Genomic DNA, 144,179 nt, shown 5'->3' with positions numbered 1-144,179 from the left:
GTCTGTACGATAAAACATGTGTCTGTACGGGCGATTTACAAATCAGGTACGCGCTTCAGGGGAGACGTGGCTTTGGAGGGAGATTTAACATGGCGGCGGATGGCAAAGCGAGGTGGACTTGCTCTCACATTCAGTCCGATTTCAAGACGTCTGAGTCTGTTGGATTCCTATCGCCCGCGGTTTATGACAGAAGACAAGATTTCCAACATTTCTATCCAACAATGGTGTATGAAGAGTGAACATTGTGGGAGTAAAGACAAAATACGTTTTTTTTTTAAACAGTTTCTGTCGCTTCTTCTCACTCTGTTAATTGGTGCGCCACCCTCTACGAACGTTTCGTGAAATTTTTTTAATGTTTTTTTCATTTTTCGGGAAAACGTACGGGCGAATCTCTTAGAAAAGTCATAGCTCACGATTCCCGCGCAAACCGCACGTTTCGATGTAATTTTTACGCATGTGCTGGCAACGCTCTGGGAGGAGTAGTGGTTTGACTATAAGAAGAATAATAATAACTAGAAAGAGCATTTCCTGCTGAAAATGCGTTGGAATGCAAAAAGCTGAAGCTTATAGCTGAAATATTTGAAAGAAATAGCTGAACATAGTGGAATATAGCTTAAATTAGCTAAATATAGCTAAATATATTTGAAAATGAAAGAATAGCTGAATATATGTAAAAATAGCTGAATATATTAATATAGCTGAAAATAGCGGAATAGATGAATATATAAATAAATAGCAAATCATTATTGAAAATATAGAAAAGGCAAAATACCTGCTAAAATGTTACAGTTCAAAGTCATTTAATTGAACTGTTGAAAATTCTTGTCGTTTAAATGTATAATTGGAAAAGTTGAAAGGAAAACTGCATTATCTAAACCAGAGGTGTCAAACATACGACCCGGCCGCCACAGTGTCCAGTCCAACAGAAGAAAAAAAAAGTTTTTTTGAAAAATTAAAATCTGCCATAGGTGGGGTTTGAACCACTGACCCTTTGCTCCTAAGGTAGAGTTGCTAACCACTGATCCACAGGCGCAGTTGGTGAGACACCTGATATTATTGAGTGTCTACAAAACCATCTGTCAAACCTCAGAACGTGAACGTCAGTGACGCTGTTAATCCTGACGTCTATAACCAAAGTGACCTGCACACACGCGCGCACACACACACGAACGTGCACGCGACCATAATAACACGTTAACGTGGCCGTTCGCGCGCGCGCACGGCCGTGCACGCGCGCGGCCGTTGAGGCGCGGGCGCACCCGTTGGCGAGCGTTTACACGCGCGGCCGTTTCACGTTAGTGGGCGTTTACGTGTGCTGCCGTTCACGCGCGAGCACGGCCGTTCATGTGCGCGACCCGTTCGCGTGTGCGGCCGCTTACGTGCCTGCTGCCTGCAGATGCACAGACCAAAGGGCTGCTGCTGGGGACGGACCGGCTCTCCCATTCAGTCCGGATGGAAGAAATAGAATAATAATAATAATAATAAGTTTAATAAAGATTTGAAGAACAATAGTTGGAATGCTTGCAGCATTCCAACTAATAATAAGCCCGCAGGAGAACATGAAGTGTGCTTGCAGCATGGGGTCTATGACCCCATGCGGCTGAAGCCACACTTAATAAAAGTTATTGAGGGAAACCACAGATCAAATCTTTGAAGAAAATAGTTTGTAGTCCTTTTGTTGTTCAGACTTAACATATCTTTTAACCAGATGGTGAATAAGAAAACACTAAAATATATAACGTTTATTCTGTGATTGTCTTCACTCTGGTATGAAACTCCAGCGATCAGTCCGCTCAGCTGCAGCGTCCAATCAGATAACAGAGGAACAGTGAGGGGGCGTGTCCAGCATTAAAACACTTCCTGGAAGTCTGCGCTCGGGGCTCCTCGATCATGACTCCTCCGATTTCCCTCTTCGATCCTCCGAGCCGAATAAGAGCTTTGGGACGGCCTTCAATATGGCGGCGCAGAACCACTTCCGGTTCAGTCGAGGGGCGAGGAAACGACAATTTAGAGACTTGAGATGCACCCAGAGACAGGCAAAAGATACAGACAAACAAACGACAAACCCAGCAGTGGTGCACACCCAACCTGGCATCTCGAGGAGTGAGACCGAGAGACCAGGCCAGAGGGCCTCTTAAGTGAGTGGCCACTAATTAGCCCAGGTGTCCCCACTCTCCTGACGACCAACTCTGCTTCGCCCACCTGCTTCGCACACCTGCATGGACAACGGCCAGTGGCAGAGAGGGTCGTCACAAAGACAGGCAAGCGTGACATATATCCCACAGGAGCCGTTGACGGAGGGGAGGGGGGAGAGGGGAAGAGAGAGAGACGTTGATGACGACGACAAATATTCGCCGCCGGACGGCTCCAGTCCCGCCTGTCATTACATCTTACCCGGATACAAAAGATATGTTTTTCTGATTGGCTGTAGCTCAATTTTTTTTTTAAATGGCTGATAAGTGGCTCCTCATGGGGGGTGCTTGATTCTTCCGTAGTGAGGGCAGCGCGTGACCAGGTCATGTCTGCGCGCTGCAGCACATCAAATAGCCTGGAGTTTTTTTCAGCGTGAGAAATATGATGTGTGGCGGGAGGGCGTGATTTAAGACCGAAATGCGTGACAGTCACGCTCAATGCCTGACACTTGAGAGCCCTGAATAAGACTATACAACAAATCACCTCTGGCAAGATTTTCTTTGGACTAATTAATCACTGTACATGTTCACATTTATATGTGAATGCAACCAAAATGCCTTGACCCTGCAGCTCTATGCACGGCTTCCAGTACCGCGACCCGCAGCCCCTTGAGTACCACCATCTGGCAATGTTCCTCGCCGGTCGCTGGTTCCTTCCATCGTCTTTTGTCTTTAAATTGGTGGGGGTGGTGTAGTCAAGCACGCCAAGGCTCAGGCGCAGAGAATTAAACTGTGACCACAGACCCTTGGTTGTTTCGGAGAACACTGCTACCTATTCCCATGGCGGTCGCTGCCTCCACCCTGTGCACGGCCGGCTGTAAGTCCACATCCTGACCCTGGTTCTGCTTCCACTCTGCCAGGTCCACTGTCCGGCGCACTGGGGGCTCGATCAGGGCGCTCCGCAGGCTGCTGAACGCCAGCTGGCTCTCCTCTGTCCAGGAGAAATCCCTGTTCTTCTGTAGCAGCTGGGACAGCGAACCCCGCACAAACCACCGGTAGTACGAGGACAGGCCCAGAAAACTTGGGGTGGGGGTGACCCAGGCAGCGACCGCATGCACCTTCACCACCTCCCCAGTGCACCAAGAAGGATACCTCCCTCTGCAAAAAGTGGCACAATCGCCAGGGGGTACTCGAAAAAATCTCCATGGACCAGGAAGTCGTCCAGGTAGACCAGGCACTGGTAACGGGGGATTCCTTCCAACACGTTGGCTCCAGACATATTTATCATTTGTGTGCCTTTTGTACAGCTTTTACAGTGGTTTTCAGTATTTATCAATACATTTCAAATAATCAGTCAAGTGCAGAACTATCTTAACAGCTGATCGACCCCCCCCCTCCTCCCGGCTGGCCCTATCAAAAAAAAATATCCCCACCAGCTGCCACTGAAGACAAGATGTTGTCCTTGTAATGGCAAACACTTAAATATAACATTTCCTCTCCTCTCCTGGCCTCCTTTTTTCTCCGCTCCCTCCTCCTCCTGAGATGTAGTAATATGTAGAGATGATGACCTATTGATTTCTATTGAAGGGATGTTTGACAAGCAACCGGCAACTGGAACACACTCAGGTTGTAATCTCACTTGTTCAGTAATTAGCAGTTGACTTATTACTCTGAGACTGAGTTCTGTGACACTGCAAGACTCCAGGCAGTGGCTGACTGATGCTTTTATTTGATTTAAATCTATATTATCTTGGGGCTTTAAAAAAAAAAAAATTGAGATGCTATTCCATTGCTTCAATTTGAGCCTATTCCAACAGTAAACATATTTCTGTCTCTACAATACATTTTATTAATACTTATCATGTGGCAGGAACCAACCTTGCTATGAGCTAAATTAAAAACCAATTATTCAGATGGCTATTTCTTGATGAAATACTAAAACACAAACAATGCTAGTTCACACCAAATTGTATCAGGCTTCAGTTGCTAAGAACAGATAATACAGGAAAACAAATAAAAAATGTTATCACAAATTCATTGTCTAATGAATTGAATGACCATTTTGTGATTCATGTGATTAATCAGACAGAATACCACACCAGAAAGGATCGATAACTTAAAAGGGAGCTGCAGCTTCCGGTTGACAATATGGGCTTTCTACTGAGCAGAAGGTGTTAATAAGAGTGGTGATTATACCTGGTACATCAGGTCTTGTGTTTTTTTTTGTTTTTTTTACCAAACTGTAAGAACAGCCACTCCAGTCTGTCTTAGGGCATAAAGACAGTGCAGGCTGTGCAATTGCACCGGGAACTTGTGGCGTGAATGGTCGAGAAATGTGATGAAAGATTGCCACAGAGGAAATAGGATTGTATTCAAAGAAAACTCCACATTAAATAAATCAGAGTTTCAGAATCAAAAAATGTTTATTACCAGGTATGTTTCACAAACGAGGAATTGATCTTGGCGGGTGGTGCATACATTAGAAAAAAAAAAAAAAGTTGACAGTGCAAGAAATAGAAACATATTAAAAGTACAATAGAATATCAAAAAAAAAGTAAACTGCACTGTAAGTGAAAGTGTAATGGGAAAGTGGCAAAGTGTATTTAAATATGAGGTATGAAGGGGAGTGACCGGAAGGAAATTGTCTGTGGGGGATTGAAGACGAAAAATAAATAAAACAACGTAAACAATGAAGCAACGTTCCTGGCCTACGACTGGTGCAAAGCTCTGCTGCTGGGCTTTTAACAGACATTAACAAAAGGGAGCACATCATACCTGTTTTAAATTGTTATCAACTTAATCTGACCCCAGAGTAAATAAGTGATCTGTTAACCCCAAGATCAGGCTTTTTCTTTCAGGGCTACCAAACTCCTTTTAGAGATACGATCATCGAAATCTGTATAATTTTTTTTTAGGACGGTATTATAGAAAGTCCAGATGTTAAGTGTCTGTATATATTTATGTGTGGTGAATCATGTGCACAGATCATATGTGTATGGGTGTATGTGTATGCACATCTGTTTGTGTGTATGCAAGCTTATATTGCTATTTTACTAATATCTATCAACATTTTTGTGAAACACTTTGCAACACCTGTTGGTGTTAAACTGGTAATCAAATGAAATTATTTTTTAAATAATATTATATCAAAAAAGCACACCAATGGTTTTCATTTTTGGAGAATAAAATAGTAATTTATAGTAAAATGTTACGTAAATGTTACTTACTCTTTTCAAAATTGTTACCCGTTTGTAATTACATTCCACACACTGAGAAAAGAGTGTGTCTGCGTGGGACTAAAGGACTATATCATACACGCAAGTACGCGAGTGAGTTGCATGTTCATACATTCAGTATGTGTATAGGCTGTGAATGAAAACGTGTGTGTGCGTGTGTGTGTGTGTGTGTGTGTGTCTAACTAAATGGACGGGTCTAATCACCTCAAAGGGAGGAACCTCTTTCCCCTTCCCGCCGCCTCTTAACATTAACGGATATTAACGGCCCCCAACGCTCCTCCGTTTCCTACTGAGAAATGAAATAGATCACTAATGGTTTATCACAAACATGGCTAATGCTTTATGCAGACCTCTTACCATCAATAAATGATGGCATGTAAAAGGGGCAGTTCTGCTGTGAGAGCTGACAGGGCCTAAAGGGGGTGGGGGGGTCTTTGGATCAGTTTCATATATTAAACAGAAATAAAAGGAGCGCTTGATTTGTCTCATTTTGTGGCAATGTGGTGATTAATCTGTTTTTGCCATGTGTGAATGCTCAAAAATTCAGGGGATTCATTTTGTTTTGTATTCTGTAGGGAACACATTCATTACTAGGCCCTCTGATTTATATAAACTGAGTTTTGGCTGTTAAGTGTATGGAGGAAAAATCGTAACTTGTTCCCTCATTTTCGTAATGTACTACTCAATTATTTCATATGTTCCCTTATTTTACTAAATCAGACTCTCAAATTACAGATTAATCCCATAAATTATGAAATTATCACCCTTCATGTTAGATTTGTAAGACTGTTCTGCAACTTAACTTGGTGTGGTTAAACAACAATAGGTAATCCAGAAGACCAACTTCTGTGTATATTTCTGCTTATGACAGACAAGTGTTCCAAAATATGTTTGTTTGTTTGTTTTGATGTGTATGCCCTTACGGATTCTCACAATAGGATGAAAAAAGTGGTGTTGACCGAAAAAGATTGGGGAATTACAAAAAGTCTGGTTTAAGACTGTTTAAAAACTACAGAGCTTTCTACTGTATCTCCTGTTTTGGGAGTTTTACATCTCAGGCATCTTCCGTGGGTCAGTGAGTTGTCTCCATGGCAACCAAACAAGCTCCATCCACTTCCGGCACAGCCCTGAAAAAAAAACAATAAGATCAAGAATGACTCTTGGTGTTGCTTTCTCTTTGTGAAGGTTAATTACTTTTTTAAGAAAGTCCGGACCAAACCAGTCAGGTGTGAAGGGGTCGATAATTTACATGCATCTGGGCTCATCCTGCACAGTTCTGTTATAACGGAACAGTATACATTAAATAGATGTCTTGTACACGTACAAACGTATGCGATTAAAGTGTATTTTCACTCCAATCAGCTCATGTGAGCAAATGAAAACTGTCTGTTCACTAAATGGTTTAAAACACAGCTTTTCTCCTTGTGGACGTTAATTTTCGACACGCACACTCACAGAAACTCAGATTTGACCCTCACGTCTGGTATGTTATGTGCTCCCCTGTGTCCTCATTAACCCAACATCGGAGGCCGCCATTCATCTCTCCGCTCCTGTCTCATTCCCCGTAATAACATCCTTGCCCCTGTCGCCTCGTTTAACTTTTTCAATTAAAAGAGGAGGACTGCTCTATTAACCCTGTGCCTCCTTCTGCCATTTGTTCAGCCTAACGTTGTTTTGGAGAGGGCCGTAGGGACAACACGGGCGGTCGTATTTCACTATGGACACCGGCTCAGGTTTTCTCGCATTGACAGCTAGCAGCAAGAGTGGGGGTGAGTTATGGAGCCTGTATAGACAGGGAAAATCATAACTTTGTCTTTCGTCCTGCCGCTGATCTGTGAGGAGGGAGATGAAGAAGAACAAATATCTGTGCTTCCGTCTGATGCTGTGTCTGTCTCGATCTGGCTTTCCTGCCTCTATTTCCCTATTATTTCTCTTTGTATCTTACCTGTGGAGTAGACCATTTGTTTCTTCCTTTAACTTATTGTGCCATGATTTCAAACACTTTTAAATACTATTTCTGAATTTTCTTGTTTTTCTTAAAATAATTCCACAAAGCTGTATTGTCTATTTGACATATTTATTATTAAGTGTACTTTTACTCACACATGGTGTATTTTTATTGTTATACTGTCTCACTGATCCCGTCTTCCAGCTTTTGTCTATCAGTAGCGGGCCGTCAACGCCTGCAAAGCCTTCTCTGCTGGCTTAAACAGAATCACAAATTTAGAGCTATTTTTCACAAAAAATATTTAAATAGCCCTAGTGGTTGCAGAGATACAGCCTTTTTAGTTTGGGTATACAATTTTGGAGCAGAGGCCTAAAAATAGGTTGTTTTTCGAAATGTAAACTCGTGGTAAATGTCAAGAATTGAAACAAAACCAACAGACATGGAACACAATGCCTTGAAAGAAAAATATTAAAAGATTCCGGTTTGGCTTACGTAACTGAAGTTAGGTGCATAAAAGGTTATGTTGAAATAATGCAACGTAATCCAGAAGAAAATACAAGCAAGTTAACATACACACATACATAGTTTATAATTTTTAAAAAAAATATTCTGAACAGGTACTGTTCGGTAGTAAGGGTCTCTGTGAGGGACAAACCACTCCTTCTTTTGTCCATGTTCAGTCTGTTGCTTACCTTAAAGATGTTAAAGACCAGCAATTGATTAACTTCATACAAAAGCAATAAGTGCTTTTCATGTTTTCTGTTCAGTTTTTCTTACTCAGTGAAAAAAGTCCAGTCTGTGTTGACTTGAACAAGTGCACTGACGTCTGGTTGAACAAGGTGGAGATGTGAAGGACAGATGACAGGTATCAGCGGCCAAAAAAATATAAAAATATATTTTTTTAAAATGCAGTTAACGCATGATCAAATAATTAACACTGTTAATCGATTGAAAATTTAACGCGATATTAACACGTTAACTTGCCCAGCCCTATTAAATACACATTTAAAGTAAATCATTAGAAATGAATGATCAGTAAAAAAATATGAAATAGCATATTTCCAGGTGCTATCCCAGCACTTTTGGATTGTGAATTATGTGATGTTGAATAGAAAACAAGGCTATGCCATAAAATCTGAACCTATTATATAAATGTTCTAAATTGCTTTCAAAATAAATACATATACTATTCATAAGGTCTATATTTATTTATTAATTATTTTGAAATGCGTTCAGGAAACTCCTGTGCAGATGTAGTGCAGGTTGAGGGAGCAGCAGCTGAACCATCAGGGCTTCAGGTCTTACATTGATTCTGTGTTGAGGTGTATTATCATGGCGGACAGTGTAAACATTGTCTACCTGTTTTGAGTGCATTAATAATATGTTAAAACATACATGTTCAGACTAGGCTACGTTTTCTTTGCTCTTTAGGGAACAGTCAGTTTGAGCCACAGTGACCATCAAGAAAGTCGGTGCAGCAGAGAGAACTCTGCTGCACCGACTTAGGAGACATGGGGAGTGAACCACACCAGCCTGATCCCAAATAATTTATTTTGTCTTTTTTCGCTCCACAACTTAGAAACGTTGTTAATATATTTTGGATGTACAATATACTGTTACTGCATATTGGCCTTTTTTAAAATGTATTTATTTATTTATTTAATTTATTATTAGTATTTATTTGGTGCAGAATACTGTGTTGTATTTAAACTAAGATTGTATTACTGTTATTATGTTTAAATCAGTTCCAGGTGAAGAGAAAAGTCCGTCTACAAGACATTTCTTACGTGTTCAAGAATTGACAGAACAGGTTATAGTACAATCAATGATTATTTATTAAGCAATAGTATACATGAAATTCATACCTACAAGGCCTTGGACTCAGCTCCCCTGTCTGTCTGTCACCTCACAGTCAGCACACCTCAGGAAGAGAGAGCCCCGATAGTCGAGAGCCGGACGTATTTATCTGACTCCAATGCCCATTCCTCCTTCCTCTTTTCTAATACATATTCTTGGGTGATGAGTCCATAAGCGTTTACATAAATGGGTATTACCAAAAATGATAATGCGTACTTTGTGAGACCCTTTCTTCTTATCAGTGGATATGTCACAACTAGATAATATAAAGTAGTCTGTAAACCAAAGGAAATACATATAGCTCGTGAGACCCTCACTCCTTGTCAGTGAGTGCTTCAGAACTAGGTGATATATAGTCTGTGAGCCGAAGGAGTGTGTCAGAGCAAGGTAATATATAGTCTGTGAGACAAAGGGGATACATATTCCCTGTGAGACCCTTTACATAACATATTAAAGCAGTGACAGTAAGCATCTTGTACATCACCTCTGCATGAGGGGCCCATCTACATCTTAAGTACCTGGAATGTGTCTTACCTTTGAATGATTGTGTTTAGCACTTGAAGCTCAACACTTCAGTAGTTTGCAGAAGTGTGAGCTTGCAGAAGCATGAATTTTTTCCCCTTTGATCATGTGCACTCTTAACCCTGCCATGGAACATAGTTTAACTCTGTATCTCTTCACAGGTTATACAAATGTTAATATATTTTAACAAAGTTGGCCTGTTCGACATATTATCAAGTTTTTTTTATATAGCGGGGGTCCCTACCAATGTTGAAACCTATATGCTTGTTGTCTGGGTTCGTAATTTTTTACAGAGGCCAGGCAAGACTCATTGGAGTTTGAACGGGCAGTCTCTCTCCTTGGGATTTAACACTCTGTGCTTGTATGTGGGGTCAACACCAACAACAAAAAAATCCATTTACGAATGCATTTCAGGCACGACACAAGTTGCTCTGCCCAAAATATAAACCAAGACAAAGAAAGCAAAGCGAGTAAAGACTCTGTGTCCAGGCTCTGTTTGTATGCTGTACTTAATAATGCTTTGTGGATCGGTTGAAAGCCACTCAAAGTAATTTGGGTTTCTCACTCCTAATAAGCCATCAAAAACATTCATAATCTACTCTGCTGAACTAAATGTTCTCCCTGACAGTAAAGTAGTTAAATTGGTACGATTCCGAACGCTTCAACAAATCCGTGCCTTTTACTGTGCCTGTCTCTCTCTCTTTCGCTCTCTCCGAGTCTATATTCCATTGTGTCTTTCTCTCTCCGTACATGTGTAACGTAACGTAACAAATTAACGTAACAACTTAACGTACCAACGTAACGTGTAACAACGTAACGTGTAACAACGTAACGTGTAACAACGTAACGTGGATTATGTGCTTGCAGTGCCTTCTCTCTACGCCGGGGAGGGATACGGCCGCTGCCTTTGGCGCGACTGTCAACCAGGGCGGACTGTCCTTTGTGCGCATCAACCGCGTCACGTCTCCAAGGTGTACACGTAAAGGGAGTTTATAGGTAAACAGTCAGGGGTCTGCGGCGATGTCGGCAACCACCTGACCCGTCTTGAAACACAGACCAGGAGTCCAATGCAGGCACGAGTCAGAGGGTCTCTGAAACCCTGAGGGGCAAACTAAAAACAGATCTTTTTCGACTACACCTTGAATAGGGAAGGTAGCACAGTAGTAGCACTTAAATGGCCCTTACTGATAGCACCTTGAAGAAATTGCACTTTCCTGATTCTTGTTGTTCTGAGTTTATACTCACGGTTCGATGCATTTTTTTGTAAGTCGCTTTGGATAAAAACGTCAGCTAAAAATGTAATGGAATGTAATAAAAGTGAGGGCTGGCGCGCGTCGGCCAAAGCGCTGCGTAATTGAGTGTTGGGTCAGAGGGTTGAAGAGACCCTCTGAAATGCGCTTGCATTAGACTCCTTGGTCCGTGTTTTAAGAGACCCTCTGAATTGCGCTTGCATTAGACTCCTTGGTCCGTGTTTTAAGACGGCACGGTAAGCACATATACCACCTCTCCATAGCGGCGAGGTCCTGGCACTGGCGTTCTAAAGCATGTGGCCGGAGCCAGCGTGCCACCTTTGGCCGAGCCTTTCGAAGCTGACCTAGAGCCGGTCGCAGCGCCCAGCGAGGGCCAGCACAGCAAGGGGAAAGCCCAACCCCGTCGGGTCAACAAAGACGCACGTGGTTCACATCTATCAACAAAAGAGGGAAAGAGGTAATCAGTAAGTCCTGAAATTCTAGGTGAGAGGCTAGCTTCACTGACCAATCACAGCGCATGTTAATGGTCACGCGGGCCCTTGGACCAATCACACGTCCAGGGCCTCGAGAATGCTGTTTCATGTATTTTAATCAGGCTAATCTTACATAGACAAAGAGAAGTGAAATGTGATTGGATACAAAATGTTGTTAAACAGGTCCCGTGAAGTCGTACCAGAAGCCTGAAGGAGCAGAGGAACAGATGAAGGCACAGCTGCAGTGCAATGAGAAAATAAGCTGAAAGGGAAAAAATTATTATAACACATGTAGTGTATTTGTGACAAACAATTACATTATAAAAAAGCTATACGGGTCAAGAAAAATGCATGTTGTCCAAATCTATCAACAAAACCACCACACTGACTGTGCACAGTACAGACATGACATAGCAGCATAGCTGTGCCGGCAATTCCAAGGAGAAGCCGCGGGTTGAAGCACCAGCACCTCCAGGTGCAGCAGTAACAACAGCGCAGTGTCTAGTTTATGATTGAATATGATGACAAATGTAAAAAAAAAAAACAGTAACATAATCAGCATTTCACACACAACACACACATACACCTCTGTGGGAAAGGGGTCATCATTAAGTCCTGAGATTCTAGCCTCTAGGTTTTGACAAGCTATAGCACCTCTCAAGCTAAGCCCAGACAATAAACAGCATTTTATGGTTTGAATGTGCTCTTCACAGAAATAGGTATCTGTGCTAGGTAGTAGTTCTGTTCAAACAGTTTGGCCATGACAAATGTCAAACTGTTATATTACTGGACATCATATGGATATCACATGGACACTGTGACTGTTCCACTAACCTTTCTCGGCTGGCAAAATCAAGTACAAAAACCAACGCAAACAGACACACACACACAGACGTTTTCATCTCCAACCCTATGTACAAACACGGACACAAACCCAGTTTGTCATGCAGCCACGCAATTAGGCCTTGGATCCATAGTGGCTTGGCCTGTACAGAGCTCAACATGTTGTCTATTGATTGGCCTGTGAGTAGAGAACAGACCAGAGGCCATGTTAAAGTGTGTGCTTGTGTGCGTGCGTGTTTGTGTGTGACAGAGGAATAAATGAGGAGGGCCAATAACAGTTTGGAAAGCAAAAGACGAAAAAAGAAACACATGGAGAGTTTCAATGGAGAAAACTCTGAGAGACACTGTCGCTCGCTCACATTGTCACCAAACTAGGGTCCGATCTGTCTGTCTTTATGTTAATCTTTTCATCTCTTTCGGCCTATAAAAAAGGTTCTTGGATTTGGTTACTGTGGCAACCCGGGGGACTTAACTTTGACAAGATTCAGTCGTCACTGCCGGGAGCCGGCCGGCAGAAACAAACAAACGTAAAAGTCGGGTTACAAGCCGATACTACCTTTGGTGGGTGTCCCCGCTAGCTCCCTGCTGTAGCCAGCTGGCGCTGCTGCTAGTTCCCTGTTTGCTCTCCGCTAGCTCCCCGACAACCACCGAAGGTAGCGGTGTTCCGCCATTATGAAGAGTGGAGAGGTCAAGCGGAGATGGCTGTATCACTACTAGATGTAATAAAAACAGCGCCATCTATCATATTGGATATGACATGCTTTCGGCCAATGATTTGATTTATTTACTCCCATGTATATTTGGATAATTACAGTTGCCCGGAAAGATAGCATAGTCCGACTAAAGCAACATTTGAATTGATACCAACATGTAAACACACTGACTGTCTCTGGCTAATCAGGTGATGGCCTGCAGGCGGATCCAGTGCCAGGTGCCAGTTGGTTGCAGCACCTGCACTGGAAAGTACCTCCCCTTAATCACCTCCCCCAGCCGGAGGATCCGCCTCCTGCGCTCTGCTCCTCCCCCTGCATTGGTTCAGCTTCATTCACATGGCTTCAGGCAGACAGCAAATTGTTTAACACATTTACTTGAAACCAAATAATGAGCAATTATCTGATCCCATAGTTTTTCTTATTATACAACGGTTGACAAGCTTCCACTGTTTCCTGTACAACAGCGTAAACTGATAACCCGACGCGCCATACGGTTTGTTACACTGAGTGAACTGTGAAGCGGTCATTGGAAACTGCTCGGAAAAGGGCAGGTTCTAGTCACTTTATTGGACAAATCATCTTTCAATCAAACTCCTCAGGGAAGCCAGTTTCTTCAGGTCTTTTCCATCGAGAAAAGCCTTCAGTGCCATTCTAAGCTTATCTTCTTTGCACGCCATTATGATGGGCTCTGAGTACTTATTCTTTCGTATTTGAAAGGCATCTCCTCTCATTCGGCTTGCAGATGGGTTCAGCTTGTTCGTGGTGATGGATTTTGCTCCTACCGTGTATCTTTTCGTCTGGTCACGTGAAGGCGACTTTGGACGGCATCAACATGCATACAATGTCACTTTCAGTTTCAGAGTTCACTCAGTTTAAGTATGTCTGAAATATTTATTCACAAGATATGATGTGTGGCAGTTATGTCTTTGGCAGGAGCAAGGACACTTTGTTATCAATACTTGCAATCATAATTGCATATCTGTGCATGACAACAATGACAAAGAAAACAACATTTTGTAATATGTTGAAGTTTTTAATTGTTTATTTATAGTCCATTATACTTTGTGTAGTGTAAGAACATAATTGTGTTCTTAAGTGATATTTCTTTAATAACTGTTTTTATTTCTGAGGCTGCAATCTGCATCACTTGGAGGTGCATCTTCTGTAGTCTCAGCGCAACCTATATATTATATTTATATATATTTTTTAATATGTTTGTATTTATATTGTAGTTGCGAACAAAGAGTTGCCTCTCCGTGTTGTCACACACACCTAAACCACACCCCATAGCTGCCAGGAGCTGCTCACAGGACGCTGATTGGTCCCTACAACGCACTACTTGAAAGCTGACGGCAGGGCCAGCGATTGCTATGGGCGAACTAGGCGACTGCCAAGGGCGACAAATGTGTCGTGGCACCCTGACAGCGCACATTTCAGCACTGCGAGCGAGACACGTCACATCAAAGATGTTATATTACGGAGATGACAACAACTCTGCCAAAAATCTGAAGTTTTTGTCGAGAAAACGGGACGCTGATTGGCCAAGACTCGACATGTCACATCAGGGATCTTCTATTGTAAAGATAGCACACTCCAAAAAAATATAATCGTTTGTGTGCTCTGAAAAATGTGCACAATCTGAAAAATCTATTGTGCGGCCACTTTGACTGGCCCGTGACATTTGCAAAGATGAAACGGTCTAAACCATCTGGAGCACAGGGACAAAAAAAGGAAGAAGAGGAAAAGAAAGTCAAGTATAATTCCGGTAACCATATATGGTCACTTTCACACCCTGTACATATGACGTCCTTCCCGCAGCTCAGTAAATCCAAGAAACACATCGTCTTTACCCAGCCAATCAGCAAAGATCACTCTACGGTCAGTGGTAGACTGTTGACGATTGCCATAGCTTCATAGATAAAACACCGCAGAGAAGCATCATTTAGCCTACCAGAAGAAAGCGTAAGCGTGGACCTTAAGATGCCTCTCACTGTCTTAATCTGTCTTTCCCAAACCCCTCCGACATTGCTTGAATAGGGAGCATTCATACTGAAGTCACATTGTTTCTCTGCAAGATATGCAACCAGCCGGTCTGCATTGACATCCTTTAAGGCTTCTTTGAATTTATTTTTAGCTCCGACGAAGTTACTTCCTTGGTCGGATTTGAGCTGACGAACAGCGCCACAAATAGCAATAAAGCATCGAAGGCCATTTATAAGGGCATCAGTAGACAAGTTGTCAAGCATCTCGATATGAATGGCACGGGAGCTAAGACAACTGAAGAGGAGACCATACCTCTTATTCTCCTTTCTTCCTTGTCTTGTGATGAATGGGCCAAAGAGTCCATTCCACAGAAGATGAAGGGGGCTGATGGTTCCACATGTTTAGGTTGTAGATCGGCCATCCTTTGCTCTTCCGTTGGTTTCCGGAGCCGTCTACAGATGATGCATTGACGAATGTAGGAAGCTACTGCTTGGTTGATGCCTGGAATCCAGTAGCCATGGGACCTGATATCGTTACCAGTGAGACCCCTGCCTTGATGTTTCATCCGTTCGTGGTAATGAGCGATAACCATCTTTGTAATGTGATCATCTTTGGGGATGACTGCAGGGTGCTTGATGAAGTTGGGCAGAGAGGAGTTGCGAAGCCTTCCTCCCACCCTGAGGACGCCACCTTTGTCGAGAAACGTATCAAGTGAGTGTAATGGATTATGAGATGGTAGGGGAATCCCTTTGCGTCGCAGTTTCAACTCCTCTTGATACACATCCTTCTGCAGTTCTTTGATTATGCAATGTCCTGTTCTCCTCGTTCTGTTAGTGGTAAGACGGTTTGATCGGTTTTGGCTGATGCACCTTAGTATGCGTGCCACAGCTCGAGCAGCCAGTGACCAAGATGAGAGCTTAGATAGGCGATCGGCAAGGTCTGTGGTTCTTGCGCTTAGTGTAAGAGCATTTCTGACCTCTGGATCTCCGATGGTTAACTTTGGAATTTCGTCTGCTGGCAGCCTTATTTCCTTGTTCCATAAGAACTTAGGTCCAGTGAGCCACGCTGATGTCAGAAGCTCGCTAGGAGTCAAGCACCTAGAAGCGTGGTCAGCAGGGTTCTCATTGGTTGAAATGCAACTTAATTGCTGAGGGGACGACCCGAGGTGAATTTTCTGAATGCGATTAGCTACAAAGGTGTGGAATCGTTGTGCTTCATTTTTTATGTATCCCAGAACCACCTTTGAGTCGGTCCAAAAGAATTCCTCAGTCAGCATATCCCAGATCTTCCTTGAGCATTTTGCTTATCTTCACGGAAATAACTGCAGCTGTCAATTCCAGTCTTGGGACAGTTGTGACCTTTGATGGTGAGACACGAGTTTTGCCCACAACCAAGGCACAATGAACATCTCCATCTTCATTCTGAAATCTCAGGTATGAGCACTGACCATAACCCTTTAAGCTAGCACCTCAAAAACAGCAGGTAAGTAAGTGTGGGGTATGGTGACATTATCTAATTGAGCTAGATCTCTTCTCCACTGTTCCGCATTCTTGACGCTGACATTAAGTTGGAAGTGGTCGGCTTTTACATCCCATTTTATCCTGAGGGCTTTCCCAAGTAACAGTTTATCGAATGCAAGATCCATATTCTTTACATTAGTTGCTTGTTCAGAGGGTGGTACGCTCTCCAGGAAATTTCTGTCATTTGACACAAACTTGTGTAGTCGCAGACCACCCATGGCACAGAGTTCACGAGCTTCTTTAGCAAGCTGAATAGCAGCTTCAGTGCTTTCAACACTTGCGAGCCCATCGTCAACATAGAAGTCCCTCATGACAAAATGCGAGCCTTGAGGGTAGAGGTCTGCATTCTCCTTGGGTAGATGTTTCAGTCCGTAGTTTGCGCATTCAGAGGAGGAGGCAGCACCAAACAGATGCACCTTCATCCGGAACTCGCTAGGTGGTGAGTTCAAGACTCCTTGCTTCAACCAGAAAAATCGCAGATAGTTGCGATCGACCTCATCCACATGAAATTGATGAAACATCTTTTCGATGTCACACATCAGTGCAACAGGGTGCCGTTGAAAGCGGATGAGAACTCCACTCAAGTTGTTCAACATGTCAGGCCCAGGAAGGAGATGGTCGTTCAAGCTTGTGCCTTTGTATCTGGCAGAGCAATTGAACACTACGCAAAGTTTATCGAGCTTTCTGACCTGATAAACACCATGATGGGGAATGTACCATCTCTCACCTTCACTCCAACCATCTACGATATGCTCTTGACATACTGCTCCTTATACTTTTCATCCCGTTGTAATTTTCTTTTCAAGTGGTTGAGACGTATCATGACTGAAGCGTTGTTGTCAGGTAGGCTAGGTCTACTTTTGAAGGGCAGAAGCATTTCATAGTGGCCATGTATATTTTTCCGTATGCTCTCATCTAACCTTTTAAGGAATGTGATGTTGTTTTGTGACACCCTTTTGTTGTCTTCAATGCCATCCTTGAAGTCGGATTCTAGAATACGAATAGCATCTGCAGGCGTGAATTGTGCTCATTAAGTCATGGCTTTGTGAGAACCGTCCCACTATAGACCGACCAAAGTCTGTCCGTACGGCATAAGGTTCCTCATCTCCTCCGAGGATGACTTGTCTTGGTGCTATTGCTCTGGAACAATTGTAGCCTATCAAAAGTCCCACTTCACAGTCTTTTAGTGATTGAATTTCGTCAGCTATTTCTCTGAGATGACTCTATTGTTTAGCCTTCTCACAAGTGGGGATGTGAGCACAGTTTACTGGTATGCAGTCCTTTGTGTAGGTAACTGGAAGATCAACAAGAATGGATGAACTATATTCTCTGACACGAAGGCCGGAAACTCCCTCACTTGGGAGAACCGTGTTCTTTCCAGTCATAGTGGTCAACTTCAACTTCACTGGATACTTGTCAGCAACGAGACCGTCACTCACTTCTTGGTCGATGAATGTAGTATCGCTTTGAGTGTCGAGTAGAGCGTACACAAGCTTCTCAACAGTTGAGTTGTGTTTGTATGAAACCCACACAGGTATTCCCAATGATCTGTACAATGAGTCTTTGCCTGCTATACTGAGTGACATTGCAGTGGCACCTTGATACATTACTGTTCTTTGATATGACCTTTGGTTTGCATTGTCTGTCACTGTGTGAGTGGTGAGAACACTGGCCTCGTTTGTCTTTGTGTCTCTGAGATTCCTCTTTTCAGTGTGAGAGTCTGATGAATGCATGGTAAGATGTAATTGGATTGCAGGCAATTTTGGCTTCAGTTGATACGAAAATTGCAAAATCCTTGAAACTTGGAAATTCTTGTTTTGGTTCAGACTACGTGTGACTTGTCGGTTCCAGCGTGAAGCTGCCCAGTCCGGTAGTTTATGGGTAAGCTTCTGGTTTTCCTCACAGTCGTTTAATATGTCGAGACCCTTGACATGAGGTATGGCATCTTGACAGGCACTCAGAAAATCAGAGAAGCATCTGAGTCCTTGAGCATCCTTACTTTGAATCCTTGGCCAGTTGGCGAGCTTATCTCTGAATGCTCTCTGAATAGAGAATGGCCGGCCAAAGTGACTATTTAGCTTGTTCCAAGCATCCTTTTAGGCTTCATCATCGTTTCGGAAGAAGGTGCCATCTAGCACCTGACGTGCTGGACCACTGACGTATTTCTTCAGATCGTAGAGTTATTCAGCAGGAGAGATTGCCCTTCGGTCGATGGAAGTATTTGTATAATCTTTAAATAGATTAAAAAAACAACTAAAAACTACGCTTTGGTTTTGTGTGCTGCTTTCCATTCAGTGAACTGTATTGCATCACACCTATAGACAGATGGCCCTGGAAGAGGGAGCCTATCTAAGGCTATGCTGTCTTGAAATACCTGAGCAAGAGAGGACATTTCTGCATGAGAGGGTGTTACAGCATGTAACAAGAGGGGCTGTGGTTAGAGGCTTATTATTTGCATCCTTATTCATTTTGTTGTTAATAATGCAGTCAGCGGCTTCACATTCCGTCTCCTTATCGTACACCTTAAGTTTAGTGTGAGCTGCCAGCACTTCCTTCTCTGCCTGCAATCGCTCAAGCTCACACGTTTGTGCCTCTAAAGCTTTCCGTTGCTGTTTCTCAAACTCTCGGATCACTTCCATTTGTCTTTCTTCTGCTAGCATCATCTCATAGTTAGCTTCCTTCGCTGCAAGTTCAGCAGCGGGATCCGCACGCTTAGCTGCCGTGGATGGAGTCATCGAGTGGTGTTCAGATTGTCTGTAACTTATAAAGGAAGCGGCAGATCCGTAGACAGACTTTGCATAGTCACGGTGAAGCAGTTCATGCAGGCATCTTCTTTCCTGGTCCTCATTAGACTTATTGTCTTCGTCTATTCTTCTACTATAGGCAATACTCACAATTTCCGTGGTAACAGATTCACAAGTGTCAACATTTCTTCTCACATCAGTGGAAGGTGTGGCGAGATCTCGAATCTTGAAATACATGTTCATTACGTCACCCTTACTTTTCTTCAGCTCTTCAATGAGAGGCCAAAGCTCACTCTCTGACATGTACGTCTTCATCTGATCTCTTGCTTTGCGTATATTGAGCTTCCATTTCTCATATATGAAGGGCAGCCTTTTTTCCCTTTTCTTGGCTTCTTCACCTTGTAACGAACGCATTTTCTCTGTGGGGTTCCGTGTACGCTCACAGCGTCGGGGAACTTGAGGTTGGTCATCGTTTTTTTTAGATTATCTTGCAAGTATGTCAAACTTTGCTCTATTACATTTAAGTCTTTAAGACAGGGTCACTGAGATACATTTGTCAGTGAGTGGAACTCACTCTTCAAATCATTAACTTTGTGTTGGGAAGGTCCATGAGACCTGGGACGTGTGCTGCTAGATGAATCCTTGTCGACAGCGCGTATCATAGCAACAGCTGCAGCAGCGCAGATCCTCCCTCACAGCCCGTAATGGAGGCAGCAAGTCGTCGGGTCGGTGAGAGTGAAGCTCTTACTGTAGCAGACCCTAGCTGGATATTGGTAATAGCGTACTGATGAATATAAGTTTATTCATTTCTCCCGTTTCTGTCAATCCTTCTTCCAAAATCAACGTAAGAGCTACGAAACACAAAACAAAAATTAGCTCTTAAAAATGTCAAAAACGTTTCCTAACATTAACATCTTAATACATACATTAAATCAAACAAGTTAACTAAAACTGTCACAAAACATATAATAAAAACCAAATAAATCATAAAGTACTTTGTTCCCACTCCAGCTAGGTGCTTTGCCGTTAATACACTGTCTTTTTAAATTCATACACCGTTACTTTCACGATACTCCGTCATTTTTGACGTACATCAAAATGGAGTCAAGTTACAACAGTTACATGTACTTTCGGTCTCGCCAGAAGGCCTTCAAAATAGAAGCACCCGAAAAATACAACAACACTTACAAAATAAAGGCTTTCAAAAAATAGCCACTCGATTAAAGAACCTGTTCAGGGTCAGTTACACAGGGCATCTTCCAATCTTCGTGTGTGTGTGTGCGTGCACTGCAAATAGAGCACAAGGGTTGACTTCACAGCAGGAGAGAGGGCAACACAAACACACAAGCACACAAAGCTGCTGCGCCAGTCTGACTGGCAAGTCATAATCCACCAGCAAGCCAGCTTTTTGGCTGATCTGGGACCAGGTGTTTTACTCGGAGTTTCTCTGGTTTTCTGTGAAGAGCAGTGCTGGCACACCTCTTCTGCCCTGACGAGAGCGAGAGACCTGGAAGCGCGCGCACTCTGGGGCTAACCTGGGGCTGGGCCTCCTGGAAGTCTTTTTTAGGGCGGTGATTAGATAAATTATCCATCCATCCATTTCTATCATTTATTTCTTTGATCAGTGATTGGCTGTACTGCTTCTTAGACCTGCCTTTTTTGGGGCAAATCGATCTGGCCCCACGACATGCACTGTCTGAGAGGTGAACGGACAGAGAGTATAAACAGGAAAAGCAGATTTTTTTTTTGCAGATATCCTATTTTATAAATACTACCAGGTATATTTTATAGGTCAAAATACTAATATTGACAATTTGTATTATTTATTACTATTTTTATAATTATTTAAAACAAAACACTTTTTTTTTAAATCAACGATCGCACCTTGTAAATAAACACTGTTGAGTGTGTGATCGTGATGGCTTTCTTTGAACTCTCTCAGGGAGGGGAAGTGAGAGAGCGTGCCTCGCTGTACATCTCTGGCAAATACAGTCAGCTTGCGCTCAAATTACAAAACAGCTTCCAGTATTTGCAGTGCAGTGTTTCCCCACCCCTGGAGACTTTTAGTCAGCATGTTTAGGTGACTTGTCATATCCACCATGAAGTGCAGTTTTTCCAGCCACTCGGTATCTTCCAGTTGCGGGTAGTTTAGGTCTTTGCTTTTCAGGAATGTTCTAAACAAGCAACAAAGCGACGCAAAACCTCACCCCTGCACAGCCATCGGACTTTGTTGTGTAGCAGGAGATCGGAATATTCGCTGTCACGGAACTGATGGTGGTTTAATGCTTTTGCAATTATCTTGTTCAACATCTCGATGACAACATTCATCCCCTTCATATACTCCGGTGGAAATGTTTGTGCACACAGTGCTTCTTGGTACAAGATGCAGTGAAATGCAAGCAGATTTCGATCAAACGCTTTCTGTAGTAAAGTCACAAACCCCTTTTGTGATCCTCTCATGCTGGGTGCCCCATCTGTAGCCACTGAAATCAGGTGGTTTGTGTTTATTCCATTGTCATTTAAACGCTTCAGTGGCCTTTCAGTGCTATTAATTCGATAATTTCTTCTTGCGGCTCATCAGAGTTCACATATTTCACATAACAGCACTGTCTGTTCAAAATCACTTACATCACACGACTCATCATTTATAATACAGAACACCACTCCATCTGGTCATCCTTCACTCTGTTTTTACAAACATGACACCACCCATTCTATTAATACTCACATTTTTGTTTTTAGCTTGAAACCCACGTACATGCATACACACATACATATCAATCTGCCCTCAACTATTAAATAATACGTGCACAAACACACACACCCTTTCTTTTCTCTCATGGACAAACACCATACTTATATCCACTGAATATCTGATGTCTTGTTGGCCTGTATCTCACTGTTTTGTCGTCCTGTTGATGTGATGTCTATGTATTGTCATATTTTTGTTTGTGCAATTAGAGTATGTGTGTTGCAGGCTATGACGCAAATTTTCGTTGACAGAAATGTTAAAATTGAATATTTTTCTACACATTTTTAGATCATTGGAAAACATTAAGAATGTTCATCCTCCTACAGAAACCATATTAAAACAAAAAATATATTTTTCGCCCCATCTTTTTTGCCGACCCCCAACCTACTCTGACATTTTCCAATATCAGTCAAGAAAGACAAATAGACACTATTAAACCCTCAGAAACTATTAATAAAGAGTATAATTACATGGTTTAGAGTCAAACAACTTGCAACCCATCTTGAGTTTTGTTTTGTGTTTTGCAAGTCTAAAAGTGTGTTCTGTCCATGTGAAAGCAGGTATTAGAAAGGATACAATGGAGGCATGTGTGGGGGAGAAAAACAGCAAACAAAACGAACAGAACCCACCATAATACCATCTTTGGCCATGCGTTTGCGTGTGTGTGTGTCTGTGTGTCTGTGTGTCAGCACGTGTAGAGATGGGTTGAAAACAACAATGGATCAATAGGCCTGATGTGGCCTCTAGCCAGCGGCTCTAACACTCTGCTTCTGTATGTGTGTGTGTGTGTGTGTGTTTGTGTGTGTTTCTCTTTCCTTTGCGCTCATCAATACTTCCATTTTGTTCAGCCCGAGGTCCCCATGCAGAGAGCACATTTTTTTTTAGAGGGCCGACAGAGTTTCACTGCAGGGCAGATCACTGTTTGCACCACAGCACTGCCGTATACGTTCAACGTACACCTCACCGATGTATTTATACTTCATCCATGTATGACAAGAGGTAGCACCACATAACAGTGAGAGCTACACGGCTCTTATTTCCATTCTGTTTTATTTCATTATGTCTCATTTGTTTATGGGTAAATAAATTAGAGAACTGGAGGCTTGTTTTGATTCAGTGAGGTTGTTACGAAACACAGTCTCACCGCAGTTTGTGTTTTGTCATAAACTATAGTCCAGAGGTAGCCAACATGGCGCCCGCGGGCACCTGGTCACCCGCAGGCACCACGTGAGTCACCCGCGAGACATGTTCTAAAAATAGAAAAAAATAAGCTTTGTCAATAAAAAAATTAATCTAAATGTATTTATATCTGCACTCTTTCTGTTCGGTTTGCAAAAAATAGCTGATTGTTTTCCTCAAACAACTTACAACTGGTAACTATATATTAGTTATTTTTTGCACTGATATAACTTTATTTAAATTTTTCTAACAGAGTGATAAAAATGTTTTTACCTACCATGTTGTGGAAATTGTTAATTATTGTGAGGAATAATTAACATTGATATCTGATCAGACAGTCACTTCACATATATTATTATTAAAGGTGATCTGTGCAACTTTGTTTTTCAGGAAGTTTGTATCAAACAAGTAGCCCTTTGTATTATTTTGTACCCTTAAAGGAGCTTTCGGTTTCAAAAAGGTTGGTGACCCCTGCTACTGTCCATTGGTGTCGTGTACAGGCACATAAATAGTCCTCTTTTTTTAGTTTTGCTTGGAACTACCTATTTTCAGGACAACATTAGGTCACAAAAAGAACAATTTTGGGAACAAAGTCAACTTAGTTAGGTTCTGAAAAAACGTCACGAACATTAGGTCCTGTAGTTTGGCTGTCTGTACAGCTCTTTCTGCCTCACCATTTGCTTGAGGGTAGTAAGGGCTGGAAGTGATATGTCTGAAATCATACTCCTTGGAGAACTGAACGAAAGCTCTGCCTGAAAATTGGGGACCATTGTCCGTGACAAGTTCATTTGGGAACCCCCATCTAGCAAATATGTTCTTCAGCTTAGCTCTCGTGGTTTCACCTGACACGTCATTAAGGTAGGCTATTTCTATATATCGTGAAAAATTGTCTACAACTACCAAGTAGTTCTGTTTGTTCAGCTCACATATGTCGGCTGCTACTCTTTCCCATGGGCGACTGGCGAGGTAGTGATCAGATGTTCTTTCTTCTGGGTCGGCTTGGACTCCTGACAGTCCTTGCATGTGCTGACACCATCCTGGATGTGCTTGCTTACTCCAGGCCACCACACACTACATCTAGCCCGCTCCCGGCACTTCACTCTGCCTTGATGTCCATCATGTATGCGCTGTCATGTATGCGGTGACCTCATCATTCGTAGCACTACTATTCTATCATCATATAACACCAGTCCTTCTGAAACTGTGAGGTGATGTCTGGAAGTGTAGTAGTCTTTTACCTTGTCAGGTAACTTAACAGCATACCGGGGCCATCCTGACATCACGTAGTGTTGAACCATCTGTAGTTCTGCGTCAAACAGCAGACCTGCTGTTTGACTATATCGAGCTTGGTGGGTGAAATTGGCCGTGACTCGTGGATTGCTTTCTCATAGGCTTCTATTTCACTGGTCAGCTCTGTGATTTCCTATATGACAGTAGCCATACGCTGTCGATGTCTCGACAGCGTATCTGCTATGATGAGCTGTTTCCCTGGCACATACACGGCTGTAGGGTTGTAGCACATCATACATAGCAAAAGTCATTGACACCTCATAGGAACTGTGTCTAGATCTTTACAGTTCATCAAGGGAATAAGTGGCTTGTGATCACTCTGTAGAGTAAAGGAATCTAATCCATGCAGGTACCTGGAAAACTTCTCATAGGCCTACATTGCAGCGAGGCACTCTTTTTCAATTTGTGCATTGCGCTGCTCGGCATCAGTGAGTGTTCTTGAACAAAAAGCTACAGGTTTTAACTGTTCATCATGTTTCTGTAGCAGGACTCCACCTAAGCCATAACTACTAGCATTTGCACTGATAATGGTAGGCTTACTCACATCACAGAATGCTAGGACAGGTGACTCTGTGATGAGTTGTTTCACCTTCTTGAAGGCCTCCTCCTGCACTGCACTCAATGCCCATGTCATGTCGTTTTTGAGTAGGTCGTTGAGGGGTTTGGTGACCTCAGACAGGTTTGGCAGGTACCTGCCTAGATAGTGTACCATACCCAGAATCCTTCTTAGATCAGTGACATTGTTTGGTGGCTCAAGCTGAGTGATAGCCTTGACCTTAGCCTCGTCTGGACGAATGCCATGCTCATCAATGTAGTGTCCAAGGTATTTGAGTTGTCGCTGACGCAGGAGACACTTGTCATGGTTTAACTTCAAACCAGCCTTCTCCAGCGTGTCCAGAGTCTTTTGTAGTCTCACTTCATGGACTTCCTCTGTATCTGAGTAAATAAGGATGTTGTCCATGTAAACCGCCAGGCCTTCTTGATCTTTCAAGAGCTCGGCCATTTCATGTTGAAAGATTTCTGGTGCACTTGTGATCCCAAATGACAGTCTATTAAAGAAATACCTTCCAAGAAGGTGAATATTGCTCTCTCTGACTCGTGGTGTCTGCCAGAAACCACTTGCTGCGTCTAAAAGGGAAAACACTCTTGCGCCTGTGAGTTTAGGTAGGATGCCATCTATTGTGGGCAGAATAAACTTCTCCCTCTTCACTGCTTTGTTCAGGCGTTTTAGATCAACGCAAATCCTCAGCTGCTCTTTGTTCTTCTTTGGTACAGCAACCATTGGAGCACACCACTCTGTAGGCTCCTTGATTGGCTCTATCACACCACTGGCTACCATGTGGTCCAGTTCTTTTTTCACTTTAGAGAGCATGGGTACTGACACACGCCTTGACGTAGTCACACTGTAAGGTACAGCATCCTCCTGCAGTCTGATTTTGATGGGCTTTATCTTCAGTCTGCCTATGTCCGCTGGGCTAGCATTACTCAAATGCTCTCTGATTTTAATCTCTTCTATTCGCTTAACTAAGCCCATAGCAATAGCTATGTCGCCCCTTGATCACGTTTACGTTAAACCTAAACGTTTGCTTTTTCCATTCTGTGGTAGCTGTGAAGTAACCCTTGCAGTTCACTGTACCTCCTGGGCTGCCTAATTTGGTTACACCAGTTCTCAGTCGTGGTTTATTCCTCAGCATGTCAAAAGTCTTTTCTGAAATGACACTTAAATCGGCCTCTGTGTCGATTTAAACTGAATTTTACTATATTTCACTGGCAGTTTTACCGTACATGCCTTGTTTGAGTCGTCCACACCTGTAATTTCCCCCAGGAATTGAACGTGTCTTCGGTCTCCTGACTTGTAGGGCGCAGTGACCTCGTTGATGACGCGGGAACGGCATACTGCTGCAAAATGTCCTAGCTTCTTAAACTTGTGGCATTCTGCATCACGTGCAGAACATTTGTCTTTTTTAGCATGCACTCTGCCACATCTAGAACATGTGTGTCCCTTAACACCCGGTTTTGCTATAGTCCCTTTTGTCTGCCAGTTTCCGTTGCTCCGTTTTTCATTGTATTTTGCACGCTGCTTGTAGGCTACCTCACTCACTTGAGAACAGTTAGCGATAGCTCCCTGCTGGCTAACATGCCCTTTTACTTGCTCAGACTGCCTCACTAGGTCTACTGCTTTAGTGAGCGTCAAGTCCGGTATTAGCTGCAGCTTAGCTGATAGCTCTTTATCTAATATCCCTATGACTAACCTGTCCCGGATATTTTCATTTTTCACATCTGCGAATGCACAGGTATAAGCTAGCTCATACAGGCTTCTGATGTACTCCTCCGCAGTTTCTCCGTGCTTTTGAGTGTGCTGATGGAAACGTGCTCTTTCATGAATCGTATTCACCTTTGGTACGAAATAACTGTCCTGTTTCGCCATTACAGTCTCATAATCAACTTCGTTTTCCTCATACTCCTCCATGAACGTAAACGTCTTGAAAACATTTTCGGCTTCTTTCCCCAATGAGTACAGAAGCGTACAGACCTGCACTCCTCCAGGCTCTTTATTGAGTTTCGTTACTATCCTGTAGTGATGAAACCTCTGGCGCCATTCCGGCCACTGATTCGGGCGAGAGAAGAGACCTGCCCTCTGATATCCATACATTAGATTACTCTGCTCGGTATACTAGTCAAATAGTCCCATTACATTACAGGTCCAACACAGCCATAACAAAGTGCTGTTGAATGCTGGTGTTGTAACTACAACACCAGCATGTCTCCTAATCAGCTTTGGAGGATTGGAATGCTAAGTACCTGAAAGTTATATGTTTTTTGAACCCATCCCCTTCACCAAAAGATTTCTCGATATTTAATAACCCTGACCTTTTACTTTTGCATAGTGGATGCATTTAAATGTGTATCCACCACCAAAAGTAATCCTAATTGACTTTGCATCAGCATTGTTTTTATCATGACATGGCATCATCATGACCTGACATTTTGGGTCAGTGTATACAAAAGCAAACAATTGCATTTCTCGACTATTTCATGGCCTCAAGGGTCCTGAAGGATTTTGGCATCAAATTATCTTTGAATCTATGAATTTCACTCCCAGTTCATCGCTGTTCAACAATATGCACCAGCTCTCTGACGCCGTAATCTCTGCTTTATAAAAACATCTACCAACATTCACTTCTCTCTCTCTCTCTCTCTTAAGAAGGTAGATTTGTATTTTTATTATGCAAACAAAAAAAGATGTTTTGTGAGCAAATTTCTCGTTTATAAGTAAATTATCTGACTGCAAATCAAAAACTTTGCTCTCAAAAAAAAACCTCTTCGCTCTCAAAAGAACCCACCTTGGTTCTCAAAAAAACAACCTTCGCTCTTAAAACAAAAAGTTACAAGTTGAGTTTTGGATGTCGTGGGCAGGGCCATAGGCTGCTGAATGAGGCCGACAATTTCTATTGGTGGGCTCGACAGGGCCCTTGGGCACTAACAGAGAGGTTAAGTGAGGAGGACATGGAGGTAAGTTGACATTATATTGTTTTTTTGGTCAACATTTTTTTAAAATGTAGTAGCACTTCTCATTGTTTTCATGTTGTTAGTGACGTGGAGTGCACTTAAAATTAGCAAATACATTTTATTTTGTTTGACACATTTACTTGTCTGATATTTTTGCTCTGACTAGTGTTACGCGGTGTTACGCTGCATTCACAACAGGAAGTGTTGCGAATATTCGCTCAATGTCAAAGCACCATTACATTTTGTCATGATTATGGACTTAAATTCATCATATGCAGTCATGATCAACTTCTGCTCGTCAGCAGTTGATCAGTCTTTCACTGAGTTTGTTTGTCATTTTAGAAAGACAACATCATGAATTTGGCGTTCGATTTTTCTCCCTTCTGAAGAGGAGTGGGCACGCACAGTTATCCTGTTAACTGACGTCTGGTTAGAATAAACAAGACCGTTTGTGGGCGGATATACCGACATATCCTTATCGTCAATCATCTCCTTAGGTTAAGCTGGATAATAGGACTTTTGATCGGATTTGTTGAACGTATGTGGAATAGGGCCCAGGTTAAGTGGACTCTAAATTGCCCGTAGGTGTGAATGTGAGCGTGAATGGCCATCTGTCTAAATGTCAGTAAATTAATATATTGCGTGTTTGAACAGATTTATAGGAAACGGTGTTCTGATGTACGTTTCTGGGGCTTTTAAATTGTGAAGGGAAAAACGGAAAGAGAGGAGAGGAAACGTTCTAGATGGAAACCATTTTTATTCTCGTTCCACACTTCACTAAAACAATTCTTTTTCACCTCTTCTTACGTTTTTTTCCGGAAAGATGTGATCAGCTGTTGAACAGCACAGCAACATAGTGACAAAATCCACGGCCCACCACTGGTGAATACCATATGTTACGTACAGTGTTCTGTATGTCTTGTGTTTTAGGCCTACATGTATTGTGTTCTGTTTTGTGTTGTTGCTTTGTCTCCCCCTCCTGTATTTATTCTTCTACTTCACAGATGTGCACACCTGGTCGCAGTCATCAAATCACCACACCTGTTTCAGATCTCCTGTCAACCATTCCCCTTTAAATAGTCCTGTGTTTGTTATTAGTCAGTAGCGGCTGGCCCATAGAGGGCAACAGGGCCAAAAAAAAAACACCAAAAATATATATATATATATATATATATATATATATATATATATATATATATATATATATATATATATATATATATATAATATTATTAATTGTAAAAAATATTATATTTATATTATATTTATTTATTTATATATATATATATATATATATATATGACTATTAACAAACACAGGACTTTATATATATAATATCAATTGTAAAAAATATAATTATATTAATACATTATGCAAATTGTCACTATTTGTGTTGTTGAGCTATGGAATATACACAGTAATAGGTGTAAAATAGGATATCTGCGCCAAATATCTGCTTTTTTTTCTGCTCCTCTGCGCCTCTGAGCTACTCACATGTACGTCTCTGCTGCTACGTCGTGTACGTTGTGGGGCTAGATCGATTCTGCCCAAAGAAGACGGGTCTAATATGCAGTTTAGCTAATTACTGATGAAAGAAATAAATGAGTGATGTGCAATCCATCCAATCAGTGGCGTAAAAACACTTCCAGAGGGGCTCATCTTTCCCCAGAGCACGTTTCTGTGTCTGTTCTCGTCAGGGCTTGTGTCTCATTCACATCTCGCTCAATCTCGCCGGCTTCTCATCTCTCGCAGCGACATTTTAACAAGACTATAATGAAGCGCTACTCTTGCAAGAAGACTCAACCCAAACAAGATAAAATCTCTCCTCCAAGACCCGTTTGAGAGAAGAACTTGGGCGGAGAGACTTCAGGTGAAACAACTGGTCCCAGATCAGCCACCTGGCGGGTATTCTCGAAAGCGTGGTAGGTGGAAACTCAGTAAGTTAACCCTGAGATCAGGGAAACTCTGAGTTATCCGTTCCAGAAAGAGAGGTAACTGAAACGCTGAGTCAATCACCATGGTAACAGACCCTGTTACCATCTGTTAGAAAGCTACAGCTGTTCCTGTGGACGTGCACTGACATCAGAGCACATTTTATGCATCGCGCTACGTTTTTTTGCAAACGGTAGTTTTCTTTACAACATTGGGGATGCAGAGGACTTTGGAAAATCAACAGTTTGTAGAGCTGTGAGGAAAAGTAACCTCAATACTTTTATTAGCATTTTAATGTGTGTTGGCGTCACATTTTAAATGACTTCAATAGGTATAAAATAAAAATGTGTAAGTGTCTCCTATTTGGGGTATTAAGTGAGAAGACGTGTAAAAACAACATTTTATTAGGGGATTAATTTACTATTTCAAGGAGCCACTGAATTAATATTTACTTTGTTTAATAGCCTAAGTCAATTATAAAAAAGTTATTTAAAATTAAGGTCATAGCCTAGCAATATATGCCTTACCTTTTTGAAGTATGTTTTTATATTTCATTTTTAGCTGCTTCAAGGTCCTTTTTACCCTGTTGGATTGCACCTAAATGAAAATCAGATTTCATTCCTACTTATATTCATAACTATAGGTTATGCATGTGGTTAGTTTGTGTCAAACAAGTAGCCCTTCCTATTATTTGGTACCTCGAAGTAGATCTCGGTTTCAAAAAGGTTGGTGACCACTACTAAGATGATATGCTTTTATTTTGAAGGTGGCTCGCTATGTGCGCAATTTGTATGTTAAAAGCTACAGAAAATATGTTTTTGTATACAGATTATAAACAGTAACGTATAAGCACTCTGCGGAAGAGGCACAATGTTAGTTAAAGTTGGCAGACACAATCCCCTGTGAGCACCTGTGAGCTTCAGCATGCCCTGTCTCTTTGTGTTGTCTGTCAATGTGTACTCGTGCGTGCATTTGTGTGTATTTGCGCTATTAATGCAAACTAGTAGTAAGCAAACATAATTATCGTTTTAGTGCCTTTGTAATAAGATGTCCTTATTTAGATAAAGTGTTGGAATAAATGTTAAATATTTAACTGTAAAGTAGTAATGCATGATACCTTTTTTGCATTGAATCATACCTGGATGTTTACAGTCAGAGCTCTGGTTGAGCTCTGACTGCTTGTATTTGATTTGTCATTAGTTACATCACATTTGTTAAACTCTATTACTTTAGTTGTTGGTAGCCTACTTTTGTTTTGTCTTTAATTCCTTTTGATGTGCGCACACGGTCAATGACAGGTAAGATACCCGGGGTTTACATAATACATGCACATAGGTTTCCTTGTTGTTAATACCCTCGGTTAGAGTGAGCACCACCCACTGTACTTTTGGGTGCAAAGCACCTGTCAATGGGGGGTGGGTTTTGTATGTTCTTTTCTTTGGCGTCACTGACAGTCCTTGTTGATCCCTGTGTTGCTTTTTGTAAAATCAAAAGCGCACAAATCATAAGTAAGTCAAAGTACTTAAACTGCAGGGTTAAAGAGAGGAGGGCGTCGGAGCTATAGTAAATAAAGACAGTAAATAAATCACACAAACAAGAAAGAAGATACTCAGGCACAGCAAACCAACCAAAATAACACAATAATGAAATGCCGACGTAAAATTGCTGCCCTAACAATCGGCTCCTCTTCTAAGCCCAACACAAAAACCCGCAAGCTCAAATCAAACATAAAATGGGACATGTGAATATAAAAGGCCTGGGAAAAACAGTGGTGTCTCTTTCAAAGGCTCTTTAAAAATAAAGAAAGAAAACATTACAACAACACATTACAACACTAAACTAAACACACTAAAATCATGCTTTTAAACCTGCATCAAAAGAAAAGAGAGCTTACCAAATTAGTCTCCACACGGCTGGCCTCAGCTGCTCTCAGGTGAGTTTGCTAACAAAAGGCCTAGGTGAGTTTCCCACCCCTTTTAAAGGAACTGCCCCCCTGCATGGGTCCCAAATGTCAGGCTTCCCCTGGCCTGCCTTACCACATCTAAATTGTATTTCTTTGTTGTTGTGCTATGTATAGTACACACTACCTCCTACAAATCTGGCTCTGGCACAGGTACTTAGCATTCCAATCTTCCAAAGCTGATTAGGAGACATGTTTCCCTCCAGGTCTTCACAAAATGTAGCGCATCTTTTTGTAGACGAGGAATGACGTACCCCACACAGAGGAGGTGAACAGCATTTGAAAGGTCAATGAAAACATCATCCTCTAAGCAAGTTATAATATTGAGATGTTACAGCACTCCAAAAATCTTTTCCAAACAACCAACTCATAGGATTTATTTTAAACCGTGTCATACATGCATAGCTAACCTTAGCTAACATAGTTATAGATCAGGTGCATGTAGCGTTAGTTCACTGAGGGCTAACGTTTCATGCAGGCAGAAAGTGGGGCTGCATGTCAACACTGCAGCCCACCATCTTGTTCTTTAAAAAAAGAGACTCCACGTCACTAACAACATAGGAACTAAAAAGTGCTGATACATTTAAAATAATGTTGACAGAGCAATATAATGTCAACTTACCTCAATGTCCTCCTCACGTAACCTCCTGTTAGTGTTTGTGTAAGCCCAGTCGCTCAAAACCAATAGTCCTGCTTTATTCAGCAGGGTATGGCCCCACCCACTACATCCAAAACTCAATTTGTAACTTTGCGTTTTGAGAGCAAAGGTGTATTTTTTTTTTGGAGCAAAGTTGTTGTTTTTTTAAAAGAAAGATTTTTGAATTGAGAGCAAAGATTTTTGATTTACTTACAAATGAGAAATTTGCTCACAAAACATGTTTTTTTGTTTGTGTTGCACACTTGAAGTAAATAAAACGCTCCACCGTGTGCTGGGCAGGTTCTCTTCATTTATTTCTCTTTCGTGCAGATTACAGCGAACTTTTCAAGCCACAACTACTTCCGCTCGCGCTTCTCGCGACACTTCGTATCCGTTACCTTTATCTCGTTCTGCGAACCGTCATGAAAACTGCATCACTGGTATCACAGCGCCATCTATCGGCTAAAACATGCAATTGCATTGTAACGTACAAAATAAAAACCCACAAAATCAGGAAACGGGACCAAAGAAAAGACAAAATAAGGGCTTTGCCACACTCTCCCCTGCTTAACTAAATGTCGCCCCGACATTTCTCGTCTCAGTTCATTCTGTCTTAAACAGTTTGACCACTTACAGGTTAGAGTCCATTCTTCAAGACACACATCTGATGACAGATTTCACATCACATCTATCTCAACTTAAAGTCATGTGTTAAACAGAGGAAGTCATTGTGCACGACGACAACCATCCATTTACTCTGCTGAGTTCACGGGTAGCTTGTCTTGACTGGAATAGGCGTGACCTTTGACCTGCAAGGTAATCAATCACATCACGTAGAATCATAGAATCTCACACTTTAATTATACTAATAACTCATCACTTTTCTTCATCTCACTGTTATAAGGTTATTTTTACAGTTAGTCTTTTCAACCATCCTCCTGTAAACACCTCATCTTACCACCACCATTTCTTCTTCAGTTATTCTTGTGATTCTCCATGTACTCACTGTCTTTGTGTGGGCCTCTAAAAACTAGAAGTAGTTTTTCGTAACCCTCTTTCTTCACAGCACATTTTTTTCAAACCCTCCTATGACTTTGACATGAACAGGAACTGACAAACTGCCTTCATCCTAACACTGGATAGCCAGAACTGGCATCTCCCACATTCCCCTTATGATCCTCTACCCTTCATTCAGCTAACGGTGGGCCGCCCCAGCCTATCATATGTGAATGTTTTGGGAGCATATCTATTTCTGGAAGGATGTCGTCTTGCAGGTGGGGAGGATGGTGGAGACCCTTCCCCGTCATTGCTTGCTGTCTCCAGCTCAGCCTCTTCGATGTCCTCACTCCGGCCTGCGGTCACCATCCCTTCATTTTCCAGTCCAGTTCCCATCTGCTCCTCTTGCTCTCTGTCCGTCTCTGATGTCTCCAGGGCCGGTTCTCCAATCGCGTCGTCTCCCTCAGGTCCCTCAGGTGGTGGTGTTGCCGCCCGTGGCCGGAACTCGGGAGCCGCTGGTCTGAGGTGGCTCTTGACTTGTGCTGCGGGGTCTCCTTCGGGCCATCCGGACATGCAGCGCCAGTCATCCTCTTCCGAGTCAGAGGAAGACTCGGATTCTGCCTTCTGCATTGTCGGTGTCTTTTTCTCTTTGGTTGTTCTCTCACCTCTTCTCTTTTCCGGCTAGCGTATCTCAACTGGCAGGAAGTCACAGGGGAGCAGCAGATTCCGATGAAGCACTCTGGTGCGACCCTGGCCCTCCTCTGGTTGTACTTCATAGACGGGACTTTCTGGGTGTTTCCTCTTGACTACTATATGGGCTTGGTCTTCCCAGAATGACCTGAGTTTCCCAGGTCCACCTCTTTGGGTCAAGTTCCTAATGAGAACTCTGCAGCCAGGATACAGCTCTGCTCCATGAACCTTCCGGTCATACAAGTTTTTCCCCCTGTTTCCGCTTGCCTTTGAAGCCTTGGAGGCCAACTGGTACGCCTCTTCCATCCTCTGTTTCCATCTCTTGGCATAGTCATCATGGGATGCACTGCCATCTCTGTGAGGGATACCAAACATGATGTCAATAGGCAATCTGGGGTTACGGCCAAAGAGCAAGTAATATGGGGCGTAGCCGGTGGACTCGTTGCGCGTACAATTGTAGGCATGTACTACTTTGGCAAGAGAGCTTTTCCAATCTGCTTTAGCTTGATCATCCAGGTTACGTAGCATGGCCAGCAGGGTGCGGTTGAAGCGTTCTACTTGACCGTTGCCTTGGGGGTGATATGGGGTAGTGCGAGACCCTTGGATGCTACAATATTTTTGAAGCTCGGCAAATAACTTGTTCTCAAACTCTCTACCCTGATCATGGTGTAATTTAGTGGGGAAGCCGAATTTGAGGACAAAGTCACCTAAGACCTTCTCTGCTGCAGTTCGAGCACTGTTATTTGTACATGCATACGCCTGATCGAATCGTGTAAAATGGTCCATGACCACAAAAATGCACTCATATCCTCCTTTACATTTCTCCAGGTGCATAAAGTCAATTGAGACCAGCTCAAAAGGGGATGTTGTCACAATACTGGTAAGTGGTGCTCTTACTGCTTTCTGTGGTCTTTTCCGTTTCACACAGCTACACACCTTGTTGATGTGATGTTCAACGTCTCTCTGCATGTGAGGCCAGAAAAACCGCTCACGGATCAGATGGAGTGTCCGTTCAACGCCCAAGTGTCCCATCTCTTCATGCAGCTCTCTCAGGATGAGGGGACGGAACTTTGGAGGCACAACTATTTGTGTTCGCGTTGCTGTTTGTCGCTGGAGAACATCCTCAGCATCGATCACCAACTTTGCTTTCTCCCTTGCAAACACTGCCCACTCACTTTGAGCGTCCTTCACCCTCGGCCACTGATGTTGTGCGACGTGCTGCTTCACCTGTTTCAGCAGTGGATCCTCATCTTGAGCTGCTCTCAGTGCTTGAGGGGCGATCTGCTTCGCTGCGCTCATCCGCGACTCACTGCTTAGCTCTGCGATGGCTGTGGTGATGGTCACGGGACACAGCAACGGCTCTCTCTCCTCCTGGTGAACTGACAACCCTTTGGAGACACTGGACAAAATTTCAGGCTGTATTTGTTGTGAACAGGTTAGCATATACTTCTCGATGTCAAGGGGCATTCTCGATAGCCCATCAGCGTCAGCATTCAACTTCCCTGGTCTGTACTTAATTGTAATAAAGACACAAATCGGCCTTCATACTCACTCTCTTATTAAAGAAGTGTGAAGTAAGCGCACACGGCCACACGACCCGCCCATGGACTCGTCCCGGCTGGTGAAACTGGAGACGAGGTAAATGAGTACTTAAGGTAATCAGACTTCTTCCAGCCTCCACTTCACCGGGAAGAAAACACCAGTTCAGAAGGAATTAACACCTGAATTGTGAACTGAGGAGACAAATTAAGTCATTGAAATTTTCTTTCTCATGCCACAGCAGTGAAATGTAATGATGAACCAGAGCTACAGAGCTAATGTTGATTTTATTCTACCTTTATTTGTCTCATAGTCTTGAAAATATGTACTTCCCACAAATTGATGGGATGCACCGATCCCCATTCCAGTTTGGAGGGGAAAAAATTCTTCCTCTCTTTCTCACTTTTACTCTTGCTGTCTCTCTTTTACATTCCCCCTCAATTTAATTCCTTCTTTCTCTCTCTCTCTCACTCGCGCACACACACTCACATACACTGTTTCACCCAGAGTGGCTCAGGATATTACCTATCAACTGGAGCTTGATTAATTAGTCCTTAATTGGTTGTCGTGGGACAGTACCCCTAAGGGCCGTGTGATGCAGAGGACACCAGAGAGAGCGGAGCAAACGTGTGCTCTATGAAAAGAAATACGATCTGAAACACCAAGTACGTCACCACTGTAGCTCAAAGAGTCCCACACACACTTATGTATTTGAGACTAACTACAATAAATTGTGTTAGTATCAAAAGACACAACGTTACACAGAAATGGAGAGGATAGTTGTTTTATTAAAGTGCACATATTGTGCTAATTTTCAGGTTCATACGTTTATGAAATTTATGAAAGAATTGCCTCCATCCTTCGCTGAGCAGACAAAAGTGATCAGTCGGGTAATGTGCCTTTTGTAAGCACATATATTTGAGAAACTTTTCTAGACTATGAACTTCAATAAATGCAAGTACATGTCCAGGTTAGTGATGCCGTACTCAGGGTTTCAACTGTGACCTTAATCGGGGCCAATGTTGCTCAGCTGTGTGAGCAGAAGCAGTGTCAGGTGTCTGAAAAGAAATAAAATAAAGTACAAATGTTTTCAGGGATTGCATTTGTTGGTTCGGTGCAACGTTTCAACAGTGGTGGGCTGTCAGGGCCAGCTAAGCCTTCTCTGCTGGCCTAAACAGAATCACAAAGTTATAGCTATTTTATAAATTAATAGTAGGGCTGGGCAAAGTTTAAAAAAAATTGTAACTGATTAATTGCATGATTTTTCACTTATGCGCCAAATTCAATAATGAAGTAAAAACTAGTGCACGAATTTTTTATGTATTGCTATCAGAACAATATAACAGGCACTCTGGAGCAACAGCAAGTTAACATACATATATAGTATATAAATCTGTTTTCTTTTTTTTCTGAACAGAAACATTTGTTGTTTATCAGGGAACAACATAAACAGTGTGTTCAGTAGTAACGGTCCCTGTGAGGGAAATGTTCAGTTTGTTGCTTACCTTATAGATGTATGTTAAAGACCAGCAATTGATTAACTTCATACAAGCAAGTGCTTTTGATGTTTTCCAGTTCAGTTCAGTTTTTCTTACTCCGTGAGAAAAGTCCAGTCTGTGTTGGCTGGAACAAGTGCACTAAACATCTTCTGATGTGTGGAAAGTTATCCTCTTTGAGAGAAGAGTAAAGATTGAGAAGTGATCAAACGCGGGGTCAGGAGCTTTGCGCATGCACGATTAATTTTCAATCTTGACGCTGAGCCAGTAGAGGCTCCAAGTCCAGTGAGAGGCTGCTGTGAGACTGCAGTGCGAGGTGAGTGCTTTGTGAGGTGGAGCGGCAGCACCGCTGCTCGCTAAAAACAGAAACTACATAACAATACGTGCTTTGACGTCAGGCTCAAGTCGGTAAGTTCTCTACACTACCTGTCGATGAGGCTACGGAAGCGCGCATGCACTTACATAAATTGCCTTCAAACTGAAAGCAGTGTTGTTGTATTGCATTAATGGTGTGCATCTTATTAATTTATTTTTGATTTTTGATTGCCCTCACGCGGGCCGGACTGGGAGCGCTGTCAGACAACCCAATCTGAACTACGTCGTCTCGGAGAGACTTAAAGTGCAACACCACTCAAAGCGCTTTAACACTACATAAACCATGATTCACCCATTCACACATTGATGAGCTACCATGCAAGTTGCCACATCAGCATCATCAACCAGGGTTGAGTGTCTTGCTCAAGGACACGTCGACATGGACTTGCGGAGTCAGAGATTTAACCGCCAATCCTCTGATTGAAAGACAATCCTGCTCACCAAATAAACAAACAATAACCAAATCTGATACTCCTTGTAATAAAAAATGTGACTGCTGTCAATTGAAATCCATATTATCCTAGTACATAAACAGACTGTCGACGATGTGAATACTTGAAGCTGCTCTGTGGTACATGCTGAGTTTATGAGAACAATGTCTATTTTTGGTCTTTAATCAGTGTTTTTATGCCTGTAATGAAAATGGCCCTGCAGGGAGACATAAAGTCTATTGAAGTGAATTGAATTGTTCTTCTCTGCCATCTCTGGCTACCAGACACAGACAGGCCGTTAATAAAAAAGCTATTTGTCAGTCTGTCAGCACTCGCTTCCCAATCAATGAATACTCACCAACTCTGGAAAATGTCAGAGGACACAACATGGAGAGGACAACAAAGAGGAGACAATACAAAAGAGACAATTCAGAGAGGACAACAAAAAGCCGGCAACACAGAGGACAACTCGGAGGCAGCAATATGGAATAGACAATAGAGAGAGAACGAGTAGGCAGCAAAACAGAGGACAACAAGGAGGTGCCCAAACAGAGAGGGCAATAGGGAGGAGACAACACGGAAGAGACAATACAGATATGACAACAAGAAGGAGACAACACCGAGATGACAACAAAGAGAACACAACACAGAGAGGACAACAAGGAGGAGACAACACAGAGGACAACAGAGAGATGACAATAAAGAAGGGACAACAGAGAGATGACAACAAGAAGACAACACAGAGATGACAACAAGGACCACACAACAAGGAGGAGACAACACAGAGATCACAACGAGGGGGCTACAACACAGAGAGGACAAGAGGGAGGAGACAACACAGAAGAGACAACACTAAGAGGACAACAAGGAGGTGACAACAAGGAAGGGTCAACAAGTGAAGGATAACATGTAGTATACAATGAAGAGATGGAGGGGCCAGCCCCAGCTACAGAGATTTTTTTTTAAAGGAGACAACACAGAGTAAACACCTAACATTAGTAACAACAAACAATCTATTATCCATGTTTTTCTTTAGTTTTACTGGATTCTCCTGTCTTACTGCCTTCTACTGGCCTTTGTCGTCTAGACACAGATTGGAATGCCTCCACCTTGTCAGCTGGCCCAACACTGAGTGATATTAACTCTATATAACCACAACCTCGCTTCAAAGCTAAATATTCACACTGAACAGCATCAACAACCAAATTTCCAGTTGTGTTGTATATTTGCAAAGATTTCTCAGAAATATCGCAAAACAAATTTAAACATGAAATAACTTGCAGAAGAACTTAAAAACTGAAGTTGGAGATAGATGGAGAAGGTGGATGGTGGGCATAAAAAGAGCCCGGGTACACAGCTCTACTCTCAAAGTATAGCACTTTGATTAAGAGCTAACAAAAGATCATGGTTTCTGTACTGCGAGAGTGTATGTTATAAAAAAACTGATCTGGCCGACTACAAGTATGCTGTTAAAATTCAGTTGCATAAAAACGTAATTTATACAATCCAGAACAGAAATCCAATTTTTACCTCTCAGTCAGTGTGTTTACATGATGGCATTAATTCGAATCTTGCTTTAGTCGGACTATGCTCTTATTCGGGGCAACTGCTGTTATCCGAATATACATGGCAGTGAATAAATCGAATCATTGGCCGAATGCATGTCATATCCGATACGATAGGTGGCGCTGTTTTCATTACATGTAGTGGTGATACAGCCATCTCCGCTTGACCTCTTCACTCTTCATAAAGGAGAGAACCCCGCTAGCTTCGGTGGTTGTCGGGGAGCTAGTGGAGAGCAAACAGGGAAGTAGCAGCAGCGCTAGCTGGCTACAGTAGGGAGCTAGCAGAGACACCCACCGAAGGTCCTATCGGCTCGTAACCCGACTTTTACGTTTGTTTGTTTCTGCCGTCCGTGACAACTTATCGTCTCTTTCGACTTCCGGGTCACGACCTGGGAGGGAGGGAGGGAGGAGGCGGCGGGATCTTGAGCATGCGCACAAACGCATTGTCCAGTTCCGATCCGATTCAGCGTTTACATGCAGCGTTATTCGAATCGATCGAGTCGAATCGAGTTATCCAGGGGTGTTAATCGGATCGTAGTCGGACCGCAGTTATTCGAATAAAGGTGTTTACATGAACAGGATAATTCGATTTTAGTCGGACTAAGCCAGTAATTCGAATCCATGTAACCGCATGGAGACCAGTCAGTGCGGTTACATGCATTCGAATTACTGGCTTAGTCGGACTAAAATCAAATTATCCCGTTCATGTAAACACCTTTGTTCTAATAATTGCAGTCCGACTACGATCCGATTAACACGCCTGGATAACTCGATCCGACTCGATTGATAATTCGGACATCCCGGCATGTAAACGGTGAATCGGATCGGAACTGGACTATGCGCCTTTGCGCATGCTCAAGATCCCGCCGCCCCCTCCCAGGTCGTGACCCGGAAGTCGAAAGAGACGATAAGTTGTCACGGCAGGCAGAAACAAACACACATAAAAGTCGGGTTACAAGACGATACTACCTTCGGCGATACTACCTTCCCGCTAGATCCCTGCTGTAGCCAGCTGTCGCTGCTGCTAGTTCCCTGCTGTAGCCAGCTGGCGCTGCTGCTAGTTCCCTGTTTGCTCTCCGCTAGCTCCCCGACAACCACCCAAGGTAGCGGGGTTCTTTCCATTATGAAGAGTGAAGAGGTCAAGCGTAGATGGCTGTATCACCACTAAATGTAATGAAAACAGCACCACCTATAGTATCGGATATGACATGCTTTCGGCTAATGATTCGATTTATTCACTGCCATGTATATTAGGATAATAGCAGTTGCCCCGAAAGAGAGCAAAGTCCGACTAAAACAAAATTTAAATTAATACCATCATGTAAATGCACTGAGTGTGATCATGAAAGAGGTGAGATGAGCATGAGAAAAAATTTAAAGTTGATTTATCTTTAATTTAAGCCAAGAAAAACCTATACCATAAACACATATATTTCACATTGACAACAAATTTCAATGTTGTCAATGACCAAATATACCTGAATAAAACACTAATAAATGTAAAATAAGAGAAATTGATTGAAAATTTCAGAGCCCTAAGATGCAGGGATGGGCATTGAGGAAGCAGGGAGGAAGGGGATGAGAAGAGGGAGGGGGGCAGTGTCAAGACCAAACAGAGAGAGAAATCCCAGGAAGACTTTCTCTCATAATTAATGAATGTAAGATGTTGTTAGTGCATCTAATCAATAGAGTTGTTAGGGAGAAGGAGCAATTGATCGGACGACGACGGGAGGAGGGGATGGACGGGGGGAGGGAGGGGAGTCGTGCTATTTGCTCTTGTGGCTGTTTCAAATTTTCACCCTCATTCAGAACAAAGGAGTCTCCTGAGCCTCATCAGCACTGATAGGCACTTAGCACCATTCTGACCTTAATAGAAGGAGAGTGAGGGAGTTGGGGAGGTTGTTGATTGGGCATAGTGTTTGGAGGAAATAGAGAGAACACCCTATGTTCTATATGGTGGGAAAATGAAGAAGATAAGGAATGAGTAAGGAAAAAGAAGAGATTATATCGAGGGCTGAGGAGAGGGAGAGAGGCTAAAGAGGTAGAAAGGAGGATATGGAAAGTAAAAGCAGCAGAACAGAGAGAAGACGAAAGAGTGAGGAAAGGTTTCTTAGAATAGTAGGAGAGGAAAGAGAGGGAATGTGGGGGAAGAAAGAAGGGAGGCTGCACAAAAAGAGAAGAGATCCACTAAATATGTAAAGGGGAAGAGAGTAACATGAATGGATAGAAGAGGTTGGAGAAGAAGAACGAAGGGGTGAGGGGACAAAGGGAAAATTGTGAGGGACATTAGGAAATAGCAGCGGTGGATGGGTGAGGGAAGGGGGGTAAGAGGAAATATGTAAACAGTCACTTCATTTAGTAGACTTTCCTCTTTGATAGCGCTTATAGTAGCGCTCTTCGTCAGGAGAGGGAGAGTCAGACAACTACCCTCGCAATTCACAACAGCAACTCACCCCGTGATTCCGTTCTATACGGTGTGCTATACGGTAGGCATAGGCTAAGACTGCTCGGGAACATCTTAGGATGCACTGAGCTCCTCTCTCCCCTTCTCTCTCCTCTCCTTCAATTATTATTATTCAATTATTCAAACATTGATAACTCTACAGAGGCTCCCGAGCCTCTGTGCTTCCTCGCCTCAAGTTTCAATGGATCGTAGCTGTCTGGAGCCAGTCCTACCTTCTGCCATGGTGGCCCCTCTGATGCCCCTCCTCTATATATCCTTCTGCTGACATGGACCGTGGCTGTGTCTGGATTGTGGTCCATGCCTACTACTCATTATATGAATCATTTCTGTCATATTCACTAAATGTGCTGTAACTGTTATGTTGGTCATTCTGGTGACATTACATCTATTGCTTCTGCACATTCAGGGAGAGGGATCCCCCTCTGTTGCTCTAACAAAGGTGTGTTCCTTTTTTCCCCGTGAAAGGTTGTTTTCTATTATTTGTCGGAGTTTTTCCTGATCTCATGTGAGGTCCTGGGACAAGCATGCTGTGTGTGTACAGATTGTAAAGCCATACTTGGCAAATTTGAATTTGTAATTTCGGGCTATACAAAATAAACTGAATTGAATTAAAGATGGAGAGGAAAAAGAAGAATAGAGAAAGGGTAGGAGGGGGAAATGTAAGAGTCCCACTCTTGGTGGTGGAAAAGGAAAAGAATAGAAGAAAATGCAGAAGAATAAATGAGAATAAAAGCAGAAGATACGAAAGGCAGAGAAAGAGGTCATTTGTTTTCTTACTTAAAACCTAAGTTCTATAGTCATAATCTAACCACATTAATATGAATTCTGGTTGTATAAAGGTCTTTGAAAAAAGGACTCTAATTCTCTCTTAAATTATGATCTCAATTTCTAGTTTCAAGTCTTCTTCAATACAGCATGATGTTCATTGTGCAAATTATGGTCTATTTAGAGACAAATAGACCATAAAGTAGGATATGCTTCAGGACAGACCAATGCCTCTACCAGAGCCGGGTGTCTACGTCATGTCTTAGCATTTCCAAATATGCTAACATTTGTTCATTGGTTGCAAAAAAAGCAAGATGGCAATGAAAAAAATACAGTCCTCAAGGCTTCAAAATGACTGTCCATAAACCAATGAGTGACATCACCATGACTAACAGGTACTCCGCTGGTGTCACTTTTGGACTTCACAGGAAGTAAACAAACCCCATTAGTTAGGTTGAGGCAAAGTGGTTGACGGACTTATGTTTTTGGTTGCTATTGAGTGACGAGCGTTGTGACAAGTGACAGGGTTATTACACATTTTGACCAATGGATTTTATGACTTTTCCATGACTTTTGGAATTACATTTTTTTCCATGACTTATCCAGTCTTGGAAACTTATCCAGTCCTGGAAATTTACATTTTAAAATTCCATGACTTTTCCAGGTTTTTCATGACTGTACGAACCCTGTAGTGAGTCAAATGCCTAACGGCTGACGGGACAAAATATTGTTACGTCGTTCGTGTCCCATGCACGAACGACGTAAGAATAATATTTCGGTCCCAATGCCCTAGACGAAAGTCCTGTGTTTGGTTCACCCACCCACTTCATGTGTGGACTATCTCCCATATCAGTTGTTCTGACTTTTTAATAATAATTCAGTAGACCTAATTGTCATGATCCCCTTTTATTGTACTTTTATGTCTATCGTTAAATGTTTATTGTTAAATGTTATGCACCTCCCGCCAGTAGAAATTCCTTGTATGTGTTCCTGTATGTGTATATGTTCCTTGTATGTATCTACACACTTGGCAATGAATGGTTCTGATTCTGATGTTAGGTGGAAGCACGTCAGCGTTCAACGCCAATGGGTACAAACCAAGCGTGTGCAACTGGGTTGCAGAGATCTTGGAAAACCTGTTGTTTTTAACTGTCATTTATCCTTGGGTTTGAAGGCTGAATTATACTTCACCGATATCTCCCTCCAGGAATTCACCTCCATCTGCGTGTCCTTATACTCCACCAGACGGGTTTTATAAATGGTCATATTTGTGGACCTCTTCAGCCAAACGTTCTTCAACAAGATCCATTGTTCGTGTTTCTGCTGTGGCTTTTAAAAACAGCAGTATTATGCTATAAAACCGGAAATGAGAGGATGCATAAATGATGCGGTTAGCGGACCAATCACAGCCTTCCGGGCTGCGTGCGGCTCGCGTAGCTTTGACGGATAGTCAGAAATTTAGGGTGACGCACACAGGCACACAAGAAATTGAGATCATAATTAAAATCCACGGTGGACCTACCGGACCTCGTCCCATGTGGTGGGCATTCTGATGTGTATCCGGGCATGACGCAGGAGGAGCGGCGCCCCACTGCGTAAAAACGCAGTGCGGAGCTGCAACATTGCAGCGGGTTGGCCTCTGGATGTGTGATGACACTAGCGTGATGAGGCGTTGGATCGTCACACGGGGAAGCCGGTACTTGGACTGGACAGCCCGGTACTACAGCACATTAAGTGGGGAGAAGTGCTGACACACATATGCATTTATGTAAACTATCTGGCTTCGCACACAGCGACGCTGTTGGTTAGTAGTGAGATTCTGCTGTATTGCAGCCGTGGTGTCTCACGCGTGGACATTAGCAACGCCTTTAGACGCGGAGCCTCTCTTGATGAGGTTCCAGCCGAGTTCAATTCTAGCTGTCAGTTTCCCTGATATCTGTGAAATTTATGTAGCTACTGGAACACATGGGAAATTCTTTATTTTTATATCGTTATTTTTCTTCTTATGCTATTATTTTTCTTGCGTCAGTGTTCTGCAGCTGTGTGCCCACATTCATCATCTCCTAAGACGCTCTTAGCGCTTAAGAGCGTCTTAACGAATCTGGGAAACACGGCCAACATCGGTAGATGGCCTACAACACAAACACAGAGAGGAGGGAAACAAACAGGAGAGCACACACTAGAAGCAAACAGGACACCTAACATCTTGCATGCGTCGCCCAAAATTTCTGACTATCCGAAAAAGCTACGCAAGCCGCAAGACTGTGATTGGTCTGCTAACCACATCCTTTCTGAGTCTCGCATTTCCGGTTTCATAACATAATACCGCTAGGCTCCATGGCTCTGTGGGTTTTGTGAGTCAAAAACTTAAAAAGTAGATCGTTGAGATGGAACATGTTTTGATCTTTCTACTGACTTGAATGAGCTCTCTGTGGAAACAGTCCTGTGTGTGTGCGTGCGTGTGTGTGTGTGTGTGTGTGTGTGTGTGCGTGTGAGGGAAAGGAAGCCTGTTGTGTGGTTGTGTGTTTGTCCATTAACAGCTAATAGCAGCTCTGTTTCTCCATTATCACTAATGGATGGAACTCTCTGGACACACAAACACACCCACACATGCACAAACACACACACACACACACACATTCAGCCGGGACCATTACTTACTCTCTCATTCCCATGCTGTCAAAATTAGCCATCCAACATAAAAAACTACACCCACCAACACAGCTCTCTAAACGTCTCAGCGGACAGGAAGTGAGGGCGTTAGGGCAAACAAGGAAGTGTTTCCCGCGGCAACCAAAGAGCTTCATGTCTAGGCCACTCGTCTCACTTCGCCTGTAAACTATGTGTGTGTGTGTGTATGTGTGTTTGTGTGTTTGCGCGCGCTATAATGATGATATGCAGTCAGGGGAATCCAAAGTGCCTGTTGACTGTTTTAATTGTCTTCTCACCTCCCTTCCCTCTCTTCTATGACTCTCTTTTCTTTGCTCTGTCCCTCTTTTCATCTGTCCTTTCCTTCCTCCCTCATTCTTTATACTTCCCTCCTTTTTTCCCCATGCTCGTCTTCACATCGTTACCCCTTCCATCAAGTGTCCTTTAATTAATTTTATTCCTTTTCTCCCCCTTTCATCCTTACTCCAACCTGCTTTTCTCACCTCTATCTTTCTCTCATTTACTCCATTTTCTTTGTTCTTCCTCTTCTCCCGTCATGAAAAAAACACTCACTTGTCACTTGTCAGTATCATATTATCTGCAGTGGCGGGCCGTGCATTTTCTGCCTGGGCCTTATAAGCTGTCTGATATCATTTACATCAGGGGTCACTAACCTTTTTAAAACCGAGAGCTACTTTAAGGGTACAAAATGATACGAAGGGCTACTTGTTTGATACAAACTTCCTGAATAACAAAGTTGCACAGATCACCTTTTATTAATAATATATGTGAAGTGTCTGTCTGATCACATATTAATGTTAATTATTCCTCACAATAATTATTAACAATTTCCACAACAATGATGGTGGGTAAAAAAAAATGTTATCACTTTGTTAGAAAAATTACAATAAAGTTATATCCATGCAAAAAATAACTAATATTGAGTTACTACTAAATAGCTTATTGTGGAAAACAATAAGCTATTTTTTTGCAAAACAAACAAGAATGAGTGCAGATATGTGAGCATCACGTCCATGCATCTTTTTTAAACAGGGTTGTAGACTTGATACGGACCCTCAATTCATGCTCAATGTTTAGCTGAGATCTGTTTTCTGAATGACAGAAAAGACCTCACAGAGATCTCATAAAGATCGGATTTTGGCAAAATGCCAAGAATCGGCGAGTCACACATGTGCAGCGTAAACTATTAACGGCGTACGGTGAACATTTAGAATCAGCATTTCCTCTTGCGCCCACCTGTAATAGATACCGCCCCAAAAGTGTGCAGGCATCCAACATAGTGTGCACGCTTTGTCACTGCAGTGCATTTTTCGGGCTTTTGTAATTTCCAGAGACTCTCGATATGCAAAGTCAGAAACGTCCGTTTATAGATCTCGGGCACCGTGTTGGCTTTTGATGTTTTCCAGTTCAGTTCAGTTTTTCTTACTTCGTGAGAAAAGGCCAGTCTGTCTTAGGCTTGAACAAGTGCACTGAAGTCTGATTGAATGAGGTGGATATGTGAAGGACATTTGACAGGCATCAGTGAGAGAGGATCTAGATCACTGAGAATGTTTGTTCTCATGTAGGTAAATCCAAAGAGAACTAACATCAGCAGCGGCTTTGCGCATGCACGATTCATTTTCAATTTGGATGCGAAGACAAAAGCCCGAGGCTCCTGTGGGACTGCCAGTTCACGTCACACACACACACACACACACACACACACACACACACACACACACACACACACACACACACACTTCTTCCAGTCCACTGTTCTTCTCTGTCCAACCAATGCAATATTAATGAGCCACAGCCCTGTTGGCTACACTAGGAATTGTGTGTGTAAGTGTAACCAACAATGGCCACGTTTCCCAGATTCGTTAAGAAGCTCTTAAGCGCTAAGAGTTTCTTAGGATCGCTCTTAAGACCGCTGCGAAAGAAGGACGTGTTTCCCAAAGTCATTCTTAGATTAAGACAATCTTCCACTAAGAAACGTAAAATCAGTCTGACCCACTCTTAACGCCTTCTTAGCGACCAAACGCTCACTGCAGCCGCGTCAGGGAAAGTTATATCTGACACTCAAAGGAATACTAAAACAATGCGTAATGATGAATGTGCGCCCACAGCTGCACAACACTGACACAAGAAAAATAATAGCAAAAGAAGAAAAATAACAATATAAAAATAAAGAATTGCCCATGTGTTCCTGTAGCTACATAAATAAAATTAATCATCATTACTATCACTCATTACGTTTTTACACAAATTCGGCATCTGCATATGAGTTTACATTAGCTATAAAAACATCAACAACCCTGTGGTATTTCACAGATATCAGGGAAACTGACAGGTGGAATTGAACTCGGCGGGAACCTCATTAAGAGAGGCTCCATGTTTAAAGGCGTTGCGGAAGTCCACGTGTGTGAGACACCATGGCTCCAATACAGCAAATTCTCGCTGCTAACCAACAGCGTCGCCGTGTTCAAAGCCAGATGGTTTACATAAATGCATATGTGCGTCAGCACTTCTCCCCACTTAATGTGCTGTCGGACCGGGCTGTCCAGTCCAAGTACTGGCTTCCCCGTGTGGAGATACAAAGCCTCACCACACATTCAGAGGCCAACACGCTGCAATTTTGCCCTCAGCCCGGAGGTGAAGCTCCTGGCCGCACTGCGTATTTATGCAGTGGGGAACTTCCTGGAGGTGGTGAGGGACGGCACCGCCTCAGCAAGGCATCGGTTTCATGGAGTGTGGCCGCCATGACACCGATCCTCCTGCTTCATGCCCGGACACACATCAGAATGCCCACCACACGGGATGAGGTCCGCCAGGTCCACCGAGGATTTCTGTGCTTAGGCTAATTGCATCTGTGTGTGTGGACCACAGGGTGTTGTGTGTGATTTATGCACTGATAAAGTGGTGGGTGATCGATTTGCCTGGCATCAATTGATTTAGTTTCATCACCACGGCAGTGGACAGCTCCCAATCAGAGATTTTTAAGACGCTTCTTTGGCGGGATCTTAAGAAGGCAGTTAAGAACACGTCTGGGAAACACCCCTATCTTAGCCAAACCCTTCTTAAGAGCCTTCCTTAGTCCTTAAGAACGATCAAATCTGGGAAAAGCGGCCAATATCTGTGCATATTACAGTCGCGTCCCTGTTTATGCATCTGTGTGTGAGTGTGTGTGTGTCATGCATCTCCAGCATGTGTGTGTATTTCTGTTAATGTGATTGTGCGAGAACCTGTGTTTAAGTGTTTGTTCCCCCAGCTAAAAGACATTCCTAAAGCTAAAGCTCTGTCAGTGTCAATCTCACACACACACACGCACACACACACACACACACACACACACACACACACACACGTGTCACACTCCCCCCTGTATCATCTGGACTTTTGTCCTCTAAGCGCCATGTGAAGTGTGTAATTGATGTATATAATACATTGTATTTATTTGTAACAAAGTATGAAAAACTAAACTGTTTTTATTACTCTTGTACTTTCTTGTGCTTTGGGAGATTTCTTAAAATCAATATTGTAACTTCATTAAGACCTATTAAGCTCAAGATTGGAAAAAGGATAAACTCTTGGAATGTTTAAACTACACTCAAAGGTCCACTATATTAGTTCACTAACAAAGACCACGGCAATAACGATATGAGTTTATGGATGGTTTATTGCGAGATAGAACAAGAGAGTTGGATTAAGGAAGCGGAAAGAAGTCGATAGATAGAGGGATGAGCGGATGTATGGGAGCCGTAATGAGAAGGGTTGAGGGTGTCATGGAAATAAGGTTGGAGGTGTGCAATGAGAGACTGCTGGAGGAAACGGAGGAGGTGGAGACTCGTGAGTGGGAGCCGTCTCTTCGGAAGCTCTAGCGATGCAAAGTCCATAAAAGATAGTTTCATAAAAAAGAGTGCTGGTGAAAGTTTCTGATGTTGTTATGTTGGAGCGGATGTTGGAGAGGTACGTGGGGGAGGACCACCGGCCAAGCATCTTAATGATGTGGTCGGATTTTCCTCAACTTGGAGTGGTGGAGGTGGCACCGATGCGGAATGAATGATAATGGAACAGGGACCATGTGGCCCTCCATGCCCTTGTCTGTGGTTTAAAGGGGGAGCGGAGGCTCAAGAGCTTCATTAAGTTGGGTGCAAGAGGACGTTTTCTGATATCGTTAGGGTGGGAATGGATCTACGTGAGGTATGCAGGGGAGGACTGAGAAACCTTACGTCCAAGAAACCTTGATAATATGGTTGGGGTTTGCTAAAAGCTAAAAATTCATTTTTCTACCTCCTATTATGGCGAGTCACTATGGGCACAAAGATGAGTGTTTTTCTGCTCTTTTTGCGGCGAAACCCCACTCAAAGTCAATGGGAAAATTTCTCGCGGTTTTGCGATTTTCGGGAAAACGACTGGGCGAATCTCTTAGAAAAGTATAGCTCACGATTCCCGTGAAAGCCGCACGTTTTGATGTATTTTGACGCATGTGCTGGCAACGCTGTGGGAGGAGTAGCGGTCCAAACTTTTGATAATAATGAGCAATAATAAGCCCGCAGGAGAACATAAAGTTGGCTTGCAGCATGGGGTCTATGACCCCATGCGGCTGAAGCCACACTTAATAAATAAAGCTGATTACTTCGCGGATTGAGTGAGGATTGAATGAGGCTGAGTGAGACAGTGAGGCCACAGAAGCGGGAACGAGCACCTACATAAATCGTCTTCAAAGTAAAAGCCCCCCCCCTCAAACTATATATATATATATATATATATATATATATATATATATATATATAAATAAAAGACTCCTGTTCTGAGCTTGGCCTGGTTCAACATTGAGTAAGCCTACACTTTGGAGGTCATTCTTGTGTTCGTACACAGTGTTTGCAGCACGACTGTGGAAGTTCCACAGTGTTGGGGAGGCTCTAGGAAATCTATGCGCAACCACTTGCACGTTACCACTGGCATCAATGCATGAGCAACGGGCTGTGGGTAGAAATGTCCATCGTCTCGTCCGCTTGAATGGCGATAAAATCAGCGTTCTTTACTTCCTCCAAGATGTAATCCCTTACAACCGACAACCGAGTATGCAGTCTAGCAACTCGTTTTGTACCATCTTCGATGTGCCTTTAAAATTGCCTTTAAAATTGCTGGCAGACTCCAGGTGCTTCTCCAGCACACAGTAGAGGGACTCAACTAAATCCACCAGTCCCTTGAACTGGGTTGTCCGTGGAGTCAGTCTCGTCATACCCACGCAAGGCCAGCTCAAAAGCCCCACAAAACTTTACAAAATAAATTATTTTTGATAAAATGTGCTGATTTTTTATCTACCTCCTTGTGTTTCTTTACTGCAAGCCTGTGACCGTCAACGAGCTGCTTACAGATGTCACTTTGCCTAATATGGCTAGCTTGAGGGAGTTATGTATCACCCTGGTGTTCTCATGTTTTCTTATTTTTTTCTGACAAGTGTTCCATGTCTCTTCATTCAGTATCTGTGCATGCTGAAGCTGACCCTGTCGACTTAAAAAGCATGCATGGAAAGCAAAATACAGCGTTAGCATGACTGCATCCAGCTAGCTAAGCCTCCCTTGTGTACCAGTCTTTACAGAAGCTCTGCATGTGCTACTCCGCCTTCACGCTGTTCAGTAGTTTTATGCTAAGTTCAGGAGGTTGATCTGGGCCCAGTTGTTTCACCTTGAGTTTATTCGCGAAGTCCTTCTCTCAAACAGGTCTTGGAGGAGAAATTCGATCGAGTTTGGGTTGAGTCTTCTTAAATGCGCTAGTGCTTGGCTTTTTCATTGTCATGTTGTTAAAATGTAACTGCAAGAGAAGAAAAGCCGGCGAGAACCCAAGAGACGAGAAGACAAGAACAAGATGAGAACAAGACACTAGCCCAGGGGTGGGCAAAGTACGACCCGTTGGGCGTTTTAATCTGGCCCGCCAATTATTCTAATTAAAAAAATTTAAAAAATAAATTAAATATATATATTTTTTAATTAAGTGTGGCTTCAGCTGCATGGGGTCAGAGACCTTTATGTTCTCAGGTGGGCTTATACACTATATTTCTTTTCATAGCCAAAACTTTGGACCGGCACATGCGTCAAAACACATCAAAACGTACGGCTTACATCGGGAATCGTGAGCTATGACTTTTTTAAGAGATTTGACCAAAAGTTTTCCCGAAAAATGCGAAAAACAGCAAGAAATTGTCCCATTCACTTAACTCGCCCGAATCCAGCGGCACGGCGCCGTGCCACACAGACATTGACGTTTTTAATAAATTACTATCTTCGCAATAAAACGTCACAGAGATATGGTTTTAAATCTGGCGGAATCAGTAGACTCTCCACTTCCTTGTCCTATTCTTGCATCATCGTAGGTGATTCACACAGTGAGACATGAGCATTCCAGACACAGCTGTGTCATATTATACACACACAGCTTCACTTTGTGTGTGAGAGAGAGAAGGGGCCGAGCAGGCAGTGTAGCCTGAGCCAAGGCAAAGCTATACTGAAGAGCACAGCACAGCTTCACAGCATGAAGGATATGATACCAGCGATAAAGAGGACAACGCCAATAAAAGGGATCCATTGACAGTGTCACGTCAATGGATCCATTGACAGTGTCAAGTGTCACGCATTGAGCGTGACTGTCACGCATTTCGGTCTTAAATCACGCCCTCCTGCCAGGCCATGTCTGGAGCACGCAGACATGACCTGGTCGCGCGCTGCCCTCACCACGGGCCACTTATCAGCCAATCAGAAAAACATATCTCTTGTATCTGGGTAAGATGTAATGACAGGCGGGACTGGAGAGCCGTTGGGCGGCACGTATTTGTTATCGTCACCGTCATCTCCCTCCACCCCAAGGGATGTATGTCACGCTTGCCAGTCTTCAAATATGTCACGCATATATGTCACGCTTGCCTGTCTTCAAAACTTGAGAGCCCTGCATTGAAAAATGGGTAAGTGTATTTACTGAACTTTGCAATAGCATATTTACGTAGTAACGGGAACTGTAAGCCAGCTGGAGCTGCTGCTAACCCGGGGCTAGTGATAGCAAGCTAACACAACATAGAGGGTGTCTATGAGACTGAACAGTCCATAATAAAATACTGTCACGATTCCCGTTAACTTTCCTGATGTGAACTTGGTACGCCTAGCAGTGTTAAATCTTTGTTATGGGTTTGAAAGACTGAAAGTATCGTGGTTAGACTAACCCGAATTAGCGCAGCGAGCTAACATGTTTTAGATGGCTTCAGGGTGTCTATGAGACTGAACAGTCTGTAATAAAATATTGTCACAATCCCTGTTAACTTTCATGATGTGAACTTTGTATGCCTAGTAGTGTTAAAACTATGTTATGGGTTTGAAAGACTGAAACTATCGTGTTTCGATTAGCGCTAGCTAACCCGAATTAGCGCAGCGAGCTAACGTGTTTTAGATGGCTTCAGGGTCTCCATGAGACTGAACGGTGCGTAATAAAATATCTTCACGAACCCCGTTAACTTTCTTGAAGTAAACTGAGTACAACTTGTAGGGTTGGATCTCAGTTGTGTGTTTTTAAGACTGTAACTGTGTTTGTTAGCTTCTGCTATCTGGAGCTAGCAGAAGCTTTTTTTTAGCTTGTGCCCTGACCATATATGGCTGTCTGTTAGCTTAGCAATGTTATCACGTAGCATTCGTTACGTGTTGGTTTGTAATCGTTACTCTCTTTCAGCGAACTAATATTAACTATTATTGATGTATTTTACAGAGAGGATTCTCAGCTGCCAGGGTCCAGAGGACAACATACAGCACCGCTGCAACAGGCTCCAGTCCGTCTCTGCAGATCACCAGGCTGCACGCAGGCCGCAAAGCCAGCCACGGCCCATCCCCGACATACAATAATAAATTTGGTTTTAGACACTTATTTACATGTGTATCATTTTATTCATATATTCAACTGCTTTTGTGAACCTAAGACCCTTCGCTAAAACAATTTCTAGCACTAAAACAGTTGAACCACATGAGTAAAGGTTTGTTTTCACAAGAGATGTGAATAAGTTCCAAAATAGTATATATATATATATATATATTTCACCTTTAGGGCCATAATATAATGTTACACTTGTGCCTTAGGACAATGGTGCCTCATTATATAGAGAGCTGAGACTGTTCTGCAATTTTAGTATGAGTATGAATCATATGCAAGTGACTTTAAAAAGTGAATTTAAGAAATTATATACAATCGAGAAAATGACCTGAGACCTCTGTGAGTTAAATGGGATTTTGCCGGGAAGAGAGCAAAAAATCCACTTATCTTTGTGCCCATGGTGACTCGCCATAATTGAAGGTAGAGACATGAATTAAAGTTTAAAACGTCGACAAAAGGCTGGAGTTTACTTGCCTAATTGAGCATTTTTTGATAGCTAGCACAGTTTGCATGTAATTATTAATCAAGTTTAGGAAAAATGTTTGGACAATTTCGGAGTTTACAATAGGTGTGTATGGCACGGAATGTTTGTTTCTAGAGTGGAGCACCAACTGACAGAGTGAAAGGGAGCGACAGAAACTTGTAAAAAAATAAAACGTATTTTGTCTTTTGTCCCACAATTTCCACTCTTCATACATGGATAGAAACGGAGGAAATATTGTGCTTGTGGTACACATGCGTCGTAGAATCCAACAAACGCATACTTTTTTGTCAGCAAGCCTGAAAGTAGCATAAAGACCGACCAGCTGCTCCATTGGACTCCATATTAAATCTGAAGTTACGCTCTTATTTATAAAATCAAACTAATATTTAAGTTATGTAAACATTCACAGAAGTCTTGTGCTTCTTAAGATTTTTTTTTTTTTTGCGATTGGGACCCACGGTTGTCTGTCAAATACAATAGTTTGAAAAGCTGTTTTCAATAAATCCACAGTCCCGTCTCTGTGACACAGGTGTACCAATCAGGGCTGACACACAGACACACACAGACACAAAGACAGACACACAGGAAGTTAACTACCTAAAATGGCTGACTTTGTGTGTGTGTCTAAGTGCGTGTGTGTGCGTGCGTAATTACAGTCACGTGAACAAAGTGGCGAGACAGAGAAGTAAATTGGATTCCTAGCATGAAGTTAGCTTTGTATTACACAATTATTACGGTCGTGTGCACGTTCGCGTGTTTTATATTGTCAACACTGTGATCATTAATTAGGTCGTATGATATTTCATGTACGTTCTCGTGTGTTCAGAACGTTCAGTAGTTTATTTCCTTAAATCCACAGTCCACTCTGCCTCTAATCAGTCTGCTGGCTCTCACTCAGTCCTTGGTTATCATGACGACAAGAGCACACAGGTGCTTCATATGAACCAATCAGTTTAACACACAAACCATGGCCGTGTCTACTACCGAACACAGAAGTGACAAACCAAATATGTTCGCGGCACCCGCGAAATTAAGCTGGTAGTGACGTCCGCAAATCTGCCCGCCTTCTTGCTCTACTCGAGATGGTATAGAAATTTGTGATTTTGCCTTACCTTCACAGCATAGCTTTATGTAGAAATAAACAAGACACATAAAAGAAACATACACTTTTATTAATCCCCTAGGGGAAATTCTTCTCTGCATTTGACCCATCCTTGATTAAGGAGCAGTGGGCTGCCCTGTGAGGCGCCAGAGGAGTAACAAGGGGTTAAGTGTCTTGCTCAGAGAACTGTGAACCGTGGGGGGACTGGGGATCAAACCGGCTACCTTGTGGTAACGGGACGACCACTCATCCCCCTGAGCTACAACCGCCCCAAAAGCAATACACAGACTGATTTCAGCATTGCTGCTCTCCAGCACCATCGGAGAGATGACCACATGGCTCCGGGTTGCAACTTGGTTTAGGGTCCTGCACTTTATGGTGGATCAGCCGAAATCCACCATCTTCGCTCACTTGCTTGGGCTCTTGCCAACAAAAGAGAGAAATAAATACGCAACTATTCCAAAAACTTTTCAACATGCAGACACAAACGGAACAAAGTGGAGTCCAAGTAGATCGCGAGCCAATTTACAGCCCAGATGTGCTGCTTAATAATGATTGAGGGGTTAGGAAAGTGGCGCGAAGGTGACTAGTTGGTAACCATGTGGGTGAATAATAGTAATGTAATAGTTGCAATGAACTTCTCCTAGGTAGGCATGCTAAATTATCAGAAGTAGCCTTCTTCTTTGTAATCCACATACACACCATATGGAAATAAAACAAGTTTGTCCCTAGATTTGTATTAGTTTTAAGAATTATCCACAGAAATCATAGGCATCATCTGCTTGAACTCACACAGTAATATAATAGGCCTACCTTGACTGACTGTACTTTTATACACATACACCCATTTCTTATGTAGTTAAGTTTACCCTGATACAGGAATCAATTATCAATTGAACACACAGGTGTATTAATTATTACAAACATGCATCAATTCTAGTATAAATCAGAAAAGGCAATAAAAGACTAGAAAACCTCAAGGGACAACACATTATTGATTAAATGACTTACATATTATTATAATCTTCCCTTTCCCTCCCCTCCCCACACACTTTTCAGCAGCCACCCAGCCACAGGCGGCGCTGCCAGATCAATGTTGCAATGCCACTGCTGGCATTGTTTTTTAATGGCTACAGTGACATAAGGGTGGACTTCAGGCTCACCAGAGAGTCATTCAATGCCCTCATGGCTGTGCTAGGCACTGACTGTGACCATGTTTGGGCCCCGAGATCTCCTGTTCAGTTTTTCTTTTCTGGCTTGCCAGCGCCACCTCCTATCGGGTGGTAGCCAGGGCCTTCGACATGCCCCGGGCCTCCGTTCACCGGGTGGTGCACAGGATGAGTGCACAGATCACTGCGCTCTTGTACACAGTTGTCCGCCACCCTACAGGAGAGGAACTCCCACGCCTAGGTGCCCGCTTTGGCCGTCTAGCTGGGTCGGCAGCCTTCAGCAGAGGGGTGGGGGCTATCGACGACTGCCACGTCAGGCTGAATCCCCCAGCAGAGGATGCTGCCTGCTATTTCAACAGGAAGCTTTTTAACTCCATCCAGCTGCAAGCCATCTGTGATGATGAATGCAAATTCATTGATGTGTGTGTGGGCTATCCAGGCTCAGTGCATGATGCCAGGGTCCTGAAAAACGGTCCCATATTTTATGAGCAGTCTTACACTCCACCATGATACTGTATCCTTGGGGATGGCAGCTACCCCTGCCTGTCCCAACCCATCAGCCTCATGACCCCCCGCCTGTCCGCAACCACCTCCAAGCACGCTACAACTGCTGCCTGTCAAAGGCGAGGTGTGTTGTGGAGAGGTCCTTCGGAATTCTCAAGACGGCGGTCAATCTTCTTGAAGGCCCTGGAGGTGGATGTGATGTTTGTGCCGGAGGTCATTGTGTGCTGCACTGTGCCGTTGGTGAGGCAAATGTTGTACAACGGTGCTGGAACCAGATGCAGATGTCGGGAAGGCAGCAGAGGACCAGCCAGTAAACCCTCCAGTTTGTGCCGGAGGTCATTGTGTGCTGCACTGTGCCGTTGGTGAGGCAAATGTTGTACAACGGTGCTGGAACCAGATGCAGATGTCGGGAAGGCAGCAGAGGACCAGCCAGTACCAGAACCTCCAGGAAATGTCTCTGGGGCAGAGAAGAGACAGAGGATAGCCGTTTAGTGCTTTGCTCCAGATCACAACAATTTAAATGCACACATTAAAATTGGATAGGGGGTTTTTAACACCAGAATTCCCCTATAATTGGCTAACAATTTATGAGTTTGTGATATTTCATAGTGCTTCTTAACCTAATTATTGTGTCAGTATGCCTCTAAATTTCCACAAGACACTACCCACATAAACCTTGAACCCTTTACTTTTCAAATGTATGCAGTTTAAAACTTAAATATTAATAAGCAGTTCATAAGAAGAATAAAACTAATCTCTTGCACATTTCAGTTTGAGCTCCTAACAGCCCGCCTATTAGCAAATGACAGCTACTCACATGATAAGGGTATGGTAATTCAGTTATCACTATTGACTCCCTAGAAAGATAAAACAGGCCAGCCCCCTAGGGTTTAAGTGTTAATAAACAGACATGTACATGGATCTGAAGTGACCAAGCTTTATTTTTATTTTTGAGATGCAATTTTTTTCTAAAAGGGTGAGGAGGCGCTCCTCTCTGGCGGCTGCCTCGCTCATTCTTGCGGCTTTCTCACTCTCTCTGCTCTTCTCTGGCTGCTGTCTCTCTCCTCTCTGACGCTTTTTCCCTCTCTTGGACGGCTGCCTCCCTCGCTCTCCTCTCCTCACTCTCTCTGAGAATATTCAATCTCCTCTCCTCTATTCCAACCATCTCCCTGTGGCGACTCTCTTTCTCCAGGGCCTCCCTGTGTTGCTGCGACTCTCGCTCAACAGCCTCCCTTACTTCGCTCACCCTGGCCTTCTCTGATCTCCTCTGCCTCTCCTCCATCTCCTTCCACACCCTGGACAACGTCCTGTCATTCGCTTGAATGAGCTCAGCAACCCCCACAGTGTCTACCCTCCGTCTTTTTGGGGTTGACACTGTGGAGGAAACTCCACTTGAATGGACCACAGGGAGGGGTGTGACCACAGGTTGGTGGGAGGGGGTCCCTGCCACTTCCCGGCTGGATGAGGCAAAGAGGACTGGAGGGGTCACAGATGGCCTGGCCCCCAGTGCCTCATCCACAAGGGCATACCACTTCCAAGAAGCAGCAGTAACCCCACTCCCCTCTGTGCTCACACCCGTCCGGGTTTCTTGAGCTCCTGCGGATGAAAAGACAGTCAAACAGGAGTTGCACATCATTGCGACTTCAATTGGTCTTGTAATACGTTATTGAACTAAAGGCTGACCAAAGGCTTACATTACTTTGAGCACAATACATAGATAAGAACAAGAGTAACAACATCACCTTAATCATGATATATTGCATGCACGTGCATGTACACTCCATGTAAATACTCACTCGCCATGCCATCTCTACATTGTGCAAATGCAGGGGCAAAGTTACGATCAAGAAAAATACTTTATTGTACACTATGCTTTATTGGACACGAGGCTTAATCTGACCTCATATTTGTGAACAAGGTTTTCCCATCTCTTTTTCACAAGCTTGGGATCCAAGCCCTCTCTCCTTTATGAAGACCCTGATGAAAATATATGCTGCTTTAACATCTCGCCTCAACCACATCCATGACACAGTTATGACCACATTGATCATTGCAAGGTTAGCAACTAAGGCAACCATTTACAGTATGATACAGTATATACCATATATAGATACCGTATGATACCGTAATTTTACTTTCTCAAATCCCGTCACGGAGAACAGGGATTTATTTCTTCCCCGTGAACAGGGATTTATTATGGGATCGCCACGAGATTAAGGCCCTTGTGTCCTCGTCTGTCCCTAGACATGTGAAATACCACGACATAAAAAAAAAAACCACACACACACACACAACGACGATTGAAAGCTACAACTATTTCTAGAATGACACGCTTAAATAGCTATCGTAACGTCATTAATTAGCAGACGGCGTGTGTTAACTGGCAAACGTTTGTGTTGTCATGTTAACCCGTTATTAAACTGAGCATAAGCTGAAAATGGCATGTTTGTAGTACATTTTATTATCAGTGCAGTGTTTAATTGCTGCTGATACCTACATTTACGGTCTATAGCCTGCTTCTGGCACTGTAGCCATCTCGTCCGCCATTGTTTTCTAAATAAAATGAAAAGCTGGCGAAATGGCTCCTCCCCTTCCGCTACGTAGCCAAGATGGCGCCCGCTTAGTGCGAGTTGTGTCCATCGCTTTACACTACATTTTTTGACTGTTTGCAGTGCATCATCCAGGTACTTTCAGTGCACTGAATTCTGCGGGTTTTGTCAGTGTGGCGCCTTAAGCACTGAAAGTAAGTGCTCGAAGTGTGCAAGTGTTTGGTAGTAGACACACTTCAACTGAAGTGACGGCGTAATAAACAAATGTTATTGCGACGTCTTACGGCAGTAGTAGCCACACTTTCAAAATTTCTTTCAAAATGTTCTAGTTACTATTAATATTAGGCCTGGCGCTATGGGCAGGCCTCGCGCTATGCCTGGCAGACATACCATCAAACCTGCAGTACATTGCCATAAATGTCAGCAAGCAGTAACATTTATTTTTCTCAGCTAAATCCTACTGAGCGGGGCAACTTAGCTGTCAGGAATAGGAACTTCAGTCATGGTTTCACATTTATAAAATTATACAACAGAACTGCATGCTGGGAAGTTGTCAAACTCTGTTGCGGAGAGTACAGACGCTAGGTAAACGCTTTGTGAGGTGAAGTGGCTCGCAGCAGCTCACTGAGAACAGAAAACTACATAACAATACGTGCTTTCACGTCAGGCTCAAGTCGGCAAGTCATTAACTCTGCCTGTCAGTGAGGCTCCAGAAGCACATACATAAATTGCTTTCAAAAGTAAAAGCGGTGTCGTATTGCATTATTTATTTATTTTTCATTGACCTCACCCAGGCAAGACTGGGAGAGCCGTAAGACGCCCGGGTCTGAACTACGCAGTCTGGGAGAGATGCAAAGTGCACCCCTCCCAATGCAAAAAAAAAATGCAGTTAAGGCATGATCAAATAACTAAAGCTGTTAAAGGATGCTGAGTTAACGCGTTAATTTGCCCAGCCCTAAAAAAGAAGAAACAGAAGTTTTCTCGTCTCTTTCTTTTCTCTATTTTCCTCCATAGTGCCACCTTCTGCCCAGGCTCCGAGCGCATCAGTCCCTCTGCTCCCACCAATCTTCCACCTTAACCAGTCGAGGCTCCTGCCAGTCACATCCTGCTCGTTGCCTTCCCTCCCGCGTGTCCTTTCAACAGTAATAGACCTGAGGAATCTGGCCTGGAGGCGAGTTACCTCCGTCTGGTGACAACCCAGCTTCTCCCGTTGGAGACAGGGGGTTGTTCATTGTCATTGTTTGTTTTAGTTTTGCTGTCTGTTACTTGCGCTCACTTTTAGGTGAAATTATAGACGGATGTGAGTGTTTCCAGACGTGGTTGGCAAAGCAGAATTGTCCTTTAGCAGAGTGAAAAATTTATCTTTGCCTCCACTCGACTGTGTTTGAAGGATTTTTAATTTCAGAATCATACTGTAATGGTTCGTTCAGACTAAAAGAGTTGCAAATTATTCGCGCAGAGATTACATGTTAAGTCAATGCACAGACGTGAATTGTTCCGAAAAAGCAAATTTTTCGCCCAAGTTTAAATTTCAACTCGGTGGATTCGATAAACATTAAATCCCAAGAATCAGAATCAGAAATGTTTTATTGCCATGTAAGTTATTCCAAACGAGGAATTTGTCCTGGCGGAGGGTGCATCATAAAACACAACAACAATAACAACAACAATAACAACAACAACAAGGAACATTTAACTGTACAAGTGAAAGTATAAAATTTGGATAAAAGAATAAGTAAAGACGCAGTAAATGTGCAGTAAATAAGTAGCGATGCAAGTAAAATGAAAAATAAAGGGGTAACGATCAATAATGATAACTAGAAAATTTCGCAAGAAATTTTGAAAGTGTGGCTACTACTGCCGTAAGACGTCGCAATATATAGCTTTTGTTTATGACACTGTCTCTCCTCAAAAAGACTTCAGGTGGTTTGTGTGTTAAACTGATTGGCTCATTTGAAGCAGCTGTGTGCTCTCGTCGTCATGGTGACCAAGGACTAAGTGAGCGCCAGCAGACTGATTAGAGGCAGACTGATTAGAGGCAGACTGGACTGTGGATTTAAGGAAATAAACTACTAAACTGAACACACGCGAATGTATATGAAATATCATACCACCTTATTAATGATCACAGTGTTGACAACTACACAATATAAAACACACGTAAACGTGCACGCAACCGTAGTAATTGTTTAACACAAGCTAACTTCATGCTAGCAATCAAATTAACTTCTCTGTCTCTCCACTTTGTTCACGTGACCGAATTACACACACAAGCGTGCACACTTAGACAGACACAGTCAGCCATTTTCCTGTGTGTCTGCGTGTGTCTTTGTTTGTTTTTGTGTGTGTGTATATGTGTCTGTTTGTGTGTGTACGTGTGTCTGTGTGTGTGAGACAGACATAGAGAGAGACAGAAGTCATTTGCGTTGTGTGTGCGTGTCTGTAGCCCAATCCCAATCTCCACCCTAAACCCTCAAGCCCTGAACCCTCAGGAACTCACTGACGTCAGCTGCTAAATGGTTTGGTGTGAGAGTCTGTGAGGGCTTGAGCTGCTGTGAATATGAATGGGACAGCGCTTTACTGCAACATTACGTGACTACATTAAAAATATTGTGTACAATTATGTATTTATTTTATTCTTTTTATTCACAGGTTCAAATTTCTTCCTCATAAGATGAGAAGTCATTTTATATTATTTATTCACTCGTTTTTGTCAAAGTAAAGTGTATGATAAATGTACAGAAAAAAAGAAATATATATATATATATATATATATATATATATATATATATATATATATATATATATATACTGTTTGCATTCCTCTAATTCATGTGTTTTTATGTTCCATAATGTTGGAAAGGTATTTACGTCTCCATTCTTCCATTGGGAACTGCATGTTAAACATCACGGTGCAATGCATTGTGGGTAATTCCCTTAGGCAAAGTCAGCATCTAATGTTGACTTACGGAAAGGGTTCATAAAGGCCTCAAAATGTCCGCCACAGAGCCCTCAGGCACTCCACGATGTAACACTGGGACACCCCTAAACCCTCAAGCACTTTGCGGGAGCGCGCCTCAAAGTCCGTGAGTCCGTGAGTCCGTGAGGGTGGAGATTGGGATTGGGCCTGAGTGTCTGTTAAACTGCCTTAATAAGAACACCTGTGGGTTGCTAGATCAAAGGTTGCCATGGTGATGACTTCAAAGGTCTTCAGTTACATAGATTTACATGAAGTAAATGCTGGTGAACACCTATTGACCCCCCCCCCCCCACCAAAAAAAAAGATACTTTAAAAGCCCACATTGCTTCGATATTGCATATAGTGTTAGGAAGACTTGATTAACAGATACTGTGACTGGTGAGTCTGTACGATAAAACATGTGTCTGTACGGGCGATTTACAAATCAGGTACGAGCTTCAGGGGAGACGTGGCTTTGGAGGGAGATTTAACATGGCGGCGGATGGCAGAGCGAGGTGGACTTGCTCTCACATTCAGTCCGATTTCAAGTTGTCTGAATCTGTTGGATTCCTATCGACCGCAGTTTATGACAGAAGACAAGATTTCCAACGTTTTGAGCTATAAATTATGCGCAAAGAGTATACGGTATGGAGTTTGCGACAAATTTAGAAAAAAAAATCTTCAAGATCTGACGTCGGTCTTCCCTCTAAGTATGACATCACGCACTCTGAGCTGCGCAATACACTCTCATGTAAAAGAGAGAAAAGCCAGCAGAAAAACATAAAACTAAAACGCTGACAGTTACGACAGTATAAAAGTATCAATAAGTGGAGATATGTGGCAACAGCTGAAAGTTGTGTCAACATTTTAAACTTGGAATGGTGTCTCTAGCTCAAAGCATGGCAGAGCCTTAGGCTTTTGGAGTTGAACAAGTTTAAGCAGATTTTAAAATGTATTTCATTGGAAACCATTCATTTTTATTTTTGTAAAAAGTTTAATAATGTAAATATTTGAAAAAATATGAAAAATGTAAAAGCGTACACTAATAGTTGAACGTTTTGTCAACATTTGAAATTTGAGAGGCAGAGACGACAGTGAAGGAGAGGCAGAGACACGATAGCAAAAGTAGAAAAGAAACAAGATCAGCAAAGGAAGGAGACACAGAGACACAAACAGAGAGAAGCAGAAAAGAAACAAGAACAGAGAGAAGAAAGATAGCTAGCAGAAAGAAAGGTAGGAAATGTGTGTGTGTGTTTTTTCCTTCACAGGATGATCAAGAAAAGATGGATGTGGAAACTGAAAATCCATGTATAGACACATGTATAGACCATGAATGAAATGAAATGAAAAGTACTTTATTAATCTCCAAGGAGAAATTCTTTGTCGTACTAGCAGCATCCCAATGCCATAAACTAAGTTAAACACACAGATGATAAAATAAAATAAATAATAACAGGAACAGCGGGTAACAGATGTATACATAAGTAAGAAATAAGTATAAACATATATATACACATACATGCAAGCAAGCGGAATGGATACATACATATATATATATACACACATCCGCACACATACATACATATACACATACATATATACAAACATATACATATACACATATACCTATATACATACATACACATACACATACCTACACATACACACCACCCGTGGCCCACGCACATACATGTACACATATGTACACACACACATATACATATCTATATATATACATACACACGCATACACATATACATACATACACATACATACATACATACATATGCATGCATACATACATACATACATACATACATGTACACATACACATACACATGTGCAAAACATACACAACAAGCAAAACACAGCAGTGTATTCGGAGGATAAATTAGTGTATTCAGTGTATTAAGTGTATTCAGAGGTTTGATTTAAATTAAATGTAAACTGAGTGCAATGTGCAAAAAGTGCAAAATGCAAAATATATGTATGCAGCATACACAACATATATACATCAGTATATCTATATACATGTACAGTGTACAGTGTGACTTAGTCCACGGATCTGGACTCGAGGGATTTATTGTGTAGCCTTATGGCCGAGGGTAGGAATGCCTTCCTGTAGCGGTCCTTGTGGCAGCGGAGCGTGATGAGTCTTTTTGAAAAAGTGCTCCGCTGACCCTGCAGGAGCTGGTGGAGAGGGTGGTCCGAGTTGTCTAATATGGACAATAGTTTCTTTAGTGTCCTCCTCTCCACCACCTGTTCCAAATGCTCCTGCTTGCAGCCGATGATGGAGCCGGCTTTCTTAACCAGCTTGTTAAGTCTGTTGGTGTCACCGGCTCCAATGCTGCTCCCCCAGCAGACAATGGCGAAGTACAAGACGCTGGCCACAACCGACTGATAGAACAACTCCAGCATCTTGCTGCACACGTTGAAGGATCGAAGCTTCCTCAGGAAAAAGAGTCGACTCATCCCCTTCTTGTAGACAGCGTTGATGTTGGCCTTCCAGTTCAGTCGGCTGTCGATGGATACACCCAGGTACTTGTACTCCTCCACCATGTCCACGTCCTCTCCCAGGACGCTCAGAGGTCTCGGAGCTGTTGTCTTCCTCCTGAAGTCGACCACCATCTCTCTGGTCTTGCTCACGTTCAGAAGCAGGTGATTCTCACCGGCCCACTCCACAAAGTCACTCACCACTGCTCTGTACTCCTCCTCCCGTCCATCCTTAATACACCCGACCACTGCAGAGTCATCAGAATACTTCTGCAGATGGCATGACCCCGTGTTGTACTGGAAGTCATTGGTGTACAGGGTGAACAGGAAGGGAGACAGAACAGTTCCCTGTGGGGCTCCAACATCACTGACCACCGTTTCAGACAGCACACGGCCCATTCTGACAAACTGTGGTCTACCTGTGAGGTAGTCAGTGATCCAGGAGATGGTGGACGAGTCTACCCCCACCCCCCGCAGCTTCTCACTCAGTAGCAATGGTTGAATGGTGTTAAATGCACTGGAGAAGTCAAAGAAAGTGACTCTCACAGAGACACCGGTTCCATCCAGGTGCGACTGAGCTCGTTGCAGCAGGTAGATGATGGCGTCATCCACTCCCACATGAGGCTGGTAAGCAAATTGCAGAGGGTCCAGCGACGATTTCACCTGCGGCCTGAGGTGGGCCAAGACCAGTCTCTCCAGCACCTTCATCACGTGGGAAGTGAGGGCAACTGGTCGGTAGTCCTTGAGGCCAGATGGCAACGACTTCTTTGGGACAGGGACCAGGCACGACGTCTTCCACAGCACCGGGACTTCCTCCTGCCTCAGGCTCAGGTTGAAGAGGTGCTGCAGGACACCAGACAGCTGGGTGGCGCAGGTCTTTAGGACCCTGGGGGTGATGCCATCAGGGCCTTCCGCCTTGCCCTGTTTGAGTTTCCTCAGCTGTCTTCTCACCTGGTCAGTCGTCACAGAGAGAGGGGGGAGGGGAGGTGGAAGGGTGGAAGAGCCCATTGATGTTGAGGGCTCAGTGATTGTGCAGCTCAGCAGGGGGGGCATAGAGGGTGGTGTTTGGGGGGGGTGTTGGATGGGGGAGACGGAGACGGGCTGTGAACTAAACCTATTGAAGAAACAGTTCAGCTCGTTGGCCCTCTCCAGGAGGAGAGGAGATTACCATGTGTCTATACATGGTAATCTTGCAATTTCTACATGGTAATCTGGCAACTTATAGAATTCATCAACTTCATTAAGACATTTAAAACTAATGTTGAATTTCATTTCTGACTGTGCCAAAATTAATGTGTATTTTCAGATGCCGAGCATTCGGCAAATGGGGAAGAGGGAGAGGAAGACGAGGAAGTGGAGGCCATGGTGCAGGCCCTACAAGGGGTGAAAGCAGGCAGGCTCACTGTTCGGCAGGCAGCCCAGGAGTTTGGGGTCCCGAAGTCCAGCCTGGGTGACCGAGTCAGTGGAAGGGTGTCCTCTGGCTGTGGGCCCGGTCAGAAGACATTCCTCACCCATGCAGATGAGGATTCCCTGGTAGAGTACCTCTGCCAGTCATGGGTTTCCACTGACGAAGCCTCAGGTCCTGGCCCACGCTCTGGCCATTTACAATCGGTCAGGCATCCCCCAAAACCGGTCTTGGCCAGACGTGGTGGATAAATTTCCGGGAGCGACACAGAGATCGCCTGACTGCCCGGACCCCAGACATTATCGACCGTGGGAGGGCATCCTGCATCAAGAGGGGGCCAATAGAGGAGTATTTTATGCTCCTCACCAACACCCTGGAGGAGCACGGGTTGAGGGAGAAACCCCATCAGGTTTACAACTGCGATGAGACGGGGTTTCAGCTGGACTCTTCCAGGAGAAAGGTCGTCGTACCCTGGGGGACGAAACATACAGGCAGGCCCAGGGAACCAGGGACCACATCACCGTCCTGGCCTGCCTGAATGCGGCTGGGGAGAATGTCCCCCCTTTCATCATTTACAAGGGGGGATATCCAGGGGGCCCCTATAACAAGTAAGGGGTTCCCGAGGCACTCTACAGGAAGTCGCCAGCAGGGTATATTGACAGTGAGCTGTCTAGGAAGTGGTTTGTCGGGCATTTCCTGAAGTTTGCTGTGAAGGAGCGCCCGCTGCTGCTCATCATAGATGGACATCAGTCCCACCTGGATCCAGAGCTGGTCCGGGCGGCACAGATGGAGGGTGTCATTCTCCTGTGCCTGCCACCACATACATCTCACATCCTTCAGCCTTTGGATGTGAGTTTCTTCCGATCCTTGAAGGCAGATTTCTCGAGTCTTACGGGAGATCTGTTGGCAGTGAGCCAATCCTTCTTGGTTTCAAAGGAGTTTTCAAGGGTCTTAAGAGACTCCTACCAGAGGGTGAAGGATCGGAGAGTAGTTGTGGCTGGGTTCAGGAAGTGTGACATCTTCCCTCTGGACTCGATGGCCATTGACTGGTCACGGGTCATGCCGTCCGGGCCGCGGCGCGGTACCTACTCACCACCTTCGCCAACCCCATCGGCATCTTCCTGGGCTGGGCCTGACGTTGCTCTTCCCTCCCAACGTCCGCCTTCCCCCCCTCCAAATCCTTACCTCACCCATCCCCTGGTAACGTCAGGCCGCATTACAGTCGACCTGGCCGACCTCCTGGCCGAAATAAGCCACAAGCGCAACACCGGTAAGGTCAGGAGGAATGTAGCCAAGGCCAGGTTGCTGACAGCCCAGGAGATGTCCGACGTCATCGAGGAGGCGGAGGACCGGGCTGCGAGGAGGGCGGCTCAAGCTCTGGCCAGAGTGGACAGAGAGCAGCAGCGGGTCGGCCCGGCAGCCACTTCCTCTACCCTGTCTGGCGGCTCCTGCCCCAGCCGCAGAAGAGCAGTGTCCCTCAGGGCTACTTCGGGCTAGAGCCATCGCCGGTCCCTCATCCCGCTCCGTCCCCTCTTGTGCCACCTACGGTCCCCGGCTGCCTGCCAGCCGCAGAACATTGAGCCTGCCTGCTGTGGACAGCCATCACCTTCCCCCGTCTCCTGGTCAGCACACACCTATTTAGCATTTAAATTCACGTATAAATCTGAACGTATTAACTATTGTGACAGTTAGACATTATGAGTATGAATTTTAGTATTGTTTTAATAAAATCTGATTATTATTTTAGAGCCTTCAACATCGGCAGCAGGATGTGGCCTCCGTGGGTCCCAAAGTCGCTCCTCTCCCTCCCATTGTAAATGCTTTATGTAACCTAAAAAAATACAATATTATAACATGATGGTGACATTAGCATGATGAAGACTGAACAAAACATGGTTATGCTTTTTCTGTTACTCATACAGCCTCCAGACCTGCAGACGCCGGACCATCCTCATCCAGCTCCTCGTCTGCTGGTAGTTTACTTCATGTTAACTTTCTTTGTATACCAACCAATGAAAATCAAATTCTTTTCTTTAATTCAAAGTTATTGTCTTTTTTTATTGCTGTGAATAGGCCACACTCCTGAAGACATGGCGACAACAGTTTGGGAGTGTGGTCGGTGCGGGGAACCTGATCCCCCCCAGAGCTCAGAGGGCTTGGTGTCGTGGGTCCAGTGTGACAGCTGCCACACATGGTACCACACCGTGTGTGTGGGCTGGGACGAGAAGCTGGATGAGGACGATCATTATTTTAAATGTTATTTGTGGAATTAAATTTCTTTCTTTTTTTGTATTTTTGTATCCAAATTAAAGTTAATGTTGACGGGTTACTGAGGTTCTTTTTTTTGTATTTAAATAAAGATTTTCAAAGATTTACACAAGTCATTTGTCTATGGTTAACCGTCCTGTTATCTTTGGGTTTAATCTGACACCATTCAATGTTTATCATCTCTAAATATCTGATTGACATAATTCTTTTTGCTTCATATTTTCATGACTTTTCCTAATGTAATGGAGAAAACTGGATAAACATAAAATAGTTTGCGATGTCTTATACACATCGGTGTTCTTTAGATAAAGATCTTGGTACATTTTAAGGTAATAGGAGGGTTTTAACAATGAATACTGGTGTTTTTAGTTGTAATATAGCTTATACTTTGCATTGTGTGTTATGATAGTAATTTTTATATACAACATATGTGTGCATAATTGATACATGTCATGCATCAGCTGGTGTTTAGCAAGTGACCAACACGAGAAGAGTTTAACAAAACATCCAGAAGGTAGCGGTATACACTCAAATTGAAATTACGGAGCTTTTATTGCATAGTTTGGAGTTGTCGAAGCGTGATATCTTATTGTGAAGGACATAACTACAATCCCGGATGTGATGACAGCATTTTGGTGATTGCAACTAGTTAATAGCGTCAAAAAAAGAGCAGCGCTGAGTGTTTACTACCAGGATAGAAGTGCGTCCGAGATTGGCTAGTAATAGCTAATGGCTATATTAGCGGCGTTGGTGTCCTTTTACTGGCTCTAGTGAAGTCAAAGCTAACTCTAATAATTAAAACAATATTACGTTTGAAAGGTAAGAAGTTAAAGCTTAACTTGACACCATTAAATCAGTTAAAAACGTGATACGATCATATTTATCAATATTGTAAGTGGCGTTTTATCGCAATTTTCGCTAAAACGCGTCCAAGATTGGAGCCCATTCCGTTACCTCGCTCGCTATCTAACTAAGCTAAAGTCAGCAGGGTTACCGTTACATAGCAAGCCAACTAGTTACCAAGCGTAACTACTTTGTCAGTTAGCGAACTACTTAGTTCGCTAACTGACAAAGTAGTTTAGCCATCTTAACTCATTTGTTCATTAAAATGCCGAGTCATGTTAGTCACGACATATAAACTACAGGGGAAATATTTCACTTTTCCATTCATTGTTTAATTCAGTATAAATTATGTATGTGCTACAGCCCAATTTCAATGTCTTTTTAAACGCTTAAACTGTATTTATACCATTTAAATGAGCCCATTAGCAAATGGGCTCATTGCTACTCACCTGCGGACTTCAGTACGAGTGCATGATGGCGCAGCAGTATTGACTTGAGTGGTCGGTGAGGCCCTCAGGGGCACTCGGAAATCCTTCATTCATCGTAGTACATGTACAGTGCCACAGCAACCACAACGCTTAATTCAGAGTCAGCCAGCTTAATTCATTATTAATAAAAACACACATGTCATTAACATAACATCTACATACTTCATTATAAACTAGTGAGCTAAAAAAGAGTTTATGCAGGCTTCAAAACCCTGCAGATCCATCGAATCATTGCAGAGCTGGCAGAACGCGACAATGGAAAGTCAGGGGCAGATAAAAATGTGCTGTTTTAGCATTTGTTTGATTTTTGTCATTATTTCCACTACTTCTGCTATTACCTTTTTAATAGTCATAATTCACTGTGTACAATTACTGTGTCATACCTTCTTTTTTATTGTTTGAAATTGTACTTTTTTTCAGTTTGAATTGTCTTTATACATTTCCACTTTGACCTGAATATTTTATTGCTTCCACTGCTTAAATTTTACTGTCAAATTACTTTAAATAATGTTTAAATTGTCATAGTAACTTGAAGAAAGAGGAACATTAAAACATGTTGTATGTTAAAGAATACCATAAAATAATGTTGTTTTTTGTAGAAACTAACAACAAAATATTAAGTTTCATTTTACATACATATTCATTTTACAGTAAGAATACTGTGAAATATACTACTTACTTGCTAATTGCTGCCAGCAAGTTACTGTACATTCTACAATAATTTTGTTACAGTGCAAGTTTACATGAAACAATGCACACCATTACAAAGGTTCAGTTGTACTTTCGACATTTTAATAATAACAACAACAATACAGTTACAATAACACAACACTTTTACTGTACATTTAACCTGAACACAACTGTATAACATTTCTACATCTCTATTGTTTCAATCTTTTGCACTGTGTTTCCCTCCAACTGAATAAAAACTTTGAGAGAAGGGTCAATCAGATCCTCCTCCACCGTAGCCCACAATTCCTCGTTTATGAGGACCGTACGGCCGTCCTCCAGGAGTAGGTTGAGGGTGCCCGGCTCGCCCTCGACGTCCATCACGCCCCCACAATTCCTTCTGAGTTCACCTCCTATCGAAAGAAACGTATACCCGTTAGATATTCTCCATCTGTCACCTATAACCAAAACATAAATTGTACTCCTATACACTTTTTTATTAATTAAATAAACTATATGTAAGTAACGTACGTTCATTTTTGGGGGGCTCCATTGTTTATATATTTTTTTTGTTTTCACCATTTGTGTTTCAATAAAATGAATGCCAGTACAATAATATACATTATATATATATATATATATATATATATATATATATATATATATATATATATATATATATAGCCTACTTGGTTGTTGCTGTTGTGTTTATTATATATATATATATATATATATATATATATATATATATATATATATATATATATATATATATATACACACCACATATATACACATATATATATATATATATATATATAATAAACACAACAGCAACAACCAAGTAGGCTTACCTCAGCCATTGAGAAAGTTGTTGTTTGCATTCGGACACCATAGTCCGAGCTGCTCGACTTTAGGTGGGACACTTGGATATGCGTCCCAAGTTGGAGCTTCAGCTCCACCGCCTCCCTCCACAGGCACACAGGTACCTGTGTTTCTCCCTGTGAAGTTAATATTTTACATGTCTGTGTGTACAATTACTGTGTCATACCTTCTTGGTATGACACAGTCTCTCTGTCTCTCTCTCTCTCTGTTTCCGTTTCCGGTTATGTGGGAGTGAGAGGAGGATGTGCAAGTGGCGCGCAGTTTTTGAAAGGTGTTTTGTTTGTAGCCCGGTTTATTTTTATTTATCGGGTTTTGAGCAGTTTGACCATCTGCCGTACGTGCAGGTGGTCGGGCTGGGCGGCTGACGTCGCGGTCGGGTGACCGGAGGTTTCCTGCGGGGTTCTCGTCCTCCGAGACACCGCCTCCGTCTCTGCGGCAGGGAGTGCGGGTCGTCCCGCTGTGGAGCAGTGTGACGGTGTAGGAGGTGCTGCTGGCCGTGGCAGAGCAGGTCGGCTACAAGCAACTCATCTTTGCGTCGCAGATGAACGGAGCCGTGGTGGCGTTCCTGAGGGAGGAACACCTAGTGCAGCAGCTGATGGGGAGCGGCGTGCGGATCGGGGACGTGCGGGTGCAGGTGTCCCTGCTGTCGGCGGCCTCCACGAGGATCACCGTGTCTGGCGTCCTGCCGTTCATCCCAAATGAGGCGATCGTTAACGGGTTAAGGAAATATGGAAAAATGGCCAGTGGGCTGATGATCGTCGGGCTGGGATACAAAGATCCCAAACGGAGGCACGTCCAGTCTCTGAGGAGGCAGGGGTTCATGTTCCTGGACCCGCCTGTTCAGAGCCTGGACGTGTCTTTCAGGGTGAAACACGGGGACTGCATCTATGTCCTGTACGCCAGCTCGGGCCAGCGCTGCTTTCAGTGCGGGAAAGTGGGGCACAAGCGCGCCGGGTGCACGCGTGGGAGGAAGGTCGGCTCTGCGAGGGCACCGGCGGAACCCGCGGTGGAACCCGCGGCGGAACCCACGGCGGAAGAGACGACCAGACTCGCGGCCTGCGGACCGGCCGAGTTTGAAGAAGGTGGAGAGGAGGAGGAGGTGCCTGCTTCCAGCGCGGCTGCGGATGCCACTCCGGAACTGAAGGAGGACCGACAGAACACCAGCGATGAGGTAGAGGACAACATGGAGGAAGAGGCCTCCACGAGCACCGAGGCGCTCTCTGAGAGCCAGCAGCCGGGTGGAGAACCCATGGAGGAGTCAAGCTCACCAGTGTCTAGTGGGACCAGTGCACTAGATCCCAAAGACACATACTCACTAGAAGCAATAAACATTTTTCTGGACGAGACATTTGGAAAGACAGTAAGGCTAAGCGAGTACTTCAGTGACTCCAACAAGTTCATACGATCTGTGGCCAAATTTAAGAGACTGGGCTTTGATGCTCTAGACAGGAGGAAAGTACGTGCAAAGTACGTGACTGAGCTGAAGAAAGCAGCAGCAGCTAAAGAGGCCTTACAAAGTATGTGACTGAGCTGAAGAAAGCAGCAGCTAAAGAGGCAGGTAAAACTGTTAAAAAGAAAAACAGGTAAAGCAAGGACTCTGTGTGTTTTCCTAACATAGTCACACTGAACTATTTGGAACTATGGACATGGTGACGGCTTTCAGCCAGTTCTGAAAATGACAATTATGATTTTATGTGGAAGGCTTTTTATTTGGTTTATTTATTAATGTATCGATTTTTGGGGCTGAACCATTTGAGATGCTTGTTTGTGTGTCTTCTGGTCAATAAACGTCTTTTTGAAAAATCAATCTCTCTCTCTCTCTCTCTCTCTCTCACCTGCTGCAGCGTTATGTTGCGCAAAGGGAATGTGTCTCTTTCTTTTGTAATTTTTTTCACAGTGGACAGCTGAAGAAGATGGATATTTGTGTTAATTCAAATTGTATTCCAATATGCACCAATTCTTAAACTTTTCCCCATATTTACACTACCATCATCGAAAAATGTACTTACTTCTACAACTTCCCCCTTCACCGTCACAAAACCCCCAATGTCCCTGCAGGTGGTGAGGGGGGTCAGTGGGGAGACGGGACAGATGAGCGCATCCGCCTGCTCTTTGAGGTTTTTGCTCACTTCGATGGGAGCGCTCCGAAAGAACATGGTCTCCCTCGAGATATTAATCATGTATGGTGGAGACTGCCCTCTAAGGGTATGCCCCCTTATTATATAGTTTCCCCCTACATGAAATTTGCTGGTAAATTCTTCATAAACGGTCATTTTGGCCACCGACTTGCCATCCGAGACAGTTGCCAAAACGTTGTATTTTGTTGCGACGGGCCTCGCACCAGTGGAATCGAACTCCCACGACACGACCTTTCCCTGCTCCTTGACACCTACCACACATAGGTGGATAGGTGGGGGTTTAAAATATGGCGAGGGTGGCTTCGTCCACAAAAGATTGTGTAATGCCATTCTGAAATAATATAATAAACACAAAGTTAATTAAAGGATAAGTTAGAACAGTTTTTAAAAATAACATTTGTAACATTTCTTGTCACAATGGGTTGCCTTTTAGCATATTACAATTTGAAACTATATTATTTCCTATTAAATAGTGCTTTCAGTTCATCTAAAAGAAGAGTGATGACCGCTTTTTGGAAATTATGATTGCTGACTGAGATATCTTGTTAGCAATTATATTACTTTTTTTTAATCCTTTTTTTTTTTTTAGCAATTTCTTGTGTGCGTGCGTGTGTGTGTGTGTGTGTGTCACAATTAGTCCCAAAGATTAAAATCCATTGAAACATTCTTATATCTCAGCCTAGTACAACCTAAAAACACTGAGACTAAGCAGTTCAGTTAGCTCGCTCGCTAAATATGTAGTTCATGAGTCAACAGCCACTCACTTACCTTAGACAGGAGTCGAAGAGGCTGGAAGGAGCCGCTGTAAAGCACTTAACCGAAAGCCAAATAAAAAAAGAGCCAATCAGACTTCTTCTATGGGAAGAGCCTTATCGGATTCGTTGTGTTGTCTATTCCCCCCAGCAACGGCAGAAGGTTCGTTGAAAGGTCAAGTTCATTTTTTTTAACCTGAACTTGGATTGACCTTTCACCCAATGAGTCTGCTGTTACTGGGGAGAAATGATGTTCTCGTGACCGTAATTACACACGCACACACGCGCGGACTTAGACACACACACACAGTCAGCCCATTTCCTGTGTGTCTGTGTGTGTCTGTTTGTGTGTGTGTGTGTCTGTTTGTTTGTGTGTTTGTGTGTGTGTGTCTGTTTGTGTGCGTGTATAAAAAATATCAATCAGCAGAGATATGCGGTAATAGCTGAACGTTTTGTCAACATTTTAAACTTGGAATGGTGTCTCTAGCTGAAAGCATGGCAGAGCCTTAGGCTTTTGGAGCTGAAGAGGTTGAAAGCGGATTTTAAGATGTTTTTCATTGGAAACCATTTATTTTTATTTTCATAAAAAGCTTCATAATTTGAATATTTGAAAAAATATGAAAAATGTAAAAGCGCAGAATATTAGCTGAACGTTTGAATAAAGCTTAAAAAAGCTGAATATATTTGAATATAACAAAACAGCTGAATATATATGAAAACAGCTAAATGTATATAAAACAGCTGAATATATATGAAAACAGCTGAATATATATGAAAATAGTGGAATATATATGATCATATATAGAAAACTACCTGATGAAAAGTGTTAAAGCCAAAAAGCATTAAACTGAACTGTTGAAAATCCTTGTTGTGTAAATGTAGAATTGAAAAAGTTGAAAGGAAAACTGCATCATCTAAATACTGAACATAGTGAAATATAGTTTTAAAAAAAAGCTGAATATATTTGAAAATAACAAAACAGCTGTATATATATGAAAACAGCTGAATATATATATATATATATATATATATATATATATATATATATATATATATATATTTATATATATATATAAAAATAGTGGAATATATATATGAACAGATAGAAAGAGAGAGAGGGAGAGAGACAGAGAGAGAGACAGAAGTCCTGTGCATGTGTAAGTGTCTGTGTGTCTGTTAAACTGCCCTCATGTCAAAGGTTGCCATGGTGATGAATTCAAACATCGGCAGTTACAATTATTAACTGCCGATGATTATATGGAGTAAATGCTGGCGAACACCTATCCAAAAATCACGCAAAAAACACACTTAAAAAGCCCCTATTGCTTAGATATCGCATATAGAGTGTTAGGAAGACAGTTACTGTGACTGGTGAGTCCGTACAATAAAACATGTGTCTGTACAGGCGATTTACAAATCAGGTACGAGCTTCAGGGGAGACGTGGCTTTGGAGGAAGATTTAACATGGCGGCGGATGGCAGAGCGAGGTGGACTTGCTCTTGCATTCAGTCCGATTTCAAGACGTCTGAATCTGTTGGATTCCTATCGACCGCAGTTTATGACAGAAGACGTTTTGAGTTATAAATTATGCCCAAAGAGTACACGGTACGGAGTTTAGGGCAAATTTTTAAAAACAAATCTTCAAGATCTGACTTCGGTCTTCCCTCTAAGACATCACGCACTCGGAGCTGCCCAATACACACCCATGTTAAAGAGAGAAAAGGCGGCAAAAAAACATAAAACTAAAACGCAGACAGTTTAAATAGTATAAAATATCTAAAAAATCTGAAATTATAGAAAGATTGCTGAAGGTTTTGTCAACATTTTAAAAGTTAAATGGTGTTTTTTGCTGAATGTATGCAGAAGCTGTAAGCTGTTAAAGTTGATTAAAGTTAAAGAAGATTTGAAGATTTTCCCCATTGGATCCCATTCATTTTAATTTTCATAAAAAGCTTAATAGAATAATAACTAGAAATTGCATTTCCTATGGAAAATGCGTTGGAATGCAAAAAGCTGAAGCTTAAAGCTTAAATATTTGAAAAAAATGATGAATATCTCTTAACATAGTGAAATATAGTTGAATATAGCTTAAAAAAGCTAAAAAAATAAATTTAAAAAAGCTGAATATATTTGAATATAACAAAACAGCTGAATATATATGAAAACAGCTGAATGTATATAATACAGCTGAATATATATGAAAACAGCTGAATATATATGAAAATAGTGGAATATATATGATCATATATAGAAAACTACCTGATGAAAAGTGTTAAAGCCAAAAAGCATTAAACTGAACTGTTGAAAATCCTTGTTGTGTAAATGTAGAATTGAAAAAGTTGAAAGGAAAACTGCATCATCTAAATACTGAACATAGTGAAATATAGTTTTAAAAAAAAGCTGAATATATTTGAAAATAACAAAACAGCTGTATATATATGAAAACAGCTGAATATATATATATATATATATATATATATATATATATATATATACATATTTATATATATATATATAAAAATAGTGGAATATATATATGAACAGATAGAAAGAGAGAGAGGGAGAGAGACAGAGAGAGAGACAGAAGTCCTGTGCATGTGTAAGTGTCTGTGTGTCTGTTAAACTGCCCTCATGTCAAAGGTTGCCATGGTGATGAATTCAAACATCGGCAGTTACAATTATTAACTGCCGATGATTATATGGAGTAAATGCTGGCGAACACCTATCCAAAAATCACGCAAAAAACACACTTAAAAAGCCCCTATTGCTTAGATATCGCATATAGAGTGTTAGGAAGACAGTTACTGTGACTGGTGAGTCCGTACAATAAAACATGTGTCTGTACAGGCGATTTACAAATCAGGTACGAGCTTCAGGGGAGACGTGGCTTTGGAGGAAGATTTAACATGGCGGCGGATGGCAGAGCGAGGTGGACTTGCTCTTGCATTCAGTCCGATTTCAAGACGTCTGAATCTGTTGGATTCCTATCGACCGCAGTTTATGACAGAAGACGTTTTGAGTTATAAATTATGCCCAAAGAGTACACGGTACGGAGTTTAGGGCAAATTTTTAAAAACAAATCTTCAAGATCTGACTTCGGTCTTCCCTCTAAGACATCACGCACTCGGAGCTGCGCAATACACACCCATGTTAAAGAGAGAAAAGGCGGCAAAAAAACATAAAACTAAAACGCAGACAGTTTAAATAGTATAAAATATCTAAAAAATCTGAAATTATAGAAAGATTGCTGAAGGTTTTGTCAACATTTTAAAAGTTAAATGGTGTTTTTTGCTGAATGTATGCAGAAGCTGTAAGCTGTTAAAGTTGATTAAAGTTAAAGAAGATTTGAAGATTTTCCCCATTGGATCCCATTCATTTTAATTTTCATAAAAAGCTTAATAGAATAATAACTAGAAATTGCATTTCCTATGGAAAATGCGTTGGAATGCAAAAAGCTGAAGCTTAAAGCTTAAATATTTGAAAAAAATGATGAATATCTCTTAACATAGTGAAATATAGTTGAATATAGCTTAAAAAAGCTAAAAAAATAAATTTAAAAAAGCTGAATATATTTGAATATAACAAAACAGCTGAATATATATGAAAACAGCTGAATGTATATAATACAGCTGAATATATATGAAAACAACTGAATATATATGAAAACAGCTGAATGTATATAAAACAGCTGAATATATATGAAAATAGTGAAATATAGTTGAATAGAGCTTAAAAAAGCTGAATATATTTAAAAATAACAAAACAGCTGAATATATATGAAAACAGCTGAATATATATGAAAATAGTGGAATATATATATGAACAGATGGAGAGAGAGAGAGAGAGAGAGGGAGAGAGAGAGAGAGAGAGAGGGAGGGAGAGACAGACAGAGATAGAGACAGAGGGAGAAGTCCTGTGCGTGTGTAAGTGTCTGTGTGTCTGTTAAAGTGCCCTCATGTCAAAGGTTGCCATGGTGATGAATTCAAACATCGGCAGTTACAATTATTAACTGCCGATGATTATATGGAGTAAATGCTGGCGAACAACTATTCAAAAATCACCCAAAAAACACACTTAAAAAGCCCTTATTGCTTAGATATCATATGGAGCGTTAGGAAGACTTGATTAACATATGTTCGTTTTTTAGAGCAATGATGTTCCCAGGTCAATGTGACAGTCAGTCTGTCAGTGTCTGAGTCAGTATTATAAATCCTATAGTACCATATTTATAAGGAGAGACATGAAAGAAACTCTTACTTTAGTGTTCCCGGGCCAATAAAGGTTTATTTTTGGGGAGAGCTGATTTAGAAATAAGGGCGTAACTTTAGTTTCTAAACTAAAGTTACGCTCTTATTTCTAAATCAGCTTTAACACGTCTGACCAACTGCTCGGTTAAGTCCTCCCTCCCCTCTGCCTCTGAACCCCGATGTCATGACAACAACCTGTGCCCAGCCCTGGCGCTGCCATGGCAACCAGAGAAAGAAGAAAAAGCTTCCAGAAGTGGGAAAACTTATATATATAATATAATAATATAAGAATTGTTTAGTCTGGAAAGTGCGGCGTTTGGCACATGAATCCGAATAGAGACGGGTTCCCATAGCAAAGACCTGCTTTTTTTGTTTGAAGTTTAAAAATGTGTACAACTTTATGGGGCTGTGAACAGGTGTGTGCGTGCGCCTCGTGTGAGGTAGAGAGAGAGAGAGAGAGAGAGAGAGAGAGAGAAAGAGAGAGAGAGAGAGAGAGAGAGAGAGAGAGAGAGAGAGGGTTAAACAGGGAGGAAAGAAGGAAATGGTCTAAACTTGACACTTCTGACCACTTATAGCCTCCACTTTCACTACCGGGTGCAACTACCTGATTAAAAAAAATAATTAGGTGTATTTTTGCGATAGCAACAGGTATAACTATATTCTACAGCATAATGTTTATTTTTCAATTATACTATGAATGACAACTGGGTTTCCTGCCTCGTGTTGTCCAATCTGGCAAGTGAAAGATACATATGATATGTATTAGGGGTAATAAAAAAGATCGGGAGATCGGCATTAATGCGCTATAGTCTCCGCTCACTTTGTTGAAATCGACAATGTTAACCGGTAACGTTGCTCTCTCTCTGTCATCAGACGGTTGGCACCTGCTTAGCTCATAACTAACTTAATCAGAGAAGTATCTATTATCTATCTGCCTCGGCACCACAGGGTCTCAGCGACGTCGTCCTGTTTAGAAAAGGAGCCAATGTACCAGGTTCATTCAATTCAACTGTGATGCGTTCAAGATCAAAATAGTAAAAATGGGAATTGGCCGAAAGTTAACGCGATCATGATGTGCTGGAATAGGTGTGTATTTGTTTGCACGAGGGATGTTTTTGTTCTGAAGAGAGAGGGTGAGAGAGAGAGAGAGAGAGACAGAGACAGAGACAGAGAGAGAGCTTAAAAAAAGATGAATATATATGAAAATAACAAAACAGCTGAATATATATGAAAACAGCTGAATATATATGAAAATAGTGCAATATATATGAACATATACAGAAAACTACCTGATGAAAAGTGTTGAAGCCCAAAAGCATTTAACTGAACTGATGAAAATCCTTTTTAAATCCTTTTTGTTTTGCCCGCAGGAGAACATGAAGTTGGCTTGCAGCATGGGGTCTATGACCCCATGCGGCTGAAGCCACACTTAATAAGAAGAGTAAAGGTAAAGTAAAGTGCACAGAATGAGGTAATGAATGTTGAAAGTGACAGGTGATGAGTAAAGTGGCGAGTGACTTTGAATGTGCGGTTTGGACAGATGTGCAGGGGAGAGAAGGGAAGGTCCTGGGGGAGACAGAGTCAGTCAGTGGGGGACCCGGGCTCTGTTGATGAGCCCGACTGCTGCCGGGAAAAACTCTTTGTGTGGCGGGAGGTCTTGGTCCTGATGGACCTCAGCCTCCTGCCAGAGGGAAGGGACTCGAAAAGTTTATGTCCAGGGTGAGAGGGGTCAGCCGCAATCTTCCCTGCCCGCATCCAAGTCCTGTAAGCGAAAGAGTGCTGGAGGGACGGCAGATTGCAGCCAATCACCCTCTCAGCAGAGCGGATGATGCGCTGCAGCCTGGCCTTGTCCTTGGCAGTGGCTGCAGCGTGCCAGACGGTGATGGAGGAGCAAAGGATGGACTCAATGATGGCAGTGTAGAAGTGCACCATCATTGTACAGGCATGTGGTGAGTGAAATGATGGTTGTGTTACTGTCAGTGTTTTTAAATCTGCAGTCATATTTAATCATGAACAGCTACAGCGCTGTTGTTGCTGCTGGTCGAGCTTGCCAAGCTATTGTTAGAGCCTCTAAACTAGTGGCAACTGCTTGGCAGCTCGTATGTTGCCACCGGAAGTGCCTCTATGAGGTGCCGGTGCCACGATTTGAGTATTTTAGCATTAAATTAAACAACATGAACATTACAGAGGCTGAAAGTAATTAATTATCATGTCAAGGTTAAATCAGCCTTATGAACCTGATAAAGACAAACTGAAGCAAGACATACAGCTGTAAACTAGAGCAATAGGGTTTCTGTCTTCATTTGTGTTTTGCAATTTTGGGTCACAGGTTAAAGACAGCCAGCTGTCAATCATCCAAGGCCTGATTATGGGCAGCGGCCAACACACAGAGCGAATGCCCCTCCACTAAAACCAATTCATCTCGCATCAGCTGCTCATAAACAACCCATCAATATCCTCACTGAGATCCAGAATGTGTTCACATCATTGTTGGGGAGTCATTTATCGACACGCACAGGGATAAAATATTTATTATTGAACAGCTCTTGGTTTTGGAAACATGATCAATTGTTTTGACCTCCAGTGTACAAATTACGGCGGTTCTGAGTGGAATTGTACCAATTCTTGTTCAAGACATCCAAACACACGGCACAAATTGATCTTGTTGTCTAAGCCAAGCTTGAAACTCGTGTGAACACGAAGACATGAAATGTGAAAATAATAAGCATTGATCCAATACCTGATAGTTTCCTGTGCTTATCTCTCTCCACCTAAGCAGGTCAGAGGAGAGTGTGTTTGCTTCTTCAAATATAAAGACACTAACAGGTGTCCCTGAATGTAAATTCATCATCAGATTCCTGTGACATTGTAGTAATTTAGAATATGTTTTCCGACACAAAGTCTACTGATAACATAGATATATACTACAGAGTTGTTGTCACATAACAATGTGATCATGTGGAGGCCTGAAATCATGATAATGGCATCATCGCAGTAATCGTTTTTTGCGCAACAATATTATAGCCTGATCGTTCTGCGTCTGTAAGAAACAGTTTTGGAAATAAAAAGTTTTACCAGTTAAAACAAAAATCGTTTTGAAGTTATTTTCTTTTTTAATGTGTGTTGGAAGAAAAAAATTATTCACGCTTAATCATTTACTATTTCACTGTTATATTCAGACTTCTCATCTTACTGTCTGTTTAATTTTACACACAAACTCAGCATGTCTCCTGATAGCAGTGAGACTGGGGAATCTGTCTGTTTCTGTCTGAAAGACCGTGCAGTTTCTTTGTTATCCTATGACCATTTCTTGCAAACCGCTCTATGGGACAAGGGGAAAGGTTCACGGTTAGGCCGAAGACGTCATGAGGGTTTCTGTTAGTGGGTCATGATGAGTATTTAAGAGGTGGTTCTTTGAGAGATCTTTGAGCAGTCTTGGATATGCAATTTGTCTATCACCTTGTACTTCTGACTCTGCTCCTTCCTTGCAACGAATAAATATTCCTGTTCTTATGATTTTACTCCAATGGGTCGAGTGAATTTTTCTAACAGTGTGTTTTTGTAATACTATTTTAGCCACAAGAGGCAGAAATGCTACTTTCCAATAGTGGTATTATGTAGTGATTAAAATACATGCATCCAAAAGAAAGATATGACAACATTTTAAACTACATATATGGTAAATGGACCTGTACTTGTATAGCACTTTTCTAGTCTTCCGACAAATCAAAGCACTTTTACACTACATGACATCATTCACCCATTCACATCCATTCACACACAGATGGGAGGAGCCACCATGCAAGGTGCCATCAGTATAGTCAATCATTCATACACATTCAGACTCCATAGGCACAGCTACAGGAGCCATTTAGGGTTAAGTGTCTTGCTCAAGGACACATCGACATGGGCTAGCGGAGCCAGGGATCGAACCACCGATCCTCTGATTGAAAGACAACCCCTCTCACCACTGAGCCACAGTCGCCATAATAGTCATCATATATGTATCTATGTATGTATGAGTGTATCTTGTGTTTAGAATGAATCAAGCAATTAAAGCTCACCTGGAAGAAAACATGAATGCTTTTAATCTTCAAGCTGTTCTCCACCTGTTCTCACGATATTCACTGGATAGAAAAAACACTCCAATCAGATTTGAAATACCAGATGTCTTTTTCTCACTCACCTCTCAGGGCTTCAGTATCTTTCCTCACTTTGAGTGTCAGAAAAATGCTGCAGTTGCTTGGGACAGATCTTTCCCGGGGTGCACCTGGGACTAGCTGTTTATTCTGTTGGTTTGGGGATTAAACCTGTGACCTGATAGGACAGTTAAACTGCTTGATCGGCCCTTTAAAGCACCACGGTGTCGTTTTTTATACATTTTAGACATGCAAGTCCCCTTCCTCCTCTTCCTCTCTGTGCTCTTCTCCTCGCCAACCTCAACAACAACCCCTAGCTTGTCAGGGCTGAACACACGTATTATCCGGTTTTTAATCTCCTTCTTGCTCTGCACTTAACATAGACTTTCCTTCGTATTTCTCTTAAATGCAGACGCCGGAGTACTTTGTCCCACGTTTAAGTATGCACGGATACTTTCTCAGGATTAGCAGGAAATTTAGCAGGTTGAAGGCTCTGATGTTGAATAATCAGCCTGAGAGTCGAACAGACTCTCAGCACATTGTACTTGAAATGTGCTGCTGCTGCTGCTGTCAGGAGACCCAGATAAAAAGATGTGGGCAGATAAGTGGACTTAAAACTGTTTGTAGGGATAAAGATCAGCGAGTAGACTGGAGTGAGATGTTTGAAACCCAAAATCTGAATTCAAATCACAGTTGTGAAACAAAGCCACTGTTGAACAATATAGAAGTGTTTGATTTTTCACAGGCCTTAACTAAAAAGCCTGTAAACTTTATTAAATCTCTTAACAGTAGTGTCCTTCCTTCTCGCTTAGTGTATGATGTGCTGAATGTTAAGTGGTTGAATCAAAACTCTTATAGGTCTGAGTTGTTCTATTAGAAAAGATTCTAGAATTATAGCTCGAAGACAATCCCATTTCAATTTCTCAGTTTATTATTATAATCAAACACATTTCTTGACGAACAAATCTCATTATTATCAGTGAGTCAGATTTTTCTTTCATATTCATGACAAAACATTCTATTATATTGTGTTCGTACAACTTAAAACATAGATCGTAATCAAATCAATTAAGATCATGTTAGAGTTAGGCTTAGGTCAGGGTTTACGTACAATTGTCTCAATGAAGGTCCTCACAGGGATAGAAGCAAGCATCTGTGTATCCTACAGTTCTCCTTTCTCTCCCTTCACACACACACACACACACACACACAAACACAGAGGGATGTGGTGACACTGGGCTGAGCAGAGCAGGGGTCAGAGGTCACAACCCCAGAGGGTCAGAGGACAAGTGCGGAGGCAGGATGGACTAAATAGATAACAATGTGTATGTGTGTCTGTTCGACTCTCAGGCTGATTAGTTTATAAACACACAAACACATAATTGAATTTCAGATAAACTTTGTAACAAATCATTAAAAGTAAGTTAAGTAACATTTGCACAGGAGAAAAGTAAAAACACGAGCGGCAAAATTAAAGCAGAGCAGCTTTTTTTAGGTTTCCTTATGATAAATAATGAGGTCATTCCTCAGTCGGCATTAAGTTAAGAAAAAATGTGCACCGGCTCCTCCTCTAAAGGTTTGGGCTTCACTCAATGGAGAAAAGCTTTCACACCAACTGATGAAAGGAGTTACAGGCAATCAGAGTGAAAGAACGCAGCCTAAATTAGCTGAATAAATTTTTTTTTTATCAATACGTAACCTTAAGACAGTTTGTTCTTTGAGGCTTCTTTTCCTTTTATCACGAGAAAAGGAGTTCAGTGTTCAAGAACACTGCAAAAAGTGTTGAGGTACAGAGGGATCGTGTAATGCTTTATGGCCAATAATGAAGATTATACTCAAGTTACTACTTACTTTACACATTTTACTTGCAATGGAGTATTATACATCAGGGTACTTACTTATGTATCACTTCTTTAAGTCTTTTGATTCTGTGACATCTACATTTTTGTTGGCTTTACTTTACTTTTAAGTCCCCCCATTTAGCATTTATAAGCAGCTATGAACCAGTCATAAATGTTTCTAACACATTATTATGTAGTTATAAGCAGATATTATTATTTATGAAAGTATCTGTTAACAACTCCGGCTCTAAGGGAGATGTGTCTGAGGTCAAGACAGACAGCTGTGCTGGACGTGGCAGACAATCTATTTTCACATTAACATTCAAAGACAAAAGACTTTCATGTTAGGATGAAAATATTACTCTCTCGCTGTGTAAACTTCCCCAAATCTGTCTGAGAGCAGGACAGAGTGGCTAATGAGAGCTTAAACTCTGATAGCATCCAGGACCAGCAACACACTGTGGGGCCACACAATTCATAGTACATTTTTGGACATTCATAGGGGAATAATTAAAACCTTTTTAATGTGATATCATGTGAACAGTTGTATGAGGAAGTCTTAGTAATGCTCTATTACTACTGTTGGAAAAACATGCCAATTATTGCAGCTTACAGTACGTTGGAACAGTTTGAGCAGCTTTGCTCCAACGTCCCGGGAAAAGGAGTTGATTATAATCTTTAGTTACAGGTACGCAAACTGGAGATTGAGGCCAAGACATAAGTTAAGTTACGACAGCTTGACATAGAGGCCATGAGAATTTCTGCTGGACAACGGCCAGTAGACGTCTCAACACCTTTCCGTAAGGGTCATAACCAACCAAGTTTTGATGTCAGCAAAAACATTGTCTTCCTGCCAACATTTCGTGAGTATGAAGTTGACTCCTACTTCAATGCGTTTGAGAGGATTGCTACTGGTCTAGCTTGGCCTAAGGACATATAGCCTATCCTACTCCAATGCAAGCTCGGTAAAGCACAGGAGTCGTGTCATCTCTTTTTTTCCGAAGAAAGCTTACTATTTGATGTACTCAAAGAGGCAATTTTGCGTGCGTATGAACTTGTGCCAGAAGCCTACCGACAAAAGTACAGTAACCATAAAAAGACTGGTGCGCAAACTGATAGACAAAGCGTAAGCAACAGTCCTTGCCTAGCCCACAACAGCCAAAAGGCATGGGTCTGATTAAGAGAGTGTCGCCACCAAAAGCTGAAGTGTCACGTTCTAAAGTGAAGGAACCTAATGTTTCAAGGCCTTTTTGTTGGATGGTTTTGTTTCAGTCCCTGGGGATCCTCAGGATCAGAAGCCAATAAAGATACTGAGGGACACAGGAGGTTCCCAGTCCATCATTCGGGAAGGCGTCTTTCTATTGTCATCTGTATCCTCATGTCACTCTAGGGCAGTTTTTCAAGGTGTTGGCATGAGCTTTATACCTGCCCCATTGCATCTAATTAATGTTCAGTCTCCCAGGTACGTGGATTCTTTAAAGTCGCTGTACTACCAGCATTGCCCATTCGTGGGGTAGACTTTATCCTGGGAAATGATTGAGCAGGGGGACAAGTTGTGCCAATCCCTGAAGTGCTAGACAGTCCTGATTAGAGCTTAGAGTCTGACAACATGACAGAAGTAATTCCCGACACATTTCCAGCTTGTGTGATTACAATGGCCCATACCAAAGAAATATGGTCTTGACTTGTCTAACTCTTTTCTGGCCACTGAGCAGTTTTCCAAAGCTGATATGACTAGGTCAGAAGGTCAGCCCGCGGTCCAGCCTGCGGATACTGGGTCTTTTCACACCAGTCGTGGGAGTGTAGAACTGCCGACCACTAGGGACGAGTACATTACATCCCAACAAGCAGACGCCACCCTTGTAAAATGTCAGTACTCTGTTCTTCGCCAAGAAGAAGCAAAGAAACAGAAAATGTCCTACTTTCTTGACGATGGTCTGTTAATGCGTCGCTGTACTAGTAGAGTCCCAGAAGAGATTGATTGGTGTGAGAATTACCAGATTGTAGTGCCGATGTCCTATCGTTCTCAAATACTGTCTTTAGCTCATGGTCACCCATGGTCAGGACACATGGGGATTACTAAAACCTATAAAAACAGTCCTTCAACATTTCTTTTGGCCAGGATTTAAATTTGATGTTGTTCGTCATTGTCATGTGTGTCAAGTTGTAGAGAAACCAAATCAAGTGATTCCTCCCGCTCCCCTCTGCCCTATTCCAGTAATGGGTGAGCTGTTTGAAAGAATTATGTTGATTGTGTTGGGTCATTGCAATAAACTAAAACTGGGAATCACTACGATCACGACTAACTATTATGTGTGCTTCCACTAGGTTCCCTGAGGCCATCCCACTACGAAGGATAACTGCTCCAGTTATCACAAAGGCTCTGGTAAAATTCTTTTCATTGTTTGGTCTGCAAAAAGTAGTTCAAACAGATCAAGGCACCAATTTCAAGTCAAAAGCCTTTGCCCAAGCACTGAAAACATTAGACATTAAACATGTAATGGAGAGGTAGCCAACACGAGGCCCGGAGGCACCTTGTCATACGTGAGTTGCCCGCAAGACATGTTAAAAAAAAATTAATTCAGCTTCATTAAAAAAATTAAATTGTTATCAACAGACCCTTGGTCGCGTTAAAACTCTTCTCTGGATCGCAAGCAGCGGAGTTCCACCCCAAACACGGGCTCGCACACAGGCAAGCACACACACAGGGGCACGCACACAGTGGACAGAGAGTGAGACAGAGCGGCGAAAAATAAGTTGCGTGCTTTTCACAATGGGATTTGCTGCTTTAAGCTAACACTATTTTAAGCTATCGGCTATCAGTTTTGAAGCCTAACAGTTCATGTATGTGCGGGTCACCGTAGTCGTCTGGTATCTGGGGCAAAATAAAGCTCATTACCAACCAAAAGCTAATTGTGTTGCTGTCTTTGTGGTGCCCAATACGCCCGTGGTAACGAGACCTGTTGCAGTGGAGCCAAACGTGGGGCTGGGCACATGAAGCACAAAGAGGTGCGCTTGGGCGCATGGTGGCGGGCATTGCAGTTTTTGGGGGCTCTCCATGACAACGGCGAGAGGCAGGCCTTCACCCTCGAACAGAACGCCGCCTGGACAGCGGCGCTGTCGCTGGCCCCCTCTCCGGTGGCAGGGGTCACCTTGCACAGGATGACGTCAGCCGATGACGCCCAGTCTTTCCTGGAGTCGTTTGAGGCAACCGTGGGGGCATGTGGCTGGCCTGCGGGCGAGTGGGCGGTCCGGCTCCTGCCTCTCCTGGCTGGAGAGGCGCAGACAGCGGCGCTGGGGCTACCCCCGGCAAGGGACGCCGCCACTAGATGGCTACAACCTGGAGACTCAGTGGGGGCGCGAGCAGTGGTCGAGAAGGTGGTCGGACTGCCAACCCGAACATCGGCATGGGTCCGCTGCCACTGCCCTACAGATCTGGAGACAGCCATCACCCTGGCAGAGGATCATCTGGCCGTTCATCCCCCCGAATCGGGGGACAGCGGCCGCGCTCCGGTCCGAGCGACCCCCGCCCCGCGGAGGAGGCTACCTCCGCAGACCCTGGCAGGGCTCACGCCGGCACTGTCGGCGGCACCCCTCCTTCAGGGCCCCGATCTACCGATTGCGGCCCAAACCGGCACCCTTCCTGACCTGCAGAGGGCCCCTCAGACATCAGGGCAGGAGTGTTGGAGGTGTGGGTAACCCGGACAATTCCGGAGAGAGTGTCCCTTGATGGAGGTGGGCCAGGTAATCCGGGTTGCCGGCTCTCCAACACCCTGCCCCGGTCCGGAAGCGACGTATCGCATTCCGGTAAGAATCCAGGGGGTACACATCAGGCAAGGGTGGATTCGGGCTGTAGGCAGTCTATGATCCACCAGAGCCTGGTTCGACCCGGAGCATTGGTGGATGCATTTTGGGTGAAGGTTAGGTTTGTGCATGGGGACGTTCACGAGTATCCTATAGTGCCAGTGGAGATTAGATACGGGGCAAAACGCATAATGCAAAGGCTGCGATTAGCTCCTGCCTTACGCACCTCTGATCTTGGGAACCAATTGGCCCGGGTTTAATGAGTTAATGGGGCAGACAGTGGGGGGGGGGGGTTAGGGCTAGGGTTAGGGGGGGGGGGCGTTCATGGCAGACAGGGTCATGCGATATGTGCACTGTGTTCAGTGGGGACGCGAGGTTGTCCTCTCCTGCAGTGAGAGGAGGGAGAGGGGGAACCGGCGCAGCCCCCTGTGGAGGCTTCACCGGCTTCCCAGTTCCACTCCATGGAGGATTTTCCACTTGAGCAGTCTTGTGACGATACTCTGCGTGCGGCCTTTGACCAAGTGATAGGGGTTGATGGTCAGCTGCTGCGCCCTGACACAGCGCAGGCATATCCGCACTTCGCATTGATGAGGGACAGGCTGTACCGGGTGAGTCGTGACACTCAGACAGGGCAGGAGAACACCCAGTTGTTAATGCCAAAAAGCCGCCGGGAAATGTTTTTCCATTCGGCTCATTATAACATGGGACATGAAAAAACGCTAGACCGGATAAAGACCCAATTTTATTGGCCGGGCATCCGGGGGGAGGTGCGCCGTTGGTGCGCCTCCTGCCCGGAATGTCAATTGGTAAATCGACCGGCCATTTCGAGGGCACCTTTGCGTCGTCTGCCATTAATGGAGGTTCCGTTCGAACGAATCGGCATGGACCTCATCGGGCCATTTCACCGGAGCGCACGCGGATCTCGCTTTGTGTTAGTCCTGGTGGATTACACGTGATATTCGGAGGCGGTGCCATTGCGCAACATTTCTGCAAAGTGTTGCGCAGGCTCTGTTTCAGGTCATCTCTCGAGTCGGGATCTCGCCAAGTGGCAAGGGCCCTTTGTGGTCACACGGCAAGACAGTGGCAGAGCTACACAGATCTACCACCTTAACCTCCTAAAAGCATGGAGAGAGGCGGAGTCTGTTTCTCTAATGTCCGCAATTTCTGAGAGAGAGGAGCTACGGGCCTGAGGTTCCAAAATCCACCAATCCGACCTCGCTCCTTTGTAAAGCCCATTTCTCCGGGACCCAGAGAACAGACGTTGCCCAGTTGCAAGCACAGTTTGCTGACGTGTTCTCTCACCTGCCAGGACGCACAAACCTCATCACGCACCAGATTGAGAGTCCTCCGGGCGTGACGGTGCGGTTACGACCCTGCAGGTTACCTGAACAGAAGAGAAAAGTGATTCCTCCACAGGAATTGGTGGCAATGCTGACGATGGGGTTATAGAAGAGTCCAACAGTGCCTGGTCTAGCCCCATCGTTCTTGTGGTCAAGAAGGATGGGTCGATACGGTTCTGCGTGGACTATCGCAGGGTAAATGATGTGTCACGAGTGGGTTAGGCCGGACGGCTCCCTGGCCTAAGACAGGCGGTGGAGGTATGTTGGGGTGTGGTTTAGGCTCAGCTGCGGAGGGGGAGTGGAGGAGCAACTCAGGGAACAGGTGCTGAGATTGAGTGTGATCTTTTTTTTCTTCTTTTTTTAAAACTTTTATTAATCCCCTTGGGGAAATTCTTCTCTGCATTTGACCCATCCTTGATTAAGGAGCAGTGGGCTGCCCTGTGAGGCGCCCGGGGGAATACGCAGCTGGGTGCAATTGTCTGTTTGTGTGTGTGTGTCTCCTATAAAACAGTGACAGAGCAGAAGACGCAGGAGGTATCAAAGGCTGATGACGACTGAAGCAACGATGCTGACGGAGTCGTCTGGTATCTGGGGCAAAATAAAGCTCATTACCAACCAAAAGCTAATTGTGTTGCTGTCTTTGTGGTGCCCAATACGCCCGTGGTAACGAGACCTGTTACAGAAGGTTTTCAAGTTGATTTTCCAGCCAGCTCGAAGAAATAATAAATAAATAAGCTATGTTTGGAAATAGTTGTCTCGTGCGCCCTTTGGAAGTACCAGGTCATTTTTAAGTTTGGCCAGAGTTATTCAGAAAACACCAGAGAACTTGACAATTACCCCTAATTGACAACTGCATTGATGAGATTGGTCCTGCAACATACGTGAGAAAACTGGACATGTTGAAGGGATATTGGCAAGTTCCTTTAACTTCGACAATTTCAGCTTTTGCAACCCTTGACAGTTTCCTCCAGTATACCGTGATGCCATTTGGTATGTGTAACGCTCCTGCTACTTTTCAGAGGTTTATATATACTGTACTATGTACCGAACTGTAGAGCTATAAAGATCACAGCATTACAGCATTCCCTGAACCAAAAACCAGGAGAGAGCTGCACGTTTCCTGGGGATCTCAGGATATTATCGACGGTTCTGCAAAAACCTCTTTTCGGTTGCAGCGCCATTGACTGTTTTAACCAGTCCCGCAAAGCCCTTTGTATGGTCTAATGCAGAGGTAGCCAACACGGTGCCCGTGTCAATCGACCATGGTCTTGTGTAAACTTTGCTCTGTATCGCAAGCAGAGGAGGTCCGCCTCCAACACGGGCGCGCACAGAGCATGCACACACGGGTGGGCACACAGTGGAAAGAGAGAGAGAGCGGCGAAAAATATTTCGCATGCTTTTCAATGGGATTTGCTGCTTTAAGCTAACACTATTTTAAGATAACAGCTATCAGTTTTAAAGCCTAACAGTTCATGTACATGCGGGTCAAGACAAAAAGGCTGCAGCCTGGAGCTCAATGAACAACGTTTCTGACTTTATCGAGAGTCTCTGGGCGCGAGAGGAAATGCTGATTTTAAATGTTCACTGTACGTTGCTAACAGGCATGCGCGACTCGCCGATTCTTGGCATTTTGCCAAAGCCAATCTTCATGAAATCTCCGTAAGGTCTTTATGCTGTTGCATCTTTTATCAGAAAACAGACCTCAGCTCATTAAGAATTAATTGAGAGTACGTATCAAATCTATAACCCTGTTTTAAAAAGATGTGTAGAGGAAAGCAGCTCACTGAGCCACTGATGCAACCTGATGCTCACACATCTGCACTTATTCTGTTTTGTTTTGCAAAAAAATAGCTTATTGTTTTAAACAATAAGCTATTTAGTAGTTACTAAATATTAGTTATTTTTTTTGCACAGATATAACTTTATTTTCATTTTTCTAAAAAAGTGATAAAAACATGTTTTTCCTACCATCATTGTTGTGGAAATTGTTAATAATTATTGTGAGGAATAATTAACATTGATATGTGATCAGACAGTTCACATATAGTATAATTAAAAGGTGACCTGTGCAAGTTTGTTGTTCAGGAAGTTTGTATCAAACAAGTAGCCCTTTGGATTATTTTGTACCTCAAAGTAGCTCTCGATTCCAAAAAGGTTGGTGACCCCTGGTCTAGTGAGTACACACAGTCCTTTGAGAGCCTTAAAGCATTTATTTGTTGCACTCCTGTTCTGACTGCCCGAGATTTTTTGTTGTCTTTCCAAATGGAAGTTGATTACAGTGGGGTTGGAGCTCGGGCAGTTCTTATGCAAGGAAATCACCAGACCATCGATCATCCTGTGAGTTACTTCTCACGGAAGTTCAACAAGCATCAGCTTAAATATTCCACCATAGAGAAGGAGGCTCTACAACATTTTGAGGTTTATCTCGGGTCAAGTGCAAAACCGATCTAAGTTTTACTGATCATAACCCGCTTGTCTTCCTTTCACGGATGCAAAATCTCAATGAACGTCTTATGCGTTGGTCTCCAATTTTCCAAGACTACAACCTACAAATATGCCAAAAAAGGGCTCTGAAAATATATTGCTGATACTTTGTCACGGGCTATGTAGTCTCAAACATTCTATTATGTTTGAGCTTATGTGTGAGGGTGTTTTGCGTCAGTCTTTTGTGTTCTCCTCTTGTTTTTTCCCACACAGGCTCCACCCTATTAATTGGTTTCCAGCTAGACAACCAATCAGCGCCCATTTTAGAAGGAAGAGTTTGGGGGTGGTTTTCTTTTGGTAGTCTATGCACACAGACAATATTGAGTGGGAAGGTTTTGGTGAGAGGTTGTGGACAGTAGGTAAGTTTGTGGTACCCTGTACATTTGTGCACACACCTAGGTACTTTGTGTCTATGAGGTAATTGGTTGGTGCTCCCTCTGTCTGTTTTGGTTATCAGTTTTTAGAGAAGCTAGAGAAGCCATTTTCTTTGTTTTGTTAAAAGAGGTAGATAGTCAGGCCTAGTTTTGTTTTCTTGATTCCTATCTGTTCGGCACGACCACAACTGTTCCAATCTCTCCCACCTTTTGTCAGTACCACCACAATAACACTTAGCTTAGCTCTTGCCCTGATTTATTTGGCTGACCTGTGTTTGCCCCCCCCCCCCCCCCCCCGTCCCCCCTCTCCCACACCCTTATCCCCTAAACACAAAAAGGGGGGACATAATTACATGCAGGTTTCGGTCGACCGGTCCAAAGAAACACAGAAACTAGCAACCCCCAAAACTTCTTTGAGTGTATGCAGATTATCCTAATGTAGTGGCGCTGCTCGTCTTTAATCTCCCAACTCGTTAAAACACCAAAACACACATCATTCCCACTCCAATTTCCAGAAACCCCTGCGTGTTAACAGCCGTTAGTAACCTTAAGCCAGCCTTAAGCTGCGGTGCAGCCTCACGCTGCATTGATAATTGAAAAGTAAAGCGGCGGCGATTAATTTTTGACAGCGTTGTGGTTTTAAGGATGGCGGCCCCTCCTTGCGCTTGCGTACCATAGAAGTCCTGCGGTTGATGTGAGGAATCCTGCTCAATCAAAGCTGCGGCTGAGCTCTCAAGGGTTTCTATCCCTCTGACTCTCCATCCTCACATCCCTCCTTTCGCTCGGGTGGATTTTAATGCCTACCTGAGGGACCGAATGGGGAGGGAGGCGAGGGGGAAGCCTTGGTTCTCTGACTCCATGTCAATACTTTCTCTCTCCAGCTGAGCGGAATCACAGCCTCTCTGCTCTTAACTAATCAAAGCCTGGCTTCCTGCCTCTTCTCCCTTTGCTCTCCTCACCAACTTCTACAACAAATTTCAAGCTTGTCAGGGCTAAACACACATTGTCATGTTTTGATCTCCTCGCTCTGCACTTAACATCGACTTCCCTTCCTATTTCCCTTAAATGCCGACGCTGGAGTACTTTGTCCCACGTTTAAGTTTGCACGGATACTTTCTCAGGATTAGCAGGGAATTTAGCAGATTGATGGCTCTGATGTTGAAATGGGCTGCTACTGCTGTCATGAGGCCCGGAGAAAAAGTTGTGGGCGGATAAGTAGACAACTTAAAACTGTTTGTAGGGATAAAGATCAGCGAGTAGACTGCAGTGAGACATTTGAAAGAGAAAATCTGAATTCAGAACAGAAACTTCAGGAATGCCGATTGGGGACCAAAAGATTTAACCAGTGTTTATTATAATATTTTTGTAAATGTGAATTTACCTTTCATACTTTTTAATGTTAGTATTCCATTTTCGATTCGATTTCCTTCCTCACAAAGCCCTCTTGCTGCTGCAGTAATTATGACAGCATGGACATGGAAAACGTCAGCCTTTAACCCAGGTGACTGCTGTACATGTTTTTAACCACAACATATTTGTTTATACATTCAAGAAATTACATCTACTGTGATGAAATCTACTAACCAGCCAGCTACACTTTTGAAAATGTATTTCAGCTGTATCTGGGTTATGTCAAACAGTTTGACTGTTACCAAATGAAGCATCACCCCCCTCTCATCCAAAAAAGCTCTCTCCCATCCAGCTGTGAGATTGTATTGATTAGAAACAACCGCAGACCTTTTGATAATCTTTTCATCTTCAGAGAAGGAAAGACAAACACACACACGTACCTGCAGCTGATTCACAGGAACTTTTGGGAACATCAATAATGGATATATACACAACATGACTTTTCTGATCTCGATAAAACGTTCACATCCATGTGTGACTTAAACAAACAGTGGTTTGATTCCAAAATGAGTTCGCTGCAGTTCAAGAAAAACACCTTTGATGGGGAAAAGAGTCCTAAGAAGAAAAACATAATTAATTTATCTTTTGTTATCTAAAAATCCTTGAAACTTGTATAAATTTTAGTGTATCAGCAAGTTTAGGAGAAACAAAAACAAAACAAGTTCATTCATTTGTTGTGGAACAAAGGAAGATAGACGGGGGTGAGAGGGTAGGTTGAAGAAATAGAGAGAAGAGATAGGCAGGCTGGCTGGCTGGCTCAGTCGATCAATAACATAATCTGAATCAGAGACTGAACCTCCTGTTACTTTTTAGACTTTTCCTCTGTTCAACGATGACCCCTTCAAGGAGGTATGCAGACAAACAAACACACTTGTTGCCTTGTAAAATATACAATATTATAAAGAGGAAGATTCAGAGTAAACAAACACAAACTAAACAGACCTTCCGGCAAAGCTCTCTTGCTACCTGTTTCCATGTATCCAGGAACACGTGTCGCCATAATGACACACACTAACACAAAAACGTTGAGCCAATCCTACAGCCTCACTAAACTAAACTGGTTCTCTCCCTTGCAAAACCAGGCCAAACTAGGACACTGAAACTCCTTGCACAAACACAAAAGACAAATGTCTTTGATGAGGAAGCTCCTAAATCCCTTCTGCATAAACAAGCTCACCTGTCAGCAAGAGTACGAACAAGTGTTTTGAACAGTAAGGTTTTAATGGAGATGCTTGAGATCAGGAAGCAGTGAGGACATGACTGGATGAATCAGACTTTTTGTTTGTATAGTTTTGCTGTCGGTGATTGTGGTGATTGATTCATCAAGGATTTACTGCGTTTTGATGGTTTTCTGTGGAAGCATGTGAGAATAAGCAAAGTTTCCAAGGCAACACGGGGGGAGTAATTGAAGTTGAAATGGTCTTTTGGGGTGAAGTATTCCTTCAAACAAGCTGTATTATTATCACACTATAAATGACTATAAACCCTATCATCAAGCCAATCCTGAAGATCCACATTCCTAAATCGGAAATCTAATCTCCAGATCAATATCTTCCCAATCCTGACATAAACATGAAGAAAAACACAAAATCTATTATGAAGCTGATTAATCCATTTTGAAATATGTGTCTCATTACCATAGAACTTCTGTGGTCATTAAACAGTATATAGTATCTGTGATCTTTATTGACACGGTTTCATGAAAATATGTCTAATATTTTGTCCAGTTCATTGACAGTTATCAAACCACCACAGGATCTGATTTATAACATTCTATAATTATAGCATAATTATAGATAATAATTAGGAAATAATTTGCATTCATTCTTGTAAAGTGTCACATGGCCCATGTGGAGCCATTGTATTTTACGCTGGGTTTTTTAGAGGCGAGTTGGAAATTAAGTTTTTTACATGTTCTGTCTTAAGGGAACCAAAGAGTTACTTTTAAAACTTTTTCAGAGTTCTGCTAGTTGTATCATTGGTCTGTGTGAAGTAATGTATTACTGGTGGAGAGAAGACGGAAAGAAATTAAGCAGCGTCTGCAGCTTACAGCTGGCGGTCAATACCATCAATACCTGACGGTGATCATACTGAGGGCTAATTAAAGACTAAAGAGGATAAGAGATCCTGTGTTTGTAAAAAGACAAAGAGACTATAGAGACTCTCTTAAAGAGCAAGAGAGTCTGAGAGAGAACAGAAAAGGTGTGTGATAAATAGGAGGTCCAAGGTCAAAGCCACGTGGAGGTTTGATCTATAGCCTGAGAAAAGAGAAGAGGATGGAGGGAGATCGTCAGCGTCGTGTCAATCACAGTGAGGCCACCCTACTTTATGGGCTGTCAGTGGTTCTCAACTGGTCTGGCTCTGAAACCCATCATCACCCCTTAATGAACCAATTCGAGGAACTTTCTCAACTTCTCAAATTGATTTTATGAGAAGATGGTGCACTTTGAACCTAAGATAGTACAGAATATGTATGCAAAAACAAGTTTAATGATAAACCAAAACGACCAGCTGGTGGTGACGCTAAAAGGGAACTATTCCCTTTTACACTCAATTAGCTGCATTTTAATGAAAAAACTAAAAGTGCATCTTCAGGACACAATGTATTACAACATACATAACAATGCAGAATCTTCAGCCATTTTCAAACAGCTTTCATGCGTAAACAAAAAAGTCAAACAACTAAGAAGTAGTTTCAAAAAGACACAAATGGGAAGAAACACTCACTGAAAAGACACTACAGCGTTGATGGGAAGTCACACGGGGTGATGTACATAACAATGCAGAATCTTCAGCGCTGCGTTCTTCCGGAAATCCACATCCATCTCCACATCGAGCGTTATTAGAGCGTTGAGCTCCAAGTTGTTTTGACTGCATCAGGTCACCAGTTGGTCAGTCTCTCACATGTAGGGCGGAAAATTATGTTGGATCCTACATTTCTCACAATAAGACTGGCTGGGTCTTTCGTTAGAACCTCCCTGTACATGTGGCTCCCTGACATTTTTCAAATATCCCACATCCAGCTAACTCGGCGGCGACCTCCTGTTGTGAAAAGTGCCAATAAGGAAGTGGTCCACAGTCCTCTACTTCTTTCTTGACTTGATTTAGAGTCACATATACCAGTGATTTTCAATAAATGAAAAAAAAAATCTGATTTGTTTTTCTTTCATCTTTTTTTTTCATCATGTGGTTTTGTTTTGAAGGGACTTTTTTATGAGTATCATTTTTTTTGTCGGCTCTGGTTTCAACTTGTTCTGGTTAATACATGTTTTCAGCCGCGAGACGAGAAGCGTGAGACGGACAAACTGGCTGCTGTGCGAGACGTCTAGGACTTGTGGGTGGAGCAGCTGCTGCGCCTCTACAACCCCGGGCCCGAAGTGACGGTGGACGAGCAACTGGTTCTGTTCAGAGGTACTTGACTATCTGCTTTTCGTAATAATATACTTTCCTCTCATCACCGCTGCTTTCATCTCCTCTCATCACCTCTGCTCTGCTCTCCTTTCGGCAAACAACAGGCCGCTGTCCTTGCCGCCAGTACATGCCCAGAAAGCCGGCCAAGTACGGGATCAAGTCGTGGGTGGCCGGCGACACCAGATCCAGCTACGCTTGAAAGATGCAAGTCTACAGTGGAAAGCCGAGCGGCGGACACCCAGAGAAGAACCTGGGGTCGCTGGTCGTGCTCAACGTGACCGAGGGACTCACGGGGCGCAACGTCACGTGCGACAATTTCTTCACCTCCTACCCACTCGCGCAGCGGCTCCTGCTTCAGCTGCACTGCTTGCGTCCAAGCAGAGGGACCTCTTCTCGTCAAGGTTTGCAGCGTGGACAACCTCGACAAGATGAGAGAGAGGTGGAGGGCGCCTCAGACTATTTTTTTGCCGTGAGATATTGCTTGTGTGGCGTGTGAGCGTGTAAAAAAACATGAAAAAGTGTGTGTCACACGGTGAAACCGTGAGAGTTGGTGGCTCTGAGATATTTAGGAGCAACTGGGTGACGGGAGCGGCTTTTGATTGTTTCTCATTAGCCTGCGATGAAAGCACCGATGCATTTGACACTAGCGGCCTACTGATTTTTTTTAAGAGGAATTGATGACAACATTAATGTGACAGAGCTGCTTAACCTAAAAAGCCTTAAAGGGCGAACCAGAAGAACAGATTTATTCGTCTCTGTTTGCAATGCTGTTGATGACGTGAAACTACTGTCACGTCCGCAGTAATGACGCGCCGACGTTGGTCTCCTTAACTCGCAGGTTTATTGCAGCAATGTTCGCATTCACGTAAAGGGGCTCTTTGCTAACCGTAGTATTAAGATTATAAGAATATATTGGCTCCTAATACGAACCAAAATGGATACTATACAAAAGTACAAAATGGATACCATACAGAAGTACAAATTAGCTTTAGTTTAGACACATCCATGAACACTGACCCCCTTTCACACATCACAGACACACTGATGCGCTCTGCACACCATACACACACACTGATAAGGAGGACATCGGGACGGGAGCCATGTGGGTTGAACAACCCAGTGCTCCGATCAACGGGCTCGCAAGCGTAAGCCACACGCCGCTCCAACGTCTAGTCGACCAATAACAAATGCTCTTGTTGAGGATTGGCTTATGTAAATTATGAGTTCTTTTCTTTCTAAAGTTATTTTCCTCTTTCATTCTTCTTTAATGAAAATTACTATAAAAGTTATAAGTAAAATGTTTTCTATCACGCTGCATTAATATGCTTTAGCACATTCCTGTTTTTATAAGTAAAAATGGTTTCTATCACGCTGCATTGATATGCTTTAGAAAAATTTCTGTTTTTTACGACAAATCCAAATATGGTCATATCAGATGAATCCTACAGTATATGGAAGACAGGTCTAAATATGGTCATGGCAAAAAGTATCCTGCTCCAAAGACGATATTGAACCTGTGACCGAGGTCAGAGCATGTTGAACTACAGATACCCATTACTCACACTAATGAAAGGTCTGACACCTGTAAACCTATCATGACCCCGTCAAACAGCATTGGCACGTTTCATCTGCCAACTCTGCGTACAAGGCGCCAGTCTAACTGACACCTTCAGCCTCCCTTTCTGCAAGTTTTTTGCAGCAGTAAATCACTGTCTACTCTCACTGCACTTGCCTATATACACAGAGATAACTGTGCACCTCTTTAGTGCCTTCTCGGACTCTGTCCCCAAGATTGAACCACTATATTTGAGCAATCAAATGGAGACTTTCTTACTCTGTGAGTAAACTGAGTCTTTTAGTACTGAGGGGCTAACCCCCAAAGAATAAGAGATTTGGGGCACGGTGTTATAACCTTTATAACCTTTTAAACATGCATTACTTTTTGACTGTCTTTCAACTCTTGAGGGGCTAACCTACAAAGAAAGAAAGTTGTAGTAAAAGTATTGTATGTATAGTGTTGAGAGGTCGAGGAATTATGAAAGTACAAAAGTGTAATCATTAAAAACGTATAACTATTTTCGGTATAGCCATTTTGATATTCTTGTATAACCATTTTGATTTTTTTTTATGTATAACCATTATCTTTTTAACCATTGAAGGAATATATATATATATATATATATATATATATATATATATATATATATATATATATATATATATATATATATATATATATATATATATATATATATATATATACTGTTTGGTCTTTATTTCAAGTAGTTTGTGATTAGATTGTTTAAAATGCATAGGATGCTGTAAGTTGCTATGTTTTATAATCTTTTCTATATTATGGGTAAATGTAAAAAGCTCTTCTTTGTATTAGGGTCCAGCAGCCAGTGTGACCATATTAGGCAACAAACCCTCAGCTTATCTTAGATGCAAGATCTAGGACTGACCCTTAAAGAAAAGGAGGAGGGGTTAAGTGTGTCTGTGAGGTACAAGAGGTGATGCACAGAGAGGAAAAAGTCTCTTTGGAAAAAGTCTCGCTTCTTTGCTTACTTTTTACTCTTCTTGTTTACCAGACCACGGTCTGGAAAAACAGATTTAGAGAAGACTAGACTTAATATGTAACGTTACTGGAACAGAAGAAAAATCTTATCAACCCTGTCCCAGCCCTTAGGGGTTGGGACAGGGAACCCAGCTAGCCTGGAGGGCAGGGCTCTAACTTCAGTCTGGAGGAAACTTTTTCTATCAGGATAAGAGTGCCTGACAGCAGTACAGGAACACCAAACAGAGAAAGTGGTTTTCACCAGCTCTGAATTTAGTTTTATTTTCATTTTACTTTTTACACTGAGCACTGTTTCATTGAGTTGAAATTGTTGTAAGTGTCAAACAGGCAGAGAGAAGGTGTAGATAATGCACACACTTGCTATACGGGTTGAGACAAGTTATAGCCCACTGACATCATAGAGCTGTAAAACACCCTCAACAAAACCTATAACTTAACTCGAAATAATCAAAAGTCCTAACAATTGAGCCCAGGGTGAGATAAAAGACCTAAGACATTATACTCATATTGGATGAAGATTGTTATTTCTTCCGGGATCACTGAGATAATTAGTCAAAGGAGTAACCACCGTGTTAGGCTAAGAGATCTTGCCTTCCTACTCCCCCCCCTCCCCCCATCCTCTCCTCTTTCCCCGGCAAGATCTCCGATCACGCTGCAATAGTAACTCTTGTTGAAATAAATCTTATACACTCTGGAATAAGAGTCTAGTTATCTACTTAATAGGAACTCCCATTTAATGGAAGGCTGAAAAAATATCTGTGTTTAACTTTCACCACGACGTCCAGCCTCTCTTCTTCCTAAGAAGAAGAGAGGCTACTACTGTTCTACTACTGTAGAACAGTAGTAGCCTACTGTTAAACTACTGTTTACATTGAACAGTAGTTTAACGCGGAACAGCTAACATCGCCCACACTCACGTACAACAACAACAACAACAACACACAGCACTTCTTCCAGAGCCCTTTGCCTCTCCCCCTACTCCACCAATCACAGACCAAAAAACTACGAACAAGCACGCTGCTTCCCTGTGATTGGCCGGAGAGAGTGCGAGGCCCCTGATCGACAAATGATCAATATAAAATTGAATGTTTTGAACAGTAACATACAGTATGTCACTATTCTCAGAGAAAAATGTGACACAAACTATTGCTTTTCAAAAAAGATCTTCTAAAAGATACAGGCAAAATTCACTTGTTTTATAGTTTAATGCACACCGACTACTTTGCATTAGTTTGAACTCCTGTTTAAAATGTTCATGAGACAATGTTATTTAACTTAAAGAAATGTAAGGTATTCTATAGAGTTAGTTCATTGTTATCTGACTGAATGAAATGCAGAATTGGTTACATTATATTAGGTTAGGTTACATTGTCATTTGAAAAATAACATTAATTGTGACAGTGAAAGTGTGTATTTTCATGTAACTTTTGTGGTTTAAAAAATGTCAAAAGGAACTATTGGCCCTTGGGCATTTTTACTTTATCACATTTGGCCCTCTTTGCAAAAAGTTTGGACACTCCTGTTGTAGGCCGACTCATCGTTGTTGTTGATGAGGCCCACCACAGTTGTGTCGTCTGCAAATTTGATGATGGTGTTGAAACCAAGTACAGGCGTGCAGTCGTAGGTAAACAGGGAGTAGAGGAGAGGACTCAGCACACAGCCCTGTAAAACGCCAGTGTTCAGGGTCAGGGTCGAGGTTGTGTGATTGCCTAACCTAACATACTGTCTGTTGGTTAGGAAATCCAGTCTCCAGGTGCAGAGGGAGGTGTCGATGCCAAGCTCACCTAGTTTGGCATTTAGTTTTGAGGGGATGATAATAGGGCTGAACGATTTGGGAAAATGATCTAATTGCGATTTTTTTCTTTCTCTCAATATTGCAATTGCGATTTAATATATGATTTTTTTTAATGTTATCCTCTCTTTTCCCTAACAAAACATAATGAATGATTTTAATATTTGTATATATTTAGCTTCCTGATTACTAATCACCACATCTCTCTATTTTGTGTCCTAAGGCACATGTGTAAAGTGATATTATGGCCCTAAATAAATGTCTGAAACCAAATTTATTATTATATCTTGGGGATGATGAGCCGTGGCTGGCTTTGCGGCCCGTGTGCGGCCTGGTGATCTGCAGAGACGGACTGGAGCCTGCTGCTGTATGTTGTCCTCTGGACCCTGGCAGCTGTGAATCCTCTCTGTAAAATACATCACTAATAGTTAGTTCACTGAAAGAGAGTAAAGATTACACACCAACACGTAACTAATGCTAAGTGCTAACGTTGCTAAGAGAGCCAAGCTAAAAATGCTTCTGCTAGCTCCGGTTAGCAGAAGCTAACGTAACAGTAGTTACAGTCTTACAAACAGAGAATTAACACGACTATGCGTACTAAGTTCATTTCAAGAAAGTTAACGGGGATCGTGACAATATTTTAATATCCACTGTTCAGTCTCATAGAGACCCTAAAGCCGTCTAAGTGTCGTTAGCTCTTGAACTAATTCCGGTTGGCTAGTGCTAATGTGAACACAATAGTTAGTCTTACAAACACAAAACAGAGATCTAACACTACTAAGCGTACTAAGTTCACTTCAAGAAAGTTAACGGGGATAGTCACAATATTTTATTATGCACTTGTAATCGCGCACGTTGCGATTAGAAAATCTCGTAAATGCAATTAATCGTTCAGCCCTAGATGTTAAATGCTGAACTGAAATCGAAGAACAGCACCTAGATGTTGTTGTTATCCAGGTGGGAGAGGGCGGAGTGGAGCGCGGTGGAGATGGCATTCTCTGCACTCCTTTAAATGTAAAAACCACAACTAAAGGTGTTCATTGAAAAAAAATCGTTGTTCAGTCGAACACTTTGGCATCCTGAATTGATCACTGAATTAACTTTTAAGGAAATTAAAAAAAACAGTGGTGGGGATGGCTTTCAGAAGAAACAATCCTTTTTTAACATGCCACTTGATCTCTTTTCCAAAGTGACCTCTAGTGAGTCCTTTCTAGGGCTGGGCAAAGTTGAAAAAAATTAACTGATTAATGGCATCCTGCACCAAATTCAACAATGCAGTAAAAACTAGTATATTGCACGCTTTAATATTAAAGTAATGTTATCAAAGCAATATAACAGGCACTCTGAAGCAACAGCAAGTTAACATAAATACATATATAGTTTATCATTAAAAAGAAAAACAAGTACTGCAGCAAGGGTCCCTGTGAGGGACAAAACCACTGCTTTTTTTGTCCATGTTCAGTCTGTTGCTTACCTTAAAGATGTATGTTAAAAACCAGCAATTGTATGTTCAAGACCAGCACTTAATTAACTTTATACAAAAGCAATAAGTGCGTTTCATATTTTTCAGTTCAGTTTTTCATCCTCAGTGAGAAAAGTCCAGTCTGTGTTGACTTGAACAAGTACACTGAACATCTTCTGATGTGAGAAAAGTTCTCCTCTTTGAGAGAAGAGTAAAGATCCAGAAGAAGTGCTCTGCCATAGTGGATCAGACCGCGGGGCAAGGAGCTTTGCGCATGCGGAATTAACTTTCAATCTGGACGCGGAGGCTGCCGTCTGCTGCAGCGCTCGCTGCTTGTTGCTGCACTTGCTGCTCGTTGAGAACAGAAACTAAATAACAATACATGCGTGAAAGCATGTATTGTTATTTAGTTTATTCAGGCTCAATTCATCACACTGCCTGTTTGGGAGGCTACAGAAGCGCGCCTGCACACCGACATAAATCACTTGAAAGTGAAAGCAATGTTGCCGTATTTCATTATTAGCTGCATCTTATTTATTTATCATGTTTGATTGACCTCACGCAGGCCGGACTGATAGAGTCGTAAAGGCTGCTTTATACTCTGGTTTTACGCAGAGACGCAAGCGCGCAAGTGCCCCTTGCGTAACCCAGTAAGCCCTCTTGCGTGCTTGCATGCGTTGCCCAAAATCTTTGACAATCCGACAAAGCTACGCAAGCCGTTCGCAGCCCACAAAACTGTGATTGGTCTGCTAACCACATCCTTTCTGAGTCTCGCATTTCCGGTTTCATAGTATGATATCGCTATTTTTAAAAGCCAGAGCAGAAACACGAATAATGGCTCCCCTTGAAGAAGTGATAAGCAACTCCCAATGCAAAACCCCCCAAAAAAAGCAAACACACAAAAAAAATGCAGTTAACGCGAGATTAACCTGGCAATAGTTCAACGTGTTAATCTTCCCACCTCTAGTCCTTTCTGACCATCCTTTCTGATCCGGTTTTTATCATTCGCAGTAATGCCCCCAGCAGAGCACAGCATAAAAGAGGACACGAGTTAAGATCGCCTGATAAAAAACATGAAGAAGCTTTCTGCTGATGTCAAAGGATCTACGCTTTCTCAAGAAGAAAAGTCTTGACTGACCCTTTTTAATAGAGCATCAGTGTTATTTTTCCAGTTTAATTTAGTGTCCAGATAGACCCCAAGATAGCATGCGCTGTGCCGGACCCGCTCCCTGCCGGTCAGGTGTCTGCGGAGTGGGTGGACTGTACGAACGCGCTGTGTATTGTGTGGTTTCGGTCTGTGACGAATGTCTGTGATGATGTAGACTGTACGGCACTCATTGAAGGTCTTGCTCTAAAATCATGGTACATACATAGATACATACGAAGGCAGTTAGATTAAATGCTATAATATAATATATAATACTAGTGATAACTGTCCATATGGTTACATCCATTTGTAAAACAGTGACAGCTGGTGACTCTTCAGGGCTAATGGTGTGTTCACATCGAATGCGTCAAGATTTCGACGCGCGCCGAGATTACATGCAAAGTCAATGCACAGCTCTGTAGAAGCTGCGTAGACGCGTGTTTTCCAGCGGGCAGCGCGACAGACGTGTAGAAGCAGCAACAAACAGCCTGTTGGTCGCGGGGCAAACTCGGCTTCATTCAGGCGCTATTGTGGGACTACGGATAATATTATGAACCCAGGCACGATGGCTTTTGCAGCCATGTTGGGGTCTATGCACGGCATTGTTTTGCTGTGTTTTATGCTGCTCTTAAGAAATGACCATCATATCCTGAAAGAGACACAAGTTTAGTTCAAAACGGTGTGTCTTGTGATTATTGTACTGTGCCTTATTGTTGGACGTGGGACTAATATTTCAGAATATGGGTTTATCAGCTGAACAAGACAGGCTTGTACTTCAACTTGTCCAGCTTCTCAAATAATGCATCCAACTTACTTCGGTTTCACTCGGCGTATGAGCGTTAGGACTGTTCTCATGTGCTTCTGTTGATACATCGGGTTTTGGGTCTGTTTCCATTGACACACTCTCGTCAATAATCTCCTTTTTCTTTTTCGCCAAGCGACAATCAATGTCTTTCACTTGCGCAAAGGGAACTGGAGATGGAAACTTGAGAGAAAGCCATGAACATGGCAACTCCGTCGGGCGATGTCTGCCTCTAGGAGAGCGAAGTAATGTGAGACACCCCCTGTATCTAGGCAAAATAACACATTTGTGGTCATGTGACCATTATATTTTCAAGCCCCTCCCATTTCCCACTTGCCATGAAAGAGAAGTTGGTGCTGATGCTGTGGTAAGTATGTTTTTTTTTCACAAAAATATGGTTTTTGCGTGTAAAGATTTTTCTTGCTGTGAACTAAATCAACTGTCGTGTCAAAGCAAATTGATCCAGGTAGAAAAACTCATATCATACATGTTGATGAACTTCCAACATATAAAACTATGTGATTGATGCCAGCTGAAGATTAGCCTGAATTGCTAAGAGATGTTGTTTTATCTAAAATGGTGGCTGTGGGGTAAAGTGAGACAAATGCTGTGGGGTAAAGTGTGACAATGTCTCACTTTACCCCACCATGAAGCACAAGTTAAGTTTAGTCTTAAACATATTTTAATGTAATATTACATTGCATATGTTTAATTTTTAACGTCATAAACATTGTAGAAAAGCCATCATGCCAAGAAAATACACCAGGAAGACAACCTGGGGCCAAACACCCCTTGCAGAGATGGAGAGTGCAGCCGCTGAGGTCATGCAAGGAAAGAAGTCCCTAAGAAAAGCTGGAATAGAAAGAAATATTGACAAGACCACCCTCCAAAGATTTATGAAGAAAAAAGAGAAAGGGGAAGTACAATCAGTAGCCTGGGGTGCAGTATCTGAGGCAAAGAGAATATTCATAGATGAAATGGAGCAGCTTGCCAAACACTTAAAACAACTAGCTGACCAGTTTCATGGCTTTGCTCCAGTCAAGTGCCGTGAACTGGCATTTGAATACGCAGAAAAAAACAATATCCCTGTCTCTGCCAATTGGACAGGGAAACAATGTGCGGGTAGGCTAGGGTGGGCAAGAGATCACATGATTCTGTCGGTTAATTGATCTTGCCACAAAGCTAAACCTTATAAAAATTAATTCTCTACTCTTTAGCAGAAGAGTGGTTTGGCAGCTTCCTAGCACGTCGCCATCTCTCTGTCCGTACTCCGGAGGCAGCATCCCTGGGAAGGGCTACAGCCTTCAATAAATCTACAGATAGGGAGTTCTTGGAAAATCTGGCTGTAGTGATGGACAGGTGACAGAATTAATTATTTAGTTGCAAATGTTTTATGGAGGCTTTACCTGTAAGATTTGGTTTTGATTCAGGTAAAGTTTTTACCTTCCCTCTCTTCTTTAACAGGCACACAATCCCTCCACACGTGATTTATAATGTGGATGAAACAGGTGTCTTTACAGTTCAAAGGCCACGGCAGGTAAGCTACACATGATACACTACAGAGCACCAGACTGATACTGAGTGGCTTGTGATAATGACCAGCTAGCTATTGGCAGAATGCTGAATCTAATGCAATGAGTAATGTTGTGAAACTGAACTGGAAAAAAATGAATGGACTGAAACAAAATACATTGTACCTTTAGACCAATAGCAGCCTACTGATTGCACATGCCATTGATTCTAAACTTTCTATTTGATTCAGGTTGTGACAGAGAAAGGAAAAAAGCAAGTTGGTTCTATCACATCGTCTAAGAAATGAGAACTGGTGACTGTGGTGTGTGCAGTGAATGCTGCTGGGAATGCCATACCTCCCATGCTTATCTTCCCCAGAGTTAGTTTTAAGGACAACTTCATTTTAGGAGCACCTCCAGGAGCCAAAGGTGCCTCCACCAGAATGGGATGGATGAATGAAGACACCTGGCCTGAGTTCCTTGATCACCTGATACAGCACACTAAGTACACACCTGACCATCCCATGCTGCTAATCTTAAATCGTAAAGCTCACATCTCACTCAAGGCAGTAAAAAAAGCAAAGAGCAATGCTATTGTTCTGCTCACCCTTCCGCCCCACACATCCCATCGCATGCAGCCTCTCAGCGTGACCGTGTATGGCCTGTTCAAGACTCTATACAGCCAAGCTCTTGATAGGTGGATGAGATCTAAAGCTGGCAAAACAGTCTCCATCTACCAGATTGCAGGACTTCTGAATGAGGCCTTCTTGTCAGCAGTGACACCACAGAATATCACTTCTGGATTCAAATCCACTGGGATTTTCCATACAAGCGAGATATTTCCCCTGGGAAAGCGTTTGCATCATCCATGGTGCCAGACCGGCCATATCCTGAGCTGCAGCCTGCATCCACTGGTCAATCCACTTCAGATGATCTGGATGGTTCCCGACCTGCAGATCATCCGGATGGTCCACTCCCTGCAGATGAACCACCTGCAGATGAACCACCTGCTGCAGATGATCTACCAGCTGATGCTAATCCATCCACTGCACGTGGTCCACATGGATGTGCCTCGCCAGCTGATTCAGATGTGCCATGTGTTCCCAGCCGACCTGGATATGTGTCTCCTCATGAAATCCTACCACTTCCCAAAAGTCTGATATAGTGGTTCTAAGAAAACAGAAGTACTGTATAAGGTAAAATGTGTGGCATCTCCATGTTGGCTATTTGCAATGCAGTGCAAGAAAGTGAGGTAAAGCGAAGTGAAATTATATATTAATGTCACATGTTGTGAAAAACATCATAAATGCCATTTTCTGTACAAAACAAACTGAGCACCCCCCACCCCCTCTCAGCGTCTCTCTGTCAGGTCGCAGAGCTCCGCCTCAGATGCTGCTTGCGGCTGCCGTTTATCTGATTACCGCGAACAAGAGCTGCGTCTACTTAAAGCGACACGCGCCGCTCAATTGACTATCGGGAAGAGGAGGAGGATGAGAGAGAGAGAGAGAGAGAGAGAGAGAGAGAGAGAGAGAGAGAGAGAGAGAGAGAGAGAGAGAGAGAGAGAGAGAGAGAGAGAGAAGAGAGAGAGAGAGAGAGAGAGCGAGAGAGAGAGAGAGAGAGAGAGAGAGACGCTGATGATGCAGAGAAGGAAAGGGAGCAGCACCTGCCGGTCGCCACCATCTTCTCCTCGAGGTTATGACACCGGCTGTGATCTGAGCCTGCACGAAATAAAACCAACCAACCTCCAAGATTCTCCCTTGCCGCCCGCCCCTCCTCCTCCGCCATCCTCTGCTCTCCACTCTGCGATGCGCGAACAGCCAATGCGTCACACTCTGCGTTCTTCCTGCGTGCGTCGTTTTCTTCCGCCGACGCGTCGCAACCTCCTCGCCTCATTATATTAGGTAATGAGATCTGCTGCAACACGCGGGCTCCCGCCCTCAACTCCTGGCTGCACGTTTAAACTCTGCAGCCTCCGTGGCATCTATTAAAACGTGCCAATAAATCCGCGATTCGCGCGTCCACGTTCACCAGTCCGGCCTTTTTGCATTCCTGCGCCCTCTGTTCGCCGCACATGCGTCACCGCTGCCGCGCAACCGTCTCTCTTGCGCTTCTCCTCCTCCTCACCCCCGCATGGCCTCTGAAATCCACGTGAAGCGCGCACCATCGTCGTCGTGTCCGCGTCCACGCCCCTTGCTCTGCCGCTGATGCGGTGCGCCTGGGTGCTCGCTGTCTCGTCGTCCTGGCCGGCCGGTGATCCTCTGGTCCGGGGGGGGCGGTGTCCGCAGAGAGGCAGGATGGTGCGGATCGTCAGCGCACTGGGGCTCGTTATGTTCAGCGTGGCGCTACTCATCCTGTCGCTCATCAGCTACGTGTCCATCAAGAAGGACTTTCTGCTCAGCACCCCAAGATACGGACCGAACGGAGGACCCAGGATGTCCATGTTCCACGCGGGGTTTCGGTGAGTGCCGGGAGGGGTGGGAGGAGGCCCGGCCCGGCTGCAGAGCTGTAGACAGCAGAGAGCATCGAAACAGCTGAGTGTTTGGATTTTATTTTTAGTGCATTCAGGTGTGCACATGCTGAAAGGGTAGAAAGAAACAGCTGAATGTAACCAAGAGACGAATGTGCCATTTCAATTGATCTTAAATCCTGAAAGTATCTTATTCACTGTGTGTGTGTGTGTGTGTGTGTGTGTGTGTGTGTGTGTGTGTGTGTGTGTGTGTGTGTGTATGTATATATGTATGTATATATATATATATATATATATATATATATTTATATATATATATATATATATATAACTCTTATATAGCTGGAAGAGTAGAGCAATTGAACCATTGAATACATAAACTTTGCCTCTTGAAAAGGAGCAGCAGTGATTCGCCAAAGATGGAGGCCTCTGCTGCCTGAGGCCTGGCAGCTCTACACTGTGCTGCTGTGCTATTCATGCAGTATTTGTCTATCGTTTGGTTAATCTACACCGCAAAGTATTAAAATGCTAACTCTCATCTTTGCACACTAGGCCAAGCCTATGCAGACAACATACTTAAGTGTGCTTTTTTTTGTGGCTACACAATTTTAGTATTATATGGTAGATGTGTCGCAGGAGATTTTTGTTAGGTTTGCTAAATAAATGTCTTTCATCGTCCTTTTAATTTAAAATTCACTTCTGCAGTTCATCTTTGAGCCACACGAGGAAGCCTGCATGTTCGTAGTGTTCCAAAAATTATAGCATTGGTTCTAATATGAAAGGCTATTGTACATTCAGTTTGTTTGACTTCTGAGAGCAACGAGATAGCACGTTAGCTCTGCTTTAATACATTTATTTTAAGTTATTTAAGGTTACCACTTTCTTCAACCACTTTTACATAAAACAACACTGTAATTTATTGAACGTAGATATAATAAGAGAGATACTCTTCAACATTCCCGGTATATCTTATCACAATAGTTTTGTCATGTTTAAAAAGTTGGTCCCCAATAGAGAAAAGTTTATCTTATAGGTAAAGGTTAGACTCTGTTTTTTGAAAAGAAAACGTGGTTCCTAGGAGGCCATTCTGCTACAACATGCAGTTGTGAGGAAAGTTCTTTAATGAGGAAAAGTGTGTTTCCCTAAAAACACATCAGTAGCGACGTATTAAATAGGGATGGGTATTGTTCGGATTATAGTGATACTAGTATTATTGATACAATTCAATTACTTATCATGGCTGCAGCCTCAGCTTGACTATTTACTAAAAAATTAAACTAAATTTGCAGCTCAATAATTAGCTCAGCGAGTTTATTTTATTGAAATGTTTCAACTTTGGCGAAAAATTTGCTGGACGCTGAGTTGCCAAAGCGTGGAGAAGGTCCGCCCGACGTCTGCGCCGTCCTGTCGTAGCAGAATTCAACCGGCTGCTGGTCCGCCTGAATGAGCACTGGAAGCGGCTTCGTTCAGACACTCGTCTTGGAGGAGCCGGAGATCTGTGTGACTATAGCTGATGTTATGAACACAGACACGGGGCACTTGATGTTCCGACAACAAGTATAACACAGAAATAGTTGTTAATGTCCCATGGTCGATAGCGGAAATGAAAACTGTTTTACAGGAATGTGACCGGGTCAGTTTAGGTAAGGTATACCCTGTTATCGCTCCTAAAAAAAAGAACAAGTCGTGTTATGCTACCAAAAAAATGTTTGTCGCTGAAATTTCAGTCGATTATTGATGCGGCGATGTTTTATCCCGAACTAGTTTCTTCAGAGCGTAACAGGATATTCGTCACGAGTGGAGGTGACGAGGTGCTCAGTGTTGCCAGATTGGTGATGGCGTAGTATCGTACCAATGGCTCAAAATGGTTGTATTTGGAGGATAATTATCGTTCATCTGGCAACCCTGAGATTGGTCGACCAATGACAGTTCTCTCTAAAGTCAGAGCTAGAAGGTGAACGTAAGATACGGTTTTCCAAAACTTGGAATGGCGTAATAACTAGTTTGTGAAAGACCCAGAGAAACACAAATATCCAACGAGGCAAAATCACGGACGATTTTGGAATCCCTGCCGGACGCATTTTTTAGGTATCAACGAGGACATGTCCAGGAAAAAGAGGACGTCAGGTCACCCGAAGTAACGAGGTTCAAACCACGCCCCTTTTGTTAAAGATGAAACGAAAATCGATCGTTAATTCTCCCGACGATCAATTAAGACCATTTCATCAAATGCCCATCACTATCACAGACAGTCAGTGTTGACGAATTGAGCCTAACGTGAAAGCACATATTGTTATGTAGCTTCTGTTCTCAACGAGCAGCGGTGCTGCAACGAGCAATTTCGCCCAAGAAAGCGCTCACAGGCGGGCAGTCTACCTGCAGCCTCCATGTCCGGATTGAAAGTTAATTGCGCATATTGGATAAAGGACTTATGGTTACTACTCCTCTGCAAAGCATTTTTATTAAAAGGCTTGAAATTTGTCTCAGCAGGATTGACATTATATCATAAATATACATTATAAAGAGACATCCTATCCATTCAGAGTCTGTATATAAGAAGTGGATGCAGTCGTCTTGACGCCACCCATTAGTTTGTTGACTGCTGATTTGAAGCCTTGATTTTGCCGTCACCATGTTGTTGTTTTTGCAACCAATAATACGGTTAACGTTTTGGAATGCGGAGGAGTGACATAGAGATGCTATATAAGTCAGTCAGTGTGTGAGTGTGTATTAGCCTGAAAGAAAACAGGGCATCTGTCACTTAATCCTACAGCTGTAAACTAGATCAGCTCGTTCACTTGTATCTCTGAGTCTATTTGCTGCCATGTTTACAATTATTTTAGGCCCATTTTAATGTAATCTTTTATAAAGGATTTAAGGATTACAAATGTATATTTATTCAAATTATTTGTTAAAACTTTTTTGATACTGGAAAAACAACACTAACAATAATATTCTACAGGGTCTAAAACAGTAGTGCTGGCAGGATTCTATTTCTACTGCACAAGAACATTTATAGGCTGCCTTTACATCAATGGTTGGAACCTAGATATTACAGTTTTTTCCGAATGCTAAACGACAGTGGGCACAACTGGAGTCACATGTGCAAAACTCTGACTACAGTCTGCACAGCAGCAGTTCATGGGGACCAAACTCTAGTTCTTTTTTCATTGCTTAAACACAGTTTTCAAAACTCTACACACTTATCGCATGACTTTAACCACAACCTGCACAACACTGTGGATTTAGAGCACTTTGTTCAAATGCTAACACACTGCTGTCAAAACTGTGAACCACACATTCAAAACGGAATAGATTTCAGCCTTGTGCCTTTCAAACACTGCTGACTGCAATTTCAGCTGGAAGGATAAGCAGGTGTCTTGTTTTAGACGTGTTAGTGAACACACACACACACACACACACACACACACACACATATATATAGATATAGATATAGATAGATACATATCTATATATAGATATCTAGATATAGAGATATCTATATATATAGATATAGATATCTATATATATTACAGTATATATAGGTAGACCTCAGAAAGATTCATTTTGGAAAGAATGTCACTCTTTTCTTTGAAGAAAATATTACTTCGTATGAAGTTACTAAAATTGTTCAAACTATAAAGATGAAAAGTTTGTATTTTCTGTGTTGGTGTTTAATGCTAGTGTTTTTACTCTGTGTGTTCTGAGTGACAGTGTGTGTTATCTCAGTGAGGGTTGTGCATAGTGTTTGGCGGCACTAAGCGTGTTTTGAGCCATGTGTTAAGAGTTGTGTTGCTTGGAATGAGTGTTGCAGGTGATGTGAACTGTTTAGCTCAGGTGACTGTTGGTAGTGCAGACTGTAGTTAGAGTTTTGCACATGTGACTCCAGTTCTGCCCACTGTCGTTTAGCGATCGAAAAAAAACTGTAAAGAGAACTGAGTATAATATCGGAGGCAGCGCCTTGTTGGTTCCAAAGAAAGTTGCTCAGAGCCAAAAGAACAAGTCAGATTCAATAATAATAATTCAGGTAAAAATATCCAGTGATCTTCTGGCCCAGTATCGTTCTGGAACTCATGAACATTAACCTATTTAGCCCCGATCATCCCAAGCTGTGCAGCGTCCATTATCAGACAAGAAAATGAAAAAATAAGTCACGTGACGTTTCCAACAGGATCTCCGGAACCACAACGTTGATTAACTTCATTTAAATTGCTGAAATACAGTAAAGCATTGTGGGAAAAGTTTTATCCGAACAGAAAAAAATTAAACTTACCGTTAAGTTTATGTAATTACAAAAACCCCGTAACCTTGATGTCACTTTCGCATGCGGACGTAACTCTTTACTAGATCGTTAATATGTACACTTTACAAGGTTGGATTTCAATAAAAGATACATATTTGTAACCCTCCAAGCTTGTAGGAATCGAATAAGGTATGCTAGATTATTGTGGGTAGTATATAATTACCTTAAAAAATCCAAGTGTGGCCGAGTTTTTTTCTTTTCTACTCCTTCAACTTTTAAGACTGCGACGGCTTCCGTGGTCGGGGGATGTTTCTTTGAACGCGTCACACGTCTTAAGCAGAAATATATGCTAAGTATAATTTTTTGACTTTCCATTTTTGAACCAAACTACACAGTTTTTTTGGGGTAAACAGGATGTGTATGCGGCGAATAGGTTTACAGATGCGCTCCTTAGCGTCATCTATCGTCGGGGAGTTTAAAAAGGAACCAAAGCGCCTCAGACTTTTTTTTTTGCCGTGAGATATTGGTTGTGTGGCGTGTGAGCGTGTGAAAACATGAAAAAGCATGTGTCACACGGTGAAACCGTGAGAGTTGGTGGCTCTGATGTAGGTTGTTGGTTAGGCGTTGAACCATAGAGTTGAAAAAACTCTGTGTGGCTTCAAAAAGCATTTTTGGGAAATCTTGCTCAGATCAAGCTGGATGTTCATAGTTATGATGGTATATCATTTTTTTCTTTTACATTTTTCACAAACAAATTTGTAAAAAAATTATATAAAATAAGTATTAGAACTCATTTGAGGTTCATATGACTACATGAACAGACCTCGGACGGCTCTCCCTCCCTTGGTGGTTGGGGAAAGGTGGGGTGGGGTGGGGCCTCGAGGTTCAAGGGAGGAAGGAAGATAACTCTGGATTCAGCTATTAGTGCATTTTACAACTTATAGGACCTAATCATTTAAATTAAAGCTATCAAAGTGATAATAAGTTAATTTACCCAAAATATAATTATCCTTTATTTACAGGCGTCTCTTTCCTAATATAGGTCAATGGGGAAAAGTCTTTTGGGGCCACATGGCATCATGTGACGGAGCCGTAAGTATAAATTAGCTTTAAAGCATGCTTTTCCTGGGGACTTGGTTCCCATGCCTGCCCATACTCAGTCTACTCAGTGAGCAAGCAAGAAAGAGAGATTGATTTATATATCCTGTATTGTCAACAGGCCTGAAAAACAACAACAACGAGACAGCTAAATAATGGGCAACAATAGCCAGAAGCGCATTTGGGATGTTTTGAAAAGCCCTTCCCACCCTTCTCAATATGCCGCTACAACATTACTTCCAAAAGATATTGTTATCATGTTTTTATTTACCAAATTGTTCTGCTTCAATTTATATTTCTTGGCATTTAGACTTCAAAAACTGCATTTTCAGTGCCGGGCCTTCAGCATTGGTAACGTTGAGCCCAGACATAAGACACGCCAGAGCCCATAGAAACGTGTTATAAAAGTCTGCATTAGGCGTAAAAGCAACTAGTTCTCTCATTTGGAAGCATCAGAACAAGTTAGGCAATAACACCAATGTGTAACAAGTGTGGGGGAACAAAATGCAACCAGTTCAACAAAATCCAACCTTTAGAAAAATGATCAATAAAACTTCAGTTTAATTACCAATTCCGTCCAGCCTGTCCACTTTGGATGAATTTCTCAAATAGCCAGTCATCAAGCTGAACTTGCTTTTATGGAGGCTGCACAAGTCGGTCTTGTCCTTTTGTTTCCCTTGCATATGCTTTCATCAGTTTTAGGGCAATAAATGTTCTTTCTACGTATGCAGTGGTGACAGGGGCGGTTAAAATCAAATAAATTAATGCATGATCTTGAGTCATGCTGTTCCAGAGTTATTTACATAATAGATAGGTCTTTTAACTTAAACAGACCATTCCGTTTTCATCCAAAGTGCTAAGATAGTTTCAGGATATGCAGTCTTTAAGGTGGAAACAGAATTAGAGTTTTTTAAATCTTAAAATAGAATTTTTGACTTAATTTAAAATATTCTCAAGAGTCAGTGCGTTTCCATGATGGTATTAATTCAAATCTTGCTTTAGTCGGACTGTGCTATCTTTTGGGGCAACTGCTATTATCCTAATATACATGGCAGTGAATAAATGAAATCATTGGCCGAAAGCATGTCATATCCGATACAATAGGTGGCGGTGTTTTCATTACAACTAGTGGTGATACAGCCATCTACGCTGGACCTTTTCACCACTACCAACAACAACCAACAACAACAACATCAACATTTCAAGAAAGATGGTGAACTGAAAGCAAGGTGAAGCTACATCACTCTACCATTTGTGCATGATGTTAAGAGGAGTACAGCGAATGCAAATGGCGCTATTGGCTGATTTGATGATGGACCATGCTACCTTCAGTGGTTGTCGGGGAGCTAGCGGTGAGCAAACAGGGAGCTAGCAGCAGGACTAGCTGGCTACAGGAGGGAGCTGGCGGGGACACCCACCGAAGGTAGTATCGGCTTGTAACCCGAGTTTTACGGTAAACAGTTTCTACCGACCAGCTCCCGGCAGTGACAACTTATCGTCTCTTTCGACTTCCGGGTCACGACCTGGGAGGGAGGAGGGCGGCGGGATCTCAAGCATACACAAAGTCCACTTCCTAATCCAATTCACCGTTTACATGCCGCGATGTCCAAATTATTAACCGAGTCGGATCGAGTTATCCAGGGGTGTTAATTGGATCATAGTCAAACCGCAATTATTCGAACAAAGGTGTTTACATCAGACATGAAAATCCTTCACCTTTTGGCGAAATTCGCCGTTTGGAAACCAAAATAGGTGACCTATGTGAATCGTGTAGATTCCTTGAGTTTTTGTTTTTTTTGGGGGCGGGGGGTGTATTCAGTGAACTGCGAACAGATGCGCGTGCCAGAAGGGAGCGCGAGTGCATGGTAATATAATATTTGATGGTATATCTAGGTTAAGTTACCCAGGAGCTCTGTTGACATAGACTTAGCTAATGTTAACTACAGCTTGATGAATTGGGTCATTGAACACAGCAAGGGAGAACGCAACGTTAGCCAGCTAGCTAAAGCTCCAGTGGAAAATTATTAGCTAATGCTCCCGTTAATGAGGAGGTCGATTCTGGGGGGGCCAATAACACAGGACGCGACTTTAAAGCGCAGCCGCTTAAAAAAAACGCACCGGGCGTTTTTCCCAAAAACTCGCGGGGCGTTTTTAATTTTTTTTTTTAAAGAGTACGGCAAATACCTATCCGCGAGTTGTGTCTGGATGACGAGAGCTTCCAGTTGTACTTTCGGCTGAGCAGGAGTCAGTTGAAGTGTCTTCTGAGCAGCAGAGTCGTGTTTCGATCTAGAATTGTAAAGCTCTTTTACATGTGTCACTTTCACACGTTCATTTATTCCATGCATTAATTCTATTTCAGTCCGATCAAGCCAGTAATTCGAACGCATGTAACCATGGTCAACGTCACCCCGCAGCTTCTTGCAGCGTGAGTGAGGATAATAAAGTTTGTACATACTTGTTTCTGGGCAATGTTTGTGTAAACGTGTCACATAGAAAAACTATTCACCCCGTTTAAACTTAAACTAATACAGCAAAAATAACACTGTCATGTTGTGTGTTTTAGAGGTATGAGCTCTTACTCTGGCTTCCATGGTGCTTCTTGCTCAATTTGAAAGGTTTGATTGACATCTATTGTGACACATATTGTATCACTTCCTGCTAGCACATAGTAAAATACATAGTATGTACACATGCTGCAAAACAAGTATACTATGAAAATGAGTGTGTTTGATTCTGCTGCACTATTGTTTTCCACAGATTTCAGTCAGGCAACTGTAGTACAGCTCCAAGTAAAATTATTCTGTAAATCTTTGTCATTCTTCACTTGTTCAGTCAGGTCCAGAGGGTGATGCTTAAAATGGTGTCGTTCTGATGAAACTTCTGGGGACCAGTAATCCACCCCGGTATCTGATTTACAGCATAAGCGCCGCATTCATTTTCTTCCCGCTTGTAATCATTTTTCTCCTTGCTTGCTGTCACTGCAGGGCCAAGGTCACGTTCAGAGTGAGTTAGATGCGAACAAGGGCAGCATTTTGAAGGGAAAACACTCCCATGGACAAATCTATATAAGTTTCCTATTGTGGTGGTATTAATGTTGCACGGTATACCGACACTACAAAAGTACCGCGCTAACCGTATGTTCAAAACGATACGATTTTGCATATTTTAAGTAGTACTTTCTCAAAATAGCACTTCCTTAAAACTGCTCCGCTCTCTCTCTCTCTTGAGAGAGAGTGCATGGAGACGGAGCTCAGGGGCGCGGGGCTTAGGGCTCCGTCTCACACACAGAGCAGCAGCAGCAGCAGCAGCAGCGCTCTCTGATCCGGGGAGACATGGACGTAGCTCAGGAGCTCTTGCCGACCGTCCTCTGCTTGTAAAAAAAATAAGACGCCAGGAGTGTAATCTGGAGATAATTTGGATACAGTGCAGACTGTGAGGGAAAGCCCACTGACACAGATAGACCCGTCTGTAAAATGTGCTTTAAAGCAACACAGACAAACGGAGGTAACACGTCAAACATGGCCAAGCACCTTTCAAGCAGACGGCCCGAACTTTTTAAAGAGTTTAACGAACGACAGGTAAGCAAATGTAATTATAAACATGAAAAACCCCAAGCTCACCCATATACAGCCACAAGTAGCATTAGCCTAGTTTGACTACAAGCATTTATGATCATGAGGTCAGAATGCACACAAAAGTGTACCAAATGAAACACAACTGATGCAAAATGGTGACATGCTGGTGGAGCCTGAGGGTGGATCTTCTGCTTGATCATACTTATGGAAATAACTATGTGGTCATCCGGACAATAGACCTACACAGCCATGTATAATCAATGCTATGATAGCACCATGTAGTTTTCATTACAGTTTTTGTCCGTTGCTTGAACACTATAGATACATGCTTAAACCAAAGTAACATAACTTGAAGTTGTTGTTACTTTACCTTAAACAAAGTGTAACCATACCTTAAACAAAAGCGCTGCTTTGCACTTTAGTTGCAATTCTGCAAAACACTTGCTCCTAGACACTACACACTATTTTATACATAAGACACTTAGTTCAAAAATGAAATCTCAGGGTACCATTGGGAAAACACATCGATTCAAAATACAGCACACATTGGTTAATTGAAAAGACATAGACACACACTTGAAAACACTTACTTACAAAACTGAACACCAATCAGCCAGCTACAAAAAGGCCTCAGTTTAGTCATTTTGACAACTTTGCAAGCATGGAGGCAGGGAGAGCTAGAGGCAGAGGAAGAGGAGGACAGAGAGACAGAGGAGGACGTGGTCAAAGAGGCCACGTAAGGACATTGCTTGTGATGTTGATGAGATCCTGTGACCTCAACAGACGGCAGGATCCATAAGCCCACTTGCGCACAATTGTGTTTTTCTGTGTTTACAGTAGTGTATTGTTTGTTTTATTTTTGATTTAACTGAATTTACTGTACTGTAAAATATACTAATGTAATGATTTGGAATTCAATATTTCATTTTTTTGGTTGTTGTAAAAACATGCCCTCTATGGAACATTGATAACATTGAAAACAAAAGACTGCAGTTTTTTTATATAAAGTAGACTAGTGTGTTGCTGCTGATCTGAAAGTGTATTCATACGATGCAAGTGGGTATCATTTTGTCATCAGGGTGACATTTTGACAAAGGATTGGTAGGTTTTGATAGCAGAGTTTCAATTTGACACAGATGTGAATGGTTTATTTCCCAATGTTGTGTCTTATTTGCTTGTGTGTAGAGTTTAGACACAATGAGCCAAATTTAGCAAAACGTGTGTAAGCAATAGGCAAAAACTGTAATATCTTGCTGTAAATACTAATATTACAGTTTTTTTCGATCGCTAAACGACAGTGGGCAGAACTGGAGTCACGTGCAAAACTCTAACTACAGTCTGCACTACCAACAGTCACCTGAGCTAAACAGTTCACATCACCTGCAACACTCATTCCAAGCAACACAACTCTTAACACATGGCTCAAAACACGCTCAGTGCAGCCAAACACTATGCACAACCCTCACTGAGATAACACACACTGTCACTCAGAACACACTGAGAATAAAAACACTAGCATCAAACACCAATACAGAAAATACAAACGTTTTTATCTTTACAGTTTGAACAATTGTAGTAACTTCATACAAAATAATATTTTCTTCAAAGAAAAGAGTGACATTCTTTCCAAAATGAATCTTTCTGAGCTCTACTTATATATACTGTAATATATATATATATATATATATATATATATATATATATATATATATGTATATATATATATATATATATATATATATATATATATATATATATATATATATATATATATATATATATATATGTGTGTGTGTGTGTGTGTGTGTGTGTGTTCACTAACAAGTCTAAAACAAGACACCTGCTTAGCTATTTCAGCTGAAATTGCAGTCAGCAGTGTTTGAAAGGCACAAGGCTGAAATCTATTCCGTTTTGAATGTTTGTTCAAATGCTAACACACTGCTGTCAAAACTGTGAACCAAAGTGCTCTAAATCCACAGTGTTGTGCAGGTTGTGGTTAAAGTCATGGGAATAGTGTGTCGTTCTTTTTTCATTGCTTGAACACAGTTTTCAAAACTCTAGAGTTTGGTCCCCATGAACTGCTGCTGTGCAGACTATAGTCAGAGTTTTGCACGTGACAGTTGTGCCCACTGTCGTTTAGCATTCGGAAAAAACTGTAACCATTTGTCAAGTGTTCAAAAAGCTGGTCAAAAAGGGAACCATACATATGTTTTATTTATTACTATTATAGATAAATATACCAGTATTGCATCGTATTTATAGTATTGTATCGAATTCTAGTATCGTATCGTAAGTATCGGTATCGTGATATTAATGGAAGGTATCGTATCAAAGTCATAATTTTGGTATCGTGACAACCCTAGGTGGTATAGAATACAAGTTTATGATTAAGAGAGTAGTGACATTTTGGTTTTGCTATGAATGCGGTGCAGCCAGTTGATGGAGAGTCCATTTGATGGTCTGTCTTTCCTCTAAAAATGATTTTGGCGAGACAACATATCCAAAGAATATGTTCCAAATGATCTTAGTGACCTTCTGACCTAGCACCACCATCTTGCCCACATGTCCGCTGGACTCTGGAGATCGGATTTCCATAAAATGTTAATATCCTCCTAATTATGAAAACTGCAAGACAAAACTGAATTAAGTAGGTCTAATGGATAACACCAGTCCCAAACTGGGCTGTATGAAATAAATGATCATAGAGCTATCATTTAGTTGCTTAGAAAACACTCACTACAGTCTATTCTTTCATACATCTCTCGTTTTATGACCGACCCCGATTCTAGGTGGTTTTGCTACCACAACCTCAACGTCTTGCAATTATTCATTGCCGTATCCTTTTATTCCTTTATTGTAAAATATTTTTGGGTGGGAGACAAAGTGAATCAGATTTTATTTTGGATAATGACATTTGCATGGACGGTGGCTCTGAGTTTTGAGAAAATGCAGACGATAAAACAAGTTTAGAAAAATATAACAACTAACAAAAGTTTTGAGAGATGATGTGTGAACGTCACAACTGCAATGTGAAGTTGGATTTATTTATTGTGCAACATGGTGCATTGAAATAAATGCTAACGCCAGCATTCTAACATGCCTGTAATGACAATGCTGACATGTTAATGTTCAGCAGGTATAATGTTTATCATGCCCATCAATCTTTGTTTAGCAAGTTAGTCAGTATGTTTTTTTGCAGGGAATTGTTAAAATAATTAATCAAACAAAAGTATTACAATTCAAATGAATTATCAATTAAATTTCATGGCAGTTTATAAAATAGTTTAGAAATCTTCCTGAAAAACACTTAATTGTGTTGCTGGAAGAAGAGTCAGGGGATCACCAGGATCAACGAATGTCTGTAGAAATTGTTGTGCCAATCTATTTGGCTAATGTGAAGATATTACAGACATACTGTAGCGAAACCTTCTTTGTGAAGTTTTCAAATAGTTTTTGCAGTAGAATTTAGCCCTCTGGTGGTTGAGAAAAAACAATTTGTGACTATGATGATGGTACATTATGTGTTAATCTGACTGAAAATCTGCTTTTCCTAGTACAGCTTCATTTTTATTTTGGTACAAAAAAACAAACAAAGATCCACCATAAGAGTTATTATATTACAATAAGTGTTTCGTTGTTACAATCATAGAACATCTGGTAAGTATTTGAAATGCACTTTACCACTGCATGCCAGTCTACCATAAAGTTTTTGAGATTTTTCTCTCTGTCAGATAAATGTCATTTTAAAGTCACTGGTGATGATGAAGATAAAAGCGAGTTTATGTTTTTGTTTTACATTCCTCCTGCAGCGAGAGGCCACCTCGCAAACCTGACCTGAGGTGAATACATTGCTGCGAGTGCTGATATTTATATTAAAAACACAAGGATTTACTTTGTCTTTCCTGTTCCTTAATTTTAATATTCATAGTTTTTCATGGGAGTTTGATTCAATTCAGTTTATTTTGTACAACCCAAAATCACATATTACAAATTTGCTTCGGAGGGCTTTACAATCGTACACATACGACATCCCTGTCTCAGGACCTCACATCAAACTCCCTCCCAAAAAATTGAAAAAAAACTTTAACAGGGAAAAAGGAAGAAACCTTCGGGAGAGCTACAGAGGATGGACAGAAGCAATAGATGTCATGTGTACATAATTTTATTTTTCTATCTATCTATCTATCTATCTATCTATCTATCTATCTATCTATCTATCTATCTATCTATCTATCTATCTATCTATCTATCTACCACTTGTCTATATATCTATCTATCTACCACTTGTCTATCCATCTATCTATCGAATCATCAATAGTCTGACACTGAGCATCTAACTGTTTCTGTCACTAACAAGATACAAAGCAGCAATGACTCTATGACCCTGATTACCCTGAAGGCTTTTGGAGGGTGTGGTGTTGGATTTGAAACAGCATGAATTATAGAATTGAGAATAATACTACGAATAAAAAAAGAGTACTTTTTTCAGTACAAAATAGTGTCTCATAATCTCATTATTGCGTTAGATTTTTGCAGTTCATAACAGTAATATATTAGTTTTTAGTTATCTTTGTCCTTGATAATAACATTAATCATCTGCATATTTGGGGGATTATAATTTTGTTTAAAAAATCTTTTTAATCTTGATTATTATCCTCTGCATGCAAATTTTTAAATATGTTGAAACAACCGGTTCTTAATCCCAATTTGTCAGAATGTTAGTTTGGTTTATGTAGTTGGTTTGACGTAGTGTTTGAGGAGTTGGGAGTGAAAACGTGTTGAGTTAAATCTCCAGCAAAAATACAAAATTTAGTTCAGCACCAGATATAAAGTGAATTCTTTCCCAAATACAATACACTCAACTTTTCCACTGTATTCTTCAGGAAAATTCAAGTCGGTAGCTACAGTACATCATGCTGATCCGGACTCAGCGCTGCACCTCTCTGGCTTAAACTCACTGGCTTCAAAGATGACGAACGATGCAACAACAAAAATAAGCTGCGTGATGTCTGACTGACATCAGATCCAGGTCAAACAGTATTTACACATACTTTTTAACGTTGGTCTTAGACTGGTTGGGCATCACAGAGGTGGGGTTTAGCATGCAGGACAGTATAAGTAACAGAATGTTTGAATGAGCATCCTCAGTGATCAAGCCTCTGACGCTGTCTGAACTGTCCTGATTGAGTAAATTCCACCGACTTCGCTCTTCATGCGAGATGTACCAAACTGATTTGCAAAATACTATTTGACCAGCTGCGTCTGCCATGGCCGAGTCTTGCCCTGAGACCTTGACATTTTGATGTAAATATAAGGTAGACGATTGGTGTTAAAAATGCAATGTCTCTGTTTATACCAACTTTCTGTTGTGGAAAATCCTCTTTGTCCATCTACTCCAGAGTCGGATGCGAAGATCGCTTCTAGTGTTCAGCTTACCCCAAAGACTCGAGGCAGGTGAAAACTGCAAGCCTAACTCTATCGATGAATACTCCCACAGACATCTCTAAAGCTGTCAGCATGTTTCTTCTTCTTAGACAGTAAAGTGCAGAGTTTTAGGTAGCTTTAATACTGGACGGATATCACAAGGAACCTGGACATGTCCGCCGCTTAGAAATTTTAAAAAATACGTAATGATGTATGATGAAATTACAACCTCACTCACACAAATTACCTTATTTCATAACTTTCAATAATTTTTGTATTTTCATGACATACAACATGCCGTGACTGTAACGTCCTGCTATCAACCTGTAACGCAATCAACCTGCTGATTTTGGGACTTTCTTATATCTCGATTTGTTAGCTAACAAGCTAGTCACTAGCCCATCATGTTGTTAGCTGGGTTTTGGTAGAGTTGAGACAGATCTCAAACTAGATGATTCCACCATAAGGGCAGGACATTTGAGATGCTAAGTTCTGTCATTGTACCCAGCAGTTGCTGTCTAACAAATACTAAATTGCTGCTAAAACCACAATGTTTCATTTTCAACATAATCTTTCTACACTGGCGAAAACAAGATGCAAGTAAATCATTGGAGCATTAGATTTGTTGTGAGGGATTATTTTTATTTTTTCCATGGAGCGAGGCAATCATTATTTTTGCCCTGCTTCCACTCTTTGTGCTAAGCTCGGCTAAATATATCCTGGACTGGTTGAATATTACTCTACAAGGAGACAGCAGCATGGACAAGAAAGAGTTAAATTCATTAAAAATGTCAAGTTTTCCATGCAAAAATCCAACATAAAAAAAAAACGCTTACAAAGTATATGATTACTCTGGTAATCTCTTGGTTAAGTCTTTTTTTTTTTAAAAATATTTGCACTTGTAGCACTGGAAGAGTTGAGGCTTCCTGCACTGCAAAAAAAAACAAACAGTGTTCATCTTATCAAGTATGTCGACTTCATGTTCAGTCAGTCTTTAAATTACATCATATTTACCAACGAGGGGATGTCATTAGATTTCTCATGGAGTTTAAATGTATTGAAAGGTGATAAATAAGGAATAATTTCAACATGTGGGTGGTTTTAAAATCATTTTAAAAGTAAAGGAAAATTAAACTAAATTTGGTGGAAGATTTTATGAGGTTCACTCTATGTACAGTCTCAAATGAACTATGACAACTTGATAAGATGGACATAATTCCTGCTACCTTATTGCTCATCTTCCCACAGTATGCTGGGTTCGAGACAAGAGGCTGCGTTTACACTGAGATAATAGTGTAAATCTGAAAACCGTAATCTGTTTTTCACTGCAGCTGATTCCTAAAGGAACAAAACCCTCACATATCTTTTCGCATTTTAACTTTGTGAAGGGGGTGGTACTGATAATCAAATATCAGTTATCACTCATTTCCTTCAGAGCCCAGTTGAAGAATAACTGAAATTTTGCAGTTTTTTTACAACGGCATCCAGAAACACAAGCGGTCAGGGGATGTCACTATCAGTTTATACATATTTCCACACCAAGTTTAAATTTATGTGCAAGATATTTAAACAAAGCCAATCATTTAGTTTATCAAATTTGTAGTCTTTTTAGTTTGTTATCTTTGTCAGTACTTTAATTTTGTCAGTACTTTGTCAGTACTTTAACCAAGTGTGCAATCCTATCTCTACCTCTATTTAAAGTAAATACTTTGTGAGTACTTTAACCAAGTGTGCAATCCTATCTCTACCTCTATTTAAAGTAAATTGTTTGTTTATTTACGTACTTTTGTCCACAACTCAAAATAAGGTAGTTAACCGTTACAATGATAATCCTACGGTAATGACTGTATTATAACCTGACTACTTGTATTTCTTGGCCTGTCAGACAAATTACTTGTAAGGCTTTGCAATGCAGGTAAAATATTTTCAAATTACCTCCAAACCTTGTTTTAAAAGAGCTAAAATGCTCTAAACATTTTTTAAATGCAAGTGGATGAATCCAACCTTCTCTGGACACCTGAAGACTAGGTTAACCTCCGTGTCTCCCCTTTCCCCTTTCTCGTCTGTTTAGCTCTCAGTTGGCGTTGAAGTATCTGGATCCAGCTTTCACTCCTCTGACCAACGCTCTCAGTGAGGACCTGCAGAACTCCTCTAAATGGACCTACAACAGTTCTGCTTTTCTTCAGCTGAAGTAGGTTACTCTGTCTGTGGTGGGTTCTTTTTGGGCTGTTTTGAAGCGCAGCATACTTAAGTCTCAAGTCAGTTATGACAAGTCAAATTGGAGTCTTAGGTCTTGTGAAAGCCATCGTGTCATGTTGATTCTCCAGTCGTACCAAAGCGAGCCCAAGACAGTTATCAAGTTAGTTGAGACAAGTACTTGTCTTCAGTCTTGACAAAAGCAAATCTTAATTCAAGTCTACTGTAGTTGAGGGCTGGTCCAAGCTAAGTTTCAAGGCAGCTCAGACACGTCTAAGTCCAGTATCAAGTCTTTCGAGACAAATATATCTCAAGACTTCAGCCTTTTCGAAGCTATTATAAAGTGTTAGGTCCATGAGGGCAAGTCCTCGTCAAGCTCAAGTCAAGCCTTTTCACAAGTATGAACGAGTCTAATGTCTGCTCTCTTATGTATTTGTTCCTATTTTGACTTGGCGACGTTTGCAGTCGCCAAGTCAAGTGAAATCCCGGTTAAAAGCAGAAATATTTTTTGTGGAGGGAGTTGAGATCCTGTTCAGATAAACTGATCATTAGATGAGAGAATGCATAACAAAATGATGTATTTTATTATTACAAAATGGGGTTTTATCACTTTTGTGGGTGGCGGAGGGTGAAGAAACAGAGCAAAAACAATACCAGAGAACAACTGCATTGACATCAACAGTTTTCTTAATCTGCACATTAATAATGTTTAATGCAGATTCAAATGCACAACTGCTGACTGATGTTGTACTGTGTTTATAGTTTGAGACGTACAGCACTACATTTAAATATCACGTAGGCTGTTTTCCTTTAATCCACTTTGTTATTATTATCTTTATATTTCGTCATGGTCACTGTGCCAACTCGCCCAGAGTTGTGACTGTACCATATGTTGAACACAGCTTATTTTCCTTGATAAGCAACATGAAAGAGCATTCTTACTTAAAAGTCTCAGGAGTTCTTTCTGCCATTCTGAAAGATTGTGTTTAAAGGGTCACGCAAACAATTCAGATGTACATATCTTAAATTGGACAATCTAATATCATTGTATTTATAGTTTATTTATGTGTAATTTTGGTGAACTGTACCTTTTTAACTTTGTCATCTATTCACTAAAAATACCCAATGTTTCAACGCAGGTTTCTTAAAGTTAAAAACAAAATATTTACGTAATAATTTGTGGTTCATGTTGGGTTTTTTTTTCACCTCGAACAATCTATAGTCCAATCCAAAACCATGAGACTGCGTAGGTATTGCTATTATTGCGTCCACAAAAATGTCTTGCAGAAACGAGATCTCCCAATATATCGACATCCCCCACAACTTCACACTGACAAGAGACTCAGTCCGAATCGGACAGCTGATGCACTACGACTACTCCAGTCACAAGTACGTCTTCTCCATCGGCGAGAACTTCCGCTCGCTCCTCCCGGAGGCCTCACCGATCCTCAACAAGCATTACAACGTCTGCGCAGTGGTTGGCAACAGCGGGATCCTCACAGGCTCACGCTGTGGTGCCCAGATTGAGAAGTTTGACTTTGTCTTCCGATGCAACTTTGCGCCGACTGAGATCTTTAAGAAGGACGTCGGGCGGCGGACCAACATGACGACCTTTAACCCCAGTATCCTGGAGAAATACTACAACAATTTACTGACTGTGCAGGACAGAAACAACTTCTTCCTGAGCCTGAAGAAGCTCGACGGTGTCATCCTGTGGATCCCCGCGTTTTTCTTCCACACGTCGGCTACGGTGACGAGGACGCTGGTCGACTTCTTTGTGGAGCATCGAGGTCAGCTGAAGGTCCAACTGGCATGGCCCGGAAACATCATGCAGTATGTCAACAGGTAAGACACCCAGTAAGATATTAAAAACAAAGACCCCATCTGTTAATATTATATAATGATATCTTACGTGTGCATTTGCATTTACACCTGGTATTGATTAGCATTCTGGTTCTCCTCATTCTGCCACTACTATGAGCAGATCTCAATATGCAAATTAGGTGGGCAAAGCTATCAGACTTGTATCAGTGCATCTCTAACTATATTCATCTTCAGTTGTCTGCTCGTCTTGCACATAATTAGACACATTAACACCTGGTAAAGATGGCCAATGCTGTCTATTAAAAAAGGTAGCACATATTGTTTCTCGGTAAAAACCTGTTATTCTTTCCTTAAGTCTCTCTCTCACTCTATTTGTATGTCTGTTTCATGTCGTACCCATCTCTGTCCTGTTTGTAGTAGTTAGTGTGGTTGCATTGTATTGAGCATCACTCTTATACAGCAAAGAGGAGATTTAGGCTCCAAAATCGTATTAAAAAGAAACATTTAGTAAAAGGTAAGGCACAGAGCTGGGCGTGTGTGTGTGTGGAGAGGGATTTAAGTCTGGTGCTTTGTGTTGTTGCAGCAGATTATGGCGCTCATAAAGTAACCTAATCTTCACCAATCCCATTAAACCTACCTACTCAGAAAGAATTACCACGTTCAAGCAGCTCAGTCGGCTTTCAGCACCTCAAGGACTCTTTAGAGCTGGTATATATTTTTTTTCCCTCGGATTAAACAATCCAAAAACATTGCTGTCAATAACAGTTTATTCTCCGCTTCTGTTTGATTGGCTGTAACTTAAAAACTAAGGAGAAAGTACAGGCTTTAAATTTAAGGAAACTCTTATACCTGCTGTGATCAATGAACTGTCTGGATGGATGTAGTATCATGATGTCACCCATTGGTTTGTGGACTGCAGTTATGAGGCTTGAGTTGGCACCAACTTGGAATAAGGCCGTCGTTGCCATGTTGTAAGTATGGTCATTCTCTCATAGACTTCTCCAATCTAAATATTTTTTGCATTCAAAAGAGCTCCCTGCTGGTCCGTGAAAAATAATGCAAGTTTTAAGACATTTCCACATCGACAGCAAAGGTATGGACAGACATTGCAATCCGCAAATGTCATTCAAAAGAATGGGAGGACGAGCATTTTTGCCCCAATGCCTGATTTGCTGTGAATGCAATCTAACACACTACATTGATAAATATATGGTTCTGTTTATGTATAAATGTTGTCTTCGCTTGTACTCAACAGCTACTGGAAAACCAAGCAGCTGTCGCCGAAGCGTCTGAGCACCGGCATCCTGATGTACACGCTGGCGTCCTCCATGTGCGATCAAATCCACCTGTTTGGCTTCTGGCCTTTTGGCTGGGACCCCAACACGGGGAAGGAGCTGCCGTACCACTATTACGACAAGAAGGGCACCAAATTTACCACCAAATGGCAGGAGTCCCACCAGCTGCCAGCCGAGTTCAAACTGCTCTACAAGATGCACACAGAGGGACTGCTGAAGCTCTCTCTCTCCCACTGTGCTTAGGGCTGAAAACTGCTGCAGGTGTGGCGCTCTTTTTGGACTTCTTTCCAGCACTTCCAGGAGAAGATTTCATTATGGTTTGTGGTCGGTGCAATAGTTCCCTAAACCCAAAGCCACATTTGACGAACCGTTTGTATTAACTGCAACAGCTCAAATAACAAGGACTCTTATTGTTTTTTTACTTCTTAAAAATGTAAAGACTAAGAGGACTACATTTGGAAACGGTGGCTGCGGATGGACTTTTGGGAAATGTTGGTTTTATGGCAAAATATCACAATCTTGAATTGCTTCATGGTGTTTTTAATCGCTCGTCATTCTTTGGAATGCGACTACAAATCAGACTGACTCAAACGCTGCGTCAAAGAAGGTAGATCTCTCCTCCAGTTCTATGAGGTTGGCATAGTTTGGGCTCTGTTGTAGGGGGACTCTGAAAATGAAAAAGTTAAAACTGGCTCAATTTTTGCTGAAATTTTCCACACCGCCATGACAATATCTAAAAGCACAAATTGCTTGTAGATGAAAATGCAGAGATTTTCAGCCTGACAACTTTCCATAGTTTGTAAAATCCTCTCTCATATTGTTATAAAGCGCTGTGCAGTGTTTTGGCATCTGAAAACCCTTCAAATGTATGAATCAGTTACTCAAAGGGGACTTCCATAATCATATTTCATTGTATGACTAGAACCTGAAGCGACCACCAACAAGTTGTTTAACACAGTGCTGCTTTCGGTCTGAACGCCCAGTGAGAAAACAATATGATTATTTGTAGTTTGATTATGGTGGCAGAGGTACCTAAACATTCTTATGCATCTAGCATTAGATGTGTAATGTGAAAAAGGAGAGCGGTTATATTGGCATATTTCACAGCAAGCTAAATCTTGTAACTACTTTGATTACTGCAGAAGAGGATAAGAGCCACGTAAAAAACAAAATTGCACTTTGGCTAAAAGTGAATAATTTATTTTAGTTCTGAGTTTAAAGTCATAATTTTCAGATTAAAGTCAGACTTCCCTACCATAAAAAGGCCATGGGTGTGTCACCTTTGTTGGATGTAAAAACATTGGGACATAGGAACAGTACAGAAGAGAACAGGGCAGTAGTTGTGTTTACCCAATAGCTCCATTCAATTTTGGCATATGGCAGAAATTGTAATGAGTGCAAAATTGAAACACTAAAACCATCGATAAGTCACATGCATAAACATGCATATATTAGCTATATACAAATATTTCATATTTCATACAGATATCAGTCGGTTTATCTATAAAATTTCACCTTATGAAGTTATCAAAGTTCAATTGTAAACAGGCTACATATTTACACATCCAGCAGACAGAGAGGAACATTAACATCATGCGGGTTGTTTTTGAGTCCACCTGATGAATTTAAGTCCAGTATTTACTCTCTTTAAGCTCTATGTTTGGTCTCTACCAACTCCTTGGAGAAATATCTGTCTCGTTAGCTGCTAAATGTTCCACTTTCTTCACCAGCAAGTCATTAACTGTTTGCCAATCAAACTTAAGAGGAGTCTGCTTTTTCAGCAAAACCTTTTCTATGGCACTACACAAGAGTAAATGAATGTATAAACTATTAGAGCTCGGGCTATTTAACATCTGGTACAATTTAACACTTTACCACAGCAACATCTAGCACACTCATAATTTGTATAAACCTGAGTTGGATTGTGTGTCCATGAGACATCTTTGATAGAAGAGAAGAAGCACAGAGAGGGACGATTACATGTCAAAATTACGGATAAAGGAACGGCCGTTTGATAGGTTCGTAAACTGTAAAAACACAGACTATCTTGACAACAAATCGGAAGAGTCGCTGTAGGAAAACAGCAGAGGTACCACGAACAAACATCAATTCTGCAAAGCAGTTTAGGACATGGTTGCATTCAAAGATATTTGAGTGAATGAATGTTTTAAAAGTGACAGCCTTATTTTGTAAAGATTACTAATGTTAGCTAGCTTACTGTGTAACCAGCACTATGCAACTTATCAGGAAGATTCACTTTTAGCCAGTATGCTGCCATTTCTTTCTTCTACGTTGTGACAATGGTTTTGATTTGAGTTGAGGATTTGAACCTGGGAGGCAGGGGAAATCGATCCATTAGCTTTCATAGTAACTGGGAAAGATACCACTAGACACATATAATAAAGTTTATCTCTTCAGACTCTTGAGTTAATCACAAAAATCATATTAAGTAGTTGTTGTTTTGAAAGTGTTGCATTGTAAATCCTCAGATTGCTTGATGACTACATGATCAGATCAAGGAAAGAGTGCAGATTATGAATGTACAAGTGGCAGAAACAAGAACTCTTTTAGATGTTGGATGACCTACACCCTATCCAGCACCTCAGCCTCCACACTCTATGCTATGTTCACATTACAAGCGACAAAACCTACTAAATGCCATATGCATGGCCATTTAAATAGCACTGGCAAGATAACGTTTTAGGGTACAGGAAGTGTAGGGTGAGAGAAGAGGTTTTTCTTTAAGAATTTCTACCAGAAAGGGTTAATTTAAACCCCAAAACATTATATTTTCCTAAACCTAACCAAGTAAGTTGTTTTTGACTAGACCAAAGGAGATTTCTGTCAGAGAAGCAAATATCAAAGCAAAGGGGACTAGAAAGCAGAAGCCAGCTCAACTTATATTTTTGTGCGCATGTCTGTTATCAATTTGTAGTTTCATGTCGCTTTGTCACTCATAGTGTGAACATAGCATTACTTTCCATATTGTTACAAATGGCAAGATCCCTCCTGCTAGGGGAAGAAAAGTCATCAAGAAGTTGCATCCGAAAGTGTCATGAAGGTCTTCAGCATCATCAAATTATCTTAATACCATAATAACTGTATTAGTGTTAAAATAACTGACAGCATTTTTTTCTGCTCATGGCCCTCCGGCTGGTTGCATAAAAAGGGTCTCCCCGTCATAAAGTCCCGCACTAAGTTTAAGTTCTCTTACTTCCCCCGCTTTATGCATTGTTATTAAACGATGGCAGTTGACATAGACTATGCTTTTCAAATTCGTTCAATAAGAACATCATCCTGGGCTGGGGTTTACAATTAAAATAATGAAAGTTACTATAGATGACAAAAATAGTTGGCTTTAAACAAATTATTTTAAAAAAACAAAGAATACACCAGATGTTTGCCCCATACTGAAGTACGCTGCTTTTATCTCTGGATGAAAAAAAACTAAAATGGAAGCTTTGGATGTTTCTTTTGTTAAGAAATGGTTTGAGGAACAGATAATGGAGTCCTAATTCTCTCTTCGGAGGCCTGTTCATGTGATTTTTACATGTAACACAAGACCGCATAAAAACAAAGGGCAGGACACATATTCTCACAGCCATGAATTCCAATTTGTACATATTAAACACAAATGTTTTGTATCATATCATACAACAGTCCTGGTCACGAAAGTAGTGAGTACAATACTGAGATTTTTCCTCGTGCAAAACGCTATTTTGGGATTCTGGATAAAGTAAGGTTAAAATTTTGAGCAAGATTTCCTTACCCCAATTGAGTCCACAATTGGGGCACTTTTGTATCCTTTGTGGTTTGAAGGTTTTTCTTGTCCATCAAGTATGTGATACATGGTTGATTAGAATTCATGATTTTAAATGCTCAGTGATATGCAGGTTCTGCGTTTTTTTTACTGTCTGTGGAAGCTGATGTGTATTTCTGTTGCTACAAACCATTTTACATGCGACACTTATAGTCATGTAGTTTTCAGGTCTATCAAATGTGAATGATCATATCTGACGTGGTTTCTTTTGTCATGTATTTACATATTTGCTGCAAAGTGCTAATGAGACAACAAAAACATGAGAAACTGGGACTATTTTTGTAATCTGCAGCTGAACTTCAGCTGTTTCACCTTGTTTGTTGTTTCCTAATCTCCGAAATAAGAGATGACTTGAAACGTGACATTTTCAGGACTTTGACAAAAAAGATTGTTGGCATAAAGGCTAAACTCATTATTTAATAATACTAGTAATCATGTTATTTTTTTAAGTGAGCACAGTACTTGAATAATTTAAACTTATTAGAATGTAAATGCATTTTATTTTGGTCCTCTTTTTTCACATTTTATTTTTGTAATATACATTATGAGTCGGTATTAGGTAACATTTGAATGATATTATTAGCTAGCTCCATCCATATTGACATGTCGGTACAGATTACTCTATAAAGGGTGATATATACTAAAACCACATTTAGATATCATATCATATGATGTATTATTTTTATTTATTCAATACTTGAAAGAAAATAAATATACTCTGTATTTATTTAATCATTTAGTCATTAAAATGAATGAAATGATCCATTTGACAAAGTGAATCCTGTCATGTTTTTAGTGGATGTTAACCAAAGAATGCTGTTCGTTGTTATAAGACAATATTGGATGTGCTCATTATGGAATTAATAGCATATCTATTGCCTCCAAGCTGCTCACAAATACTGAGGCTTGCAAGTAATGATGCTAACAGCGCAAACGGTGCAAACTACGCTATCGTGAGAAAGAGCTAACAGCTAAACTGAGGGTCGGGAAGGAGAACGACTTTATAAATTTTTCAGCTAGACATTACTCCACTGTATCTTTACAAAGAAAATACTTGAATCTACTTTGTTGTGAAGGCTCAGCCATTGTGGATAGGCCATTATTCCGACGGCCCATTGTTTCCAAAAACTCCAGTAGTCCGGAAAATGGCCTTTTTAAAGACATTTTATCATGAAAAAACAATGGCCACTGGCAAGCATGGGGCCAAATATGGAGCATGCATAACGTCGCCTTCTTTGGCTGGATTAGTTAGGATTAAGCACTGAGGATGGAGATTTTTATGGGTTCAGTTAGGAATATTTGTGTGCGTACCTGTCAGTCCACATTAATTCTTATTTACTCCTAATGGTTTTGTTTGTAACAAGCCAGTGTCTATGTTTACATGCACAACATATGCTATTTCTTGCCCATATCCCAAAAAAGACATGTAGTGTATAAACTGTTTACATGACAAACGGAACATACCTGTTTACATGCAGCCTGGCACCGTGAACCATTTGACTGTGCGAACACAGCTTCCCTCTCTCACTCTGTCAACCATCAAAATGTAGGTGCGATATTTGCTCATATCCAAAAACCTGTTGATGTCCAAGTCCTTCAAAACATTTGAGTAGTCTTCTTTTGATAGTTGGTTTGTGTATAACTACTGTACAACGCACAGAGCTGACGGTGAACAGGTAACAGGGTGTGTGTCGCAAACTGATGCAAAACTCTTAATTGAGGCAAAAGACAAATTACAAATGCACTGAAAACATGTCCAAAGATAATAAACTAGGCTTTACGGCTCTCACAGTCCGGCCCGCGTGAGGTCAATCAAACATGAAAAATAAATAAATAAGATAAACGCCATGAATGCAATACAGCGACACTGCTTTTACTCTGAAGGTGCGCGCTTCCGTAGCCTCGCCGACTGACGTGAAAGCACGTATTGTTATGTAGCTTCTGGTCTCAACAAGCAGCGGTGCTGCAAAGAGCAGCTTCGCAGCAGTAAAAGCAGCAGTCTACCGTCAGACTCCACGTCTAGATTGAAAGTTGATCGCGCATGCGCAAAGCTCCTGACCTGTCGGATACACTATGGCAGAGCATTACTTCTGGATCTTTACTCTTCTCTCAAAGAGGAGAACTTTCCACACATCACAAGATGTTCTGTGCACTTGTTCAAACCAACACAGGCTGGACTTTTCTCACTGAGTAAGAAAAACTGAACTAAAAACATGAAAAACACTTATTGCTTTTGTATAATGTTAATTAATTGCTCGTCTTTAACATACATCTTTAAGGTAAGCAACAGACTGAACATGGACCAAAGAAGAAGTGGTTTGTCCCTCACAGGAACCCTTACAACTGAAGAGTACCTATTCAGAAAAAAAGAAAAAAGATTTATAAACTATATTTGTATGTATGTTAACTTGCTGTTGCTCCAGAGTGCTGTTATATTGTTCTGATAACGTTACTTTAAAATAAAAGCATGTAATACACTAGTTTTTACTTCATTTTTGAATTTGGCGCATAATGCGATTAATCGCAGGAAAATCATGCATAATGAATGAATATTCTGTATCTTAAAGAAAACCTTATTTAACCCCTCTTTGCTTTTCACTTTAGTGTAGAACTGCTTTTACGATTAATCACATTATACACCAAATTCAATAATGAAGTAAAAACTAGTGTATTGCAGGCTTTTATTTTAAAGTAAACGTGATTAATCGCGGAAAAATAATGAAAATGCGTGCGCTTATTTTATGAATAAAATGAGGGCTGGCCAAAGTTGAAAAAAATTAACTGATTAATCGCATGATTTTATGTATATATATATATATATATATATATATATATATATATATATATATATATATATATATATATATATATATATATATGTATACAAACAAACCTTTTTCTGAAATGCAAACAGAAAATACTGTGCTGCTGGTTTTCAGGGAGTGTGGTCATAGATCGGAGGTCAGGAAGCGGTCTTCTGAACCAGGTGGGGGTTCTGGGAGTCAAAGTCAAAGGGAGTAATGTCAGAAATACAAAAGAATAAACAATATTTTGTTGGTTGTTTCATGAAGTAAATAACAAAAACATGTACTAATTTCATGATATAAATAAATAATGAAATGCAAAATTAATAGACTGCATAAAAAACAAAGTATCTCTAAATCTGTCTTTGTGTGTGTTACAGTACATGTCTTTGTGTGTGTGTGTGTGTGTGTGTGTGTGTGTGTGTGTGTGTGTGTGTGTGTGTGTGTGTGACTGAGATTAGCCTCCACTCACTTACACATAAAATAATCATTCTCCTATCCCCACAGTCCTAATCAATTACTAACACCTTCTGTTAAATAGTCTCATAGTTTCGACACCAGTAGATCTGAACTATCAATAATCATGAAAATGACATTTCAATGAGAAACCAAAATTACAATAGCAAGAAAAAAGATAATACAATTTAAAAAATTAAGAAATAAGTTTAAAAAATCTTTTTGAAATACTCTTTTTAAAGTATTAGTTTTGATGTCAATTACAGAAAATATATGATGTTGAAAGAAAATGTAAAACATTTAAAATATCAACATGGGTTTAACTACTAGAATCAACCGTCACAAGAATGTAGGTCAGCGTGTATGTTAATGAGAGAGGTCAGATGGCGTGCGCCGGGGGTTGCTGACCTCTGACCTGCTGACCCTTTTAGCTGCTTCATTTTTTGGTAACAAAAGAAAGCTTGCAGGAGTCAAACACTGGATTTGAAACGGGCCTTGGTAATCTCACAAAGCAATTTGTAAACACTTATACATTCGATATTTTACAAGTTTATGTTTGGTAAGATTGAGAAAAATTACAATGGTGTTAAAACAAATTTGTGAAATTAAAAAAAAAAATTCTTCATGTAATGAAACGAATGTATAATAATTATGATATCCATTTCATATAATGTTACTAACCTGTAATTCTTTTTTCATCTAAAAAGGTTTTGGAAGCAAATGTTTAACGATGAAACGTTATTGATTTGTGTAGGACAATAATGTCACTCCTGAAACATGAGAATTAAAGAAATGTTTGAATGTAACATGACAATAAGCTTGGACGAAAAAAAAGAAGTAAAAACACATGAAAGTAAAATTAAAATAATCACACTTTACCGTCACATTGTTGTGTTTGTCGGAATGTAAAGATAAAAAACTTAAAGAAGAGTGTCATATATAACATTTTTTAATTTAAATATACATTAGATGTAACAACAAACAGTTCAGGAATAAAAATAGAATAGGTAAATTATTTTCAATGTGTTTTGTTGTTTCTTTTAGAAAGAAATACTTCTTAATCACATGATAAATCCAGAGTAAGTCCAAAATACGGATGAGCTTTATTCCGAATCACTGGTCGGGTATCAACCATGTGTGACTTCATGAAATGAAAGAAAGGGGAAAGGCCATACAATCAACATGAGTCTCACTTGCAAAACAAAAGTTTTAAAAATGACAAAATAAAAAGTCTAACACATTGTCATCCTCTGACTGAAAAACAAAAGAAGAAACATACTTAAAGAAACGAGCTAAACAATAGTCTGAAATGATAACCGGTGTGAACCAGTGAGAAAACTGAGAAGAAGAAAAACAAGGCGGCTTCGGTCTGCAGCCATTGTGCTGATTGTTGGCACCGTCTTTGGAAATCAATAAATCAAATGTTATGATTAAAAGAGCAACATGCCATAGGACATTAAATAATCATGTGGGGAGGAGGACGAGCAGCAGGAGGAAGACTCCCCCCCCCCCCCCCTTCCTCCTCCTTTGGTCCTGTGGTTAATAAGTGATGACTCTTTGTGCTGGGATTTGGGGAATCATTTTGTCAACAAGAACGTATATGATTAAGCTCCGTTCTTTGGGGCGAAATATAAACCCACAATCAAAATTTTCATCAATTCACTCTACGCATTAAATAATAATAAACGTTCCAGGTTCGGATCTGGTCAGGTGAATTTATTTTATTGTGGTGATGATAACACGATAAAAGATTACCAAAAAGGTTTATATTGAATATTGAATTGTATTTATCGAGTTATGAGACGAAAAGCTCAGACGACACCGTGAAACTGACTTTATTCCGTCTTTCAAGTATTCAGAACTTTACATTTCAAAGCATTTAAAATCATAAAGCTGCACACTCAAAACTATGGACAGATCTTTGAGGAACTAGATAAATGATCTTTTACGAAGCTTTACATAGTGAAACTAAAAAATGTTTATACGTCATACTCTTCAAACTCTTTGACTTCAACTGATTCACATTAAAAAACAACTGAAACTAGTGTCTGTAATTTATTTTCATTATTATGTATTTATCATACTTATTTTGTTTTTCTTTTCCCAAAAATGTATTGTGAAAAATCTTTGGGTTTTCTTTTTGTATGTGAAAATTAATGTTTGAGTTTCATTTGTATATTGATCTTTCAAAACAAATCATTGAAGTCATGCCTCGTACTGTCAGCATTTGAAACTCAGTGATTTCATTCAGTAAGAGAATGGAGCAACAACCATGTGACCACATGAAACACGAAAAACATTATTTAAGAAATTATTGTGGAAGTCCTGTATTTTCCCTTTAATTAAGTTTATAAAACAAATGTTGCTATCCGCCTTTAAATATAAAATGTACGCTTCAGGCCAGACAGATGTATGTACAGTGTTTCATACTGTACACACACACACACACACACACACACACACACACACACACACACACACACACACACTCACGCACACACACACACACACACACACACACACACACACACACACACACACACACACACACAGTGGTCGGTCCTGTTCATGAATGTGTGCGGAGAAGAAGTAAAGCTACCCTCAGATCAGCAAGCTGCTTTTTGGAGAGGAAAGCCGAGCTCACATGGAAATGTATCACTAATATTGATCTGAATTAGCATGAGCTGCTCCTGCCTGTGGCCATGTTCTCTCTGATGTTCATCAGAGTGTGTGTGCGTGTGTGTGTGAGAGTGTGTGTCGATGTGCACTCAAACGGTTTGCTGCTGTGTGATTGAAGTGATTTTAATGAGGGAAGAAGATGAGCCTCCTTTAATAGTGTGAATTGTAAAAAAATAAATAAAAAAAAAACACTAAATATTGTAATTTAAAGTATTATTTCAGAATGTGTTTTTATACCTCCACCTTGTCTGATTTGAAAATTGAAACTGGGATGTCTGTCTGAGATGTTCATAGAAAAACAAAAATATATATATACATATATATATTTTGTATCAAGTAGTTGTAATTTAAAGTACTCTGTATCTTTCTTACAGTATATTTTAATGAACACCCTTCAACTGTGATTATAAAACATGTCGTCAATTTAAAGGTTTAATTCACATTAAGGCATCATAAATGGCATCATAAACATTTAAATACAAGAGGTTCTAGCATTGTAAATTGAATATTTGTCTTTGCAAATTATTTATTTTTAAATTGGGATCATGTTCTGTGTCATCTTTTACAATTTCGAGGAGGTTTCAAGCTCAACAGTTCTACCTATCAAATAGTGGGTATTTTATCCTTTGATTCCAGACTTTTCGTACTCAACACATTTAATTTTGAGTAAACTTTAGACTCTGATTCTGGTACTTATGACCTTAGTATTTGTAAGTTCCTGACATTTTTCAAATTAATTATTTAAATTTACAAATTTCATAATGTACACTTTGTATTTATGTCCAAAATTGGAAATGTGTTGGAAATGTATGAGCATTTAATAAATTTGGTGTATTGATATTGCTGCAATGGTTTATAGCTTCGTGCATGGCTCGCCATCTGGAGTCTTTGATTTTTTTAATCATTTTTGAAAACCAGCATCTTGACAACAAAGTTGGGTTTTAAGTATTGTGTTTACAACATTAATGTTGTCTTTCTGCTCTATACAGCTCATGTGTCAACATATGTGCAGTGATGTCGTCATTGTATCGTTTCGTCACTTTATTGTCCGACACATTTATATGTTTGTGCTGCTCAACTTGTCCCTGTTAGAACATCTTGCTGAAGGACTGCAGTGGAAAATTACACCGACACATTCACAGAAACGTTACTTTGTTCTATAGGAGAGAACAATGAATTCCATAAAATGCACAATGGGAGTTCATGAATTCAACACCTTTGTATTTTTTTAATTTGTTTAATTTTTTTCTTCTTTTTTTTCTGTGTAATACCCCAGAGTGATAATGCATCTTTTAAAGATTCAAAACATGAATGCCATTTTACTCTTCACAATGTGGAGCATTTTTGGGACCAGAATTGAATCTCATGTTCAAAAACTTACAAAAAAGGGATTTTTTTTAAACGTTGGTTTTTGTCGCAGTTAGCGGAGCAATGTGATTAACACATACTCATTAAAACTCATTCATTAAAACTAAAATACTCATTACACTGGTTCAGGTGCAAGATGAAAGGTTAAATGGGTGTTTGTTTAGAGTTGGAGAAACACAGCGAAAAATGGCGTGCGGTCACATTTGAATACAGCGGGTCGACTCCGCACGCGGCCATTGTGCTCCCATTAAAAGCCGGTTTCACGGCCAACAGAATCGCAACAATAGAGGCAGCAGGTCGGGGAGGAAAAAAAGTTTCAAAAGGCTTGAAGAGAATAAAGGAGGAAGAGAGGGAAGAGGAGGAGGGGGACGTGGAGGAGAAAGAAAAGGGAGAGATGATAAGAGGAAAGTGTGCTTTTTTTTCTTAATTTTGTAACCAAATGGCTAAGAATAGATACCGCAGCATTATCATTATCATGTTGTTACACGTGTATACTTTACACGCGCTCGTGTCTCTATAGTAACTATGTACATCCATTGATTATACAACGTACTGTAAAACCTGTAATTAACTAAATCGTTCATACGGTAGCTAAAAATGCTTTTATGAGTGACCTATTCATATTCATTTCATCTCTGCAACTATCATGAACCATCTTACAAATTTATTCATAATAGTATTTATATGTATATGTTTGTGTATTATTTCAATGTAAGTTACTTTCTCATCTGCTTATAGACACACACACACGTGTGTGTGTGTGTGTGTGTGTGTGTGTGTGTGTGTGTGTGTGTATATATATCATTATTGTAAAAATGATTAGGGTGGACTCATGATAAGAATAGAGAGAATCACACTCAATTTATTTTCACTGCTATATATATATATATATATATATATATATATATATATATATATATATATATATATTTACATATAATATATATATATATGTATATATATATATATATATATATATATATATATATATATATATTCACATTTAACTTTCTCTATTTTATTTATCGCTCTATATAGCTCTATAATAAGATAAAGATTTCATTAAAACACAATAACATTCACACATAACACACTCATGTGTTCTCTTTATTTCTGAATCTCTCCTTCACTCTACTCGTCAACGTGTCATTTATGTCAAACCAGCTGCCATGAAACACCGAAACACGCTGAGCCGGACTCACCGGCAACCACTGCAGGAGAAGGAGGAGGAGGAGGAGGAGTAAGAGGAGGAGGAGTTTACAGCAGGACAGATGGGCCCCTGTTCAAAAATTGCTTGGTCATTGAGAGAGAGAGAGAGAGAGAGAGAGAGAGAGAGAGAGAGAGAGAGAGAGAGAGAGAGAGAGAGAGAGAGAGAGAGAGAGAGTGGAGGATGGAGGGAGGATGACACTGAGAGAACAGCGACATGGAGAGTCAGTGAGACAGATGCGAGGCAAAGCGAAGCAGTGTTTGTCACCAACGCTATAGATTAGCGTGTGGTCTCCAGCACAAAGCTGCAGATCAATACTACTGCTTCGTACACAGCAGATGGCCCGGGACACAGGGAGAGAGAGAGAGAGAGAGAGAGAGAGAGAGAGAGAGAGAGAGAGAGAGAGAGAGAGAGAGAGAGAGAGAGAGAGAGAGAGAGAGAGAGAGAGAGAGAGGGGAAGTGGGGGAAGGAAACGTCCTGATCAACCTGCAGATCTGCAGCTTTATTCACTTTTTTTTCACACCCGGACAGCCCGCTTTCAGCATTGCAGCATCGCTTACACGACCCACCGGGACCCACCGGGACCCACTGGTGAGGGAACCGGTTCTGTAGCCAAAACAAAACAAAAATCGTTTGTGTTTTTAGGACAAATGGATTAGCGTGTGGCAAATATGAGTTAATGTCTTTTTTCGGTCAATCTGATGAAGACATTGGCAATTATTATTTTTTAAATTGAAAAACTGAGAATCTAAATAAACAAAGTCCTTGTAATAACAAATAAAATGTAAATGTGAATAATTAGTAATACATGTAAATAATAAAGGCCAACTTTCTTTTTAACTTCTTAAAGGAAAATTATCTAAGGATCTAAAAGGAAATTAGAGACAACACAAAAATACAAAATATAATGTATCAGTTAATATATGTATAATATAGTTTAGTATAAAATGTAATAAAACATCAGCTTAAAGATAAAACATAATAAACTATAGTTTTGCTTACAGCATTTTAATTAACATTACAACTTATAAACAAAAAAACTAAGAAATACAGTAAATAACCTGAGAAATTTAATTTGTCACGACGTTTGACACAAAAGCGAGACCAAGTTCACGGAACAGATGAACCGGCTAATGATTATCTCAGCACACAGACAGTCAGTGTGCTACTGTGACACCACAAAGGTAACTCAGGGCCCAAACTTTTACTTCCATGTTTAAAAAACACCTTTAAATGTTGAAATGAAAATGTTAATCAGGTCCGGACAGTGTTCCCTCTCCATATTAACATATTATTCAACCTTTAACACATTATTAAACATTTACCACATGGACATTTTAACAAAGCATGCAAGAAGTCCACAACACTGCAGTCTATACATACCGGTATTTTATACCGGTATTTTAAAATGTGCTATTCCTGTCCATTTTTTCTTTCTTAATGAAGTGCATTGAGATACTTGTGTGTATTGAAGGGTAAGACTAGTAATATTCTGTATGTATTTATTCAGACCAAACAAGTGCTGAATGTAGCCTCCTGAGTCGTAGTATAAATTAGATTATTGGTGAGCGACTTTGAAAATGTGTTTTATTGACTTGTCTGAAAGACTAGTGCATTGCTGGTTTTGATTGGTTGACAGTAAAGAAAAGACACATTTATCCTTTAAATCATGTAACGGGCAGTTGTGTTTTTTTCCAGTAAATCAAGAATATTTTTTCCACTCGAGATGCCTGTCTTCTCTCTCTTTCTGTGAATGTGCGTGTGTGTGTGTGTGTGTGTGTGTGTGTGTGTGTGTGTGTGTGTGTGTGTATGTGTGTGTGTGTGTGTGTGTGTAATGATTTGTTTGTCGTGTCTCTCGGCCTCTCAACTCCGTTGAGGACACTGTAATAACACTGATGACACCGTAATAACAATAAGGACAGTTTTAGTTAATTCATGAAGAAAAGTGTTTGGAAGAGCTATTATCCACTGAACGGCTGTGATGTCAATGTGATAGAGTTTGACTACAAACTCTATCATTTCCTCCTCTTCCTCTTCCGCCTCCTCCCCCTGCAGCTGCTCTTTTACAGTCCCCCTAACACCACCCCTCCCACGTCCTTTCCTCCAGCCCCTCCTCCTTCAATATGTTTCTCTATCATCTGAATTTTTGCCTATCGCCACTTGCTCAAATCCACATTCTTCACCCCCGCCTCCCCACGTTCCCCATCCTTCTTTATTACTTCTTCCTCCACCTCGTCCATCATCCTTCTCCCACCTCTACTATCCATCTAATCCTCCACTTCATCTCTTCTGCCTTCTTCTTCTTTCACCTAATTTGGTCCTCCCACCTACTCATGTTGATCGTCAGGTGGAACAAGACAGACCACCATCAAGACGGCAACAAGTTTTAGGATGAAACAGACAGTCGTACAGACGGACGGATGGACGAAGAGACAGACAGGCCAGGCTGTCCCTCTGCAGACCCCCTGCCTGTCTCCCTGACAGCTGATCAAAAAGAGAAAATGGGTCAGGCTTCTGTTCTTCTGTCCTTAATTACACAACAGTCTTTAAACAAAGCAACATCTGCCCAACTACCCATCCTCCTCTTCCTCCTCCTTTTCCTCCTCCTCCTCCTCTTCCTCATTCTCCTCCTCCTACTCCTCCTCCTCCCACCTTGTCCTTTTCCATCCCCTCCACCTTCTTTCCTGCTTTCTCCATCCCCTCATCCTTCTGTCCGCTCGTCACTCGGAATTTGGTAACACTCTGATACACAGGTTGGGAATTTCAAAAAGCCTTTCCAAGAAATGTTCTAGGAAGAACTGTACACATGTGTTGGGATAATAAAGAGTTTGTTCCCTTCCAAATTAATTTATTCTAAATAATCGTTAGTGGAGAGTCTTTTAATGCGGTCAGCTGAACATGCAAAATGATAAGATCTTCCTACAGGCAAGATAACAGTTCAATATATATGTGAAGATTCCAGTCATAATTTGAATCAAGAATTACTATTTATTTGGGTTGAAGATTTCCTCCCTTTAATTACATGGTTTAATTCCTGAAATTTATGAGTGTTGGGAAATTGCAGAGCCATAAATAATGCATTATTTGTAACATTCACAGAAGATTCATTGAGGTGCATTTTAAAGATCGGCCGAATAATGTTTTTCTAACAGTGTAACATTCTAGCTGTAGAGCTCTCAAGTTGCTTCATACATTTTAATCAAACATCGAAACTGAAGCATTGCCAAAATCTTTGATACCTACTCAGAGAGTCATCGATCAGAGAGTTTTCAAAACCAGGTGATAGAAAAAAACAGTTTGTCGTTCCTGAA

The 144,179-nt window shown here is 41.7% G+C and overlaps 2 protein-coding genes and 1 long non-coding RNA gene across 5 annotated transcripts; 2 read left to right on the top strand and 1 right to left on the bottom strand.

Moving 5' to 3' along the window:
* Positions 1 to 55,002: 55,002 nt before the first annotated feature.
* On the bottom strand, positions 55,003 to 108,202 carry LOC137783415 (uncharacterized). 2 transcript variants are annotated; one of them, XR_011077338.1, is made up of 2 exons: positions 108,155 to 108,202; positions 55,003 to 57,081 (listed from the first exon to the last, which is right to left on the bottom strand). XR_011077338.1 is itself a non-coding variant. In XM_068573311.1 (2 exons), exons 1-2 carry the CDS (start codon positions 58,258 to 58,260, stop codon positions 56,839 to 56,841), a joined length of 633 nt encoding a protein of 210 aa, XP_068429412.1. In that variant the 5' UTR covers positions 58,261 to 59,377; the 3' UTR covers positions 55,003 to 56,838. The 2 variants fall into 2 exon arrangements, 1 of the variants encoding a protein (XP_068429412.1); XM_068573311.1 differs by lacking the exon at positions 108,155 to 108,202 and adding an exon at positions 57,871 to 59,377.
* LOC137783416 (uncharacterized) lies at positions 67,777 to 68,184 on the top strand. The gene is made up of 3 exons (XR_011077339.1): positions 67,777 to 67,843; positions 67,953 to 68,003; positions 68,104 to 68,184. It is a non-coding gene; the product is annotated as an uncharacterized lncRNA (long non-coding RNA).
* On the top strand, positions 108,046 to 133,069 carry st8sia3 (ST8 alpha-N-acetyl-neuraminide alpha-2,8-sialyltransferase 3). 2 transcript variants are annotated; one of them, XM_068573308.1, is made up of 5 exons: positions 108,046 to 108,870; positions 121,605 to 121,634; positions 125,291 to 125,410; positions 126,703 to 127,260; positions 128,495 to 133,069. In XM_068573308.1, the coding sequence occupies exons 1-5, from the start codon at positions 108,617 to 108,619 to the stop codon at positions 128,775 to 128,777; spliced, it is 1,245 nt and encodes a 414-aa protein (XP_068429409.1). In that variant the 5' UTR covers positions 108,046 to 108,616; the 3' UTR covers positions 128,778 to 133,069. The 2 variants fall into 2 exon arrangements, with proteins under 2 accessions (XP_068429409.1, XP_068429410.1); XM_068573309.1 differs by lacking the exon at positions 121,605 to 121,634.
* The last annotated feature ends 11,110 nt before the right edge of the window (positions 133,070 to 144,179 follow it).

Source organism: Clinocottus analis, unplaced genomic scaffold, assembly GCF_023055335.1.
Source record: "Clinocottus analis isolate CAN_PGR_092001 unplaced genomic scaffold, fCliAna1.0.p SCAF_13, whole genome shotgun sequence".
Lineage (NCBI taxonomy): Eukaryota > Metazoa > Chordata > Actinopteri > Perciformes > Cottidae > Clinocottus > Clinocottus analis.
This window is presented reverse-complemented; position numbering and strand designations above follow the sequence as displayed.

Coding starts and splice junctions, on each gene's coding strand:
- st8sia3 (XM_068573308.1), top strand. CDS start 108,617: ATGCGGTGCGCCTGGGTGCTCGCTGTCTCGTCGTCCTGGCCGGCCGGT. Junction 121,635..125,290: donor CCTCGCAAACCTGACCTGAG/GTGAATACATTG, acceptor TCGTCTGTTTAG/CTCTCAGTTGGCGTTGAAGT. Junction 125,411..126,702: donor TCTGCTTTTCTTCAGCTGAA/GTAGGTTACTCT, acceptor AATGTCTTGCAG/AAACGAGATCTCCCAATATA.
- LOC137783415 (XM_068573311.1), bottom strand. CDS start 58,260: ATGATGTGCAACTCCTGTTTGACTGTCTTTTCATCCGCAGGAGCTCAA. Junction 57,082..57,870: donor GGAGATCAGAGAAGGCCAGG/GTGAGCGAAGTA, acceptor TCTCTGCCCCAG/AGACATTTCCTGGAGGTTCT.